This window comes from Acanthaster planci, linkage group LG01 (genome assembly GCF_054643075.1).
Source record: "Acanthaster planci isolate LZ-2023a linkage group LG01, COTS_SCS, whole genome shotgun sequence".
NCBI lineage: Eukaryota > Metazoa > Echinodermata > Asteroidea > Valvatida > Acanthasteridae > Acanthaster > Acanthaster planci.
In genome coordinates this window covers 20,942,136-21,049,793 of record NC_141777.1, presented here as the reverse complement: position 1 = coordinate 21,049,793, position 107,658 = coordinate 20,942,136, and the positions used below count along the sequence as shown (strand labels likewise).

At 40.4% G+C, this 107,658-nt stretch overlaps 5 protein-coding genes across 8 annotated transcripts; 3 read left to right on the top strand and 2 right to left on the bottom strand.

The window, feature by feature from the left end:
- Positions 1-239: 239 nt before the first annotated feature.
- LOC110989724 (S-crystallin 4-like) lies at positions 240-5,899 on the top strand. The gene is made up of 5 exons (XM_022254301.2): positions 240-476; positions 2,093-2,185; positions 2,792-2,904; positions 4,048-4,155; positions 4,661-5,899. The coding sequence occupies exons 1-5, from the start codon at positions 341-343 to the stop codon at positions 4,844-4,846; spliced, it is 636 nt and encodes a 211-aa protein (XP_022109993.1). The 5' UTR covers positions 240-340; the 3' UTR covers positions 4,847-5,899.
- Positions 5,632-24,161, bottom strand: l2hgdh (L-2-hydroxyglutarate dehydrogenase). 3 transcript variants are annotated; one of them, XM_022254298.2, is made up of 10 exons: positions 23,889-24,161; positions 14,446-14,567; positions 13,473-13,624; positions 12,686-12,817; positions 11,912-12,053; positions 11,099-11,136; positions 10,748-10,912; positions 9,633-9,790; positions 8,828-8,959; positions 5,632-8,233 (listed from the first exon to the last, which is right to left on the bottom strand). In XM_022254298.2, exons 1-10 carry the CDS (start codon positions 24,002-24,004, stop codon positions 8,038-8,040), a joined length of 1,353 nt encoding a protein of 450 aa, XP_022109990.1. In that variant the 5' UTR covers positions 24,005-24,161; the 3' UTR covers positions 5,632-8,037. The 3 variants fall into 3 exon arrangements, with proteins under 3 accessions (XP_022109990.1, XP_022109991.1, XP_022109992.1); XM_022254299.2 differs by having other exon boundaries at positions 23,883-24,157; XM_022254300.2 differs by lacking the exon at positions 23,889-24,161 and adding an exon at positions 16,183-16,340.
- A 425-nt stretch (positions 24,162-24,586) lies between these two features.
- trim9 (tripartite motif containing 9) lies at positions 24,587-82,887 on the top strand. Of its 2 annotated transcripts, XM_022254304.2 has the most exons (9): positions 24,587-25,592; positions 53,802-53,897; positions 56,969-57,061; positions 59,883-59,933; positions 68,750-68,890; positions 72,425-72,581; positions 73,097-73,236; positions 76,015-76,153; positions 77,295-82,887. In XM_022254304.2, exons 1-9 carry the CDS (start codon positions 24,750-24,752, stop codon positions 77,804-77,806), a joined length of 2,172 nt encoding a protein of 723 aa, XP_022109996.1. In that variant the 5' UTR covers positions 24,587-24,749; the 3' UTR covers positions 77,807-82,887. The 2 variants fall into 2 exon arrangements, with proteins under 2 accessions (XP_022109996.1, XP_022109997.1); XM_022254305.2 differs by lacking the exon at positions 59,883-59,933 and having other exon boundaries at positions 24,588-25,592.
- Positions 82,888-84,508: 1,621 nt separating this feature from the next.
- On the top strand, positions 84,509-96,748 carry eif4a3 (eukaryotic translation initiation factor 4A3). The gene is made up of 12 exons (XM_022254307.2): positions 84,509-84,683; positions 87,381-87,453; positions 88,678-88,744; positions 89,301-89,363; positions 90,078-90,210; positions 91,203-91,283; positions 91,796-91,937; positions 92,109-92,247; positions 93,007-93,122; positions 93,843-93,950; positions 94,259-94,386; positions 94,885-96,748. The coding sequence occupies exons 1-12, from the start codon at positions 84,548-84,550 to the stop codon at positions 94,899-94,901; spliced, it is 1,203 nt and encodes a 400-aa protein (XP_022109999.1). The 5' UTR covers positions 84,509-84,547; the 3' UTR covers positions 94,902-96,748.
- On the bottom strand, positions 96,564-102,878 carry LOC110989726 (uncharacterized). Its single transcript, XM_022254306.2, has 5 exons — positions 102,718-102,878; positions 100,498-100,855; positions 99,675-100,144; positions 98,597-99,030; positions 96,564-98,229 (listed from the first exon to the last, which is right to left on the bottom strand). The coding sequence occupies exons 2-5, from the start codon at positions 100,841-100,843 to the stop codon at positions 97,782-97,784; spliced, it is 1,698 nt and encodes a 565-aa protein (XP_022109998.1). The 5' UTR covers positions 100,844-100,855; positions 102,718-102,878; the 3' UTR covers positions 96,564-97,781.
- Positions 102,879-107,658: the final 4,780 nt, after the last annotated feature.

Sequence of the window (107,658 nt, the reverse complement as noted above, 5' to 3'; positions counted from 1 at the left end):
TCTGTATTTATATATTTATTACAAAAAAACACCAACGGGCGGAACTCGGAAGCGAGCGAGTGGGAGGGGGGGTTCGTTTGAACCCCAAACCTCCCCCCAGCCTACGCACCTGCAATATTCTTTGGAAATTAAAAAGCCCGGTATCTCCACCTGTACTTTAGGCCTATACACTAAGTTTCATAATACATAATTATGCACCGTACATGGTTGAACTCTCGACTTTGAACTTGTACCTTTTGCCTTTTATTCCCTTCCTATCCCAGTAACAGGGACGTGACAGCTGCTTGTTTTCATATGGCGGAATTTCAGTTTCACAAGCAACGTGGTTCACCCAAGCGCCATGGCTAGGTATGTGCTACACTACTTCAAGTTTCATGGGAGGGCAGAAGCTATTCGGCTCGCTTTCAAGCTGGCGGGAGTCGACTACCAAGAAAAGTACATACAATGGCCAACAGAGTGGGAGCAGAATAAGCGAAGTGAGTTACACTTGGACAAGAGATGATAGGCCCTGAATTTTGGGCATTTGTGACAAGCCATAGGTTCTGAAAAGATGGTTTTTGAATATAGCACGTGGTTTGTAAGCCCAGCCACGCATGGCTGCGAGAAAAGTACGTGAGCAAGTAATTTACGACATAGTTTGAAAAGGTTGCTTTTTGGTCGGACTGTGTACTCCTTCTGCTTTACATGTATTTACCCCCGAATTGGTCGCTGCCATGGCGTCAGTAGGTCAACAGCTAAGGGTGCAACTTGTGGGCACTTGACCGTAGCGTTTACAGGTTTTTTGAGTATTTGTTTTGCTTTTGTTTTATTTTAAATTGTTAGTTTTTGTCATCAAGGGGCACAAAAAAGTAAATGATTCTTGGGGATTCTTAAGTTAATCAGCCAGTTTGAGCGCGTTCTCAAAACTGATGAAGCGTGTCCGCGGTCACTGGGACGCACGTCTGGCCCAATCAGCGCAGCCGTACACCGACTTGTTTGCCCGATGACTATGGCCTTTTGAAATACTTATCTATACATGGAAATGGCTCACTTTGTTCAGTTTCAGTATTTCACAATGAAAGGGGACTGGGAGGCAGAGGCCACGAGTGTCTTGTGTCACCCACTACTATGATAGAGCCTGAAGGTAAAAGGTCACGCAGCGAGCTTCGGGATCCCTCCCGTTGTCTTTCTATGGGGATTTTACATTTGGCCTTCCTATCACGTTCGATAATTGTTGGAAAAATTATTCCTAACTCAAACCACCCCATGAAACACTCATGTTGGAATTTTGCCTTTGTCTTCCTTAGGTAGGCCTAATATTTAGAAAAGGCACCTAGAATGGTTAAAAAAAACAAACTACGGCGATCTCGTACCTAGGTCTTCTTGTTCGTGCAAGTTTGTTTCCACTCCTCGTGCTTTTGTGAAAACGAGACTGTTCAACGTTGCAAAGATTTACCTACCTGCAGTCGATGGGTTCCAGATTCCGTTGAGCTGACATGACGCAGTTGTTTTTGGCAAAGCTTAGATAAAATATTAGAATCTTTCGTAAAAGTAGAATGTTGCTTTAAGTTTATTACCTTATAAATTATAGAGTTTTGTCAAGTATTTTTATCTGTTTTTACTTCTGCTTTTAAACCGTAAATATTCATCTGCTTACGAGACTGCCGCATTGCACTGTATTTCATGCATTTTAGATTTTCGGAACTGATGGGTCAATTTATGGCAGGATATTTCTCTGATTGGTCGGGTGATGTTTCAGTTTCTATAAATTGATATACTAGCAAATTTTTCTGAAGCCCCTTTCCCGAGTTGGATTTTTTAAGAAGTAACTGAACGAACAAAAAATAGTACAAATTTTCAAATCTTTGTACGTTATTTTCCCTATCAAAGGGTTCCGGAAGCTCGCCATCAGGGCTCAACCTTTAGGCTCTATTCACATGCAATGCCTGTCTGTCAAAATAACCGACCTACTCAATAATGATGAGCATGGCACCTGCATTTTTTGCGCCCGGAGTCTCTGTGCACGGCCCACAGTTTATGTCAACAATTTATGAATAGTTTATAAGGAATGTTCATTTTCATTGTGATGAATCAACCTGTTTCTTTTTGAAAGGATATCCTACACAGCAACTCCCCGTGTTGGAAGTTGACGGGAAGATGATTGGGCAGAGCAAGGCAATCCTGCGATATGTAGGCAGAGAATTCGGTCAGTCTAGCCACTTTCCGAACTCAATAAGAGGTCTCCACCCTGCCTTGTACTGATTGTCTTCTCACTTGGTCTTTGGAAACCTATGTGAACTTATGCGACAGTTGATTGTACGGATTTGCTCAGTGGGTGGGGCAGAAAGAAAATCCACGTGTGTGCAGTCAAATGATGGATAAAGATTTTGTGATGATAGCCTGACCTGTTGGAGAGGGTCGTTTTGATTCATTTTAATGGGAAGTTATGACATGGAAACTGCGGGGGAAAAGCTTCAATCGGAAAAGTATGTGTTCAAGTTGGCAAAATGATACTTAAGAAAGACGACCTTTTGAAACAAGTCTAGCCTGTTCCAATCTGCAGCCTGTGGGAATTATTACGTCACAATAAAATGGTTAAATCCCTCAAAAATACCTGAAAGTGTCTTTCTAAGCAGGATATCCATGTATACATGTAGCAACAAAATTTATGAAACAATTCTCGGTGGAAACATAAAATCACTAACATAGAATTAAGAGGCTCCATCCCTAGGCTTTCACTCGATTACTGATGAAGAAAAGGCTAAAGACGTCATTTATCACTACTGTATTAAAGTGACGCTTTGTTTTTTAGGGCTCTATGGAAATACGTCCCTAGAGGCAGCCCACATAGACCAGGTTATCGACACAGTAGACGATAGCTGGGCGGTGGTCAATGATTTGTACGTGGGCACCAAAGAGGAACAGGTAGTTCCCCGCACTGCACTTGATTCAAACGAACTGTAAAGCCTCCTCGCCTAGCGAGTCCTGATCGCAAACCGACATTCAACATATACACTTGGGACGGATGGTAAAGGCGAAGAGCGACTCTTCATTCAGGTTATTTACCTTGTGGATCACTGCGGTCCTTGTTCTAACTTTGAAAGCCTCGTGCGTGTCACATTTAGAAACATAGAATGCCACGTCTTCCCAAACTGATTACATTGGGTGACAGACACTTTGAAAGTTGGATCCTTGCAGATTTGCAGAGAAATTGTAAATGGCCAGCGGGCAGGTAATTTTGGTTGATAAACCTCACAGGCGACATGCCCACATTGTCTCATGATCACAGACTCGATGAGAGTTCGACCTTCTGTGATAATATATGATGGGATCTGAGGTCTCAGGGATCAGATGGCACTTCAAGAAGTCCACATACCAACTGCACTTCGGTGCTTCATAGTAGGCGTACTCATGCAACTGAGAAAAAAGGGCAATCTGAAGTTTGGCATTGACGAGGTTAAAATTGAAGATTAGAAAGATCAGTACATTCAATATCATTATTTATAATAATAATAAATCAGGGGCTCTGCGTGGACATGATGGCTATCGTGCTCTAAAACAGACAGGCAACTGGCGTAGTTCAACTTTCAAACGTCCAAACATTGATCAAATGAATGAAATCATATGTACATTAGGCACAGTATCGAAACTTTAATTTCAACACAAACATTCATTACACGTGCCCCCCAGCATATTCCCATACCCCCAGGGTGCTCCCCGTTTGAATTCTGTGAAAAAATCCCGTTAAGTATATATCGGTAGTTGTAGCTCATTTTCTTGTGCTGCCCCTTGAAAAAAAGTATGTGCACCCCTGGATGCTCCCCCGCACATTTAACCCAAACTATGCCACGGAGTGAGACCACTTTTTAGTATGTCTTTGCAAAATGATAATGCCCTTTTTATGAAGGACTTAATCTTGAATCAATGGCATAAAAATATTCACTATTTATATTCATGGTAGTTTGTTTAGTGTGCACCAAAGGTTAAGTAAATGACTGCTTAGTAGGGCAGGGTCGCAAAAATCAAAAGTAACAAGTGTAATATGTTCCTTTGCCTTATTCGTTTTAGACGGCAAGCACCCGGAAGTTTCTTACAGAAGTGACCCCGTTGGTCTACGCAACATTAGACCGTCTCCTCGACTTGGAGCAGGCTGGGGAATACTTCGTCGGAAATTCGGTACGATTTGAATTATTTTTTGGCCAAAATACATAAGCCCTGGGCTGGTTTATTATATTAGTGGATCTTTCGTGCAGTTCAACATTATCATTAATTTTAATGATTGTAGGTGGTGGTTCGTAACGAATTATCACGCTGTTGTTCTAAATCACGCAATTAAGGATAATTGCATTGGCTTGCAAAAAAATTCGGACTATTTTTCCCGTCTTCGCAATCTCTGCATCATTAGGGCCTCTATTGTTACGTCGTTATAAAGGGCATTTGTCACGTGCAGATATTCGTTTGAAAGTCTTTTGAAACAGTCCATTTGATTGTGATCGGAAAGAAGTTTGGTTGAGTAGGAATATTGCCTATTTCTGCATTTACAAAATGGCGACGCTGTAGAGTAGTAAAATCATCATAAAGCTGGTCTTTCTGTCATCGCTTTAAGATACTGATCAGGCCGACCACCGACCTCTTCTTTTTCACAGCGGTGATTTTGTCAATGTTTCTCGCCTTTGTTTAGATAACGATCGCCGACCTCTTCTTTTTCACTACGGTGGATTTTGTTAATTTCGTCTCCAAGGGCTCCAACTCCTTAAAGAAGTTCCCCAAGCTTATGGCCGTCAAGGGTCGTGTCGCTGATAACCCAAAGGTCGCAGCGTGGCTGGCGGTGCGTCCGCCCGAGCCCCCCTACGACGAGCCCGAATAGGGTTGAAATACGTAGCCGAGAGAGTTTGGCCGACGCAACCATCGATCCCGAGTGATCTTGATGTCTTAAAAGTCTTCAGTCAGTAAACCGTTTGAAACTTCAGTGTGCAGCTTGTAGACTTCATTATGGCAGTTAGACCTGTTTGCCTAATTGGTCTGTGTTTTATTCAAATGTATAGACACCCATCACGATTAGAATCTAGCCGGCTTAGACCAGTATAGAAAAGTACACGCTCCTACAGTCTACAGCGAAATTCAGGTTACAGTGCAAATGACTCTGAATTACTAGACTAGTACGACTGAACACATTTCTCGGTCATTTTAGTTAAAGGAATAGGACTGCAATTAGTTGGGGAAGCTGACCTGATTTGATGAACACCGGTCGTCCAATAATCAAGATTTGTTTTTATAGTATATTGAAGTTTTTCTCGGAGTTATATTCGAAAAGCTGATGGAAACCAGTTCAAGAAGCTACTGGTAGCGCACTTTCAGCACCCAAGACGGGAGGATAAGAATACCAAAGATCCAGTGACGTATCTTGTAGGTTGTAAAACTTCCATTAGTCAATCGCAAGACTGAACTAACTCACAATTATTGCAATTACTTTTTCGGGGGTGAGGGTGGTGTTATGGCATTTGCATGTGTCGGCACTCCAAAGGATTTCCGTTCTGATGTTGGGAATGCATCTTCGCACAGGTCGACTGATTCGCAAACATAAACAAATAAAAAGCCGGGCGCCCAAAATTTGGAGGAGCACAATGAAATCAAATCATGACTTTGTCGCCGTTGGTGAGGCCATTTAATCTCTTTATTTATCCTGGACCGTCTGTAACCGTACATACGATTCCTACATGGTTTATACTTTTTAGGGGGCGAACGTTAGTTATGAAGGGCCTTTTTGGAAATGGCTCTCAAGCTGCGTAGTGCAAGAAAATGAAAGTATAAAATACCGTACATTTGAAAGACGTCAACTTTAACAAATATAACTTGTTTTCATTTTAATTGATAACTATGAAGAGAATAGTAGATTACATTAAAACCAAGTACAATTTCACGGTGGACCAATGTGTTTTAATCACTTAAGAACTGAAGTCGACGGTAAAATGCAACGAAAAAAATGTACTCCTGATGGTAACTCTGGAAATCATTCCCGTTTCAACAAGAAATTGCCACGTTTTCTGGATAATTTGATTGGCACTGGATTTTGACAAATATATCCACTTTTACAATGAGAAAGTTGAGATATGGCTTAACAAAAATGTATATAATATAATATTCACAAAATACTGTAAAATGTTTTTCATCAATTTCATACGTTGCAAGAGCACTGGCAGAAAGGAAACAGTAGATGGAAGAACTTGTACAACAAAACCCATGACATGGGCGTAGGCTGGGGGTGTGGGGACGCAACCCCCCCCCAGCAGAAGGGAGCTCCCCTTGAGGTTTTCATATTTTTTTTTCCAAACAGCAGTACGTTTTTTGATTAAGGTGAAAGTACGTGGTTTTTTTTATACACGACGACCGAAAGTACAATAGCAATAAAAAAAGGAAAATGTATAGGAGGCAATCTGCTTTTCAAGTGCACACTTGCCATCCTCGTTTAAATGCTGGTAGATGGAGTTCCGCTTTCTTGAAAAGTGCACCCCGGGGGGCCAAACCAGCCTACACACCTGCATAACTTAGTGTGGTTCAACAGAATGATAAACAGGCAACAATTATTACAATCAGAGTTACAATTCAAAATATTTGTAATCATTTAAGCTTTATTATATATATAATTTTACATAAACATTATATTTGCATGTCTCACACGGGAAAGTATGCCTATAATTTAGTACTGTTACTCAAGTTGTTTGACAATAGTCTCTTGACGAACAACCAACAAAGGAATTTAACTAGCACTGATTCTGTTCTTGTCCTTTTTGTAAATAGCTTGGGAGCTCCTTCTTATGTTAGCCTTTAAATTCTAGCCAGCCTTCATTGATTCTCACGTTTACATTTTGTGAATAGATCCATTTGGTTTCACGTAACACCTAAAATGTGTTTTGTGAGCCAATGATGGCTTCACCTCTGTGCTATTCCACAAATTATTTTATGTCAAATTTTTCTACAGGCCTTTCAACATGCATGAAAATAATTGGGGCTCAAAAAACGTGCTTTTCGTGGTTTGCAAGTATTAATAAAGTTAAAGATACATGTTTCAGAACTGCTTTGTGGATAGAAAAGACAACGTGTACACAACATTTCAAAAATCTTGCATGCCCCACCAATAAAACTGCACAAACTCTATAGAGATGTGCAGTCACAACTCTATCAAATTTCACTTTAACCAAGAAATTCTACTCAAATGGGACACCAGTATCCTACCACTGTAGCTGTCCAGAATGACATGTACGCTGGGAGCTCTTCCAATGATCAGAAGTGTACAAGCCAGATGCACTGAAACTCATCTATCCTCCATGGTCTGAGGATTTGCACAAGTGATACTGCAAACTTTTGGGAGGTTGCTTAGTTTTAAAATCTTTGAGTTGTTGCCATTTTTGCACTTCAATTTTGCAAACGTTTTCCCTGAGGCGAAACCTTAAATCTCGGCGCAATCCCTTTTTATTGGTGTCTAAACAGCTGTTTGTTACGAGGCAAAGGTGTGAAGAATTTTCATTTGATTCAACTTGCAAACATTTCAAAATGGTTCCTTACCTTGGGATGAAGATTATTTCCCTGAAATACCTGCTTGGGTTCTTTACTGGCTTTATACGAAAAATCAGCCATGCATCAATAAGCTCCGTTATAAAATTTCAAAAGAATAGTGGTGGAAATTCCAGCACCTTGCATAATATATGCATCCATTCTCAGAGCATTCTTTCCAGAATCAGTTCACAAGTAATTCAATGCACACTTGCAAGGCGTGCTTCCTAAGCTCTCGTGAGGAGACCACACCCAACACCATGTTTATTTCCTTGATTGAGCTCATATGCACATTCTATTGGACCATGTCCAAATCAAATGGCTGAAGCAGTGAATGATAGAGATGTCTATGGGATGTGGGCACAGATCCCAGCCAGTGGCTTCCATAAGCATAGGTGCCATTTTCAGCCAGAGCCATGACTTTTGGACATGGCCTTAATTGTTGGTCCACAGTATTAACAAAGGACCCTATCTCTCAGCCATGTTGCAGGCAATCTTCCACATTGGCTAGAGTGCAAAAGAAGACTCCACTTTGTCGATGATCATCTTGGCAATAGAAAGACTAGAGGTAGCTGCCGGTGAGGGGGCATTCCGCACGTGGAGAACGCGGCTGCCTATGGCACCCTCGCCCCCGTCAAAGACAAAGTCATCTACAAGGTTGCCTTTAACATCCAACGCTTGGGCTCTTACTCCAGATGGACCCCTGGAAAAAAATCACTGGACCTGTTTACCAACCCATTGAAAATAGCAATATTTACAGGTTTATGGTGCTAGCTGTGATTTCCTATGGTAAAATATTATCACAAAAAGATGGTTATTTGAATTTCCCATAAGCATTAAAAGAGACTTCAACTGTAATAATATTTTTACTTTACAAACCTTCCCACTGGTCACTGAAAAGTTTTCTTGTTACAATAAATCTGTTTCTCTCAAAAAATATGCATCATCATCACAAATCAAGGCAAGCACTGAAACATATGCTGAGATTTCCAGATGAGAATGACAGGAAGTTAAACTGCCCTTTTATTTAATCATTTGTTTTTAACAAACATAAAATTTTACAATTTCAATCCAAGCATTTGTAGCCAAATCAACTGAGAAGTTTTGTCCGGAGTTTCAAACAAATGTAACAGGCTCATGCACTGATGATGCCACACATTGCTCACATGTACCCTTTCCATCCGACCCATGGAGTAAGTGGGGGAACCCACGGTCCACTGGGCACATTATCATACACGTTGACTAAGTGGGGCGTCATCAGTACACAGATCTACTGAAGTGACTTGAGCCTTCTGACCTTGTGACATCTTGTAGTTTAAGCTCTGGCACGTATCTCTGGAGCTGTTTAACCTGTGCAGCAATGACGATCCCTTTGTACATTTCTCTCACTCCAAAGGCTAAGTGCTTGAACATTAACTTGCGCAGACCACTGAAATCATTCAAAAAGTCAGGCTGAAGTTGCAGTGCTGTTGTCAAGTTCTCACAAGTCATCTAGTCCTACATTTAAGCTCAAGCTACTAAACGGAACTGTGACGAGGCATTCCTTTCATGTGACAGACAGCTGAGTGATCTGGCTCATGACTGACTTTGCTTGAAGTTCAACCAACAAAAAAAAGTGGCCTGGGGCATGAATTTCATTTGTCCCAACAAGTCTATGTAAAGGTTGCGAGCAACTAAACAGTGGAAGTTTGTACAAACAAAAAAAACTGGACAAAAAAGGATCAAGTCCAGACAATGATCTGAGCTGTGGCTCAAACCTACATAAAAACAGAATACATGTGCTTTGTACAAGTTACTGGCCTGAAGTTCACATTTACTCCCAAAGAGCCTGGACTTTGCAAATAAGAACACACTAAAGACAAAAATGTCATTGAGTAAGTATCCAGGAGTAATCTATAACTTCTCATCCATACCTGGCAGGATTGCAACTGTGCACATTCAGCTCAAATATTATTGTGCCAACAGTGTCCACACTGTGCTTTTTATTCCTTCATCTGAATACAGTTCCACACATTTCCACCCCATACAGTTTCACCTACAGTTTATGCAAAGAATCCACAGTATCTTGAGTGTTTTTCTTCTTACATTTGGTACCAACATACCGGAAGCTGAGGGCATCAATTGAATCTCTGACGCTGAAATCCAGCAAGTTGTATCCTTCCCTCTTGAAAGCTAATACAGCGTTGGGCCCCAGCCACACACTGCCATCGATGCGAGGAGTAAAGTGAACGCCCAAGAATGGAAATTTGGGATCCGGTACCTGCATAGAAACAGAAATGGTAAGACAGTGCACATGAAATGAGTATTGTTCTCATTTGATCTTTTCTATGCAAATGACTCAATCATATCCATCCCATAGTTTCCAAGACACAGTTGCTGGAAAGCTGACTGAACTTCCCAAAATGCAGAATTTCAAGGGGCACCAAGCCCCATGTGGAGTGAAAAGGCTGGGTTGTCTCTCTGTCAATCTGACAAAGTCATTCAATCTCTAAAGAATCATCACATACAACAGGAAGCCCTGCTAACAAGTGGATAGTTTTGCCACTTGCTGTTCAAAGTGGCTGACCTCTGATTATTTTTCTTACCAGAATAAACAGAAAGGTTTTGAACTAGTACATTTAAAAGTGGCTAGGGCCCTGAAGATGGTCGTAGTGACAGTTCAATGTAAATTGTTAGTAAAAGCATCATAGGTGCTACATACATCCATTGATTCAGGCAAACACCATTCAAGAACAGTTTTATTAACCTCAATTGTAAAGATATTCTGTAAAAGGTTTTAAATGGCGCTTTGTTTAAAATGCTCTAAAATAAATCAAATTTTAATATTTCACTAAGCTTCATATTCCATCCTTTTCAAGTGCATCAATTTAGATTTTTGAATGGAAAACCGAGAAACACAGAAGCGGACATTTGATCTGGATTCAGGGTGAATGTGTTGCTGATGGATAGTTGTATTCTTGTCTGGTTTTAAACTTTTTTCATGATTTCTTTATACAGCAGTTTAAATCCGCCCACCACTTAGGCTCTGGACCATTCATGCTGTCTCTATCTGCTCATGTCTGCTCATGTTGTCCTTGGTAATTATGAATAGATGAGCCAGAGATTCTGCCAATACAAGTCAAGTGGCCTCTCTGTACAGAGACAGCATGTCCATTCCTCAAAATGCCATAAAAATACCCAGCATTTCTTGAGGAAACTCACAAAAGTGTATGCTTACTGGATAGATGTTCCCATTAACAAGATGGTTTTTCTCTGGTTTGAGGAGGAGGTAGTCTCCTCTGAAAGGGATGATTCTTGGAATGGGATTACAGCCAGAGAGTTGAGCCAACCTGTCCGCAAACAGACCGCCACAAGTCAGGACATAACGACATCGTACAGATCTCTGAAAAAAGAATCACCAAGAGCAATCAAGCTTAGGCAGAAAATTGTCATTTACAGTTTGAATGCCAAACAACGTATGGTAACATAAAAATACAGAATAAGTTATGCATACGTGACTGTGCAAGTCAAAAACTGTGATTTTCACATTTTAAAGTTAAATTTAAGTTAAAGCTGTTCAGCAATTTACCCCTTGGCTGCCTTGAACCGTTACTGGGTATTCAGCACCTATTTAAACAAATTGGAAAAAAAAACAGTAGAAAAAATAACAAGACAGGACATGGAATGCTGAGTGTATTTTCAGAAAGATTTATGTGAAGGATGGGGTGAGTACACTTGCTGTAAAGGTTCATTCATGCCTTTTGCAATTGCAAAATGTGAAGCACATCACACCTGACCCTATGACACATTCGCAGCGAAATCTGCTGGAGATGCAAGTGTGTTCGTCTTGTGCAAGTTGGCAGTGCACAAACTTGCTGAACAAGCTGTTGGGGTGGGTGGGAGTTAGTAAAGCTAAGGCTGAAGGTAACTAAACGTATGTTTGAGGATATTTCAACAACTGTAACTGTTACAGTACAGTTTTGCATTATTTGTCTCATAATCTTAGCTTCATAACTTACCTTTGTGTACAGGCACTACACGGAAATGGTGACTCATGTGGCATGTTCCCCCAAATTTGTTGTGTTTGAAATTTCAGTGGTATTTGAAATTTACAATTTAAAAGAGAGCACTAGAATAGACTGCATCCATTAGACAACTTGGCCCCGATATCATGGAATTGTTAGAAAATAATTATTACTGAACAAATTGGTATGGCAAGCACAAATTAGCAAAGAACCAAACTGGTTACGGGCATTTTGCCTGGCACTCCACTTTTTGAAAGGCAAAACATTTTGAGTTAAGCAGATTTGTGTGTCACACCTCCATGAAAATGGCCCATGATATAACATGCACTTCAGAAGTCAGGCAACCAACATTTAACATGTGGAAACCAAAGCTTTACCTTCTTGTGCCATGCGGAATCCCTTGACTTCAAACTCAGTGAAGATGTGTCCTCCTCTGGCGGCGAATGTCTTGGCAAATGACCTGGCGATCTCAGCCCAATCAACAATGCCAGTGTGTGGGGAGCTGATTGCCTTCAGCCCCTGTGTGACGTTTACAATGTGCAGAGTTTGAGCATCTCCTTAAGGGTGCGATGCTAGGCTTAGGAATGCTTTGGAGATTGGATGGTACAGTAGTAGTAAGCAGCCTTTCCAGGGTAAGGATGTTTAATTACATGTATGCATTTGATTATGAATTGTACATGTACATGCATTTTTTACATGTGTGACACGATAGCATGAACTGAGTCTCAAGGCCAGTTTTTCCACAACCTTATCTCATTCTATAATAGAATGAGCAAACTGATGTTTATGGCTTTTATTCTGATGTATCCCTCTGTTTGGCATCTTGACAAAAAAAAAAGAGGGTAAAAACTGATGATGGTTCCGTTTTATTTACCCAAGATGGCCTGATATGAGACTCATTTTGTCAGGATTGGTCCAAATAGAGTAAAGGTGAAAAAGGAAAATTGGAATCTGCTGTGCAAATAGGTGGATATTTTGTCTAGCTATGGGGATGATGCTGAAATAACATTGGCTTGAGAGCTATTTCTCTGTTTATGCCTACTATGTTAGTTCTTCCAAATGAAACAGCAAATCCATACCATATACCATTGAATGCAAAACCCTGGGCTATCTCAAACCTGCCAAAAACCAGTCTCAGATCCCAATCATACCCGACAGTGTGGCTCCATCTCCCTGATTTCTTCAGGACCAATCACGCGCATGTCCTTCACATTGTTTTTCTGACCTCGTTCATACAGGGCCTCTAGTCGTGGGAGCTCCTCTGGCTCAAGGGCAACTATTAACTGTGACGTGAAGAACAGCGATATTGAACAGTTACATGTACATGTAGCAAGGCACAGTTAGCAAGGGGCAGCTACATGTGGGCAAGGGGGGAAGGGGAGATGGTAACAAGCACCAGAAGGGGTGGAGGTTTGAGTTCATATCAACACATTAACAACTGCACCTGAGAACCAGTTGAGCTTATTGAGTAAGAAAGGCAGAGAAAGCAAGAGTCAAAGGTTGCCAACACAAGATGGAAGCTGTCACTGATACTGACACTGTTGCACAGGCTGTTACTGCATACGTAACAGCGTAGATGAGAAATCAACTGGTCAGCTTTGCATCCAACAATCTTCAAGTGCAAACACTTGAAGTTCCTCTATTCACATTAAATCTGGGTGGTAGCCAACTGGTACATGTACACGTAGTTACTTCATTTCATATTTCAAATGAATGATCTCTAGATGAACTGTGATCAAATACAATGTACATGTACTACACCCAAGAGTCTTAATTGGCTGACCTGGAACACTGTGGTACTCTTGCATGTACATGTCACATAAAGTGATTATTGACATAGATTTCCATTGTTTTCTTTGAAAAAGTACATAATTTCAACAAGCTAACACGATGTTAAACATTTTAGGATAAATGTATATGTCCGCACACTTGTCCTACCTTTCCACACTTTTTGTATGGTATATTATTTTCATCACAGTACTTGTAGGTTAGATCTGCACCTTCCACACAGAGTTTAGCTTTGAGAGATCCAGGTAAATAGTAAATACCAGCATGGATCACACCGCTGTTATGGCCACTCTGGTGCATAGCTGGGAGAAGATTTTAAAAAAAAGTCAAAAACTGTACATGTAACTCATGTCTATGTGTAATTCCAGAAATTTGGGGTCCAAAAGTGTGACATTTTTGTTTCCCTGTACATCTGACCTTTGTTATTTGCCATGGCAATATCAGGGGAACTGATTTCACACTACTTTTTGTTTGGCAGGTAATTTGAATTAATTTCATCACTCTTGGAAATTAGAAAATGTGTTCTGAACTTACAAAATGTCAGATGTGACAGGGACACGAAAAAAATGGACCCCTAATTTCTGGATTTACCCCTATGGCCAGGGAAGGGAGGGTAAGTACATGCATACTCTCCAAAGGAATTTCTCAATGGAGCTTTCATTTGCTATTTTTATCCAAATCCCGATTGCAAAGTTGTTTCCATTAAGAAACAGCACGCTTCTCCAAACCCTTCCATGTATTATACAGGGAGGACTCTAAGTTTGTAGCATAGGGAAGGTCACTGTAGGGGGGAACACTTTACTTTGACAGGAACTAATGTCTCTTGAAATTTTGAAGGACAAAGAACGTACTACAGGTTTCCTACAGGGTGGAGGATTATCTGGAGGAATTGGAATGTTCTGAGCAAAAAAAAAAAAATAAGGATTAGGGATAAAACAGGCAGCATCATATTTCAAGGGGAACACCTTAAATGGTTTCAGTGTAGCAAGCGTGAGATGCTCCCTAGCTAAAGCTTGAGAAAAATATGCGGGGGGGAGGAGTATTAGATTGGGTTGAACATGGGAAATGTACAATGAATCTGTCGACATCTTGAGCAAATCTTATGTCAAGTTATGTGACTTACAAAGTTCCTTTTCCTTTTCAACCACAGCACATTTAAGGTTGGGGTGTCTTTCTTTAAGTTCCTTCGCTGCTGCAAGTCCCACAATACCTCCGCCCACAATGCACAGGTCGTAGTCCTCATTTCTGTGAAACAAATACATGTACATGTATTTTGCAGTGGTCATGGCGGTGCATATAAATGTAAAAATCACCAAAATGTCCCTTTACAGTTCTCAAGAAACTGCATGTAAGTACATGTTCCAGACTTACAAGTCTCTCATGAAGACTGATTAACATTAGAATTGGGTAAAGTAATAAAACCAATTGTGGACCAGCTTTGGGTGTCTGTTAACTTTTTACCATGATATCTGTGTCTGGGTCCATGCTTACTTTGTCATGGCTTTGTATTATTGGGATGGAACCTACCAAGAGTCCAACCATGAGTCCAACCACAAATCAATTTGTTGTGACGCATGTGTGTTGTTGCTGCTGGTTTCAAAGCTTCACAAAATTAGGGACTGCAGCCGACTGCATCTTTGAACTACCATGACTACAGACATGAGGAATGCACATGCATAATAGCAACAGCATAATACCAGTACATCTGTAGTTAAAAGAGGGGGCTATGCTGGGTTACAGGGGGACCTGTACCTAATAGCCTTTGCCTATTTCCAAATATTACCGCTATGCTTAATCCAAGTAACTTGCACCCTACACTATTAAAGTTTCCCCCAAAATGTTTTAACAGCCATCAGAAAGTTATAAAGTCCTACAAAGTGAAAGTTGGCTAGGAAAATTGCCAAGCACTTACTTGGAAAACACTTAGGTATTTTAGACAAGTCTCACAGGTTTGTGCACAGGGGCATCAAGTGTTGCCTGTACCGGTATATGGAACCCTTTCCAATTGCACTTTTTATCCACATCTTAAGCAGACCCAAGTACTGCTAACATGATTCTTGCACACTGCTAGCCTTGTACGTGAATCTGGGTCATCTCGTACCTAGGACAATTCATGCCCATGTCAATTTGTACTCAAGTCAACTCATACCCCAGTCAACTCGCGCTCGAGTCAGCTCGTACCCATGTCAACTCATACCTGGGACATATCGTACCCTAGCAAACTCATGCCCCAGTCAATTCGTATCTGAGTCAACTCATACAAGTACCCTAGCATGTATTTTTATAATGCTCTTTGAAGTGACCTGCCATCCACTCATTTTAGTTGGGAGACTTGTGATAATGGGATTGCAGATGTCGGATATTTTGGAAATTTGGGGTTGCTTGGAATACTGTAAGTAGTTTTCCAATGAGCAGGTTTTCCTTTTATTGGGAGATTAGCGTTAAATGTTAACCTAATCAGAATTTCAGAAATTTCGGGGGTTTTGAATTTATTTAAACATGTTTTTTTTATTTGTAATGATGGACATTTTAAGAGGCTTTTTTAATTTCACAATTTGAAGGGGCAGTGGCAGAAAAAGGGGGATTTCCTTCTCTCTTTTTTGAAAAACATTTTGAAATATGGATTGGTTTATTATTTCATGGTTTATTATTCATGCACAGCAATGAACTATCTCGTTTTTAACAGAGGGGGCCCTGAAAAGGGCCGTTTGGGTTAGTTTCCTGGTCCTGGCTGGCAGGCTTGTGCTTACAGCGATGGCCCTGTCAGATGTGGGCAGGCTACCAAAAGACCCAATGTTTTGAGCTCCCCAGCCTGGTATCTCTCCCACATCTTGAAGAGCCGGCCTTGGAGACTGCTCACCTGCCACCTCTGATACCTCTTGGATTAGAGTCCTTGACAAATCACACTTGTTGGTCAGCGTAACTTGCTTTTCCGTCAGTAGCTTGACGACAGAGTAGACATGGTAGAATGCCAAATTGTGCTGACCAGCTCTGCTATTAAGCCTATGGTGCCAGCCCTCTGTATCGTTGTCTGTTCGCGCTGCTCTCATGAAAACCGACCAGGCGGGGGTCCGGATTGGATGCTCAATCAAGGTCTCTCTGATGTAGTGCACAGTTCTTGAAGGGTTACACTGTTGGCTTGTCTTGACAACTTTTGGAACGCCGCAGGGATGTGCTCAGCAGGCAGGAATGGAAGGGATATCAAGCGCTTGATGTAGTCAGAGACTGCAGGCTCAGGTGTGTATGCCATCTCCAGGCCGAGCACCTGGCACTTACGCCAGACAGACTGCATCCAGTGACACAGGCAGTTGACTACTCGGACGTCTTTGAAGATGGACTGGATGGCCACCCACATGGAGATCTCAGAGTCCACAACCCTCTCCCTAACGAAACTGCCTTGCAATGGCAACTTCTTCAGGCACTTCAGCACCTACATGTACAATACATGATGTAGAAGAGAGAGATGCGGGGGATGGGGGGACACAAATGCAGAAATTTTGAATGGCAGAGCATTATACATAGATCCAGGAAAACCTGTCAGAATTATTTTCACTAATGCACTATGTAATGACAGGCCATCCATTATAGAGGTCTGCTTAAATTATTAGTTTGAGGATGCCAAGGCAAAGAAAGACAGGCAGATAAGAGAGTCCAAAAGTAACTGTCTCAATTATACAGAGTTTTATTTCACATTAAGTTTTGGGATTCAAATGTCCAGGTCTGATTAAAATTAACTATGTACATGTACTATTCAAATCTGTTCTTATTCCTATATTATTCCTACATTGCTATACTCTTACATGTACATGTATATTCCCCCAATTCCCCGAATGCAAGGCCGGTGTGCGACCGTACATGTACACTGGTAGACTGGGCCTTCCAGGTAGCACCTAGTAATGAATAGTGTGTGGGGTAAAGGTTGAAACCCAAGTGTAAAACATTATGAGGCACCACTGACAGCCAGCTGAAGCACAATGTCGCAAGTGAGCTTCACATGAAACTTCTACACTCAAGATGGTAAATGTATTTACTCCAAAATTACTCATTTAGCCATTTGCTATGACCCCAATATTCATCAAGTCAGGTCAGACACCATAAATCATAGATTAAGAAAATGAAGAGACTACATTTACAAATCAGGTATTACAAAGTCAAAAGTTAGTTTTCGTGGCGACATTTCAATAAAAGATACTCTGTGGTGCCCATGCTGGAAAGGAAGAGTACACTCACCCACCGCACTATCTTTGCTTTGCATTTCTAAGGGGCTGGGGGCGTGCCAAATAAACTACAGCGACCCCTAAAACATGCTTTGCTACAATTGGTAGCAGAACACAAAATGCAGAACATACATGTACATGTATGTATATAAGAAACCTTTATATATCATTTTATAGATCCAAAAAAACTGCCAGAAAACTTTACTGATGCCCTAAACTTGAAATATCTGTCAAACGAAAACAATGGGCAAAAATTATCACATGTTTTATTGCACTAAAATTATAATATAATTTTGTTTGTAAAGCACCTGCCTTCTTGTAGTCTTCTTGTGTCCTCTGAGACATCATTGTAAAGGCGAGTGGTACTTGGCGTACACATGTATGTCACCGCATTTACTCTTGATGAATGCATGCACTGAAAACAGCTGAACAAATGGGTACCTAACGAGTTTGAAAGTGCCATCTAAATACCAAATTTTCGCCCTGTCCAGCAAGTCCAACTGTTCAGGGGTGAAGAATAAGAGGTGTCTCACTGCTCCAACTGAAATGTCCTTCTGCTAGAACTCCTCCAGTACGAAGTCCTCGGCCCCGGCGAAGCACAGGTCCTTCAGATCAGGGGGCGTTGACTCTGATGAACATGGTTGGCCATGCCTCCAAGATTCGACAGGTTTGGGCAGCTGGATGTTGCAGATGTTTTGCATCAGGGGGGGGTCAGGTACCACAAAGTCGGTTGCCACGCTGAACTCCACATTCATCGACTCTGGGGATGGTGGTGCAGCACGGTCCACACATGCATTGTAAATCCAAAATTCCAGAAGACTTGGATCTGTGATCACGCAAAGGTACATGTACGCCTCCGGCAAGAAACCAGTACTGCAGGTGTGAGGTTGCCCAAAACAGCACCTGTCGCACTGGAATACTTGATCAGATGTTTGGAAAACCCTACCACATTCAACACACAGATACTGTATCTCAATGCCAAGTCTTGATAGCTAGTAAATGTAGGAGTATAGTCGCAATTATAGTAAACTCTTTTTTTATGGGGCTTTTATAGAACAATTCTACCTGTACATGCCTTCCACCAATCAAACGCTGGACAGGAGTCGGTTTCAGCCCTGTTTACCTGAAAGAAACTGCTTCAAGTCAACTGGACCACCAGGGTCTTTTCATGAGCCACCGAAGTGAACCCTTGGTTGTGTAACCAAGGGCAGCTTTGTTCAGCAGAAACTAAATTAAGTTCAAAAGAGGGTAGTCCAACATTCGGTATGATCAAAAGCTAGCTAGTACTGTACATGTACCTCAACAAATGAAAGAAAATGCTTTTTTTAACACAGTAACTTTTCATTTTATTGATGATTAACTAGCAACCCAAGCTGATACTACCTGACAGTTTCTTAATAAAAACTTGCTTTACTATAAACGAGTATATTCAAGGATAATGTTACGTTATACAATCCTCTCCTTCTCTACAAATGTTCCATGTACATGTAAGTATGTAAAATAAATACATATACACTTCAAATAAATGAAACACCGAGGACAATTTGCTTTTGTATTTTTTTATTATAATTGTGTTATACAATATTCTCCCTCACTACAAACATTCCTTGTAAGTATCAAATAAATACATGTATATACTGTATACATGTCTATGTCGAATAAATGAAACACAGACGACAATCTTAACTACTTCAGGAGTAACACAGAAAAGTGTCCCGTAAATTGTATGAAGTACGAGTTATCCTGCGCGCGAGTGGTCTTGAGTATGAGTTGATGTGGGTACGAGTTGAGTGGGGTATGATTTGACTTGGGTATGGGCTGACTTGGGTAACAGTTTTGGGCTACGAGTTGTCTCGGGTAGGAATAAACCTTTTCAACGTTTGCAATGCATTACAGGTTTGGATGACAAACAAGCAATGTATTTTAAGCACAATGCCCTTGGAGGAGTGTACCTGCAAAACGTTAAATCTGTTTCCATTTTATTTCATACTCCAATTCAAGCCATCCTCTTCTAACACAGTGTTGCATTACTGATTTCTTCGAACTTCGAAGTTTCAAACTTGGCAGAAAAGGAAAATTTGGGGAATCCCTTCTAACAACACAAGTTTTTGTCATGGCTTATGCTTTGACTAAGATCGTGATTAATGTTCTAGTATTGTCCAATCAAAATCACAACTTGCAGCTTATTCATCCTACATGTACATGTACTGTACTTTTACCAGTCACGTTTATTTTCAGCCTGTAGAGTGACTATTGGCCTAAAAAATACAATTGCATTTAAGAGTGATTTCTTCTTCTTACAAACACTTGAAAAAATTTTGCGTTATTTTGAAAATGTTTCTTGTATAATACGCATGCATCTGAGAAGTGATGAACAGATACATAGAAATATTCTGAATAGAACTATAAATTGGTTTCTGACTGGTTCACTCCCCTCATAGGTTCGTGCAAAAAATGCACAGCTTGTTTGTCATCCAAGCAGTGTTCAATTTCTTTAAAATATCTGCATAGCAAAACTGCTATGCAACATTTTGTTTGCATAGTAATTACCTAATTTTGTGTAGCAGTTTTCTTTTTCACAATATAGCTGCATGAAATCACTGAATGTCCATATAAAAGAAAACAACAAAACAAACAATGTCTTCAACTATGGTCTTTCAAATCATTTTCAGAGCATTTTCAGATTTTTCTGAGTTCTCAGTCTAGGGCTGGAAAATTTTTAAAGGGGGTAAAGTAGGCATCAAGTACCTAAAAGTACATGTACATGAGTACTGGAAAAATACCTACGCACAGGATCTACCTAAAACGGCTGCACATGATGAACACCAATGGTTAAATTTACCTGAGTAAATGTATCCCGCCCCTACATGTATTTTCTGATGAGCGAAATTGCTCTGTTGAAAGAATCTGGCCTTTACTTGGTTTTTAAAAAAGTTTGAACACTTGTATTGGCTTTCTTGTGTGCCTGGCGATGGCTTTAATTATTTGTGAAAGGATATGTTGATGAACCCTAATGTGAAGCACTCTGATATTTTGCCTCTTGTGCCTTGCCGGAGCAATATTTTTTCCTCGAATTTCATTGTAAGTTAAATCGAAAACTCCCAACATTCTGATTCAAAAATCTCAACCCACTACAAAGTTCTGATGAAATTTTTATTTTGGCTTGATTTTTTTTATATTTTCTGAAGTCCCAAATAAACTCTTTGAAAATGCGCCAAAAATACAAAAATAATCTTCAGACAAACTTGTGGTTAGGTGAGTGGAGACAATAATTTAGCACAATTAATCAACTTCACAGAATTTCTTTAATGTTTATTTGGGTTTGGGGAATTTATTCAAGTGCGCCACGTCGGCACGGTCGGGCAACACTCAGCTGAGTTATTTTACATACATGTACATGTACAAGACAGCCCCACTTCAAGGCATGACTTCAAGGCCTGAAATCCAAACTGTAAGATTGTCCCAAACTTTGAATCCTAATATTTTCTTTTCTTGGTCTTGAAGGAGTAGGACTTGGTCTTGTCTCCTTGGTCTCCATCTTGGTCTCCAACATCAAGGTCTCGGATACAACACTGGTTTGAACGAACCCTCCCCAATTGCTTCCGAGTTCCGCTCGTTTTTTTTCTAACGAATATATAATTTTAATATACCATAATTTTCGGAATATAACCCACGGTTTATACATTGATTCTCACATGGAAAATGTCTCTGCAGTTTATAATGAACTGCAGGTGGTTTACATGGCAACATTGAAAGAATGAAATCAGTCACTAAACGCCGCTCCATGCCTCAGCGCAGCCTAATCCGGGCCGCCATCCGCGCGGCAGCGGGCCAGCCACGCATACCAGCGGCGCAGCGTTCCGGGTGCGGGGACAAGGCAGTCATGTTTTCATTGGTTGCCGTTTACATTGGCTCTACTCACGTGTTGGAAATGAAGGAAACCAGTCCAGAAAGACTGAATAAACTTGTAAATGCAAGTACCGTTCACACGTCACAAATTGCATGGTACATCTTTGTTTTTGTCTTTTATGGTATTTTTTGTGTTGTTTATCATTTTACTGGTCTTAAAAAGAACTGCTGAATGGCCCACCCAGCAAGGACAATAATCCAGCCCACTAAAATTGGTAATTTCGAGGACTTGAAAAAGTTTAGGTTAAATGAAAACACTCGTTCAAGCACTACATGGACTTAATGTTACAGCTCAAGCATGTGCACCAGAAAATGGTGAGGACCCTACGGGCACTTTGAATTTTCGCTTCTAACGTTTTGTATGGAGCAATGTTTTACCTCCAATTTCACAAAAGGTGAAATTTAATCAAACTCCAAATATTCTGATTCATACATGTAAATGTCAATTTCATATACTTGCTACAAAGTTCTGATGACATGTTAATTTAGTCCGATTTTGCAATTTGTTTTCAGAAGTGCAAAATGAAACGTGCCCCAAAATATATACTTTTTTACAATTTTTAGTTAGGTGAGTGGAGGTAATAATGATTTACTAGAATTTATCTCTTTTTTAGAACTTCCGAAATTTTCTGTCGGATTTTCTGAGATTTTTTAAGAATAATGTTCACATCATTTGCTAATCACTCAGTGCCCAATTCAAGGTGCTGGGTGAAGGGCAAATTCATATACCAGACCAATAAGCCTTTTGCGAGTTAACCTTGACCCAAATCTGCTACACTGAGTTCTTTAAATTCACGTAAGCATAACCACTTGAATTCTCCATGCTAAAACCACCGTTGCTATACCTTGTGATTTGATGCAAGCTTTTGCTTAGTTACATAAGAGATGCCTTGTAACAATACACTGTTCTCAATGGCTAAGAAGGGCACAAGAGAACCAGTCCATTCCAGAGATGGTGGTTGCTATGCAAAAGCTTGCCCTGAATCACGAGGTATAGCAACAGTGTCTTTAGTCAGGGAATTCAAATTGTTTTGTTTATGTACAATCAGATAACTCAGTGTACCAGATTTTATTCAAATTTAACCTGCAAATGGTTTATTTGCAATACGCCGTGAATATATTGAAAACTGAAGTAGGGGGGCCTATACAACTCTTCCATGCATCCTTCGGTTCGTGACAAACATGGAACTTGTTCGATGTTGTGTTCCAAAGCGCATTATGGTAGACTTTTGTATAAAAATATGTGTTCACAGTGCCAAAAGTTCAACCTTTGGGTTTCATGGTGTTAAAAACACCCCAGTTTCCCCTCATAATTTCCCTCAAACCTAAAAACCCAGCCCTTTTTTCACAACACCAACCATACAGTTATGATGTCACAGTCATCTACCTTGGGGAGTCCAAAAGTTAAAATGTTGGTCTCCCTTTAGCCCCACTGGTGTGGCATGGACTCTCACTGCCACTCCATCCTTTAGTGGTAGCAAGAGTCCGTGCCACACTAGTGGGGCTAGTCTCCCTTCTGTTATAGCCTGGGTCCCCAAATTCACAATCTTCCGATAGACTACTACTACTAGCTGTAATACAACTAACTACAACGCATACCCCGGGGCGGACATTGGACCCCACAACTCTGGGGGTATACAATGCAGTGGTGAAGTAATTCACATCCTGTTTTAGCCCCACTAGTGTGGCACGGACTCTCACTCCCGATCCATCCTTAGCCACACATCCGTATACGCAATTTCATGTCGGCATACTGAACATTTTCGGCGCACCTAAAAACCATTTACTGAATGATTTCACTCACGTTATTCAGGTATTTCCCAGTCTTTTTGCCTTTATCCATTCAATCTAACGGACTCCCTCTCACAGTCGCCATCTTTAAAATAAGGTCATTGAGCATTACTTCACTTGACCCCTTATCTTCTCGGCGGCTGTTCCATGTCAAGACATCTAAAACTGCTGCCAAAGTTTTGGAAAAGCCCATTAGTACGTGTAGTATCTTATTGCTCAGTCTGTGTATTACATATGTCTAATGACATAAATAATAATAATGTTATATGAATAACGTGGGTGAAATCATTCAATAAATGGTTTTTAGAAAGCGGAAAGGTCAAGGATCATGTCCGTGTGCAAGAGAAATTATGCCCACGATGATAAGTGGGTGCGCCGAAAATGTTCAGTACGCCAACTCGAAATTGTGTATACAGATGTGTGGGTAAGGATGGATAGGGAGTAAGAGTCCGTGCCACACTGGTGGGGCTAATCCTGTTTTAGTGTTTACAAATTACATTACACATGCAGGACATGCCCCACTAGTGTGGCACGGACTCTCACTCCCGATCCATCCTTAAGGATGGATCGGGAGTGAGAGTCCGTGCCACATAGCCACACTAGTGGGGCTAGGCTGATACTACGTTATGCATCATGTATTTACCAATACCGTTTGGATGCCATGCAAAATGACCGCAAGCTCGGAGCACAACTCCTCGCGAGTAAAAAATGGCGTGCACCGTGCAACGACATCGAGCTAAGTTTCTGGAGCTGGATGGGCGTCATATTTTGTGAACCAAACGTCCAGGCTGTTTAGTATTTGTAAGGTCACAGACAGCGTTTCTACCTCCATGCGCATATGAACATGTCCTGTACGTAGTACATGTAACCATGATGTAACACTGTCATCAAGGCGCCGCGGCGCTTTGGTCATGACTGTGGTATTGCACCTGTATACAGTCTTCATAAAATCCCTTTATCTGCCTATTACCGTAAACGCACTAGCCAAAGTTACCTGTCTGTTCAGCTTCGTTTATTTTAAGAAAGGGGTGTCACTTCTAAACAAGCAACTTTAGATTCACATTTAAAAAATATAATACACGAATATAAAATATGCCAGTGTAGTTTAAAAAATTCATGATAAAAATATAAATTGTTACTCTAATTTGGTATTTGTATTTTGTATTATTCCAAAAAACAATATTAAATCTTTATTTTGTTGACCATACACGTACCTTTTAAGTATTGGATCTATCCACCAAATTGTACGCATGCTCAAATCAATTAAAGAAAAAGTCAATCCCGTCTAGCTTCTAGCCTTGTTATCATCCTGTTTTGAAATGTTAGTGCATAACAACGACGACGCTAGTTATTAGTTCACCCGACTAAACAACGCTAAAATCGATACACAATACATGCACAGAAGCGGCTGTCGGTTTGTGTACATTGCATGCTATTACGGAGAGACGTGCGCTCTACGCGTGAGATGCCCTGTGCCCGTTGATCTTGGTTGACGTACAAAATCGTCTGAATGCAAAAGCTTGTGGAATCTCTGAATGTCTTACTGAGTTGTACCGATAAAAGGTTTGCTTTAACCATGATGGAACAGGAACTTTCTTGCCCGGTTTGCCGGGGCCTTTATAACGCTCCAATCATGTTGCCGTGTGCCCACAATATCTGCCTGAACTGCGCTCACACTTTGCAAACGAATGGTCCAACGCATGGCAACCATCAGCACGTCCACGGCCACCCAGAGTACCTGGAGTACGGCGAAGTAGACCGGCTGAGTGAGGCAGATAGCGGGGTGGGTTTCTCGGGCTACGCGGCGAGTGCCGCCAGCTCGTCATCGAACAGCTCGAGTACTAGTGGGACCAGTGGCTACCCCTCCCTGCATGTGGATTCCCTCCGATTAATCTGCCCCCAGTGCCACCGATCTATCTATCTGGACGAAACTGGAGTGCTGAGCCTGCCCAGAAATAGAGTCCTGGAGGCGATCGTTGCTCGGTACGCTGGCCAAGCCAAGATTGCCGTTGTCAAGTGCGAACTTTGCGAAGGGAACGCTTCAGATGCCAGCGTGTACTGCGAGCAGTGCGAGGTGTTCTACTGCTTGGCATGCCGTGAAAATTGTCACCCTGCCCGTGGGCCCCTTGCAAAGCATAGCCTCATCCCTCCGGTGAAGGGCAAGATCAAGGCGCGAGCTAAGGCCCAGGGCCAGCAGTCCGGCAAGCCGTCTACCTGCTCGGAGCATACTGAAGAGAATCTGAGCATGTACTGTATTCTGTGCAAGCTACCAGTTTGTTACCTGTGTCTAAATGAAGGGAAACATGTAAATCATGAAGTCAAGGCACTTGGAGCAATGGCAAAAACACAGAAGGTTGGTATTAAAAATCGCTAAGAAAAGAAAGTAAAGAAAAGCTATATATTTTCATTCAAGACCTGATTCAGTTAAAATTAATACCTCATTTCTTTCCCAGTAGACATGATAGAGCACCTTTTCCTACCTCCAAGTTTAACTTTAAACATGTGTAATGGCTTTAGGTGCTGGGTGGGACACTTTTTGATTCTCACACACTGCAGTGTTAATTTACAGTTATTTCCTGATTACAGGTACACTGTACACCTGAAGTTCGGGAGCAGTACTACAATCCATGTAACCACACCTTCTTACATATACAATTACACTTACAGACATGATAGAAGCAGATTAAGCTTGACTGTCAAACCCTAGGGTGTTTGAATTATACACATGTACATGTACATGCACTTATACCATGTACATGTATACTCTGAATTCCAATTTTGCAACTCTGCAGTTCAATTTTTGTCATCTACCAGATGGAGTTCACATTTGTATGACCTGTACTTAACAATGCAAGTACTGATAAGAATTGAGTAAAGCTTTTATCGTACATGAACATGCAAAGGGAGTTTTAGGCTAACTCATCCAAATGTCCCTTAATTGAAGGCTGGTGATATTTACCTGTCTCTGGCAAATTTATTCTGAATGGTATTTTGTTGGACACATACAGTAAGTGTTTTTTGGTCTTCTAAATTCTTACAAATCTTAGTCTGGTTTCTGTGCTAATGTAGTCATTGGTGCTTTGTATTCACAAGGTGAGAATGAGAGCTCAGACCATTACAATTTCAGACGCCACCCCCAAGAGAAAACACCTCCAGAGCCTCGAATCAGAAAAAGAAAATGCAAAACTCTGTAATTAAATGTTTGAGTCAATTTGAAATTAACAAAAGAAGAATCTTTTTAATTTTTGGGAGCACACATCGTATATGATCTCATGATCCAGAAGACCAGACCCTACTTGAATCTGGAGATCATTTAATAACCTTTATAGGCTTAGTCATGTATACGTGTCAGAGAGGGAGCATGTATCTTGATTGAACATGGTCAAAGTTAGAGACAGCCTTGCAGCAGCAAAGGAGAAACACATTGTAAAGCAGTAGCAGAACAATTTTCAAAGTGGGAGGGCCAGTTGTCAGACCATCAGGTACAGCCATTAATAAGTAGATCCATTAATTAAGCCCCACCCGAGTATAGGACCTTCCAAAAGGGGGGAGGGGAATCCAACCTTCCAGTCGAAAAAATGGGGGACTGCTGTCCCTACCCCCACTTCACCCCCACCCACTCTTCCTTTGCCAGTGACTCTGTTTATGATCATAATGTTTTACTATTTAAAGCAAAACCAAAAAACCTTAACAAAAGTACGACAAAAGCAAAATATGTCAGACATCCCTCTCGTAGAAATTTGTTTAAATGTTAACATAAAGAAAACACAAAGTTGAGACATTTCTTCATTTTTAAATGCCAGTTTTTGCATTTATTCGTTTGTTGGTCATAAAGTCCTACATGTAGATGTTTGATTAGTATGAAAATCCAGCTTTTTCGTTTTCACCAACATCTATGTGGTTATTTGATAGCGCCATTTTGTAATGCACACGTGCTAGAGGTTTGCCTTGTCCCAACCCAATGCATGTGTACATATCACACTGATTCCACACACCATGGTCCTTGTTCCTTAGTTTACAGTGCACCCTCACATTTTCTGACTTGAATGTAGTCTGGTGTAGTTTCCAATATTGCACTTGTTCATGACTTATGATATTTCCATAATCCTACATGTAAATGTACATTGTTGTATACCAGTATGTACATGTGCTTCCCCAGAAAGTGGTGAGGGCTTGTACCAGACGGTGCTTTGATTACAATCTGATCTTTCAGGGAATCTTCCATTCCCTAGAGTTTCTTCCTGGGGCTGCAAAGTGCATCATCATTGGCCTCAGGGTCGTTGGTGTCCTTAACCCTTGGTCAAGGAATTGAGTTATTTCTGCTCTCTATGTGTACTGTGTACAGTACAGCTGTGTTGGTTCACTCTGTGGTTAGGTCCATATAATCTTGAGTAATGGGTACTACTTTTGTTTTTGAAACCCAGAGCCTAAACTACCTGTGTTCTTTCCCAGATATCCGAATATTTGATCAATTATCGAATATTTGATTATTATTTTTCCAATTTGAAAATTTGAAAGTTAAATTTATAGAAAAGAAGAGAGAATTTCCTTTTTAAAATGAGAACCTTGGAGGCCCGTTTCAAGCAGATTCCAAACACTTGAAGGCAGCTGATGCCAAACAGTCCAATATAGAATCCATCCGAGAATATGGAAATAGGTTTTTGACCAAAAAAATGCAGGCGCCAAGATAGTATTCTTTGTATTATTGATGCATCGATGGAAACTTTTTTGAAATAAAATATGATGAAAGCTTCGGGTCAATATTTCAATTTGAAATAAAACTGAGAAGCTGTTATACTGTAGTGATTATAATGTAAAATTGTGTGCGTTATTGCAACTGATTGTGTATACCTTTTGTTCATCAATAATCTGCTGGCCGGTACAACAGAATATTCGATCGAATTGAAGGTTGGATATTCGAATAGTCAGTTGTTAAAATTGACTCAGCCCAACTGTGTTCAACTTTATTCTTTGCATATGCCAAGTGTAAACTGGAATTTAATTTCATATGTAAACTTGTGTTAAAAAAATTAATTTACATTCTTCATACATGTACATGTACTTGGGGTATACAGTACATACATGTATAAACTGTAATGTATGTAATTTTTGTACAATGTACATGCAGTGCACATGTACCGTACATATTGTACACGTGTGTGAGATGTTGTGATTACTGTGCACATGGTGAAACCATAGTAAACCAGTGTCATGTACTACCAGTCATACAGATTGTATAGCTGCATTAGTAGGGACATCAGTACATGTAGATGTTGCACTTGTTGCCTTAAGGTTGCAGGCCAGTAAATACTGGTACTGTAGGTCCAAAATTGCCTGTGCAGACCGAATTATGAATTGTAGGCTGTCAAATTCTCTGCTATTAGAGCTTTTTGTGGCACTTGGATTAGGTGGTTTGTTAGAAAATTTATTTGACATCTAGCAGGGCCACTCCAAGCACTGACCGCCTTTCCCTCAACCAACAAATCAAGAAGCTGGAGCAAGTCTTACTTAGACAAGAAGCTGCCCAAACACCTCCTCCTCTTGTGGGAAAGCCCTTGGGCTTGCTAAGCTCAACCTTCAGCAGTTGAAAGCTTGGAAAGAGCCACCGGACAGTGCCTTCGACACCCAACACCAAGAAGCCCTGGACCAAATCTCTGGGCACCTGGTTTCTAAGAGAAACATCCAAATGGGTAAAAGGCTACTCGCCCACTTCGTATGCAAGCAGCTTCGAACCAAGCCCAGTGCTAAGCAGAAATGCTAAAAACACCGATCACCACTAAAACACAACAGCTCTTTTCAGAGCCACCACTTCTCCTAAAAGAGAAAGTTTCTTGGCTGTGTTTACTTTATCTATTATCCAGTTATTATGACCCAGAGAAAACTGAGCTCATATCACGAAAAGGAACCTCAGATTCAAAGCCAAAAGATTTGCCCACACTTGTTAAAATCTCATGCGGCTTTCCCAATCCACCCTATGAAATAACTTACCCAATCAAAGACAACATTTCATCACAAACCTCTCCAAACTAATGTATCACTCTTCCCAACAGAGAAGATAGCTCTCGGCAGAGGTTTAAATTTTGTTCCCACCCCAGGTAAACCCAACTGTCTCTCTCTTCTCCATGATATTAATAAATATCAAAGACAAATGAGAATTGCATTGCTGATGCATAACAAAGTTCTGAAAGACCAGCCTTTCAAACCTTCATCGACATCGGACTCCAAATCCACTCAAAACTCAACTCCTGAGAACTATTTGGAAGCCACCAAGATTAAACTAGCTCACATTCGTTTGAGAAATACTCGAACCTACATGTCCAAAGCCAAATTGGCAGCTATTCCCAAACTCAAAGACAACCCATCTGGTGTCATCAAACCCTACGACAAAGGCCGTGGGATTTAGGACTAAATAATGCCTCTATGTGGAAATTAATCAGACAAAGACAAACCTCCGAATAAACAGTTACTTTTGCCCCAAAAGTACCCAAGTTTATTCCCACAACAATCTATAAGAGAGTGCATCTCTGAATGAGATAGAGCCATCACTTCCTCATCCAGCAAATCTGAATCTTCTTTTTTGAGAATTTTCTTGGTGAGCTTTGCTCGATCACCACATTGTCACATTTGCACTAGTAAGCATGTTGTGGGAATTGTCAAAGCAAGCTTGGCATTTTTAAAAGCTTTGTTGGAGCACGGGCATGTATTACTGATGCTGGCACTGGTATTTGTACAATAAAATATCCAGATTATGTGCATATCAACAAGCAAATTATACTAGATACATGTAGCTCTAATTTATAACAAATATGCATACATGCAAACATGCAGTAAACCAAAAGATACTTGGAAGCCTTTTACTCATAGTTGGGTTAACTTTAGTGGTTGAAATCCCATAGCATTTGGTTTGTGACAGTTATTGAATATATTGCTTTAACACTGTACCTTGTGATAGGCTTATTTCAATAACAAAACAAACATGTAGCCAATGGCCAATCTTTTGTTGGGCTGTTTGTCGCATTCATCAAGGGGTCTTTGTTGTGCCCTTTTGATGGACCTGTGCCTCATAGTAGTCGCGTGCCAGCTATATTTAGCGCTTCAGAGGTTTTTATCAAAAGAAGTGGCAGGTGTGCAGTCAGGGTGTTTACAGTCATTTGATCAAGTGATAAAATTCTGGATGAAACCTTTAAACTACCATACAAAAAGACTATACATGTACATGTAGTTCTCACAATGTTGTGTACACCAAATAGTGTATACCGTACGTGAAATGAAAACTTTTCAACAAACTTACTTTTTCCCGTTAGATGTTGCTTAATCAAAGAAGTCATAAGCTTTTTACGCATAAAGAATCGATCAAGATAAGATATTAATGTTTTAGTTTACTTTGAAGAATAATTTAAATGCAGAGATGGGTCAGGTAGCTGAAATGCCTTATGGTGTCTACATGTAGCCTACAAACATGTACATGTATACGGTATACGTATGCATACTACTGGTACAGTTAATACCACCAGTTGGTTGTTAATGGAGTATTGTGTGCTCTGGTACAGGAAGATCTAGCCTCTCTGTCAGAAAACACACCCAAAAGAACAGTGAAAGGAAAATGTAATTGTTCCAGGGGTCAGGAAAAAAAGAATTTTTCAAGGTTGAACTTTGCCTCAGGGAGTTTAATTGAATTTGATTGTTCAGGGTTGTGTACCCCAGACATAGGTTTTTCCAGGTAACTAAATGTACATGCCTGACATTTTATGCTGGGAAGTTACAGGAGCGACATTCCTAATGGTATAGTTGTCAGGTTCCATATTTCGACACTTCCTTTGAAAACTTATGGGCAGCCGAATGGGCAAAAATTAATCAAACTTGACAATAGGGTGTGAAAATAGGGACTTGGCAACTATACCATCACACATGATAATGTCCAAGTAAATGTATGCATGTACACATAAGACTTGTACAGTACTTCAAATTTATTTGTTTATAATCATGCACAGAACACAGGACTTCTTTCAGCAGAATATGACTTGAACAGGATCTTTTTGTTAGCTTAGATATACATCACCTTCATGTGTACTGTAGATGTGTGCAGGTTGTGAATAAGGGGAGTATTTTCCTATTACTTGCTCTGTTCACTGCAATATTAGATCAGCAAAAAAGAGAGAAAAACAAAAGTACTTAGTACAGTGTAATCAGTGACAAATAGTTTCTTCTTAAAACGTTTAGAGACAGATCTGTTTGGGCTGCATGTACTGTACATGTGTTCATGGCATTTATGCAACATACCAGTACATACTGTACAGGTGTGCTCAGCATTCAGGGTACATGTATATGCAAAACGTGAGCATCACGAAAAAAAAATCATGGAATCTTCGACAAGAATTGCAGTTAAAGTCTGGGATGCATTCCACGGTCGATGCCATGGTGCGGCAGTCTCCCCAAGCCCCCTCCCCCCACTACTCCCTGGGGCAATCTACAAAATATGGAAAATTAATGCTGGAGTGAGTCACACTTCCTTGGCTGTTGTGTCATTAGCAGAGGATGCGGCCATCATGGACTTTCAAGTTGCCGTGGCAATCAGCCACAGGGAGTCTCGTCCAATTAGTTGGTATAGGACACCTGTATTGCTGGGAGCTTGTTAGCGCTCATCAAGCCTCAAGTGAGTTGTATGTAACCCTTTTTGATTAATTGGAATACTTTTAAAGGTCAGCATTCATTTCATACATGTACTGGTACCTTCTGGATCCCAGCATCATGAAAAATAATTTGCTGTCATTGCACGCTTAAATCCTTAATATTCCAGCATGGGATGTTTAGTGTAGTATATTAATTCACAAAATTATGGATATATATATATTTAAAAATTTGAAGATTTTCTTTGTTTTAAATCACAGTGAGCAAAAGGCAATTTTGGAGGCTCATTTCCTTTCCTCCCCATAGGAGTAAGAGCCCCCAAATTAAGCATATCCCTCAGAAGGGCCATAAAAGGTAGCATAAAGAAATTCCCCAATTTTGGTGCCCCCAACCTGAAAAATTTTGTCTCCCCCCCCAAAAAAAAATTGAACGGATGTACAGTGTACTTCTGCCTATGACACCATATTGCTCTGTTCATTATTTTTTTTCCTAATTCGATTCATTTTCTTATCTACTTACTTGTATAATTTGATGTATTAAAACAATCACTTTGTGTAATCTACTTATTTTCCTTTTGTGTAATTTTCAGCAATATGGAATAAATGAAAAAAAATCACTGCATACTTACCATACCTAGCCTACGTACCAAGTATTTGATTTCTCAGTAAAATTCTTACTCTCTCAGCATCGACATCCGTATAAAAATGCATGTTGTGGCTTGAATTTGCTTTCTGTAATTTGTCTTCTCTACAGAATGTGAAATTTTCAATTAATTTGCATCACTCGAGTTGTTTGATTGGACTGGTGCAGGGGTACGTGCAGCTTCTTGACTTTTGTTCCAGAGATCTCTCAAGTGAGAATGTTGGAACTAAAAGCCGTCAGTGGTATTCCTTTTTGTGAAAACCTGATTCATCCTGGTAGGGGTTTGCAACTGGAGCGCACGAGAGCACAGCAGCATGACTGATGAATGAACCTGAGCTCCATGTGCTTGAGTTGGGGCAAGTGTAAAGTCAACAGTCGGAGTAATTCTGTTGGATCGCTGGTTCAAAAACAAGATGAAAAAAATATATGTCGCTGCAAATCAACATTGGCGGGTGGAGATAAATATGATTGGTATTGATGGCGGATATATGTTATGGCATCGTGTTGACAGGGTAGAAGGTTCATGTGTGGATTGAGTATTATCTGATTGGAATGTTTATGTTGATGCTCTGGAGGAATTCCTTAATGATGTTATCAATGTTTGTGAATGTACAAGTGGATATGCACAACACTTTCAGTACACAACAGTGTGTACAATTCACATTTACAGACCCATGTCATGCAGTGCACACGTGCATTACTGCAATTTACATACCCACATGTACAGTATATATACATGTACATGTATATGTGGTCACTTCAGACTATTGCAATAGGAGTTTGAGTGACTACATGCAGGTAAATTTGTCCCATTTCTTCTTGATCTGTTCCTTTAAATAGATTAATTCTGAACAGTGCTGTTCAGAACTATCTGAACAATACTCCACTTGGTACGTTCTTGGATATGTGCACGTACCATTGTGTCATAGAATACCATGTGGATGCACTGTGCCATAACCTTAAAAGATGGGGGGAGGAGGAATTTGCCTCTCCTGAACATTTTGAGGATTTGAGGAATGTACCATTCTTGTGCAAAGCCCATTCTATCATGTTCCCTCAAGGGCTATCCTTGAGAACAACATTTTTTGCAGTAAATGATAGATTTTGACATGCTGAATTCAACTAACAACCTTGGCAGTTCTCCTGCAGTTGAAAAAACTGATTGAAACTGTGTGATTTTCATCATGTAAATCACATGGAACAAAAGAGTTTTTACCCACTAGGTTCTCTGCATATGATGCATGAGGTGATATAAACCAATCAGGACCCAGCATTTGGGAGCCTCTCACTTGTCTCAGATGGCCTCAGAAGCATACGATGGTACATGTACGTCGACATCATGTGTTGCTGGCAAATTTTAATGATAATTATAAGTTAAACAACTGCATTTATTGTACTTTGTACCTGGACGATGATAGAATGCATTTTGCATTATCAAAGCATGTCGGAAGTAGAAGGTAATGTGTGTAAATTCTCCAAGAAAAGTTGGGTAAAAGCCAAAGCATGTGTGTCATGGTGGCAGGAGATTGATGATGTATCAAGCGAAGCCACCCCTGTAGTGAAGAAACACACAGAGTTATGGCTGTTAGAGGAACCCCCGGAGTTGTCTGGTTTTCACTCACAGTGTTACGTGAGATTTACAAATAAGACGTACAGCGAGAGCCAAGTCAAGAAGACGTCGTCAGGCAGATGAACAGAAACAGCATTCAGCTCGGGCCGCTGAACTACCACCACCACCGAATTCAAAACACACCAAGTTGCAGCTTCAGTCGATAGCCTCTGAACCGGGCCCCTCAGGATCTTGGCCTATCATACCGGGCAACTGTGACTGCAAGCAGAACAACAGTGCATTAACCATACCTTGATTTGTTCCATTTTTCCTGTTTTAGGATTAATTGCATTTGGTATTCCATTCTTGCACACATGCATGCAACTCTCTGGAACATTCATTGACACTTACCGGTTGTCAAGAATCTACTGAAACAATATCAAAAATGCTCAAGCAAGACTAGTATTTTCAATTGTATACAAAATGCATGTACAGTGTACAGTATGTGTATCAGTTACAAGCTTGTTTCATTCACATACATGTACATACATGTACAATGTACTCGTAATATACGGATGATATCAGTACATTATTTAAAAAGAGTGGTAATACAGGTGCCAGTAACAAGTTATTGTGAAAACAAAAAACATATATAAATATAAATTTCACTGTCCCCCCCATACATGTATTTTGGGACAAATTAAGTATTCACTCAAATCATGTGAACTTCCACTCTAACTTAATGAATAAAGAACGATTTACGATCTCTGCATGTGTTAATAGTTACATTTTGTGGATCCACTGAAGAAGCGCAGACGCCAGTTATAAATTTATTTTGTTTACAACCTTCCGCATTACTGGTCGTCTGGTGGTGGTTTGGTCACTGGAGGCCCCACCACTGCAATTATTTGATTAGAAGTTTATGAGCATCTCCAAGAGGTCAGACTCCAAATGTCTTTAGATTTATCATCACCAAGGATTGAATAACAAGCTGAATGCTGACAGCTGTTAGACCGTCTAAAGAAAGGTTAATTTATCAGCTGGTCTGTAAATGATGAAATAAAAACTATGAGGCTCTGGTCTCTGGTAATTTGAAGGGCACTTGAAAATTTGTAAAGAATGTTCACGTTGTACAGGTTTATGCAGAATCTGTGCAACAGAGCACTATATTTTAAGAAATTAACGTGTCAAAAACACGTAATTTACCCTTACAGCTTTTGATGTCAATAATTCTCTACATTTTTAGTCATAAGGAGCCTTCCTGAATCCTCCATACCGGGACCGGTACTTCAAGAATATTGACCTGTTTCTTGAAAGTAAACACAATTTGGACATCAAAAATATGTAGACCAGTTATACAATTCTCTTGAATGTGAGAGCAAAGTAAATTTCACAGGGTAGCTGTATATAGTTGTTTTACAGGAAAACAGTAAAAAAAAAGGAAACAAAATTTACTGTTTGGTTTTAAATTCGCTTGAGATGGAGGCTTGCAGGTACGCCATGGAATCCAACTCTTTTCATACTGGGATCACTTGTATGCAAGCTACATAAACCAAACTAACAAATCCTGCACTTTCAAGCGAGCCTGATTGCTTCCGGGGACCCAACTGCCTGTGCACAGGCAGTCTAATTACGGACTTTACAGCAGTGATATGCCTGCAAAGTAAAGGTCATGTGACTGCACATATATGTACATGTAGGAAAGCCCAAGTGCAAAGAAGGCCTGGTTATTCGCTGCTTGTCACACTGTTATGTCAATCAAACAAATGATGTGCAAGTTTTGCTCCCAAAAGTACAGTGTTTTTTTAATAGATGGTTTATTACTTGTTTATCAATAGAAACTTTTAGGTACATTTGAAGCAAGATATGGGACGGAGAGAACCCCCCTCGCCTTTGTGTTGGTCATTGTTTGATCGGAATCTCAGGAATTCTAGGGGGGATGTGTTAGGTAACAATTGTCTAGAGTGTGTATAGGGATTGGACAGGTAAGGGGGGGTATCCCTCAGTCCCATATCTTGCCTGGTATATTTAGGTAACAACATAAAATCTGAGAAAAAAAGGATAATTTGTAAGCAGAACAACATGTATACACTATAGAATTTACAAAGAGAAAGAGGGAGTGAGTTTGAGTAGGCATGTCATGTGAAGGCCTGGAATGACTCCATGACCTGGGAACTTCCATGAGCTTGAAATTCGGATAACTCAATTTATAGCTGTTCCCTTGAGGTTGGAGTTGTTGAGAATTTACTGTAATTTATTTCACACTTACAAACTTAGAAAGAAAAGTTTAAAGAGAACCCCAAAGTAAAACATCTTTTCTCTGATTTTATCTCTTCAAATAAATATGGAAGCATCCAAATCGAACGCAGTGTCATTTGTCTTCAGAGCTCAACTATAACAAGCTAAGAAGGGTTTTCTTCTGCTCTTGTCAAGATGCGAATTCGGAATGTAAATTGCGTCATTCAGAGAAAACAGAGAAAACGAACAGATAAAATCAGAGAAAACGTGTTTTACTTAGAGGTGTACATGTACATGTAGTCGAGTGCAATTTTAGTTCCCGAGCATGCACCAGTGAGTGTGCATACTTGACTAGTGTGTTCTTGTTATAATAATTACGGGTACCTGGGTACCCGCACGTTACCAGGAATTGGGTACCCGGTTCCCATACGACCCGTAAATGCACACTGCTAGTCATAGTGTGTAAAATTGTGAGGGAGTAAAGCAGAAAATAATATATTGTAATTTTATTGATCTTGTTTTGTTTTAACCCTGGCCCCTCAATGTACATGATGTAGACACATTTTGTACCTGTGAAATCCCCCCTTGAAAACTGATACTATAGTGGACCTCAAACTCTGGAATTAATTTTTCTGTGCAGTGCTCAAACACATTGGAGGATAAAACATGTGAGGTGTTTATAACATGTACCAGTAGGTCCAAATCCAGAAGGGCTGTACCCATCTGGCATTGATGCAAGTTAACACCTTGACTAACCTTGGCCTGGCCCAATGAGCAGTTGTGTGTCCTTTGAAGTACATGTAATAAGCTGACAGCAGTACTGACTTAGTGTCTAGAATCTTGCATGGCCCACTGTAGCTGTAAATTAATCCATGTCAGAATTGCTCTGTGATTCTTTTACAGGGGTGCATGTACATGTATGTGAAAACCTGACATGTATACACATGTACATGTATGTACCAGGTATTTGTTTGATTCCTATAGAAAAGTTTTCAAAATATACCATTTACTCTGAAATCGTTCTGTTACCGGTAGGGTGACGTGGGTGAGAATTCTTTAAGTAATTTGTTTACTTTCAGTGCAAGCCAAATGCAGCCTTTGCTTGTGTCATGTTCACACAAGTGTCCTTTACATGAATTACAGTTTTCCATTCTCACAAGAGATTTAGAGAGGTAAGGGCTTACATGTACATGTACATGTAGGCCTACATGTAGTACATACACTGTACATGTACATCGTGGGTTTGGGGGTTGTTTGTTCTATAACTAACGTACAAGTACATATGCAAGTTTGTTTGTTGAGACCATGAATACATGTAGCTTATCTGGTGCATATAGATCTCAAATATTCTTACTTCTGAGTATTTTGTCAGCCCCATGATAGTAGATCTGGGATAGTGACACGTAACTTTGTCAATGTGTCACTTCAACTTTTGGTTAGTGCACATCACATCCACTGGAAGCCTTATTTGAAATCACGTTTTCAAATGAAAGGCTGTTGTACTTGTCGCAAGTTAAATATGTATGTTCAAGTACATGTGGAAGGGACCAAAGATACATGTACCCGAAGTGTGAAATGCACTTCCCAAGTTCCAGAAGACATCGGAACACCTTTATTTTGGCCTCAGAAAAAGGCATTTCTGAGCCCCCATACTTCTACAGTGCTGATGTTGTTTTGATTTTTGTTTTTTGTTTTCTTTGGAGATGTCAAAATATTGCAAACTTGGTGACCTACATTGTATAATGCACAAGGCATCAAGGACAAACAAGTTTGGCTCTTAGGTACATGAGTTGTGTAATCACCAAATATGTTTTGTTCCATCTAACTCATCATCTGGAGTTACTACACTGAGGGAAAAAAAATCAATACTGGATGAGGTGCAGTGAAACAAATTGACCTCTGTTTCCTGGGGGAAATAAGGAAAGATGCTCAGCTCCCTCTTTGATAACTGCCAGAATGTCCCATGTGCCTCAGGCTGTGCAGTCCCAACATATTTGTCATTTAGTGTGCTGCCCTTGGATCAATATCTTGGGTATGAGTTACTGTGGGCATACCAGTAGCTGGAAGCTTGTCACATTGCAGTTGTTGCTGTGCAGGGGTGTTCACACATCAGCCTTCTCTTTAAAGTGTAGCTTCATGCAGTGCATTTTTATCTGCAACTTTGTATCCCCCCTTAGATGTTTGGCATCCTATTACATGTACATGTGATTTAAATGCATTGAAAAGTGCACCCAACACTGCACATTATGCTATCCTGGTCAATCGATGGTGCTTTTGCCATGATGTCATCCAGGGAAGATGGTTCAGTGCATACATTATTTGTAATTTTGGAGGTGCATTTTGGAGGTTTTTATTTTAAGAATCCATTGCAGAGATATTTTTGAGAAAGGGTTGCATACATGTACTTAATCACGATAAGGAAGAGAATTTTAGGGTAGCGAATTCTAAAACTTGCAGGACTTTCTTTTTGAGCATGAACCATGTAATAGTGAGGTTTTTTCTCTGCACTACTAAGGCATATCACAGTTTTTCTCATGAATGTGGAAATATCTGTAACATTAAAAACAAAAACAGCAGCAAAATACCCTTTCAAACAGTGAAACAAAATCGTAAATATACATAAAGGTGCATTTTGGAAGTTTCATTAAACAGATTTATTCCATTGCAGAGACATTTACATGTTATCGTGGATGGAGGAATGACATGTGCGTGGTACATGTACATGTGCAGTGTGGTCTGGAGAAGCTACATGTATACATGTACATGTTTGTACACCTGTACAGTACATGACTTGGCAATTCACCAACCACGAGGCATTTAACTCGCCTGAACCACCTGTGTGTGAGTCTGGTGCCACTGCAGTCATGGTGGTTATGGCTTCTAGTTCCAGTTTAACGAATAAACCAGCACTGAAAATGTACTAGTACATTAGTTGAAAAACCTCTGAAGTACATGTACATCGAAGTGTACCCATACACATACTTACTGGTATGCTTTGTACATAATTTTGAGTTTGCTGGCCATATACATTGGAAATCAATTTTGTCAGTTCTTCACCCTCTCGTACATTGCACATGTATCTACATGTATCCCCATGTACATGTATCCAAATGAAGATATATGGGAGTGTGCTATATGAAACAAATGTGCTTTGTGGTTGGAGAAAGAAAACAGCCTGATGATGCATTTATTGTCTACCACCATGCTGTAGCTCTCTACCAACTGAGCTGCCCAGAAATTTGAAAGTCTGTAACAGTCCTGGGGCTGAATAATTAAAGGCAAAATAGTAGCTTATGCTACATTATGAGCACTTCTTTTTACTGATTAATTTCCTACCACTGTAGGTTACCCTAGCTAGTCCCTGGGAAACAGAAATCCTGCCTTAATTGCTGAGTTTATTGATAGAAACTACAGTGTACACTTACCTTACATGTATTTGTCCCCTGTGTCACTTTTTGCTGTTCTGGAGCAACCTCATGTGGGCGCACATGCATCTTTAATGCTTGTGGGTGTGAAAGCACGTACAGTACTGGTCGAGGTCCCTTCAGGCAGAGGACCATATTTCACATTTTTTCTCTTGTATATGTACATTTATGTATCATTTTTCCCTCTGACTTTTTCTCCAACTGTTATACATGTTTAAGTTATGGGGACACTGTACATGTACAGTATGTACACTGTATATGTATTTCGACCATTGACGTCCCGTAATTTAGGCATACAACATTGTTGTATACATGTAGGTGTAAATCATTACTTAAATTATTACATTCTTTTTCCAATGAAACATATGGCTTTAGGAAAGCCAGAAATAGAGAGAGCCAACCTGATGCAATTCTTGTATTGAAAGATTTGTTCATCAAAGTCCAGTAATTGCCAACCAACTTCTTTTGAAAGACAATGAATCATTCTATCATAGTTGGGATCTGGAAATCCTAACTGGTGGGTATTTGAATTAAACTTGACCTGTACAAAGTTTGATTTGACAGGAGGTTGTTGCCCACAGCCTTAATTTTCTTTACCCTTTGAGTGGAAGGAAAAGAAATCTGATTAAATGGTTTGTAAGCTTAGAGCACCAGTTAATCAAGAGCACATCCCTGGGAAGTTTCTGAATGAGTGTGAAGCTCTATCTCTTGGGATGATGATGAAGCTGGTTCTAATCACGGATCCTATTAAATCTAGAGAGTCAAACCGTGACATAGGCTGAGGATTAAAATCACCCTTCTGATAAGTTAATTTCTGTTACAATCAGTTTGTTTCTGAAGGTAAAGGTTCCCACTCCGAGTATGCATACAATTGTGCCAGTAGCTTTCATTCAGTTTTGTACAAAGGCACATGTTCTTGATGTGGTCCTGAATGGGAACCACATGGTCAGGTACTGGTACATGTACGGTACCCTACATATACTTGTGAAAAAAATTGCCCTCAAGAGAACTCAATCAGGACAAGTTTAAACCCTACCTTAACACTGTGTATGTCTGTGTAATAATGTACAGTACATGTACAGTATGTGTGGGCTTAGCTTCCTTTAGCCTTAAATGTAGGATCAGTTTGTGGCATTGTGTGAGCATTCAGGAGAGCACCAGTTTCTATACCAAGGAGGAAATATTACAGTTAGACAAATTTAAGGCATTAAATTATTGCCAGTGATGAAATTAATAAATTTTAAAATCCAAGTTGATTTAAACTTGAAATGCGCTGAATACATGTATGTACATCAGCTGCTTAAAACTATGTAGTGTCTTGTTAATGCCACTGTATTTTCCTAGACATTATGGCATGTACATGTAAATTGTGTGATAAATTTGCTTTGAACAAGTATGAGCAGGATGATCAATAAATGGCAACCTTTAGGCACACTTTTGTGCTTCACCAGCTCTTACTTTTTTTCTCCCTTTCAAATGCCAATATTTTAGTAGGGTCAAGCAGAACACTTGAAAGTCACATTTAGCAGTTTCCTTATGGATGCTAACCCAATGATCCAAGTTGCATCTCATCAGACACCTAATATAATTAAGAGCTCGGGGGGGGGAGGTCGATTTACATGTAGCTGGTGCAGTGTACCCATACAATGCAGTGAGGTTAGCATGCACAAAATGCTTTTATGCTCAAGCCAATTTCTGAATTGAATTACTAGTATCAGCACTTTTTAACACTTGTGATCCTCGTTGAGATGGCCAATTAACACAGATAATGGTACCAGTATATCTTCCCTATGCAAGAATAGATCCAGGGAGGATGGATATAGGGAAGGGGAGGGAGGATGAGAAGGAGGGAGGCACTATGCTCATTGCATTTGGGATGTACCTCCTGCCTAAAAACCGGCTCGCAAATTGTTTTTACTAACATACATGTATCTGTTGTACCATACCATGTACATGTACCATACCATGTACCTGTACATGTATTTGGAGAGTCAGGTTGGTGTAGTGTTTCTTTCCTTGCCTTCCACCTCTGGGAGCCTGGGTTTGAATCCAACTCGGTCTACATGTGAATTGGGTTTTCAGTCCTAACATGTACCTGAGTCTGTGAGTTTCCCCAAAGCATTTATTCGGAGTTTTCCTCTCATCTTGAAAACTGAACATTTCTTCATTGTCTTCTTCACTCATTATCAACCTGTAATTGGCACTAAATGCACTGTTGGATGATCAGAAGTAAGTAAGTAGATACTGTACATTGTAAGTAAGTACGTACATGTACGTGCGTACCCCCCCCATTTTTCAACCATCAAATGGACTGACCCATAGGGACCTTCGTGCTAACAATAGTACATGTACAATGTACCATGCTATGATGTTATCCACCTGCAGACATAAAATCTAGCAGAAGGATTTGCAGTAATTGTCATAAATAATTCATACTCGAGTCCATGAGTGAGCCCATTCCATTAGAAAAACTATCATTTTGGGGTTTTCTGTATTTCATATTTTTGACATTTGTGCAAATGTCGCAGAATTGGTGTCAAATGGTACCATCTCTGAAGTTCATGTATGCAAAACACGTAAAAGAACTCAGTTTTGGAGAAAACGTCTTGAAGATGTAAAATACCTCAGTGAGCGCACCTATGCACATACATTTACACATAATTATACACAGTATTTCATACAACTTTTTAAAAATTTATTATTTTTACCACATCATTTATATACATGTATTGATGTACAGTATTTAAAACAAAACGTGGATGGAAATCCCCCCCCAAAAGCAGACGTTGTTGAGTAGGGACCCCCTAACATACATGTAAATTCAGTATAGAATTTTAACTTAATTGCATTGTGCAGTTGTCACCACTTGCCAGTATACTGTGTGATGTTTCCCTGAAACTGTGATGTTTCCCTGAAACTGTGATGTTTCCCTGAAACTGTGATGTTTCCCTGATGGTTTACACGACAGTCTTCAGTTCTACACAGTTTTGACATCACAGAGATTTGTGTTATATTCACATTATTTTTTTGAGAGCGGAACTGAACTGCACCATTATACCACGTACACTGTATCACACTGATGAAAAGCTATTGTGATGTGTACATGCATATTGTTGCAATCACTGTGCCAATAACTATTGTTTTTATTGATTGGCAATCCACTGTACATGTATATAAATGGGGGCCAACATGCATGTATATGTACATGTGTATGTATACACATGATGTACATTCTTGGAAGTCTCTGCCCAACACTCTTAACCAGTGCTTGTGCGGACTGCCAGGCCAGAGTGATTCACGGAGGCCAGTTGCAGTTGAATCTTTGATCAATTTGACGGCACCCAGGCCATTCATGGCATCAACCTCTCTAGGCGCCACTGCGGGCATTCTTGCTACCCATTTCAATTTTATGACACAGGAGGAGTCCACTTGTTCACATTGATGACAACGGCAGACCAACCTGGACCAGACTCCTTCGGTGAAAATGAAAAGACTGGATCTGACCAAAGAAAGAGTGATTCACCGATGATGTGTTGACCTTGGCAACAGAGAGACAATGTGGCTCACTCAAAAAAAATTGAATGGTCATGGCAATGGAGAGAAGAGACAATGAGATTGATGACTTCTACGTAGGTGCCTTGATGCATGCTGTAATGTTATATCATCATCTGAGTGGGTTGTGGTAGAGACAGAGTTGTCTTCTTTTGACATCTAAATTTTTATTTTGATTAAATGCTTTCCTGCTCGAAGTTTTATGCGTGCAATTTGCATGGAAATTTTGGTTACTTTTGCTCAAAAATGACTCACAGCTAAAGCATAACATTTGATTTACAAATTTTATGAAATAGGAACTCTAAATTATTATATTCAGCTGTTCTGTTTGTGTTCTGAATCCAAAGCAGATCCAGAGGGCCCCCTTCCTATTTTAATTTTTTTCTTTATGTAAGGGAGATACACTTTCCTTTCTTCCTACTTCTTTGTGTGACTTGTTGCCTTGTACTGGTTGCTTAATAACTTTAAAAACAGATATATTCAATAGAAATGTGTCCCACCTTCCGGGTATGTTTGTCCCCTCCCCTTAGTATACATACATGAACAGTAAATACTGGATTTGTCACCAACTTTTCTCACATTAGTAGTCAAGTGACTTTCCTCTTTGAGGCGCTGACGCATTATTTTGATGTAAACATGAGCTTATTACACGGTACATGTACTGTAAGAATATGTATTTCAGATATTTGTACACAAAGCAAACTTGCATGGACATTCATGTACATGTGGTGTAGTTTTCTTATACATCAATAGCATACAAAATACATACCATATATTGGGTAAATAATATAGGCTTATAACAGATCTGGTAGACATATTTTTAACCAAAAATGAAATTCCTCCCAGCTTATCTTATTTTACCTGGATTTTACATAAAATACTTGGTGTATTTTCTTGTGGGGACTATAAGTTTTAACTGGATGTTATGCATGTGCATACATGTACAGTATCTGGCAAAGTTTCACCAGCGTAAATCTCTGGATCACTACCTGACTGCACAAGGAACTACATGTACACTGTATATCTTGTCTCACCATAACGATTGACAAATTTGCTACAATTCACGAGGCACCGTATGTTTACCGGTGTGTGAGTACATGTGTAGCATTCACAGCCTCCCTTGCCCATGGGCTGTGTGAAGCTTCCAATTCTTTCATGTGCAAATCTTGACATGTAATTGAATCACTTCTGCAGACAGGCTTACGGCAGATGCACGAACAGATCTATCACAACCTCAAGAGTAGAGTCTGGTCTAGTGTGTGTATCTTTCTGTGCATTTGCCAGCAGTGTGGTTACCATGGTAATTACAGATGGAGAGGCTTAGTCATTCACATTGTCATTTTCTTTGTTCTACAATATTGTACACAATGCACTAGGTAGAAAAGGCTATACATTGTACATGTACACGTACATATAAATTTGTGCTACATATTTACTTGCAACACCTGCAAACACAAGGCATGCATACATGTACATGTACATGGCACATATACATGTACCAGTACATGTACATGTGCGTACATATATATGTATGTAATACGACTTCTGTATAGTTCCAAAATTGGACAAAATATGAACAAACTACATGTATCTTTACACTAAAATGTATAATGGGGGTGCAGGTTACTATATTGATGATGAACTTTTCGTTTTTATTTGGGAATTATGTCAAGTTTTCATTCTGGCTTCAGGTAATAATGAAACCAGTGTTGTCTGTGCAAAGAGGAAAATTGCTTAATTTTGTCCCCTGAAATTCCTACATCGCATGGCTTTAAAAATAAACTAAAGAATCATGTCTAAATTGCTCAATATTTGTATTTTCAATTATATAGGCTGGGTGAAAAAGTACTGTCATGCAGTGTGCCTTTATACACCATTATAGTTCCTGAGATTTGAAACTATGTACATGTAAGCAGCAAGTGCCTCAAATCCATACCTCTTCTACCTTTCAATATCAAATTAAGGATCTTGTGCAAGTTGTACAATATTTATGTTGCAATTAGGCTGTGCAAACCAAGTGTCATGATACAGGTGCGTTACGTGCGCTGCGCTGTACAATAGTAAGTAACGTAGTTCCTGTCATTTGTAACTGTAGCAGTGAGCGGCATGATGGGCATCCTATGGACACCTTAATTTGTGACTCATTTGCTGAAATGTGATCACGCAGGGGTGTCCTCTTAGAGCGTGCGGGGAGCACGTCCGACAATTTATTATGCATGGAGTTCATGAAGCTCATAGCCATACTTACAGTTGCCTTGGCGTAAAGGAAAATTTTTCCGCAGAGGTGTAATAGATTTTTTTGGAGGGGGGGAGGATAAGCAAAATTTGATTTGATTTTGGTATCAGCCATGTCTTTTGCCAGTTGTATATGTATACATGTATGTGCTGATTTCCAATCATATATTTTCATGTCTTTTTTTATTGTACATGCACTCTTTGAAGAAGAAAAGGGGTTTTGGATTTTGCTTCTTTAAATCTCAATATTTAGGATATACATATACGTATACATTTACTGCGGAATAATTGGCATCAGATTTCTCTCTCAAACGACCAGTCACTCAAGTGTCTTGCTGAGGTTAATTGTTTGGCAGTTGCCAAACGCAGAGTGGTTGTGTTTGGAGAATCCAATTCTGTTGGCACTTTTATTCAGTTCAGTTTGAGAAACATCAACTTGAAATAGTATGTAATTACAGTACTAATGTAGTAGTTTACCACAAAAATAAGCATTTTGAAATCAATCTGACATGTACGTGTGCATACATGCACACCATATCTTTGGTACAGATACAGTTAGACTTGTAAATAAGGATTTCTGGAAACTGTTAATAACTTACATGTACTTGTAGTATGATATGGATCTGTGTATGTGTTCATGTACATAATTGTGCACAATCTTTGATCAAATACTGCCTGTACCTTATAGTACTATAGGCCTATCTGTTTGTATATCTGCCAATTTCATTTCTCTGCTTTGGGTAAAATTTATGACTCATGTACTTTTAAATTTAATCGCAATTGGCAACCTCCACTGAGGCTCCAGCATCAACATGTACAGTGTACTAGCTACATGTACCACAGTGGGGGCACAAATTGTTTTTTGTAATGTGACATCCAGACTGATTACTCAATGACTTTTCTTACATTTATTGAGATTTAACGACTTTACACCTAATCCAATTGGACACTCTCTGCCCAAATGCAGTTCAATAATGACAGACTCTAAAGGTTTTAATTCAATCTGATTACCCAAGCCACACAAAAGGTGCAATCCAATTTGTGATTGTCTATAATGCAAATTTCCTTTGTTGCTTCATAGAGCAAGTGGCTCCATGCATCAGTGTGGCCTACATGTACATGTACATTTGTACGTGTTCATGTTAAATGAAGAAAAATAGAAAACAGGTCTTGAATATGGGCCCAGATGATTTACCGGTATTTAATGAGTCAGGCAGCTGTTCAGAAGAAAGTCTGCAAAAAATCCATATACATTTTTAGCCCCTTGGCCACAAGGTGATAGGTACATGTACATGTACATGTACGGTACTTGTGCATGCCATTTTACAGTATGCTTGTACCGTATGTACCGTGTATTTATACATGTACATGTGTACATTTACACATGGAAGCAGGCATGCGCCATTTTACCATGTAGAATGTACATGTACTGAATGTAAATCTAATGTACATGTATTGAGAGTGCTTTGCTGTCACAGCCTTTGGGGAGTGGAGTATTTTGGAATAATTCATAGTCCTCTCTTCCCTTGTCTTAATTTTCTGTACTTTTGGTTTCACTGCCCCTCTTACAGCACTCTTCTCTTGTCTTCCCTCCCTCCGCATTGACTTGACTGCCACGTATTGGTACATGTACATTTTACATGTACGTACTTCATCCATTTAAATGATGTGATTTGATATCAGCTGTCAGCATTGTGGTACTGGTACACAGAGAAAAGCATGCTGCTTTCTTCTTTTCATCATACAGTATTCTTTACACTGCAAGTTGTGTCTGCGACGTACACTTGCCACTTACGTACACCTAACAAAAGTGGTGGACTTGAATTAATTAAAAAGAGCCTGACGAAGTAAAACACCCTTTGTCTAATTTCAAGACATCAGATCAGTAACTGTACGAACATGTACAGACCATGTACCAGTACACGTGCATACATGTGCCAGTACCATCATTATTTTTTTTCATGTACTGTACACGTACATGTATTTGGTACTTGGAATGAAGTTGATATACCGGTAAGGACACAGGGAGTTCACTGTTACATCTGCTTACAGTTCTTAAAGAATTGTGATGAGTAATTGAATACTCCAGCTGATACAACTGAAAATATATATCATGGAAAACTACATGTACATTTGCAAATCCAAAACTACTTGTCCAATAACGAAATGTAGCTTTATACAAATCATTTGCTGATAAAGGTGAACTTTTTAAAAGCATGTTTTACATCCAAAGACTGCCAATATTCTGTGCAGAATATTGTTGTTCATTGTGCATATAGTGCAGCATCAAAATGCAGGGCACTTTGTAACAGAATCGTACTATAGGAAAATGTTTTACCTTTGGTTTTTTTATAGGTTTTATAATGCAACCATTATTCCATTTAATATGGGTATACATTGTACCTTTACCAAATGGCAAACCTGCACCAGGCTTCAATAAAGCCTGTGGAAGCATCACTGCATTAATCTCCTTGTGTGTATATACATGTACATACCCTGGCTGGTTTTCTGAGCTCACATTTTAATGAAGGCAGCTTATTGTGTAATTTAATTAACTACATGTACATAACAGCAGCACACTGTGTACATACTAATGCACATATAGATCTGAAGTAAAAAGCTTCTTGTATCATTAATCACAATGAGAAGTACATGCCAAACTCTGTGGCAACTCAGCTCAGTTTTTGATTGAGAGTTTTGTTTGAGATACATGTAATACTTGAGTCCGCTAGCAGTTCGCATCCTACCTTTGGCCTGAGTGATAAAAGAGCAATGCATCACAGTGCCCAGTCACTGTGACAGATAGTGGCTCCAGTCATTAGTGATGGTCATGGACTGTCTATTAACGCTGCTGTCTTTCATATCAGTCAACCATTGCTCTTATTAAGGAAATAGTAGATTGAAGATGATTGGGGAGGCTCCTTGCTACTCGAAACACAGACTTGTCATCTATAATCTGCTAGTAGGTCAGTTTTTTGTGTACATGTACTAGCACCGGGGCTTTGTCTGTTTGCTTGGTTCAGCTGGATGTTTTACTTCATTTGTAACATGCTTCCAATTAAGGAATTTCCGCATAACAACCTACATGTACAATACATTTAATGCAAAGATTATAAAAAGACCAGTTGTGAACAATTTAGAAGCCTGGTATACAGTTTGGAATTTTACCATTTGCATATTTACAATTGAGCTTCTTATTTTAAAGCCTTGGAGTAGAACCTGCCAATTTTATCTTTCTGATTTTTTCTAGTAATACAGGGAACAAAATTAGCTTCTGGTTTCACATAAACTGAGTATGCAGATATTAAATGCTGCATTTAAGCAGATAACCATGAAACCTTGGAAGATTAGTAGGGGGGAAGTATCACTTTTCAGTAATATCCTACACATTTAGCTGCACCTCTGTGGATTGTATCGCTGAGAGGAGGATTAATTGAAAGGCTCAAGTAGCACATTTTTTTCTTTGGTCACAGAATGCCTTTTGAGGATTAACGAGACAGCGCCACTCCAAGTGGTGGCTCCCATCTCAAGTGTTCCTAAGTGATGCATTTCTGTTTGGATATCTCAGGGCGTTGTGATGGAACCGGAATGGAAAACGCATCTCTGAGGTGCCAACTGAGGGCCATCATGGCTTTCTCTTCCCAGGGATAGCCAAATTTGTTCACATTAGTTAGGTGGTTGAGATCCGAGACCAAAGTGAAGGGGGAAATCCTGTTGGCATTCAGCATCTTTTGTTTTGAAACCCGGTTTTGTCCCTGGTCTGGCTTGTTTGGTGGCCTGGAGTTCTTTTCTCAGTTTTCTCTGGTGGCCAATACTCTCCATGACTGTAACTGCACATTGTCAAGAGATCTATCTCAGGCCTAGATGAAATTCCATCCTTTTCCCCCCATTAACTGTAAAAAATCTTGTTTGGCCTGCTGCTGGAGGGACTGCATATTCTGGTCTCCATCCACCAGATATTCTTGTTTTCCAGTGACATGCAGTCTTGTATTTACAGCCGTAGCATTTTAAGACATGTAGCATGTGTGTACTGTGCACTATGTTCTGCTCAGTTTTAATTAATCAGATAAGGGTTTTGTTATTATCATTTGTTATTCACATGAAAGTGCACGTAGGGGAACTTCTTGCTGTGACCATTAAGTGGAAAAATGATAACATTCTACGCTCTGTTGAGAGTTGATGATTCTACAAATGGCAATTGGCATATCTGATGTTCATAAAACCGTGACCAAACTGCATGCAAGATGTTGTGGAAACGTCGTTACACTCGACATGCCTCTCTTCTGATTAATATTCACTTTAAAGGGACCTGTGCAATATATTTATTTCACTATACAGCCGTGAAATTGCAGCTTTTTGTTTCAATTGACCTTACTTTGAATGTTTTTTTTGGAGATTTTTGGTGTCCATGTTAATGTATATTCATGAGCAAAACTATTACATCAGCCAAGGGACTGAACCTTAATGTTGCATTGATTTGTGCAAAAACTGCTGGATTGTTCTTGATGTTTTACTGAGGTGTAAACTTACATTTCATTGGCAAAGTTTTGTGTAAGTACATGTACTGTATATGGCAATCGGCCTTGAACATGACCAAGAGATGGCACTATTTTCTTGGCAACACAAGTTCCTTTGGGCAGAACTGAACTTTGCTACATGTGCATGTAGTTCACAGACCTCTAGGAAATGCATGCTTCACAGTTGCATCGCTACCAACAAAATGAATACTCCTAACCAATATGGCTCTTTTCAACTGATGAGGGGGTGCTTTTGCTCAAAGTGGATTAGCCAGCAAGCAATCTTTTCTTAGAAGTATTAATCAACGAGCAACTTTCAGGATCAAACTTTGAACACGGAAACACTAAGCCTGCAGTGTCTTGCCTGATTTAAGTACATGTACATGCACATCACATCACAACCACAGCACTGTCATTTGTCTGGAAAAGCTGTGAAAAGATTTTCAGTGTTCAAAACATTATATATATTGAAATGAAATGAAATATATTAAGTACCCTTAGATGGTTTCAAACAGCTTTTATGATTGAAGAAGTGTATACGTACATGTATGCATAAAAAGTGAGTTGAAGAAAATTCAGTATATCGGCCTTTCAACTTTTTACTTGAGAGGAAAGCAGTACCAGGCCAATTCACGAATGGTAAATAGTGCTTCTTCAATCTTTCTCAATGTTGCATAATAACTCAAATAGACTGGTTCTCGAGAATTCTGTTCACACAAAGTTTACGTGCATGCAACAATGTCCAATAGAAACAAAAGAAAACAGCATCTAATTAAACAGTGTATACATGTATGTGGGAATATTTTGTTTTTGTTTGACATAGATCTTGTTCAAAGAAATAATGCTTCCTCTGTTGATACACCATTATGATTCTTATAGTTTGTAATTTCTATTCCAAAAGCTCAAAAAGACCGATGTGGGCACTGATTAGTTTTTGTTGACAGTACAGCCTGACATGTTATAAGCTACATCCCACTCCTTGGCCATTCATTGGGTACTTTAAATAATTGGCGAAAGGCTAAACAACTTCTCTCCAGAGTATAAATAAACTACCTGGTACTTGGAAGATTGAATTCCATTCTTGGTTGAATTGCTGTGTGGTTGAATGTAATACAGTGGAGATTGGTGGGGGAAGGTTGAGGTAAATTGTTTAGAGTAATCAGAGACCTCTTCTTTTGTTTCAGTCTGACCTTCCTGAGTTACTGAACATGAAAGACCTTGGTGGAGATCTACATGTACATTAGGCTTGGTAAACCTGGTCACCAAACATTGCAGTAGTGTACACGCTCATAGAAGTACATGTACATGTACACATGTGGGGTGTACATGTACATGTGGGGTACATGTATGGGTGCAGTGTCCCAATTCAAGGAAAATTCTCCGCCAGCCCGAGGTATACAAAAAGTACCCCTACAGATTCATTCAAAAAGAAGGGGGTCTGTTTGGGGCAAGAAATGGTGTGATTGTGTTAGTATGGCCCAGAATCATCTCTATAGATTCAGGGGCACCCATCTGGGGGCAATGCAGACAAAAATGTGATTGAAAATTTGTCAGAAGAGCCCCAGGAAGGTGAGGGATGTCATTTGAAAAATGGCCACTGAGAAGACTTGGGAACATTCACTTTTGGGGGGTGAGTTTGTTTTTGACGGATAATTAAACAAATCATTGGTTAACCTACTAAAAATTGAAAATCAAATGAAATCTGAAGGACCAAACAGCACATTGTTTTTTGTTTGAGAGGCCTCAGGGGCTTCAGTTGCCTGCCATGGGGCTCCAAACTTGATTGATTTTACACTATTTTCAGTGGAGCTTAAATTGGTTTAGTACACCTGTATATGCATATACATGTATATGTACTGTACCTGCATGTACATGTACATGTACGTTTGTAGTTCGTAGTTACTGTAATGGCTGGAAGCAGCAGTGGCAACTTTTTAGTACTGGTTGAGGTTGAAGTGACCTGCAGCTTCTACATGTACTTGTATGCTGAGAGAAGGGATGGGCAGGAAATTAAAAAGTGAAGACATATTTGTGACCATGCACTGTCGAAACGTTTAGTGGAATATCTTGTTTGGAAAATTAACCTGGTGTGCTCCTACACGTTCTTTCCCTTTAACCAAATGTGTGTAAATATTTTTTCGGGGGGGGGGGGGAGGGAGGAGGGAATGATAAATTGGGAAGGGGGGGAGATGAGGAAAGGAGGTTTTTCAGGACAATTTTACTTCTGTTCCTTTCAAAAGCATATACATGTAGAAAGCCCCTATTTGTAGCCTCATCTGTCAGAGAGGCCTTAAATTGACCGCCTCTGATCCATAAAACACTTCTTTTAACCCGTCCTCAACAATATGGTTCTTTCAATGATCTGCACGCTTTTACACATGTACATTGTAATTTCATTTCACCCAGCAAATATGTGATTTGTGCATACATGTACATGTACATGTAAATTTGTACCCCCACATCAATGACAAATGAAAAGGCTTGGTTGATACTACAGTACGCCATTGTCGATAAACAAACAGTAACTGATGCTTAATGTCTTCTTCAATCAACTTGTACAAAGTCAAAGGCCTCTTCCAATGACAAAATTTGAAGTTTCAAGCTCTAAGTGTCGAGTAGTTAAGACTGGACAGGTATCGTGGACTACAGTACATGTACCTGTAAAATTCCACCTGAGAAAATGGGAATGGATTCCAAGTGGACGATTTATGACCTCACCTCAGTAAGTACTGGTAAGGCGACGGTTCTTCAGGATCGAGAAGCTCATGCATGCACTCTGAGTTCCATGTACATGTACGTGTACATGTACAGTACATGTACATGTACGTACGTGTACATGGAGCTCTATGCACAAGTGCATCCTCATTGGTGACAAAGGGAGGGGCTTGGCCGACACATGAATACCATTGCTGTCGTGCACTGGATGTCATGCCTGAGGACCCCATGTGTTTGCACATATTCAGATCGTGCAACTCCATCCTCTCAAGTATTCCATGCCATGTGTACACGAACATTGTGAGCACACTCTGGCTGGTACTCCCAATGCTTGAGGTTGCTGGAAAATGTTGCATGCACATTTCTTGTTGATCAAATGGTCAATGTTTGTATTTGCCATGCATGGAGTGCCTGTCAGCCATTTACGGTTTTGTTGTGTAACATTGTTTGTCCATTTGAAATAGGCATTCCACTTTGATGTATTTCATGTGTGTTCTCCATTTTCTGCCAAAATCCGGTACACATGCTTCCAAAAAGAAACATTTTGTAAGTAAGCTGGTAGAAGTTTTCATTTTAACTGAGTCAAGCACACAAATTTATACACAAACACGCAAATTACCTTCAACTACCTTTGGAAAAGCATACATATGTCATAAGACTACTTCAGAATTAAGCCACAGAATAAAAATGTTTACAAGGAAACCTATGAAACTTGAAACTTCCGTCCTGAAATAACTATGTGATGCAAGAGTATGTGTGTACTCTCAATCAATTTGAGTGTACACCCACGCTTAACAGTGGGGTTATAGTACACCCACCATTTGTATGCCTTGAGTATACTCATTTTAATGCAAGTACATGTACTCGTATTGTGCTCGCTTGAACATCTGTAGCCTTGTGTATTGGCCCAATGGACTTTGTTGCTAGGTAACAAAACATCCAGTAATGTGGCATACATGAACATGTAGGTAAAAAGCCAAACCAGATGTGTTTCCAAGTGTTGCCTTCACTGTTCTACACATGAAATTTGAAGTATTTGCCTTTTCTTTTTTCTCATACAGGCTGAGCTTTCGCAGACTCTGACATCATTGACTGAGAAAGCCAGACAAGCCAAGGACTTCCTGGTTCATCTTAAAGACAAGGTCAATCAAGTCCAGGTAAAAAGTCTTTGCCTTAATCGAACCAATGTTTCTGTAACCTCAGGTTGTTCATCCGCTGAATTCATTAGTGTATCAGTGAGGCTATTGATGACTTCTAACTTGGACATGTACATTTAGGTATCAACGAAATGTAAAGGTGGGAAGACACAAGTATGTACAGTGTACATGTTCAGGTATGTAACTTGTGTGGACATTCATTTGTAATACATACATGTAAATGTATCGTTGAGATGACTTGGTGAAGATATTCAGTTTTCCTGCCATGTGAACAATTTGAAGCTGGATTTTGTTGATGGTTTCCTTGACGGTTCTTCACCCTTTCGCTACCCATAACCGTAACCCCAAAATACTTCTAAAACTGTTTCAGAACTTAGGGTGTAACATTGTGTGGAGCTTGTATAGTCCACACATTAACACATACACTGTACATGTACATGTACGTGAACCTCTTTTGTTCATGGGTCCACATTTACTTCTACCCCGGTACAGTCATGCAAGTACATGTAAAAGTACATGTATATGGGTAATTCCAGAAATTCAAGGGGTCCAAAAGCGTGGCATTTTTGTGTTCCTGTTACATGTACATCTGACCTTTGTTATTTGACATGAAAAATCAACAGACTTGATTTCAAACGATAACTATTTGTTTAGCAGGCAATTTGCATTAATTCATCACTCTTGGAAATTAAAAGTGTGTTCTGAACTTACAAACTCATGTGACAGGGACATGAAAAAAAATGGACCCCTAATTTCTGGAATTACCCATATGTACATGTAAGCATTGGCACCCCTCATAACTGATTGTCCAATGTTAGTAAATTTTAAATTCACTGTCTACATGTAAATTGTAAATTCGCAAAAAATCAGAATCAGTATCTAAGAAAAATACTCACCCTACGTGTAAGTCATACTTTACTTTTAAAAGTCTCCAAGTCTTTATCATTTAGTATTTGACTTGACGATCATATCGCAGTACGGGTTACAATCCTGTTAACTAACACTGTACCACTTTAAACCATATTGATCGTGTCGATTAGACGAAGGGTTTTGTGTCCCTACGTAAATTGATAGATGCATGTATACTGATGCTCTAAATGGGCGTACTGTACCTCCTTGTCTGCGGTATCTAGACTATTCCCCACCCTCCTTGCAAATTGAATAGAAGCTGTGAAGGCAAATCCAGCTGTCAATTTGTCCTTTGAATGTGGCATTTGGGAAAAGGCTTCTTGTTTATAAAATAAAACTGCACAGAGCTGAAGGTGCTTGAAACAGCTATTCTGTTCATGCCTCATAGTCACTTGTGCCCTTTGTAAATGTAAAGCTCAAAGCACATCCCTGTAACTATTGAAACAGTCACCAAATATTCAAGTTTAAACCATCATGGATATTTTTAAAACACATTTACAGAGATCCAGTCACTTGTTCGCTCATTTTTACAAATTTCTCGTGCAAATTTAATATACCTGTACAATGAAAATTTAGTAGCATGAAATTCAAATTCCATGTGCATTTTGAACTCACTGAAGCAGTTGTAATATCATCAAAGGGTGTAAGCTTAGGAAAAAAAAATGTCTTCCACGATGATGTGTTCCACAAGTCATTTCACAAATGTAGACCAACATGTACATGTGTACCGGTACAGTTTACTGGATTTCCAGAAACTCCATCCTGCAGGTGACTAATGAAACCACGCATCCATGACATTGACACCTTAATGGCTGCCACCTTCTCCTTTCACAGGGAACCAATTATGCTCTTTTTTGTTGGTGACTTTTTTAAACAGGGTATATTTATAAGCACTTTGAGGGACATTAAGGCTGAACTGACATTTATACAATGCTCTGACTGTGAGATACATGTACATGTAGTACAAGAACATGTACATGTATAGGCATATACAGTACCTGTACATGTACCGATATGTACTGTACATGTACAGGAATGCGTTCTTCAGTTTCTCCATCCTACTCATGCAAACATCACTTTTAGACTCCAGTGTGGACTGCTCATGTACATGTATGCACTCGTCTGCAGATAGAGGGTCAAAGTGTCAATTTGTCTGAATCATTTACCAGTATCTTTCCATCCATTTTACTCAGTGCCCATAAATTGTTGAACCATTGGCCCGTCTCCTCCTGGTCCCTCTCCGAATGTGTGCACAAGAAATTTACAGTAATTAATTTGATGACGAAGAAACAGAAAGTGCAAGCCAGGGCATGGTGCAATGGCATCGCAAAGTGCATTTACCCACAGAGGGAGAACGGAAGGGATGAGGATTAGGAGAAGTGGACACCAATTCGTCGTCCACACACAGAATGGATTTTTGTCTGTCGTGATCGCTTTGTTAGGTTTACACACATGGGAATTGGTTGACTCATTAGAGCTATCGGTCTTGGGGATATTTAGTAGTAGAATTATCATTGGTTCGACATTTATGAGCTTCCGTTGTTTGGAAGTGGAATTTTTACATTGATGGCTTTTAATCAATTTCAGCGTTGTTTGGTTAAATCAAATCCCCCCAGCTGCTTTTGCTGTGACTCAAAAAACTTGAATGGGTTTTATACTTGATTAGTGAACAATCCAAGTGACTTGTTCCAAGGCTCTGATAATCAAGATTCACTTCAACAAGCACAGCAGAGCTTGGAATAAGAAATAATTCTCTTTTCTGTCATAGTCCGTTTTGGGCTTAACACCGGTTAAGAGAAAATTTTGCTATGAACAGTTCACAGAAAATTTCTTGCCATGGGCTTGCATTTTGCATGAAATGGCTTCTGTAGCATGTTCATTTACTGTGCATGTACAGCACATTAGTTTGAACTGTACATATACATGTAAGTATACAAACTTTCTCCTTATCTACTACAAGCACTTTGTACTCAAGGAGAGCAAGGGGAACATGCCCCACCTATATGTACAGACACACTCATAGAGCCACTTTTTGAACTTTGGGGGTTTTACCGGACAAACATGTTCCAAATTTGTTTTTTCAGGAATGTGTTTTTTTCAATGCAGAAACTTAACTTGAAAGAATGTTGACGGTGTGACTGATTTAATGTGCCTTTTCACAGGAGTGCACAGTGGAATTTGAAGCGAGTCTGGTGGCCAAGTTTGACGAGCTGATTGAAGCCCTGAAAAAACGCAAGGAGATGCTGATTCGCCAGGTAAAGGTTAGATGATTACTGAGGAAATTAATGGAAGCCGCCCAGATGTGAAGGTGGGCATTTGGCCAAGAGGTTAGGGTCTGTTGCTTCCAATCATAGGGTTGGAGGTCTGAATCCAGCTGGTGGCAGTAAGTTGTGGCCCTTGGCAGGCCACTTCACCCCTGCTTGCCTCTCTCCACCCAGGAGCCAGGTACCAGCATTAGCTGGAAATGCAACCCCAGATGGACTGGCATCCCATCCAGGGGGAATAGAAATATTCTCAGTTGTTTCATGCCTAGGAAACCAGAGATAAACACCGGCCTATGAGCCAAATTGGCTCAGACCAGACTTGCTTTTTTGCCAGGACATGAACAGTATGTAGCTGGATATACATGTAGTTGTCCATCGATATTGATAATTGTCAGTGCGGTCTTCTTGTCAGTGCCCCAGATCCAGAGCAACATTGAGGGACAGAGGCAACTTTTTTCTTCAGAGAGTGCCATTTTTATGCTGCCAAGAATAATTTTTTTGGGTTCTTTGCATGCTTTTGGAAAGAAGGAAAATTGAATTTTTCCATTTTCTCTCATATTTTGAGAAATAATTGCGAGGGGGTGATGGTCCCGTTGTCCCCTTCCTCCCTCCCCCATCTTCCATAAAGGTAGATTTGCCAGCATCAGGAGCACTGGTGGGGATTGCCCCCCTTCCACATTTGCAGGTCCTATAATGGGTCTGGGCTTAATGGATCGGCCTATTAACGGCTGATGCCTGATGGTCCCGCAACTGTTTCCCCCTCCCCCCCCACTTTTTGAAAATCGTCTGCCACTGGTGAGCAGGAGGACTGTTTAACTTGTTACCCTCGTTCATTTGTGTGTCCTCGGTCATTAGAAATGCCTTGAACATTCAATGTTTTGTGCCCAGCATCCATTGTCACAATTCGTCAGTAGTGTTTGTCCATTTTGCAGACATTTTCATCACAATGAATGTTTTCATTTTCAATTCAACAAGAAGGACTTACATATATGGTCTCATATTCACAGCAATAGAAGCTATCTCCTTTTTTTTTTAAAGCTGAATGCACTAGAGTCAGGAACACCAATGTCAGTGCGGTAAACAGTGTTTTCATTCCAGTCCCAGTTGATTCAACATGCAGACAGCCGTTTGCAGGAACCCTTCATCCTCCCTGACCTTTTTAAAACCCTAAGCCCCAGAGACATCAAGTACAGCCCTCCACCACCCAATTACTCCAGAGTAAAGCCATATGTTTTCTTCATGTAGGGCCTACATTGGACCGTTAGCGCCCTGACCCTGACCAATGATTTGGGCTCATTCTGTCTTATTTGTGGAAGTCTCATTTCTGAAAATGTTCTGAACTTCTTCAGGCACTTGTAACCCTCTTGGTTTAACAAATGTTAAAAACGTCCAAAAATGAAGCCAATGGCATTTAGGTGTAGAAGGGCTGTTTTGCTGCAATCCTTCCTCCAACCCACAATGCCACATCGCCACCCTCACCCAACCCCTTCCATAAAATATTGTAAGAACAATCTCAGGGAAGTTTGAATTTTTTTTATTGCTCCTATCTCTGAAAATTTAACACATGTCAACGTGTACATTTCATGAGTCTTTTTTTTTTCTTCAAATTTTGTCCTTTACGCCACTGTTCCCACCAAAGAATTAACTTTTTTCTGCAAACGTTGGATGTATGTATATTATTGACAATGACAGGGTGACCAAAGTATTTCTCCCTGCCATATTTATTTTGGACACATTTAGGCCTGTGTTCCAGAAATGTCCAATTGATGTGTGTTGTTCATGGAGTATTTTTATGTATGTATACTATGTCAGGTATGATGTATGTGTACGCCAAATTCTCAAACTGTCAGTGGGTGATTGATAGTTGATACATTGTAAATATTCAATGAGATACATGAGAATGATAAATTAATGAAATTATAAACCTTGGAGATGTGGTTACATGTAAGCCCAGTGAAAGTCACGTACATTGTGCATGCATGCATGGTCATACACGTAACTGTGACTGCTAGATGTCACAAGTACAAATAAACACTCAACAAACAGCATTTGCAAAGGACATGTTGCCGGTGTGTGACTGGAGATTTTAACTTTCAGCACGTCATTGAGTGACTCACATCAGCAGAAGTACATGGCAGTCACGATTGTGTTGTTTATTTGAGCAGTAACAAAACCACTGTTTGAAAGTGAGCCTTTCCTGAACTTTGTAGTTATACTATTTGCAAAATTTCACTTCTTTACATTTGTGTTTTGTTGGTAGTGTAAACCGTCTTTGAGCAAACTTGAATTCGTTATGCTGATTGGCTGCTGCATAGTGTACGTTCTTGTACACATACATTTATACAACTGTTGATTAAAGAAGCTGTGTGTATTAAGTGGTAATACTCCGACTGCTGCGTGAAGTTTGTTGGGCAAGTTTGAAGAGAAATTCATCAACCCACAAAGGATTGATGAGCGGGGAAAATGTAATGCATCTTTACCTTGTATCCTTTACAACGATATGTTGCAAAAGGCGTTGGCCTTGTAGAAGGCTGGACAGAGATGCATCACATTCTTCCAGAATTGCTCCACCAGTGCTCTGAAGATAAAAATGTGCTGGTGAAAAGTTGTGTAGATATTTGCACACTGCACACATGTTGTGAGAGAACGATGATGGATACTGTGGCTGACGAGCCGTTGCCCATCCCACTTCATGTATTAGTGTCCCTGGCAAAGCTAGATCTGGCCAGATAGATTGTGACCATCCTTCACTCACTAACATATTCATCATCTTCCTCCTGCCTACTCCACCTCTTCCCCGACCATGGTGCAGGCTTCAGAAATCAGAAAGAACTCCGCTCAGGCTGAAGCCCTCAGAAATGTGGTACGTCTTGCGGGCATGTTCTAGTTACTGAGTTAGGAGGACTTAGTCACAGATTCTAGTGAGATCCTAGTTTTATAGTTACAAGCAATTTCTACAGTTCAGTGAGACCTGCCCTATATGCTAGATGCCCTCAAAATCACTAAAAGTTCATCACTTTGTACATTTAAATGTTCCTTTGTCAACAAAATTGGAAGCAAAAGTTAACAAATCCACAGGATAATAAAAAGGTTCAAAACTGCAATCTCTTGATCCTGGAGGCAATGCCCCAATGGGGTCCTATCTTTGAACACAAATTCAATAATATCTGGTTTTCTTCTGCCCATGACTTTGATGCAGTGCACAAAAATCTCACATCGTATCAATCAGGAGGCTGCAAATCTTATTCAGAGGGGCAGTGTCTCAGGTTTTCTTTCCTGCCTTAATTATCTACATGTAAGGTGCTGAATACGTATTCACTGATTGCGGACAATATCTGCTGCAATCATCCATCCTTGGCAGAAGTTCATTGCACTTCTTTGCTTTTAATTCACTCAAATTCACTCCTCACCTGATGCAAACTAACTTGGAATAGTGCAGAAATGTTGGGTTTACTTGGCAGATTCCAAAAAAGCAAGGTTCATTGACACTCAAGTCCTTGAGCCATCAAGGAGAGCCTTAAAAGTTATTTCAAACAAGATAACTTATGAGACAGAAAAGAGAAGAATATGGATGACTTTCTTCAAAAGGTACATGTATGACACATTTCAGTGTAATGAGTGTCACTTAAAATCCAGATTGGCTTGATGATTGTCCCTGATAATGCTTGGGTCATGCAGCTACATCCTATAGGCAACCTCACAGGTCCAAGAATAAGAGTGATATATGAGGCAGATGACAGAAGGAATCACTAGGCATCTCACAAGTCTGATGACTTAGTCCTTCCCAGTTAACTTGAAAACATTTCTGTTTCGACATTTGTTCATGCAGGTTCTCTTTTTTTTCTGTTCATTAGCTCATTTCTGTTTATTTGGACATTCCTGGTTGATATTTATTTTTTATTCCCCAATTTCCTTTTGATTGTCAGTGCTGTCCAATTAAGTTCTTTTATTTTTTCTGGTGTTTTGTTTGACCCTGCATGACATATCTATGTCATTAGTTGCTGGATTGTGTTAGGTACAGTGATGGATGTAGTCATTGGATCATTTTCTGTATTCATCTTTCATAAAGTTACATGATTGTTAATTAAGTGTGACAGTTTGTGCATGCTTTATTGTTTCTATATTTTGGATTCATTTCCAAGTTTTCATTTCCACTTTTCACCTTTTAAATCAAGTCTTCATTTGCCATTCTTGAAGTCTGTTTTACATGTTTCTTCAACTGATTCAGAGTACATGTAGAATCTTTTGTGTCTTCACTAACGCATATTTTAGGGAAATTGTTTGTGTTAATTAGCATGTTACATTGTTTAATCCTGATAAGTGTGATATGAAGAAATTTATGTTGAGTTGAAGAAACAGGGGCTGGGTGACTCTTATATTGTTTGCTTTGTGACAGGGTACGTTACAGTGAAATACACATGTACTTTGCTGTCACAGATAAAGCTCCAATGTCAAACTGTGTAGTGTGATTTTTTTTCCTGTCTCTTATTAATTTCTGTGTAATTCACTGTCAAGACATGTACACATTCTTGTGTATGGAAGGACAGAGGAATCTTGTCTTGCCTGTAATGTCCAAATATGGGTTCATTACACATGTATATGTATGCAAGTAGCAGATGACTGCCCAGGATGTAGTATGTACAGCACATATACACTGTACATGTACACTGTAGTCCACTCTTATTTCTTCAAAGCCAATCATTTTGCAGTGGAGCTGAGGCTAACCATATGCTGTGGGATTTTTGTCTGGGAATATTCAATCTTTTGCCAGCTTACTGTACTGGTAACAGGTCAATGGGAGGGCTGGGTATGGCTTGTGGATCACTTGATCTGGTGGGGCTAAACTCATCAAGATGACTAGAAGCCTGTCCAAACAAAGTCTCCGAAGTGATGAATAGGGAAGGGGATGCGGGTGATATATATGTACATACATAAGCCCTGACAGGTGCCCTGCTCTGTGGTTTAAGTAGGGTGTTGAGAGGTACTGTAGGTCTTGGGCAAGGAGGTAGGGTCTTGGGGTTCTCAGGAACACCACAGCAGGGTTCATGTTGTTGCTCTGCTCAGCACGGAATTCTGCACTTACATGTATCACTTATTACGTGCTTACAGCACCAGCAGAATGGTCACCCTGTAAGTACATACATGTAATCCTTGCTTCTTTGTTTAGGCACAGGTGTGTACATGATGCACACATGTTGTGTCAGCAGGGAATTTTGTACAACATGTACATTGTGTACATTGTAGTGTACATACATGTACAGCAAGCCAAGATTGTTTGTTTCTTTGCAAAAGGACAAGAAATTGGACCCAACTCCAGGTGAACCTTTGTTATTTTGTCCTTATATATTACGGTTGTTAAATTTTGTGAACAGTTCACAAAACTGCGCAATTTCCTGAATCGTGATGAATGAGTGATATTGTTGCAGTCGTACAATGTAAACCATGCATTTATAAACCCTTTGCACAATTTAGTGAATTATTTTTTCCATTTTGGAAGAAAATCATTTGCACCATTTAGGAAATGGAATAATTAAAAGGAATAGACCGATTGCGCCTGTTAAATCATGTGACTTATAGTGGGTTTTAACCCCATAACAACGTCTGTTTTGAGCCTGTTGTTTACAAAGTATACAGCTAGGTTACGGTTTGGTCCCCTCCTTCCTCCATTGTACCTAGTACATGTACATCCGTAGTCTGAGTACGGTACCTACCGTCTGCATTATTTTTGGTAAATGATACTTATGAAGCACTTTGCTTTTGGTGAACATCATGTTTGTTGATATTTAATACCCACTATAGGTCACGTGACTTAGCGGGTGCAATCGGTCTATTGTCTTTCTGGTCTAATTGTGCAAGGAATGGAGTTTTAAAATTAAAAGGTCGTGTGTTCAGTTGCCGAATGCTGTGCTTGTTTGGCCTTAGTCTTGGAAAGATGGACTCTGAGGTGGAATTTCGAATGGCAGGAGAGAGGCAGTAATGGTACAACTACTTGCATGTACCCGATAGTAGTCAGAGATCAGTAGCTGGCAAATTTTTCAATGTCCCAGCAGGGAACAGGTTGTATTGCTCACCAAGTCCTTCTCATGGAGTCAGGTGACTGGCTTGCAAGTAACACTCCCCCCCCCTTTACCTGGCAATCACCTGGCTCACTAGTCTGATGCCAGCTCTCTGCCTTGCTAATCTGGTATGAGATCTCCAACTTCTTGACAAGGCTGCCTGTCAAAACACCTTGCCAGGTAAGGCAATACAAGCTGAGAGATTGGTGGAACCTGAGATCACAGGACAACAGTGCCAAGTGCACGGTGGGAAAGTGCTTTGTGCCCGACTTATTTGACTTTTCTCTTTTTCTGACAGGAGCGCAAACAGCTTCGGATGGTTGGTTAAAAAATAAAATGAACATACTCCATGCATATGTGCTAAGGCTGGATTAATTCAAATAATTCAATACATGTACTTGAATGTTTGAAATTGAACCTCAAATGTTCAGTATTTGAATGATTGAATTTCATATATTAATTTTTCCCTGCAAGTTTTTCAGTTGACAAATTAATAAGTGGCAGTTGCAACAAATGTAGAAAACTAAACTACATATTATCAGCATGGTGACATTTAATTTTTCTTGAACAATTAGTCAACTACATGTACCACTGGTAATGAAAATAATGAGAAATCTGAAAATTATAATCCTGGTATCAAACTCTTTGGTCAAGTCTTATTCTCAGTGAATATTTAGAAGTATTCAAATATTTAGTATTCAACTAATCACATTGTTCCAATATTTGGCTGGGCTTACCTGTACTTATCGAATACACCTGAAAAATGCACTATTGTAGTTGGCTGCTGGAGTATTAAAACAGCAAAAAATTGAAACATGAAAAAATTACTAGATTCAGCATCTACATATTTGTAAATCACTCTCTCCATAGTTAATGTTTGCTGAACAGAAATCACAAAGTGTTATGACTTGTATTTTTTACATTTTTACATTGAACTTGGTTCAACAAACAATTAAAACTGGCTTTAAAGATGACACCAACAAGGACTGTGCAGAATTGGATGCATCGATTTTGTCCATCCTTGTACATGCACCTGTATTACAGCAATAAGTATTGATATTTCCTCTTTCCCCTTGTGTCCTCCACCTAACCATCCACTCTCCCCTCAGCAAGGCCAGATAAGAATCCCTTCTGTAGATTACATCAGCAGCAATGGGTATCTGTTAAAACTACCCAGGAAGAAGAAACTCAAATTCATTTGAGTGTATTCTCTCCCCTCCCCCCTCTCCCCCCAGTCTCTCCCCCTAGCCTCAGGGGACAATTAGCCCAGTTGGTCTTGTAGGCTAAGGTAATATGGCAGTGCACTTTAATGTTCACAGTGAGGGATTTGTTTCTACCAACAAGTTCATGTACATGTATGTACCAGTACGTCCATTTGTTGCTCCTTGCTTGTATGGCTGCTCTGAAGGGAAATCAAATGGCCACAAAAGCTCTTTCATGGCATTGCAAATTGGGTTATACCAGTTGTCTGTTTTACAGACGTCAGTTTTTGTAGACATTTATCCGAAGGTGGACTGTAGGGTGAAATAAGAAGAGATGGTTGGAGCATGGTTGGAGCAACTGGCCAGCCTCGTTGAATCTAACCAAGTTTAGTTATTTACATATTACTTGAAAGGAACTTGCACCCCTTAATAATGTAATATCAAATCTTGACTAATATTTAATTAAATGTTAATAGTCCCTCACTTAAACCCTTCCCCTTGAAAAAGTTTGCTATGTCCTTAAAAGTATCCTGATGCTGAAGGAGAAAGAAGAGCTTATAGGCCTACATTTACTTCGCCGTGTATCGTTTCTAGTAATACTTAATTACTGGTACATGTATGTTTGTATCGTATTTGCAATTAAATTTGTAGTAATAATGAATCAAGTAGGTTTTTTTTGGTAATTGTATAACATGTTTTTCATAGGTTCTCTTTCTTTCTTGGAGATTCTGCATGAGTCATTTTTCTTTTCTTGCTACTTGAAATAGGAAGCCTGGTTGGGCTAAAGAAGTCATGGAAACCTAAAATCAATTGTTGGTGCACATTGTTGTTTTTCACTGCAAATCCAGGCAAGATCAAGGAGCATGTACATGTACACTGCGTACCCTGTAGGCTAGGGGTGATGGGGAGCCAGCAGTATTTATCTAGTGGAGCCTGCTGTCTGGTTTATACTCAAGACAAACTCTAACCTCTCCAAGGGGGGAAAACTGGGAAGCCAACCACAGAATTCAGCTTCAGGGTGTTGTTCTAATCTAAGACCTCTTACCAGACTAAAAAAAGAAATGAAAAAAGTCATATTCCGAGTTGATTTGTGTCATATCAAGTTCAAAATGGAATGCTGCCCAACTTCCAAGTATTTTGAAAATGGACTCTCAGTGCCTTGTGGTTTTAGCCAGCAGATGGGAACAGCACTGGCTCCAGGATTTGTCAGAAAGGGATAGCTGTAGTTAAGGTTCGGAAGCCAACAGAGACCCACAGAGACTTTGTCCTGTATATGTCAGGTTTATATGCCATTTTACATTTTGTTCATAAAAGTAACTCTCTGGGACCAGATAAAATGAACCTAAAATGGCAGTTTTAGTTTTGGTTAAAGATTAGTGGAAGGTGACATTTTTAGAATTTGTTGGTAATCCAATGTGAATATCTTAAAATGCTTAAGCCTACAGTTGAAAAGAAAATATATTTAGAGGTTGTCTGGTCTGTACATGTACAAAATGTACATACACACTTACAGTGTTCATGTGATTAATTTCTCCAATTGCCTGGCTTTCAAAGAATGAGAACATTGCACTTTTGCATCCTAGCATCATAACATTATCTTCTCTTGAAAGTGCAACAGCTACATGTACATGTAAACCCCAGCCTCTTCAGCAGTGGGTCATTTAAGAACACTGCCAGCCTGTTTTCACCTCATGCTGCCCTTCCCTGATGATAAGTGCCATACACTGTGCTACTGTCCGGGGGAAGCAGCTCAGTGAAATCCAATGTTGCTCCACATTCAGTGCCTGCAAGCCGGTAGAACAAACATATTTGCTTAATATTAAGTGACGAGCGTGCTTAATAAGTTTCATCATGGCTCGTTCCTGGCGCATCGTAATTAAAGTCCCGTGAGTTGTTGTCTCAACACTCAGATGATGGGGAGGGGGAGATTGGTAGGGAGAAAGAAATGGTTCTTTGGCAATGCTCCTACTGGGTTTCCCTTGGGGATTTCTTCAAGCTAGGTTGGGACAGTGCCAGACTGGAAACAAAGGAGATTATGTACTTTAATATTTGGAGTGGGGGCTTTTGTTTGGCCAGAAATCACGAGTGCTGTCACAAACAATCAGTGGCTGAGGCGCTGCACTATTTCATAGGTAATTGAAACACTCGACACAGTGATCATTACATGCTTGCTGCTGTACAGTTACATTGTGGATTTGTGAACAAGGCCTAGCATCAGAGTCACAGAGCTTTTTTAAAGTTAAAATGGATGAAATGTTCGCCTAGTTTATCTTCTGATAATTCACAGGGCTGATTGGATGGAAGACACTCTGAATTATGGAGAGGGGAATGTAAATGGACTATTCTTTATCCTTCCTTGATAATAAATCACAATACCAAATCATGTTTCACAAGTCAAGAATGCACTAGGGCCGAGTCAATTCGAATAATTGACTTCGAATATACTTATACAACCTTCAATTCAATGGAGTATTTGAATATTTGGATGTACTGGCCGGCAGATTGTTGCTGAACAAACCATATACAAAATCAGTTGCAATAACACAGCCAATTGTACATTACGATCACTATAAAAGCATCTCACTTTTAGGACTATTATACTAGGACGATTTAATAATATTATTACAATAAAAAATGTCTCCGACACCACAGTTTGTGGTTGCTGACAGACTGCTTACAACTTCATCTGATGCAGCCATCTTCTTCTTCGGACCTCCAGTCATTCGATTTCAAGTTGAAATATTTACATCAAGGTTTCATCATATGTTCTTTCAACAAACTTTGCATCACTGCATCATTATCACAAAGAATACTATCATGGGACATTCATATTTATTTTAAAAAACTATTTTCATATTTTAGGATGGATTCTGTATTGGACTGTTGGGCTGCTTGAAACAAGCCTCCATACTGCGATTTAAAAACAAACAAAAACAAATTCTCTCTTCTCTTTGAATAGGAATATTTGGATATTCGGCATAGCCTTAGAATGCATGATCAAGTTTGATATATTTGGGTTAAGTTCATCTTGATTGGCATGGGATTACTCTGTTTCTCCAGGTGAGATTGTTATTAACCAAGCATTTTAAGCACAGTGCTTTCTCAGTAACAAATACTGTGATTCTTGACCAAGTCTACATATCCATAAAAACACAATAAATGCCTTTTTACGCTTGCCAACAAGGCATACACGTATTACTGTTTAAATTGCTACTGGCTTGTACAGTGCCGGTGAGTCTGCTTTAATTTTGAACTCTCCACCATGGCTGAATTTTGTTTGTGTGCAAATTCAAGTAAAACCATGTCGGATTGTTGTGTGGGAGGTTACCAAAATCTCAGTTTCCGACAGGTAGATTTTCGATGAATTTGCTTCTCCTCCTGGAGTTAGAGAGTAAGAATGTGTGCAAATCTGTGTGCAGCTTGGAATTGTGTCGCTGTATCAGCAAAAAGGTGGGAGGTGAGAAAAACTATACACGTACTGTATATGTAGGTCACCAAAATGCTTTTTATCGCAAGAATACTTCAGAAAAGGTTTAAGTAGCCTGGCTGGAGTATGAAAGCTGTTGGGATTTGTGAGTATGTTGCAGTCTTTGGAGGCTTTGTTTGGTATTTTATTTTACAATATTTCTTTCAACAGTGGTGTGTCTTAATTATAATTGCCCTTTCTCTATTGGGAGACAACATTCCTCTGTAATATTTCCATGTTGGTTTCCATGGTTCTTTGACATTTTGTGTTCTTGGTTGTTTTTATTTTCCTGTGGTTTTCATCCTCTTCATTTTAATCACTGGCTGTATTTCACATAGTGTACATGTTTCAAGTACATATGTACATGTAGCATTGATTTTAACTCATTAATTTACATACATTGCCTGAATATGTATAGTTTTAGCTATACATGTAAATGTACCTGTATATAAATCCATGAAAAGTTGTAAACATGCCTGCTATCAAAATTTATGTTTTCCTTCTGGTAATGAAATACTAATGCTTCACAGTGTTTATTTGCACTTACATGTACATGTACATGTATGTTTGCTTTGGATTTAGTTTTGGGTTGGATTTTGAATGCTTGAGAATTTTGGAAATGATTTCTAGTGAAATAACTTTGGCTGATAAAATAAATGAAAGACTCCTTTCAGGTTTAATATGCAGTGTTTATGTGTTTTTTTAATTTACGGGTTTGGGTTGAATTTGGAACCTTGAGCTTCTTAAATTGGAAACCATGAGAGGTAAGAAGTCAAACAGCACTGAAATTATATACATATAGCACAGATTCCCAAATTTAGTTGTAATATCTGTCAAGCACTCATTGTATATGTAACTCACCCCCAGATGACTGCCATGGGAACACGGCTTTGTCATTTCAGGGTACTGCAGTTAGGCCATTGTCTGATTGTAAATTTTTGTCCTCCCTGTTCAGGTTCAGCGGGAGCGTGAGTTCAAGACCAAGATGATCAAGAACCACATTGGGCAGTGCAGCAGCAAACTGAAGCAGACCACTGGCCTGCTGGAATACGCCATAGAGGTCATGAAGGAGCAGGATCCTGCAGCCTTCTTGATGGTAATGGGATGAGGGGGGGCAGTATTCAGAAATGGAACCCCTGTTGTGTGTAGTGCTGTGTCTGAAGGTTGTGGCTGTGGCTGAAAGTAACATGTGCACCTACATGTATGGCTAGCTGCTCCAGTGGCTTCCCATTGACACATGTATACTCTTAGGCACAGCCAGGTGATGCTTTGGAGAGAGTGGAGGGATGCTTCAGATACTACACCTCAGTGTTGTAGTCCATTCTTTCACAATGTGCCTTTGAGCAGAAGCACTACCTCGTCGGTTGAAAGAGCCATGTCGGTGGGGAGTGTTCATTTTGTTGGTACTGATGAGACTGTAACGTGCATATTTCATAGTAATTTGTGAGCCAGCCAAGTGCAATTCCCACTGAAGGAGCCTCTGTTATGAGGAAAATTGCACCCTCTCTTGGTTTCGCTCAGTCAGAAACATCAGAAAGCCACAGAATGCAACATACAAGTTTTAGCAACCAACTCTTTGCTTAAAATATTGTTGTACGTGGGTGTTCAAGACATGCACAGAAAAGATACTTCATTCCTTGGACTAGGAAAAAGGAACTAGATTTTACAATTTTTCTGCAACTTTGTCCTGGAAATAACCTTCTATAGCTTAAATTTGTTGTATGTTTGAAAGACCTATTTTCAAGAAAACCTGCATCTACCCTAGAATAACCCCAGAACGTAATCAGTGTGCTGTCGATTCTGTTCCCTCAAATTGCAGATTTTGGGGAAATGTGATGAGTGGTTATTAATGGAAACTGGGCCAATGGCAAAAGGAGTAGACACTGTGCAATCACAGCCGGCCCCAGGGAACTTCCAACAACATGAGCCCGCTCCGCAGTCATGATTGATTTCAGCGTGCAAATTAAAGGCCCAAAATAGCCTTCAAAGTCCCCACAACTGCATATTATGTGCTCTAAAGATAGCGTGAACGAAAAAGGGGTCAACGACTGAGGCGGCTGATTGTGTTTCTCACCGCTGAACTGGTTTCCCGTAAATGACTCGATTGAGAATGAATATATTTGGAGGCACATTGTGAGCCATCGCATGAAAGGGAGACAGAAGTTGCAAACTTGAAATGTTTTTGCAGACTGGTTGGACTGGGAGGATGTTTAATATAAAATTTGATAACAAAGAACAAGCCTTTGTGCATGTACTCATCCGATAGCTGCAGGGTCTCTCTTGTTGAAACATGAAACCTAGTCTTTTTTGCACATCGAAACGAATCATGGCAACAAAAAAGTAAACTGACCCAGTGAACAAAAGTGTTCCATTTTTTACCCTGGTGCACCAAAAAAGTTGTGTTTTCACCCAGAAAGTTGCATCTAGAATGGCTCGATACAGTATTATTAAAGTCTTCCTGGTCTCTTGAGAGACACTTTTATATCATACCAAGGATTTGGTGATCAAAGATGGGGGAAAGACACGATAGAAGCTCCTTATCTGTTGTCTATTAGACTGAAGAAATTTGCTGAAACAAATAGTGGCAAAGAATGTTCAGTGAATAGTGATGGGCATGTCAGAGAGATGTGCAGTTGTCGAATGCACAGGATTAGGCACAGATCTCAGACTTTCTGGTTTCAATTTCATGGGGCGCTTTTAGGCCGAGAAAAGCGCTGAGAAGATTGATGTGCTCGGCAAAAATCAGCTGTGAACCAGCCAAAGACATTAATGTACATTAATGTTTGTGGCCAAGTGGATGTTCTCTGCGCTTACTAGCAAGCAGCACCAAGAAATTGGCCTCATTGCAATTATAAAGAAATATATGTATTTATATACATTGCGCAATGAAATTGTACATGATACTGTGCGACCTGCTTACTAGTAACAAGGAAGGACATTGTGGGGATATGTATGCTTGTGCACAGAATGTTCGTAGCCAATTTTCAACTGAATGGACACAAACAAGTGGGGTCTTCTCATGAGAGGAATGGACCTGCATAAGTTCTACTCTGGCTTCCATCAATAAGCACTATGCCACATATTTTCTACCACTGGAATAATGCTACACATTGCATCCAGAAACCACAATCAACTTAAACCCATCAAATCAAATACAAATAGAATATGCATACAACAGTGTTCTCATGATAAATGAACGGAATTCTGCACAGCCAAAAAATGTTGATCAAAAACCTGTCAGGTTTTTAGTTGTCTTCCCTTGGGGCATATTTGGGAGGGGGGGGGCTGGGGGAATGGAGAGAAGTGACTCATGTATACATTCAGCAATAAATCTGTGCCACCATTCACATTGCCCCAGTTGCTTCTTTTTCAGTCTTACCAGATGGGATATTCTGGTATTGAAACATGGGTAGGACAGATTCATGTTCCGTTTGGGTTATCTCGGCATGTGTGATATATCACTGCGGTTGTCATGGTGATATGACTGATGCCTGAGCAAACAGCGGCATTGCATTACTACATCGGGAACTTGCCATACACCAGCAATTCACGTTTGTGCACATACCAATGGAATCCTTTGAAATTGTCTATTCCATACTGGTATTTTGTTCTAATCGTTACGTCCCAAACTACAACACAATTGGTGTATGTATCAACATTGCAGTGTGCTATGCTCAAATAATGACACACGTGTCCAAATATGCTGCAGGTGTATTTTATCATGAATTTTCATCCAAGCACAGTATGTGTATATTTCACCCATGTCTTAGAAACACATGTGTACATAGCAAATAAGTCAGAATTCCATTCCATCTTATTTAATATGTTCTACAAAGTATAAACACGCACTAAAATTGTTCTCTCCCAGACTATGTCAAAGTATTCTTAAGTTTGGGAATGCAGTCATTACTGTAGTAACTTACTAAAGTTCTGTGCGCCTGTGTAATATATTTACACAAGCATTTTTTGGCACTACAATTCTATTCAGGCGTCACTTTTTACTATATATTTAGTAGAGGGGATGATGTACAATATTGTGCACATGAGAAATGAATGATTGGATTCCAGATGTTGGTCACACTGAAAATCTGCAATCACATCTGCATCTTGCTATGTGTATATTGTCTTGTGTACCACGAAATCCAAATGTACTTTACAGGTATATTAACCAAGAAATCTTAATGCTGATACCTGGAAATTTTGGAAACCTACTTGCAGAGGGAATAGGTGACACCCACCTCCCTGACACATATGGAATATATTTTGAAGGTTTTTGAAATGTTAAAGACTTCCATCAAAATGCTTTGGGAAGAAACTGACTAAAACCCTCCTTTTTCCCCAACTTGCTTGCTGTCAAGTCCCATTGAAAATAAAATATGGCTGTGCCAGAAGAACATATGTGTAGACAATTTTAACAACTCTCAAAAAATGGGCACGTCGGTAAAAGAAAAAAACTTACCAGTTTCTAGACAGTCTTGTTTTATTTATCAAGAGCTAAAGAGCTTTGGAAAATTGCAAACAGAGCAGAGAAAGTCACAATCAAACACTCTGGCCTCTCTCTGTCAACAGTTTCCCATTCCATTTGAAATTATTTTCTGCCACTCTCAACGTTAGCCTGCCATTTCCGCAGGTGTCTGGTGCTCTGATCAACCGCGTTCGCCACACCGAAGTCTCCTGGAAGAAGGAGATGATCCTGGAGCACCGGGTGGATGCCGAGTTTGACCTGACGCTGGACAGTGGGCCCGTTCTGAGGGCCATTGAGCGACTCAACTTCAAAGAGATGAAAGGTAATGTTTAACCCAGGACAGGAAGCAGAAATTCTCCTGCCAGGAAAAGGCAACGCTGAGAAAATATTTGAACTCTAGACATCCAGCATTCATCAAAGGGAGATCCTGTCTTTTGGTAGTTTTCCATTTATTCACATGCCTTCTGCCAGTGTTTTAGTCAAGTCCATTATTCACAAAACCCTTCATAAGTCCAGTCAAGTTCTTTTCCCAAGACCAGTAACAGGGTCAAGAGTGACTAAAGAATGCTGTTGTCACTTGAATAGCTTGTGACTTGACTTAAGAATTGATAACTTGTGCTGGATATGTGGGGACTTGCACAGCTGCCTCATACATCTGCAAGCAAATTCTAAGATATACTATAAATCATCCAGTTCTTCCTATACTCTGCCTTACGCTGGGATTGTATACAATGTACAGCTGTATGTTTCCCAATTTCAAAGAAGCTCACTGTTCAAGTTAAAGTGTAACTTGCTGGGATTAAGTGGTGCACATTACCTTTTATTTTTAAAACCTAGTGCCTGACCCCCCCATCATCGTCACAGAAAATTGCAGCGCCGAGAACAATAGTGTGACCCTAGCCTGGCAGCCATACCCATCCAGCTGGGTGGAAGGCTATGTGCTGGAGCTTGACGATGGAAACAACGGGGAGTTCAGGGTAGGTATACAACAGGTATACAACAAGGGTGGTTTGTTTATCTAAATATTGAAGCCGGTTGCTCTGGTTTTAAGTCTGCTTGACTTTTCGAAAGATTGTAGATTTCGTGGGTAGTTAGCCCTTCATGTTTCTCAAAGTGTAACTTACAGTATTATTTATACAAAATCCAAATACATGTACATTTTCACCATGGGCATTGCCAGGGGATGGGCCATGGGGATACTTGCCCCTCCCAGCAAAAAAATGAAGAAAAAAAAGAAACAGGGAAAAAAGTGAAAGATTTGAGAAAAGAAAAGGGTGAAAGGGTATGAAAGGACGAAGGGGGTGTATCTCGATCACATGTCAGTGATGTGTTTGGTATATTCAACAGTGAGACCATTTAATACATGTGTATTAAATGTACCATTGAACCACGTGCATACACAAGCAGACAATTTGCTGCAGCTTCTCACACAAGCAAAGAACACTCTACCCCAGTTGGGTGGGTAAAGTGCTTGCGGGTTTCCTCACACTAGCAGACGCAATTTTCAGTCGCAACTCGGAACGTGAAAACTTGAGTCACATCCTGAGAAAGTAAAACACAGAGGATCAACCTTGCTTTGAATACATCAGTCATTTGCATGAACTATATGATAAGATTTTACTGATCTCTTAAGAGGAGTAGCTGGATATTGCATCTCATTTATGTAGGCTACAGGAATGTGTATACGTTGTTCTACTTTGTGGGATACATTTACGTGTACATGTATGTGTTGCATTGGATACAGAACAACAAAGCTGCCACATCCGAATGAATAGTGTTCACTGTTAAGGTACAAAGTTTAATGAAGGGAAATGGGTACAGTTTTTTCATGCAAAGTAAAATCGGCTCTTGCCAAACAGGTGAAAGGCCTAAGTGATTAAGCATCCCTCTTGGAAAGGCTTAATGTATTTGTTCTTCAGTGGAATGGGGATAACTAGGCAAAGACTGCCGGGCTAATGGCTCATTTCTGATTGGGTAATGGGCCGTTTAGAATGGTGATTTATCTGGCTGTGTTTGTATTTGCTGAGGAGCCACTTGAGGTCCTTAGGTGGTGTATGATGCAACGTTCTTTGTGCACCATATTTGGATGAGCCAGACATCTTTAATTCCAAGTTGGGAGGCATTTTGGAGCTTGAGCCATGAGTACGTGAAGGTGGCTGATTGGGGCTGAGTGTGTTGCAGATGCAGCTAAACTTGACAACTGTGCTGCAACTTATGGCCAAAAATACTGTTTAACACTTTCAGTTATACCTTCAGAATTGCTTTTTGTTATCCGTGGATGTCCAAAATATTTTCGGAATAAGTTCAAGAATATAAACTATATGTAGTTAGACTTCCTAGCTCTTGAAGCATTAATATGCATTCATAAATACCTTAGACAGTTTCCCTATTCAACAACGCACAACGTTATATTTGATAATGCCCTCTGCGATTTGATAATGCCTGCTGCATAAAAACGTGCTGACTCCTGGAGACAAGACAGTATTAATCCATTCCTATTAGTCAAGAGTCTGTGTGCACCACGGCATGCAGAAGTCACCGCGTGCACCAAGTCCATATAAGGAGATTGTTCTTGACTATTTGCGCAAGGAATATACCATAAAATGGATACGGGTGTTCTGGAAAATGAAAGTAAAGTTCTTGATCAAACTCCTTGGAAATTTATTGTATATTGACTTCTTTTGACTTTCTGATGTAAAGGGTATTTATGAACGGGAATGAATGCTTGGTTTGTCTTAAATTAACTAATAATAATAATGCCCTCCCCTGCAGCTTGAGCATTAGTCGCATCCATTCTCCTGAGCTTGTCTTAAATGACCGTTTAAGACTGGCCAAGCACACATTTATTCCCTCATTGGTCCCCACTGTTAATTGTTACAACAACATCAATGCTCCGTCCATGGATTATTTTAAGAACCTTCTTTATATTAACCCTTCCCATTAAATAAGTTGGCTCTTGCCTTGCTCTTGTGCTTTCAATTGTGGTTTTTCCTATCTTGTTGGTACATGGGAACCTCACTGTGATGTTAACTGAATAAGAAATACTCACTGCTAGTATACTGGAAACAGATGAATTGTAGGAACCAACAAAGGGTGCCCCCTTTGGAGAACCCTGGCCCCCCATGAAAATGGAAGAACACTTAGCTAACACTTTCCTCAGTGGAGCTCATAATGATACGTGTAGTTGAATACCCAACTTCTACATGTAACTTCAAGGAGTAGAAATATTATTGAGACTCAGGCTATCATTAGAGGGATCTTTCACTGTTTTTGTCCATTTTCCTACAACCGGTCTACACTGTGACAAACTGTGCTCCACCAAACACACTACTAATGCCAGCACCTTGTTGAGGAGAAATGGGGGGCGAGGGAAATTGATCGAGATTGGAGAAGCCTTAGTGTGCCTCTAATCTCGAGAGGCTGTGGTGTGCCTTCACAATATTTCAGATCTTTGCGGTAATCATTGTACAATGTGTGGTCCCCGCAACTATGGAACAAGCATTGTGTACACACATGCAGACAGACACATACAAACATCTTGACACAGACATTTGAGTAGTGGAGTCAGACAGATCGTAGTGTCAACCTATACAACCATTGAGGATTCAAGTACTACTTGAGTGTCATGTATGTGAAATTAAGAGCATTCATTTCACAAGTGGATGGTACATATGTGTAAGTAGTTATTAGCCTGTTTATTCTTTTCTTACTGTTGAATCATATGCATACTTGTGCATTTCTCTGCATGCTCCCAGGAAGTGTACTATGGTCGGGAGACAATATGCACAGTTGACGGACTCCACTTTGACACCACATACAACGCCCGGATCAAAGCCTACAATCACGCTGGTGAAGGCGACTACAGCGAGACCATCTGTCTTCAGACAGCAGAAGGTAAAGTGAATATTCATTTCTTTATTGAGGGTGGAACTTTTTTTGCAATGAAGGGGAAAGCACATCCTAAGATCATTGAAAATAATAATATTGTTGCAAATTTTGTTGAAAACAGCCCGCAAATTTTTTTTCGGGAAATAGTGTTCCAAATTAGTGCTTACTTCACTGCAGTTCCATTTTTCCCCCTAAGCATTACTGTTTCACATGTTGGGGGCTACACAGGTTTTGCTACACAGCAATCATGCTGGTGAAAGAGATTATAATGAGGACAATTTGTCACTAGACAGGAAATGGGAAAACCAGCTGTCCACATATTCATGTAATGACGTTTTTATAGGAAGGGGGTCTTCAAGTCACATTTTGAAAATATCAGGCAGAGTTTCTCCGAGTTGTTGAAACTGTATTCAATCTCTTTTTGCTGAATGTTGACTGCAGAGGCAAAAACAACCATCAACATTTGGGCAGATATTGTCATCCTGTGTTCAAGCATTTTACGATGACTGTCCTGGACAGGCAGGGAACTGTTGTAACAGCCCCGTGACCCATCAAACTTGTTAGGCTATTTAAACTAATTCCTAATTTGGATGTTGCTTCTTGTACATGTTGTTTTGCTTGATAGACTCTGTTCTAGAGTTGCACAAGCATCCGTGTAATTCGAATGCACTTCCATATACTATAGCCTGTGTCCATATTTTACGGCTAGGGCTGGAAATAACCCATATACCTAGAGAAGCCCTAGGCACTGGCTATAGTCACTTCTCATAGACATGCCGTTACAGACACACGTATATCACTGCTAGCAGTACACAGCCATTGATTCAGACATGCCCACAGTCATCATTTCCCTCACCTTGATCCCCTCAGAAGAACATCGGCTGGAAAACGAGACTAGTAAGAGCCAAGTTTAGTTACAGTTGTGAACCACTGGCTGATGCACAAAATACAGTACAATATATTCTGGGTAAAATTCAACCTCTTAACTCGATTTTTATTACCAACAACCTGACATTCAAGTATGTACCGCTAACACTGTCTATAATGTAATCGTCTCACACAGATCACAGTTTCATGTCTTTCTGCTCATCGGAAGTATCAGTTGCTGGAAGACATTTAAACTCTTGGACATCTGTTTATATTTCAGTGGCTTGGTTTCAGCCGGACCCACGTTCTGCCCACCCGGACATCATCTTCACCAATGATAACATGACAGTGACTTGCAACACCTATGACGAGCGCGTCACCCTGGGCAACGTGGGCTTCTCCAAAGGGGTGCATTACTGGGAGATCACCATTGACCGCTATGACAACCACCCAGACCCGGCCTTTGGTGTGGCCCGCTTCAACACAGCCCGGGACGCCATGCTGGGCAAGGACGACAAGTCCTGGTCCATGTACGTGGACAACAATCGCAGCTGGTTCATCCACAGCAATGCCCACTCAGACCGGACAGAGGGTGGGATCGACGTCGGGTCAGTGGTGGGCGTGCTGCTGGACCTGAACAAGCAGACGCTGCGATTCTACATCAACGACTGCAAGCAGGGGCCTGTGGCCTTCACAGGCCTGGCGGGCATCTTCTACCCAGCCATCAGCCTGAATCGCAACACACAGGTGACCTTTCACCCTGGATTAGAAATCCCGGCTGACTGTGATTAATGCATGAGTTACACCTTGGGCAGGTAAAACATGCTACGGTTGGATTTCATCAGAACTTTGCTTGTTATGTCAGTTGGCTCTTTATTTTTTTTTGATCTGATGGATAACTTGCTTACGGCTGAGCCACAGGTGAACCTTTAGTAATGTTTCCAGCCAACAAGCCTGCTTTAGGGGCTGCAGGGGGCGGTTTTTTTGTGCAAATTCTTTAACTTTGCAATTTATTTCTGGTGCCCATGAAATATGTAGGGAGGCCCAACCCTTGAATTTTGGCATCAGTTTTTTCATCCTTTTCTCCCTGAGTTGTCTGTTCAGCCGTTTTTCAACTGCCCTGGTAAAAATTATGGCGCATATAGGTGTCACCTGTGGCCATGTGTGTTCTTTGCTAAGTGTGGTTTCGCTTCCTAGCAAATCGGTTTATCCAAAGGTATTTATGGTGTGGGCTCCCCACTTCAATTCTAATAACTCAAGATAGGCATTTCTGGATTATTTGGGGTTGGCGGATCACTTAGTAGCAGCGTCCTCGTGTCGGATCGTTTTCTGCGCTTTAACCCAACCAAGCATGATGCGTCAATACGTCAACCCTGGAAGTGAAAAAAGAATTCTTAAACGAGTGCTCACGTCCTCCGTGAAACAAATAAGGAAATTTGAGTGTTTACACGTTATCTGGCTTCAAGTGGTTGAAATTATGCGACCTGTCTAACTTGCAGTAGTGTATTGGTCAGTAACAAATAGTCCACTAGTTCTGCAGAAGTATCTTTGAGAAGACCGTGCTCATGGACCTACTGTCATTTACCAGTGTTGAATTTTAGGATGCACACGTTTTCAATTGGGTACCGAAAACACATTAGATTTAGCTTGTACATAAGCTTTGTACGTGTCATCTCCAGAACGAAAACTTTTGCACAGATTAAGGTATGCACATGTATGGCTGTAGCTTGAAGTATGTACTTTTCAGCCTCCACTAAAAAGTACTAACTAAACAGATATTTCTTTATTTTTCAGGACTTTTATCATTATCTTTCCTACAAAAATATTTGGAGAAACCCTGTGGGTGTTTATGCTGGTGCCACATTGGCCTGTGCACAAGTGTGGTTCCATGGCATGGGTTATTCAACGGTTTAAAATCCTATAGGTGGTTTCTGAAAGATTTTGAAGGATTTAGGAAGGTTCCCTTTCACATTTACTTGGCTTCAGATCTAATGTTCCTTCAAATATGCCACTGGATAGTGCAGTACTGCACAGTGGGGAATTTTGGAGGTTTGAGAAAGTGCTTGGTGAGACTAGTGTACTTAATGGGTAAGGTTGTATGAAACTCTGCATATTGTGCACATTGAAGTAAAGTGACAGTAGTCATTTAGTGAGTGATTTCTGAACAAGTTTATTTACAGTCTGTGGGAAAGGGAGGCTTTGAGATAAAGTTAAGTTTCCTATTTCAGCTCTCTAAAACTTTAACATCCTTAAATTGCCTTAGGGTTAAGCGAGTTGTCAGTCCACCGTGTGACTCTTGTATACATGTCTGTAGTGCTACGGATACAAGTGGACAACAGATATTCTACATGGAGAGGTACATGTACATGTAGTCAGTTTTAGAATGTTGCGAAATATAGTTGAGTGTATTTGGCTCATTGTACCATTAACATGTGTATATTTATTATTTATCAAAAATAGGTTCTTACTGATCAAAAATAGTCATCTTACGAAGTCTTATATATTTATAAGCTCAGTACATAATGTACAGTTATTTATAAATGCTTAAAGGAGATATTTGACCACGTTCTGTGTCAGAGAAATGATTACAGTTTATAGTGTACCAGTGTGCTAAAAATGCCTATGCTTACTGTAGTGTAATTGAAGTGTTCATATTTTTCTTAGTTTTTTTTTTCAGCTGAAATAGGTAGAATACTTGCCTGATAGGTTTTTCAGATTAGAGTTTAGCCTGTTTGCTTTTTATGCAACGCAGTATTTAGAGCAGCACTTGATATCAGCCTGAATGTTTAGCATTGAGCATTGATGTTTTATCCGTTGCTAGGGAACCTGTTGTACTCATTTGTATAGACAATCAAGGTATTCGTGTATGGGAGTTTGTTTCTGCATTCAATTGGGGACCCTGAACAATAGAGGACAATAAAGTCCCCGATTGACAGAGGGTCCCCGATTGACAACTGTGTACAAAACATATGGGTGGTCTTCTAAAAAGGTTGAAGAACTGTACAAACAAAAGAGGAACAATAGGGGGTCCCCAGTTGCAGGCAAATATACACTTGGGTGTCTTTCTGTGGAACAGTATTGCTTTTCTTTCACTGACAACTGTAAATATTTTTCTGCTACTGCATAGGACTACATGTACTGTACAAAGCAAAATGAAATGTGTGTATAATCTAAAGCTTTTCTTAGTACTTAATTTAGGAATTATTAATGCATTTAGTAGAAAAATTTGTATACGTATGCCATGTTTAAGTTGTCCATTTGATATATTGAGCCACTGTATTCAAGTTAACTGAATCATGAACCGTCTAAGCTGCAATAGATACATGATACTTGCCCCTAAACATTCACTTGACAAAATTTAAAATGCAATTAATTTCTGGCCTAATTTTTCCATTTTCATAAAAGTGCTTTCACAAAGTGTGGAAAACATTTAGACACTTGCCCCCGTATTTCAAACTTAAAGTGGTTGAAATTTTGTGAAAAAAATTCAAAACAAATTGTGCTCACGTGAATCTGTTACATATTAGTATATTATTTGATGTTTTAGAGATAATGATTTGTAATGATGACTATCTAATGTTAGTAACGTGACAAAGTACTGATGTGCCTTCTCACAATTTGTTGGTGACTATACAATTTGACTTTGGATGCAGGAAAAGCTATGTCCCCTTGGTGATTTTCCTTTCAGATTTTCAAGGTTATTTTGATTTCAAAAAAACCAGGAGTGTTAAATATGACATTCAAGACTTTTTTTCATTTTCCAAGTGACTAATCGCCAGTTTCTCCCTCAGAAATTCAAATACCATTTTTTCATTGTGCCAACGAAGCTGAGAAACACTGGTTATGTTTCCAGTTTCAAAACGTAGTCATTATGTGAAGTGGTCACTTTAAGTTCCACTGATTAAATATAATGTATCTAATGGGTGTAATGAAGTTTATCAACCTCTCTTGTAGTTGTACCCAATGAATCACATACTTTTTTAAAAGCAAAACACACAAATAATGCCTGTAGAAAAAACTGTATCAACATGTGTGAGCAAAAACTCCTCTCCAGTTCCAGTACACTCATTTACTCCAGTCTTCAGAAATTTCACTTTTTTAGTACAGGGCACTACCCTATTAAAATGCCAGTTCATAGACAAAACTAAATCGTGTCATAAAACTGATTTTTTAAATTGTAATTTGTTGACCATGTAGGGTTTTTTACATTGAAATAATTCCAGCGTCGATGGCAAGATTTAACACAGAGGGAAAGATAAGATTTGATGTGCTTAAATGCTGCAGATTTTGTGTCAAGATGACATAAGGGCAAACATTGTGTACCTGTTTTTAAAGGATCAGTGATTTTATACCGTACCTTATCCATGAGGGAATTTTACACGTTTTATGCAATAATGTCAGCATTTTGAAATTCAGCATTTAGCTTGACTTTGTGATGGTGATTTCTTTGCATTATATTACCTTTCATTCATAAACAAACCATTTTGTGAGAGAATTTTTGAATGCACAGATGAAAGTGTGATTCAACATTAACAGATTGTCTTCCCAAACAGATGCTTATAACATAATGTTCGGGATTGTAGAAGTTTTAGTTATAACATGTCCTAAAAACTAGGTTAGTTTAACAAATAACTTTTGAAAGTTGTAATTCTGTGTATAGCATCTTGTGGTTTTTAAGGTCAGTTACACTAGGCATCGACGTGACCTGTTAAATTGATATTCCCTGTTAAATGTCTTTATCCTGAAGTTTTCCTTTAATTTGTGCTTTGTTTAGTTGTGATTGTTGATATTTCAAAAACTACGAAGCAATGTCAAAATATCAGCTGGGATTTTAGAATTACCCGTAACAGTTTAGACCGGGCGATACTGCGCCCGTAAAAGTAATTGTGTGACTGTTGTGAATGAAGCGCCTTTTGCAAACTTTCCCCGGTATTTGCCCAGTGGCGAAGCCATAAGACCGATCGAGTGGAGACTGTGGCCGACGCAGGAGAAGCAGAAGCTGGTGCGGGCGCCACAAGGTAGTGACTAACGATAGCGTTCATGTTATTCGACCGTAAGCCTTAACTTTAAAAGGGCGTTCTTCCTGCTGTATTCTCCACTCGGTTTGCCTTGTGACTTGCACCTCGTTGAAGTGATGAAGTCTTTGTCAAAAGACGGTTTACCTGTACACATGGGTGTAAATCCCCGGGCATGGTGGAAGGTATATACATGTATCTCAGACTTCAAACGAATAAAATGTGTTCAATATCACTCAAAAAATAAGAAAAATAATTAAAAACCATAAATGTGCCATTCCGACTACATATTCAAATGCACGTCAATATCATGAACATCGACCTCTATAAAGAGTCATATGGTCCCCCCCCCGCTTTTCAAATTTTCATAGCGGGGAAAGTCATCCCCTTCCCCACCATTCCCCACCCCCACCCTACCTTCCGGCACAGATTTACGCCACTGCCGCGCCTGTAGGCCAACATGTATTTATAACGCACGATATTGCCAGAATCAGCTTGATTGTTGCCATATCGTGAGATTTTAGCAGCTATTAGATAACTTGCGCAATAGGCGAGTTTTCAGTGCTCAACCACTTCGAGGTCAAGCTAAAGCTGTAGAGAGAGGGAATGCTCGTGGTTTGATCGGATGAGTTGTGCTTCCTTCCCAAAGGGATTACAAATTAAAACGATAGTATCCATCACTTGAAATTTTGGGGGTTTTTGTGCACAAGTGTTTGAGCAGTGTTGCTTGCTTTTCAGCAATGTAGTAGCTTGTCAGTTAATTCACACTCGTAATGCTGGTCGTGTCATTATGGACGATTGGTTTTTATACAAATCATTCATGGCAATATGCATTAAACGAATGACTGTGTGACTGCATACGTATCCAGGTCTGTGTTTTTCGTTTTTTTTTTTTTTTTTACACCTGCCGTCTTTGCTATAATAATACATTCGGGATGGTATAGAGTGTACACAAGTGAGACATTTGTAACAATTTATAATTTGAACAGTCGTTGTGGGAACACTGATTTCAGTGATATGCATCTCGGAAGCACTGAGTTCAATTTTGAATCTCCGAATGCTAGTGTAGGTTATCTTTGGATCATTGGACTTACATGGGCTTTCTTTCAAAGCATACACAGAGAAAAAAAAGGTATAAAACGGAGGATGTGCTCCTTCCAAAATAAACTGATCAAATAAGCGGATCGTTTTTAGTCAGCCAGATTTTCGTTCTGATTCGGTTGTGTTGTACTCTATTCTGTTAGTATTGGCTATCCTAACTGGGCATTAGACCTAAGGCAATGCGGAAGTGAGCTACATGTACATGTATGGTGAAACCTTCCTTTGAATGTGGTCTTTTGAAAGTAAAAAATACATGTACACAGTCTGTCAGAAAGTAAAATCCTCTTCTCGTCGTATCAAATGGGGCGAAATGGCAGCGGGATGATGTTGGGATGGGGCGAAGTGACATGGGGCCGAGTGGAAACGGTTGAAACGACCCTCTACATGTACAACCCAATCTGCACGAGTTACTTGTGTCATTCACGTGCAATCCAAAAGCCAATTACACACAGGAGCTGGATGGAATTAATGAATATCAGAGGTACGTCATTAAGTTTCCCGTCATTAAGTTTGTGTCTTTTTTTGTGAGCATCCACTGATTTGGAGGAAGAACTATAGAAGAGGCCGTGTGTCACCGGTTTATTTATTCGACGGGAAGTTTCTAAATCCCCCCCCAAAAGAAAAAAAATATATCAATCTGCCGGGTTCCCTATAATGCATAAACTATTCAGTGGCCCTAGTTTATTAGTTTTACAAAATCCACACCCAACTCTTGATTGCGGACCAAGGATACCAGGTCTGTCCGGGATTTCCAATCCCACCGATGACATAGATTGAGATCAGGGCAGTTGTGTAACTTGGGCAGGCACATTTCGGTACGTCTCCCCCAGGAGATGCCTATGCCCCCTCCCCTTGAAATCTGTGAATAATATCCGTCGAAATGCAGCTCTAGCTCCTTTTCTATTATTTGTGGTGCCGGGCCCCCTTGAAAAAAAAATAACGTGCGCACTCCTGGCTGCCACTTGGACTTAGTCCTCTAGTTCGCTACTAGATCGGAGGAAGAAAGACAACTTGCAAATTTGGTTTGAATGTTATCAGTTGTTGCCCTATCTGACATTGATGATGAGCTAAAGGGTATTTCTTCTGTTGCCAGATTCGCGTGATTTTTAACTCACCGGCTTTGAAATTATTAACCCAATATTATGTATTTCTATTTCTCCAGTTCTTTTCACAACCACAGTTACTCACAAAAGATATTTTACATGGTACTATACCACAAGCCCTTTACTTAACTATTTTTATGCAATCTGAACAATGAAAGCCATAAAGCGGGTTGTGACGTGATTTCAAAGACGAAGTCTGAAATGGAACGCAGAGGACACGCCGCCACCAAATCTGCAATGCACGCAAAATTTTCAACAAAGGATAGAGGGCGGGCTTTACAACGTTGGTACAGTTCGATCAATTTATCAGCAGCATGGCGTCCATGAGGAGAGTTCTGTCCCAAGAAGCGGCAACTATGCGCTTCGAGACAAGTGAAAGTGTTGATGTAACACCAACATTCGATGCAATGAACTTGCGGGAAGATCTTTTGAAGGGAATTTATGCTTACGGTAGGTATTTTATTTCATAAGGTTTGTTGAAACGAGCAGTGCAAGTTCGTACGCTGCATCCAATTCGTGATAAATTGAATTTGCTTGTCCGATTCCTATAAATATGATAAAATATACTTAAAGGGCCAAAATGTTGCATCCTGACTCCACTTCTCTCATTTTCTCATCATATATCATCTTAATAAAAGTCAGTCATTACAGAAATGCTGAAAAGACTCAAATTCTGAACTGAGAAACATTTACCTACCGATGTTGTTGGGAAATACTTAGAAAATTCTCTTCACTCCCCATAGACTTTGTACACAACTGCTGAAGTGAGTCAGGATGCAACATTTTTTCCCATTAGTCCAAGCAACTGGACTCAACTAATTGCTTCCGTTAACATTTGAACAATAGCTTGCATGGTCAGGTGATAGAGTCCAAGTAGTCCTGGGGGCCTACCCTTCATCGCAAATTAGGCCTATGATAACTCGTGGATAATGGAAGGGAAAGCCTAAGACATAGGCCCAGGCTTTTTACATAGACTTTCCCTTCCAGTATCCAGGAGTTACATGAACAACAATTTGCGCATTTAGTACTTTCACCAAAATATGTTCTTAAATATGCTAAAGTAAATTTTTGATGGCTTCACTTTCACTATTAGTTTGATTAAAATCCTACATGGAATAATATTTTGAAGAGCACAGACTGTCATTGAAGTAACAGGAACAACATCATCTACAAACGAGTCGGATCAGCGGTAGTAAAACTTACGTCAGCATAATTCGTGCACGTACATTGCAAATGTCATTTTACAAGATATCAATAATGCCTTACTTCTGAAAAATCTACCAGTTGTTGTCTCTTGAATGAGTAATAAATTTTTTCATTTGTTACTTTAGTTTGGTGATGCAGTTTGAGAAGAAAAATCACATTCATTCACCATATCTTGACTTCCCACCACTTCCTCTTTCTTGTTCTTCTAGTTTTGAATTCTTCAATTTAATTTAACCCTAACCCCCAAGGTTTGCTGGCCCTAACCTTCCCCATTCACACAAAGTTAAACACCCATGTGGGACTTTGTGTACAGAGGCTATTGGACTTTGGTTTTCTGAGGTATGCCAAACCCAATGCCAAAGCCAGCTGTTATGTGCCTACCAGACCTATCCCCACAGAATTAAACACTTTACTACTGTTTAATTCTGTGCGGTTGGGGAAGGTTAGGGTTAAAGTTACAGTGAGGTATGAATTTTTATTCTTTCAAATAAATCATAATTTACGTTAATTCACAAAAAGTCACAAAAACAGTGCCGCCCATGCCCACGCCCATTGTCAGCAACAGGAATCTCAAAAAATAAGGTGTGCAATTTTTTTTATGATCCACATTTTTGATAACACCCTCAGTAGCTAGTGAAAGTCAATTGAAGTTGTTGTTTAGTGTCTGTCTTGAATGTCCAACACTGTCAGTGAGTGAACAGTGGCATTTATCTGTTTTTTGGACAATATGAGCTGGTTCATCCTTGTGTTTAGTCTGTTAAGTAAAATTTACGCCTTGCTGACATTTTTGTTTGAATTCTCATTGGAAAAGCTTTGAATTTGCACATACATGTAAAGCCCAAAAGAAAATGCCGAAGTGACAATCGATCATTGACAACAAATAATTTCATTCAAACAGTTTCACGAGGAGAAAGTTGGATGCATGAATATTTGTACATGTACATGTATTTGCGAATTTAGGGTACTCCACAATAATTAATTTCACTCAAATTCATGTAGCTCATACATTGTTGTACCAGAATCAAAATCCTCTGAATTCACCCCCGAATCAGCCCTTAAACTGTCTAATGCGCCCACTGTAGGATTCAGTGGCAATCGGAGATTCCAATGATGGTAAGGCTTACTCACATTTGGGAAGAAAAGAGAAATTTCCCCTTCAAATCAGAAGTGCTCTTGTCAGCCGAACTCAAGTCACAATCTTTTTCATGTAGCAATTCAAACTGTATGCTAATGTACATGAGCATGCAGTGTCTGCACGGGCATGCCGATGACTGTTTCCTGAGTGGTGCAATGTCCAGTGTACAACTCAATACCGGTTCTGAAATTTAATGTGTGACCTATCACTTTCAGGCTCTGTTCATTGACTTTTTGTGCTTATATTTTATCTGGGATGCGTGAATATTTTTGCAAATTATGAGAACTCAGAACTGTAACAAATGCATATACATGTATGTGTTTCACAGTCCCTGTTGGACTGTAGAAGTTAATCCCGGAAACAAAATATCACGCACCTTTGCTATACCTGGCACTGTAAATCTGCAGGATTTACATGTATGCAGTATGGGAAAGTCTGAACTGTTATTTCTTTTTATTTTGGGTTTTTGTCAAGGTAAAACCTCCCTTTGTGAGGAAAGTACCATATTTGTCCGCAGTTGCGTGCATGTTTGGTGCATTTCATGTTGTGTTGAAATGTACAATCTTGGCATGTGCACCTGGCAGTGCACGAGTCCAGTTAAAAAACTGCCCACCAGTCTGTCTCTTCTTTGCTGGAGAGGAGGTACATGTAACAGGACTTCTATAATCGAATCATGTACAGTAGTAGCACAGAGAGAGCGGCAGTGGGGACTGATGCTGCAGACCAATTCACAGAGAAATTTCACCACATTGCACTCTGATTCTGTGGGTCTGTAATCACCATGTCTCATTCTTGAATGTTGACAGGTTTTGAGAAGCCCTCAGCCATTCAACAAAGAGCCATCAAGCCTGTAGTGAACGGTCGTGATGTCATTGCACAGTAAGTAGCGCCAAGAATTGAAGGCCTACTGCAGATATTTACTGATGGGTGCGATTGATTCTTCAGGAAACATGTGGACATGTGCCATCTACATGTACATGTACAACATGTTGCTGTTGCATGCATTGGACCTCAACTTACAGAAAACAATCATTCATGAATTGGCTTACTACTTACATGTACTTGTTTATTAACCCTAACCTTCCTCAATCCTCAAAAATCTTCTGGGTGGTTTTGGTGGATTTTGGAGGATTGAGGAAGAATGGCAAAAAGTGTTGCTGATTGCAAAGGATGCATTGTGTCAGGGTTGTGGGTTAGACCTTGTGGTGCTTATGATCAGTCATGCAAAAATTCATGCCTAGATTATACATGAAATCATCCAGACTGCTCCAGGATACCATTCGCATTGCCTCAACACAGTGACAGGAATTGCCAGAGGATTTTAAAGGATTAAGGCAGTGAAACCCCTCAAAGGAACATATCCCCTAAAAATTGGAGCATTTTGGAGGATTGAGGCCGAATGCAATTTCCTTTGCATGGATAATTGGAGGGTTTTGAAGGATTGAGGATGGTACCCTGCAAAAAGGCCTAGAGGTTAGGAACAGCAAATTAGTCCCGTTCAGCAAAAATTTTTAATCTGAGTTTATTCATTGTTCTGGAAAAACAATTCAATTTTGGCTGCGTGCACCCTGTAGCATTCTCGCATGCCAGTTACCGCATTGGCTAAGTCCTGCGTTAAGCTGTCATGAATGTAGAGAATTCATAAGGGGGAGGAATGAGGTTGTGACATACTCAAGAACCAGTGCCTAAAAGTGGGCTGAATCCCTTGTAAACTTGCTCCCCACAAGCAGATATTGTCAGCCTATGGTAGCAGGTTATATGTACCTCAGATGTTTGGAGCTCCATGTATAAAATTACATGATTAGACACTTATTGAGCATGTTGAAATGAACAAGGGGAGGCTTTTATTTTGTCCTGTCTTTGTATCAGATTTGAACGTACATCTGTTCAGCACAAGATCTTGTGAAAAGTCAACCGAAAACTTTTCATTTGAAGTGTAAAAAATGGGCTCTTGTAGTTGCTCTTGACAACCTGGCCAACAAGACCTTTTAGCCACATACACGTACATGTACTCTGACAACTGTTGAATCCCTTCAGCGTCTGCAGTGGAACTAACTCTTGGTACATACATGTATACTTGTTTTTGGTTTTGTTTTCAAACAGAGCCCAGTCTGGTACAGGGAAGACTGCCACGTTCTCTGTCTCAGTCCTGCAGTGCTTAGACACCCAGGTATGTTTATTGCAGTCAAGACTTTCACCACTCTTTCCTAAGTTTGATGTACATAATACATGGGCTGGGGTTTCCATTAGGTAAATACCGCAATATTAAATAAAATATTTAAGCGTATTTCAGTTTATGAAAGCAAGGACCTCAAGGATTTTGTGTGAGGAAGCTTAGTACATAGTAGAGTCTGGCATGGCTGGAATATTGTTACATGTATTTTATCTTTAACTTCTCCAACCATATGAAGGTTCATATTTTCCTATTAACGGCAATGTGTCTTTCCATTCTTGATCATTTATGTTTTCCTCAGACGTTTTTAATAACCTTTGTTCCTTTCTTGCACCTGTAAAAGACCTGGTATTTCCTATCTCATCCTATCTCATTGAAATTTTTTTTCTGCCACCTGAAGGAGGTGGAAGTTGATCAGACTACTTCAAGAAATTCATTTAAAATAAAGTGATTGTAAAGTGTTGTCTATCCCACTTGCCCATGGCCTCCATAATCTAGCCATCCAACTGTCGAAATCCCAGTTTTATTCAGTCATTCTGTGCATCATGTTTAGGTTCGAGAAACACAAGCACTCATTTTGTCGCCGACCCGTGAACTGGCCGTACAGATTCAGAAGGTAAGAGAAGCAGTGATCTGCACCAAGTGGGAACAAGAGAAGGCTTTTTTTCTTTTTACATGGAAATGATGGTCCTTTGGTGGGAGCTCACTGTGTGAACGCAGAGGTTTATGCTCATTTGGTGGGGGGCACGCTGAGTACGCACAAGCATTTCATATGCGAACGTATGGTCTTCGGGTGTGTGCCGGATGCTTGCACGAGCCTAGTTGAAAGGCTTCCCACCCACCTGTCTCTCCTTTGCCAATGAGGGTGCACTTTAACTCGAGGCAGAGTAGAAATTTAGGCCATTAATGAGTCGTTATTGTTTATGAAAGGTATATGAATATTGCACATTCCAGTGATTTGGTACCAACTTTTCCAAATGTATTAATATACATGTACGTGTAATTAATGGCTTAGACGTTGTGGCTGAAAATCCAACAAACTTATCCTCTGTATATTTTGGAACCTAGAAGCACCTTTTTTTTAACCCTTCATGGAGCATCAAGCCCATCGCGTGGTAAATATTAGCCGGGCTGTTCCGTTTTCAAGTCCTGCTGAATCATTCAAAAAACACCTGATGGGATTTAACCCTAACCCTCCTCAGTCCTCCAACAGGTGAAGGATTGAGGAGGGTTAGGGTTAATGGATCTTGGAGGGTTTGGGAAAGAACTAGCAGGAGTGCTCTTTAACGGAGTGGGTTTCTGTTGATTTGCTGTTGTTTTGTTGTGTTAGGTGATATTGGCCCTGGGTGACTACATGAGTGTGCTGTGCCACGCCTGCATTGGAGGCACAAGTATTGGTGAAGACATCCGCAAGCTGGACTTTGGCCAACACGTGGTCTCAGGAACACCCGGCAGAGTCTTTGGTATCCTTGGCAGCAACTAATACTTGCATTTTCAAGATTCACTTATTTAACCAGCTTTTCTATACATTTGGTGTGGTATTAAAATAGTGAGACTCTGCTTTCGTGGGGATCTTAATTAATAGTTTGGGGACCAAGAGGTGGACCTTTTTCCTGAACAGTCAGCAACCCTGGCCTTCCATGTATTCTTGTCACAAAGCTTCCTCAGTCCTCCAATATTAACCTAATCGCAAAGCTTTAATTTTTAAACTTTCAAGAGGAAGCCAGCCACATGGGTAGCAGTATTTTTATTTGATGTGACTTGCATTAGGGTAGGGGTGATTTTGTATGGTGCCTGGCCCTGCACCGACATGTATTTATTAACACTGTATACTCAGGGCTTTGGAGAAAAAAAGTGCAGTCAGGACGGATTCAGACCCACAACCTCCTGTGTACTTGTGTTGACATCTTACCTCACAACGACTGAGAATGTTAGGGTCAGCTGATGGTTTGAGTCACACGAGCAGTGGGTGTTGCACCAAACATTTGATAAGATATAAAACAATTGTGACTGGGCTCTACCTTCACCAATTCTACAAAATACTGCAAAGGCTCTGCAGAGCGCATTGGAATAACCTGGGCAAGGGAGGGTTAAGAGGTGCCACTTTGCAAACCATTGTATCTGAGGTTTTACCTGGTGAGCTGGCCCAGCACATATGCATGTCCTCACAAATGACAAAAAGACACAAATTTGGGAACATTTGGTCAGCATGGTCTGCTTTGCCTGCTGTCTGCCCTTGCTTTCCTCATGATAAAACCAAGTTGCAAGTTTTTCAGAAACTGGGTTTTCTTGTGTGATGAGCTTACAATCACTTCATTTTGAGCTTGAACTTGTGCGGGTCTATTTGGACAGCTTTGTTGATGCAGTTTATGAAACTTAAACTGAAGATTCATCGGGTTGTGATGTTTCAAAGTTGCATTTGATTGCCTCTTTAACTGCTTATTCTATACATCAGACATGATAAAGAGACGAAACCTCCGCACTCGCTCCATTAAGATGCTGATCCTAGATGAAGCGGACGAAATGCTCAACAAAGGTCAGTCAACAGTCTCTGGTTTCAGATTTGTAATCCAAAGATGATGTTACCTGTATGAAAATTCTGTCACAAACTGAACAAAGCTGTCAGAAGGAGAAGCTTGCATTTCAGTTTATGACATGTTGAAGATAATTCTGTCTTGAGGTTCGGCACAGATCTGACATAGTGCTCAGGAAAAATCATGCTGAAATAAATGTATTTGACATGCCGAAACCTTAGGTGCTCATGTGTAATATGCTCTCATATTCTGGGCTTGTTCTGCACTTGTGTTTCAGATTGTGTGTCACAAGCCAAGCATGCACTTTTCTTAAAACTGCACTGAATTCGTCAAAACCATGGCTTGACACAAGATAGTCACATTCTACCTCAACAAGGATAACCTTTTAATCAAATCTGGCAAATCTCTGACCTTTGCCCTTACCTTCCTGTCTTCTTAGGCAGTCAGCAATACAAACACCACATTTATCTGTCTGTTCAGACCATCAATCTTCTCTGTCTTTTTTTCCCCTCAGGTTTCAAGGAGCAGATCTACGACGTCTACCGTTACCTCCCTCCTGCCACCCAGGTCCTGCTCTTCAGTGCCACGCTGCCTCATGAGATCTTGGAGATGACCACAAAGTTCATGACAGAACCCATCCGAATTCTGGTCAAGCGGTAAGCCATCTTAACGGTTGCCGAGCTCTTGGAAGATCGGAATTGCAGAAGTGCTCCTTCGATATATTAATAAACACATTGCAACAGAGAGGATAGTTGCATTATACACATGTAACTCACATGGGATATTTTGGCATTGATTTCTGCTCAACTTTTTCCCCTTCACTGCAGTGATGAGTTGACGTTGGAAGGAATCAAGCAGTTCTTTGTCGCCGTGGACCGAGAGGAGTGGAAGTTTGACACGCTGTGTGACCTCTACGACACACTGACCATCACGCAAGCTGTCATCTTTTGCAATACAAAGCGCAAGGTGAATATACAAGGAGCACAAACTGAAATTTGATCTCAACATCGGTAAATTAATAAAAGTACCAACTCTTTTGTTTCTCCTCAAGGAGTAGTTGTGGAAGAGGATTAACCAGACAGGTGACATTCCATTCACTTTATGCATTGGTGATCAAAGCATGTCGTGATGTTAGTCAGGCCACAAAGAGTGCCACAGGCTGCTGAAAACACAAACAATGGTCATGTGGTGCTTTTTTGACACTTCACTATCTCACATGCTGCCATCTTTGCATGTTTAAACAAGACAACACAAGAGACTGAACAGGTTTTTGTATCCTGTCTCAACAAAGGATGATAAATCACAAAACTATGAATACAGCATAATTGTGGCATGTTTTACCATAGAACAGTCCTCAATCCTCCCATTTCTCTATAATTCTCACACCCGAAGGGATTAGATTGACAAGCTCTGTGCAGAGCTGTGTGAGAGCCTCCTGAAGCTGTGCAACTCGGCTGTCAATTTGTTTTAAAACTCTAAAATACTCAATAATTTCAACAAGGATTCTGCTAGGGTTTGAACAGAAAATCTTTCTTGCAGCTAAAGTATGTCTGTTTGATGTCACTCTGGTTATTAAGAGCAGCCTGTCATATCTCATGATAAATCTGTCAAAGTGTTCAAGGAACTACTTTGTCATTGTGTATCGACTAGTAAGGTCTTCTAGAAAGACCAAAGGCTCGCTTGACCATTGATGCAAACCCATGAGTTAATATTCTCTCTTCTCAGGTTGACTGGCTGACAGAGAAGATGAGAGAGGCCAACTTCACCGTCTCCTCGATGCATGGCGATATGCCGCAGAAGGAGAGGGACGAAATCATGAAAGAGTTCCGGGCTGGAGCGACGTGAGTAGATATATGCCCATGTAGCCCATTACTGTGTAGGCTGTTGAGTGCATTCAAATTGAAAATCAAAGGAAGGGACTCAATCATGAAGGTGTTCCTGGCTGATGTGATGTAAGTTTATAGCTTGCAACTGCAATGTCAGATGCAGATTCAAACCACAGTCCAATTTCATGGAGTTGGTGAGAAGATACTGCTTAGCAAATTCAGTTGCTTGGCAGAAATAGGCTGAGCACCAGCCACGGTTAATATAGGATGCATGTCATGGGGTTGATAACTTGCTTTTGCTTAGTTTCTTTGCTAAGAAGATTTCCTTCACTTAGTGCCTCTTTTTTTTCTAATTAGTCCCTTGTTTGAATTGAGTGCCTCCGTGAGTGAAGATTTGATTTTTTTTAACCAGGTAAAACAGAGTTTACCCACGAGTGACTGTAGTTGTTCCAGGGCTCTGTGTTAACTCCCAAGGGAGTGGTTGCTGCAGTTGACTACTCCCCTGACCAGCATTAAGAGTTATTACTACAGAAGCCGTGGCTGGCACAATACTTGCACATAATGCCTCTTCAATCAAGAGTATGTTATGACTTAACAAAATGTAGCTGAAGTTGAATGATGCATGTGACCCGTGTGCGTGTAGCGGCAGCCAAGACTGCGAGGCCACCTGGTATGTGTCATTTTCACCAGTGATTATTGACACAGTCACAAAATTTGTGTGTCTGTCCATCTCAGGCGGGTCCTAATAACCACAGACGTTTGGGCCCGTGGATTGGATGTGCAACAGGTGTCTCTCGTCATCAATTATGATCTGCCAAACAACCGTGAGCTTTACATCCATCGGTGAGTCCAGATATCAGCCAGAAAAATGTCAAAGGGTAATGGAGATTGGAGGGCACCCATGTGTGCGCTTTCTTGTATTTTCAAACCAGATTTTGAGGGGGGAGCCCAAATTGAAAAAAGTCGTTCTTGACATAATCAAGTTACACTTTGTTAGAATCTTGACGATTTAATTATCTTGGAGAACCAATCAGTTACTAGGTACGTGCATCTGCCTCAGTCTTCAACAGGTGCTCACCATACTTCATGGTTTTGTGTTATTTCTCAACGTCGCTGACAGCCACTTGACAGTTTGTATGACTTGTTTGCAGGATTGGCCGATCGGGTCGTTATGGTCGTAAGGGTGTTGCCATCAACTTTGTCAAGAGTGATGACATCCGTATCTTGAGGGATATCGAGCAGTACTACAGTACGCAGATTGACGAAATGCCCATGAACGGTGAGTAAAACTACATTGAGTACTTCTTGTACTGTTTCAAATTCTGATTATTGTGTTGTCACAGGTCATTGCATGTAACATTTATACCTCCAGTGCAAAAAGGCAAGACTGAGGCGAGACAAAAGACCTCCTAAGTCTCTTTGCAAAAACATAGGCACAAGAAAGAACTTGAGGCTAAGTTTCCCCCTTTCGGTAAACCGTGTCCTGTCTGCACCACTGGAGGACTTGGCGATGCTTTGAACCCATGGGACAGAACATTGCAGGATAGACATTTCAGAGGAGAGACACCATTCCTATGGGGGCCATCACACTCACTCGTGGGTTTTAATTAGACACGTGCAGGCATTTGGCAATTCTCAGCACCCTATTGGTCAGAGAGAAATGTAACATGCACGTACCACCTGACTGTGAATAGGATGGCCCTGCGGTAACAACTTGTAATTCCGGTTACGGGATTAGTCAATTTCTTAATGTTATTCTTTTCTGATTCTTCCGCAGTTGCTGACTTGATCTGAGGTAGCAAACGTGAGGTCCCTGATGTGAGATAGCTTTTACCTTACCCCACTCCAGTAGTTCAGGTTGCCAAATGCATGTAACTTTTCCTGTATCAGTTGGTATCCTGAAGGATGTCATTATTTGAAAAACCTGTCCAGCTTGGGATGTTCTCACCCCCTCCCCCCTAAAGTCCCAGTTGCATGCCTGATGTCAAAACACGTCATTTATACCAGGCATGAAATGGGACAGAGGGGTACCTCCCCCCAACAAGTCCAATCCCTATACACACTCCAGCCTGGTGTTATTCAACACATCACCCAGATGTCTGAAAAGAATTCCTGAGATACCAGGTAGGGTGGTCTCTCTGTCCCATAGTTTGCATCAAATGACTTCATTACTACCATAATGTTTTGGCTGGGTTTTTCGGCTACGATTAACTGACACAAATTTTCCTCTGCTTGATAGCCTTGTATGAAAAAGAAGTAAGGAACTGTTTTACCATTCTGCAATGTTGCCAACTGTGTAGTCCCAGAACACTCCAGCAGTGGGAATATTTCCTATAGTGATGTATATAGCAGTTTGTAGTTATGTTCTTAGGTAAACATTTTTAAAAAGTATTTTGGGTGTTTTCTTGTCACACATGTACAATTGTTTTCATAGCTTCTTTAACACTGGAATGTTGTAATAGAACTAAGACATTTTTTTTTTCAAGCTCAATGTGAATAGGCATGGTTTTAACATTATTCCTGATGGCATAGCACTGAAAAGGTTTATTGTCTTTGCCCCTTTCTGACCGATTGACTTAAACCAAACCATTTTTTCATCACAGAAATTCCAGTTTGATGGTGAATTGAAACTTAGTATACACAGAAAGCAAGTGGAATGAACTTAAATCGACGCTGTCTGGGACATAATGAGAAGGTCCACATGTCATGCTGTTCAACTTTATTGGATGATTGATGGTGTATATGTTTCTTGATAATGTTTTTGTCCCCATGTTAATAAGATTGCAAACTCCAATAAGATTTGCCCATTGGGAACAGGTCATTTGTCTCGGAACAGTCATCCAAATCATCATCACCAGATTTCTATATCTTGTATTTGCGTCAACTAGAAAACACATTTTGATTTGGTGGAGTAGACAATGTGGTATCCACCTCTATTTGCTATGTGAAATGTCCGTGCAGGCACAAGAAGCTCAGCTTCCATTCACGTGGATGTTTTGTCCCGAATGCCCAGAAATGCTTGCTCTTTTGGTGGCAGATGTGACAGAACCATAAATGCTGAACTGAAGGGTGCACACTCTCGATAGCAGAAACCTGCTTGTATAAACTTTTAACTTTCTTACTTTTATTCATTTCATCATGATATATAGCATGTCTTTGTATTTTTCCCTTAAAGTTAAAAGAAGCTCTCATTAGTATGTGCACATTTTAAGAAATTTACAGTGGGGGTTTTAATGATTTTTTTCTTGCAAGAAATTTTGACTAAAATATTTGCATCCGTAAGCATGTCAGCATTTGATTATAGGTTTTGTTGATGCACGGGCTCGTATTAAATAAGGAGATCAATACACGATATCACTCACCAAGTTTCCAAAGCCAGTAAAATTGTTGATACATTGTACCGTTAAAGTGGGCATATTTCTAAAAAACAACTTTCAGTCGCATTAACTCTTAACATGATTCTTTTTGGTAGTCTTAATTATGTGAAATCAATCAAAGCAACGGTTTAGTTACTGTACAGCTTTTGGGAAGTACAATATTGTCAGCTGTCAAAGCTTTGCTTAAGCCTCGGACTATTTTTTCTGATGTTGTATTCTTTTGTCGTGTATGAAGTCTGATTAAGAATTGAGCCTTTTTATTAACCTGCCGTTTATCGTCTCGTTTTATAACGTACACGGAGTAATAATGCTGCTGTCTGTGCACTCCGTGGAAAATTGAAGGTGGCGCTGTTTAGCCTAGTTAAGTTCCTTTGTCTTCATAGCACTCTCCAATAGAGACAGCAAAAACTATCAAGGACCAGATTGGAACAAATTTTTGTGTCTGTCTTCTGTAATTATAAGCCTACACCTACCTACAGAACCCAAGCTTTTTACAGGGCTTGAGGGTCACCTCGAACACTGCTTCACCACATTACTTTAAGCACTAAGGTTTACATTATAATGATGACATTTTTTAGAAGTATGTGTACATTGAATGGGAAAGTAATGTGAATAATGTTCATAAATTCATCATTAAGATGAAGTGTTAATTAAAAAGTAAACTACCAAGAAATTGTTCTACATAAACATCAATCCAATAAAAGCAGAATTTTTTGGCCTGGATCTGGCAAAAGGCCAATGCTGTCACGTAATTATGGGATAGGGCTGCAATTTTTTCATCCTATCCTTTGAAGCTTTCCTTGCCCCCCCCCCCAAATCTAACAGGTTCAACATTTGAAGACGGCCGCAGTTACATTTTATCTTAATCAACCCTGTGGCTGAGACCTACCACATATGAAGCCACTTTTGTCACCCAAACCTTGGAAGTACATGTACACGTATAGTAATACTGGCAATAAAATCCAAATGTATTCTGAAGCGTGAATTGTAGTTTTAACCATGGTTTCACACAATTTTATGTGGGCCTCACTTGATACAAAAGAAAGAATAGCGATGCTTACAAATTATTCACATGTACAGAGCATATAAAACTCCATATCATCTACAGCAGATTTCAATATATTGCTTAAGATAGTATATGAACAAAGACAATTGCAAATTCTTGTTAAACTAGGGCATTGTGGGGACATACCATTCCCTCGCCGTGCTGCTAAAATCGGTTAACACGAATGCTGGTAAGTGGTTGTAACTAGGAGCACGTTACATCTAGCTGCAAGCCTAAATTTCAGGCTAGGCCTTACTTCTTTTTGAGGAACTCGTCCTGCATGGCTGGGATGAGTCCTTTACGGAAGGCGACATCCAGTAGCTCCTGCACGTCAGCGATGTTCGGATACTGGTGGAGGGCCCACTTGAGGTAGGTCTCGAACTCGTTCCAGTCCACCATTCCGTCGGCGTCCATGTCAATGGCCTGCAGGGCCTTCATGGTGTCGGAGCACCTGTAGCAGGAGAAGTAGGGCGCCATGAAGCCGTTGTAGAAGGAGTCAAACTGCAGCATGTTATCCCCTTGCACCTTGTCCTTCAGGTCCCACTCGTCCCACGTCTTGCGGACTTCGGCCAGCAGATTCTCGGCATGCGGCCCCTTGAGCTCAAACTCGTCGATGGCGTCTCTCATTTTCTGGTTTAGACTCCCTCCAGCTCGATCGAACAGTAAAGCCAGACCCACCATACTCATATACTCTTCCTTTCTGCGTATTCCAAAATAAACGGATAAATATCGTAAGCAAACACGGAAGACTTCCTCAAATCATAGAACTCAAATCAATGCCAACCTATCAGGGTTAAAGCTGACTTCACCATAGGACTTTGTCCAGATGTCTAGAGTTGGGAATATCCGTATAGCTTGATCTCCACTTTACTGAAACGCCTAACTAAATTGAGGGCTTTCAAATTAACTGTGAGAAAATCATGCTCTTGTTAAAGCATGAGCAAATGATTCTGAAGCACTGAAGGTGATCTTAAAGTTCTTAAGACGACAGTTTCGATACAAGTCATGCTAAGTTTTAGGGCTTATGCGTGTATTAGGCCCTTTAATAAAAGACATAATTCTCGAACCTGCCAGTTCGGAGGTCTTCCAGAATAAGCTCTTTCATCTCGTGGGCAACCTGTAGAGTAAACTGTGGATCTTCCCCGAAGAGATCGATCAAGCGTTGACGGATCATCTCCTTGCTGGCCATGGTGGTGATTCGAATGGGCGCCTTCTCACCAAAGAAGCTTGCCAAGTCGAACTCCTCGGGCTTGAGATCGAAGACGAAGTCAATGGCTCGTGCACCGAAGACTGGCTGCTTAATGTGCGGGTCTTTCCCAGTGGTGATCTTGGTCACGTTGATGGCGGCCTTGCGGAGGTAGGTACAGTTGTACTTCTGTAGGACCTTCTTGTTGCCGAGCCGGATGAGATTCATCAATGTGACACAGGATGAGGCGTTACCCATAGAGGCACCCTCGGCACAAACACTGGCCCAGATACCATCAGCACCATCCATGAGAACCTGCCGGAGCAAAAAGAATGGGGTTGCCCCAAGCATTCTATTTCAGGAATATAACGAATTTCAAGTTGAAAGTGTTCTTTTTACAGTATTATGTTTTGACTCTGTATGTAGTACGGTTAGTTTTTACTCTTTGACTTTTTCCAACATTATGATAATGTTGTTAACTAGTTAACTATATAGCTTGATTTGTGACGTACGAGTAGTGAAACTGAAGTATGAACGTCCCTAGTCAACCTTTGTCTGGTCATTAGGCCGAAGTGGCCGCAGGAAGGGCAAAATAGCAAAATTAAAAGTGAAAATGGCTGTTTACTAGTGGCATAGCCCTACTGTTTTTCTGGCGTATAACGCTAAGTTGCGTATAACTGGTCGTCTCTGCACTGTGCTAGTACAAACCATTTATGGCAACCAACGATGCGACCAACCTCGAAAGGCTGGTCGCGAATAGTTGACTAGACTAGTCCAACTATCTCTGACTAACGTCCGTTCGGTAAGAGTTAGTCCAAGTATGGTTAACTATGGCCCTTGATCGAGCTTGCCCACAGCTGTGCACAATAGGCGTGGCCATTTAATGTACACAATGAATCCGTAAATAGGAAATGTTTCACTCCATCCATAGAGTGTCCTTTCTCTATGCTCCAACTTACCTGAAGAGCTGTCGCGTCGCAGTAACCAAACTTCTCGTGCACATGGACCAGCAGGTGTCCCCCCCAGCTGTGTTTGTTCATGACCTCACGGATGTACCGGGTCCACATGCCGCACTCCTCCGGCAAGGACTTCCCCCTGGGCTCCTCGAACATCAGACCGAAGGGACGGCGGTTGGGCGGCAGGCGGGCCAGGTAGGCGACAGTCTCAAACACCCGCTCGGAGTGATCGGGCATGACGTCGGGCAGGTCACGGAAGCTGACCATTACCTTGGCCTTAGGGCTGAGGTTCTCGAAGCACCAGTCATTCCACTTGTTCAGCAGGGCGCACATGTCCTTTACGGCGAACTTGTTGAAGTCGTAAACTATATCTCCCAGATCCACCTCGAAGATCACACAGTACAGGCCCGCTGGTTTCAATTTTTGGATGCCAACTGGAACGTTCTCCGTATCTGGTACCTTCCCTTTCGTACCTGGTTGTACAAAAATTCAATTCCCCAAATAACTGTACCTCTCAGTGAAAACCATTCCTACTGGGTTTGTTTCAATGATGATCAGAATACGTTAGAAATTGAACAGTCAATGAAGATGATTAGTGATAGTGACAGTGTCAAATGCTGTGGTAAGGGCATGGCAAAAGAGATTGTGACGCTGGCACCAAGATTGGTGATGATTGTGATGAACCGAGAACACCGACAAATAATCAACTTGGCCTACACCTATCCTTCAACTTGGACCACAGTGTGAGGCACGCAACTATAAAAGCCGGTGCACATTTGCAATTTGCTCGAAGATTATGGTGGAGATCCGAATTTTTAAAATCTACCTGCAGTGATCTCGGAGAAAGCCCACAGGCCATCTGGGTCCTCCCCCTTTTCCTTTAGCTGCATGATGAAGACGTCATCTACGCGAGTCATGTGGGAGAAGGACGCCACAATGGTGTGCTTAAAGCCACACTTCTTCACCTCGTCGTAGATCTGCCACTTGCTCTCCAAGGTGTGGCCCCGCAGCTGCCCGACGGTGCTCTCTCGGATGGAGTTGTCCAGCACAAAGATGTCCAGGTCACGGAGAACCTTGTACTTCTCCAGCGCCTTAGTGACATCCCTCTTGTAGCTCTCTACAAGATTCTGTGGTTTGGACTTCTCTTGTTCCCGACTGGCCCCTGCGCCCATCGTACGGTATTCCTGCAATTGAAATCCGTCAATGGAAAACAGTGAAGTCTTCTGAAGTTCTGATTCCACCCCACTCTCCATTAGCGAAGGACATAATGCAAATACAAACAAAATTCTCGGCGATATCAAAGAACAACGAGCAACAGTTTCTCATTTCAAGATAAGCTCTATGATTTTGTAGTATGGAGTAATGAAAACCGAAGTCACTGGCTGTTTAGTGTGAGACCAATTTCGGGATCATTATAAATATAGAATTTCCTCCACTGCAGGATTTTAGAGTTGACCAAGACAGCGATGCCGATTAGGGAATTACAACTTTACTCGATCGCAGGAATTAACACTGTGGCAAATTTAACCCTTGGTGTAATTATGCGCTGACGCAGACATTAATCACTTAGAGATCAGCTTTAAACCTTAAAGGTTAGTTGGTACACGTAAATACCTTGTGAAGAAAACAACAGTTTGTATTGACTTGTAGTTCGTTTTGAATTAAAAATAGAACATTCTTAAATGGAGAAAAAAGGAAAGTCTGCACAGTGAACGGTTTTGTTACAAGAATTTGGCGCTGATATTGATTGTCCATTTGTGACAAGTGAACCTTTTTGATCTAAGGCATTAGGAAAGCCAGTGGCAAATAGTGGCCGTGTGTAAGTATGACCACAAACAGACTACGGTCGGAAGAGGCAATAGGCATATACGCATAAATGCTGCTAGCTAGAGGCTGTAAGCATTCCCATAGACACATGCAATATTGGTAATAGGAAGTTGAGAATTGCTACGCACGGAAATGAATTCGCAGTAAGACCTGCGAACTCTGCTAAACTGGATGATGATTGGACACGACTATTGTAGAGGATCGTGTCACGAAAAGAGTCAGAGTTGTTGACGCGCTGATACTGTACGTGATATTGCGATCGTGCTGATACCGGATTGCGCCCAACAGTTACATTATGCTTCAGATCACGTCAATGACGATGCTTGTCGAGCGTAATCATTCTATGATTTCAAGCTTAATTAAAATCTAAATAAATTTTACTATGCCGTCCATCAAACATCTTGGCTTTTGGTATCATATTAAGATAGTAGTCCCAATAGTAGTAGTTATTTAGAGCAATAGTTTAAAGGTTCAAATAGGTGACTAAAGTTTGAAAGTTAAGGTGGACAAACTTAGGAGACTGGTGGGAACACATTGAATTGGACTGGCTACCCATCTTTGGTTTTCATGGCAACTAGGGACATTTTCTGAAGGAGGTATATTTAATGAGAATATTTAAGGTAAAGACTGATCAAGATCCGTTGAGATTCGGTCATGTTAACCTCTAAACAGAAAAGAGTAAAATACACTCTTTGGTGAGCCATGGACGAGTGGTCTTCGACGCTTTTACAATGAGGCTTGCATCTTTGCAACCGCTCTCAAAGAGTGAGGTAACCACCAGTTTTACATTCTGAGTTGATATTGCGAAGGCCAATGTGTTTCTTCTGACGGTGCAGTCACTGAGTAGCTTCCGTGTATGAAGCAAAAGACACCTAGCGTGCATACAACGCAGAAGCAAAAGCTTCCTTGGTTCAGAAGAAGTAAGTCAAATAAATAAGGCAACTAAAAGTTTGGACCGAGGCCCTAAACTGCATGGACTGGTAAATTACTCATACTTTCATCAGTCTGACAAATTAGTTAGCTAACTGATGGCATGGAAACTTACTCCAGTTGCCCGGCAAATTGGGCTGTTCTGACACTTGAAAGGAAGGCTCATTAAAATTTTTGGCAACCCATAGCTCGAAAAAGGTTGAGGAAGCTTTTGTGTTTTTGCCTCGAACGATAACCTCTCATTTACATCATTCTTAACCGAAATCTGATGTGCATTATGTGAACTTACATGTACTGCAGTTCTCAGTCAATGTATCAGCTCTCAGCTCTGTCCTGCAAAGAAAATGGTTGTGGACAAGTAAAACCCTCTACTAGTAGATTCAGTCCCACATAGGTTGAGCCAGACAATCTGCACAATGGACAACAAAACGCTGTGTGCGCTTGCTAAATGTTTTCCAGGAGACTGGTGTTTCCAACCCTCTATTCTATTCTATTCTACCGACTCCTTCCTAACAATAAATAGCCTTATGAGGCGAGAGCCTGTCTCGCAAAGTACTAACTGTGTACCGCCCACTCTGAAAGAGGCCATTCAAAGGCAACAAAGCAAATGTTTATAGGATCATTCCCAGGGCTCCCGGTTCCACACAAGCTTCAAAGCCTGAATGTGTTTACTTTTACATGAAGAGTGAGTTTTTCAAGGTTGGCAGTGAGCTTAAATTTAAATATTATGAAAGTACATTTGTATTTGGGGGGCGTACACCGGTGTTGAACGGGATATCTTTTGATTCTAAAGAGCTGGGGCGATTATTTGCGCAAATTCATTGTTACGCGTTAGGAAGGAAAAAAATGTTATCCTTTCGTGGTCAACTGTATTGGCGAGGGGCTTCATGACAAATATCGACGGAGATCCCTAGGGATGGGAGGATATATCCCCCCACACGTGGGGGGAGGGGCCAATATAATCACCCCCTCTCCCCATTCAAGTTACTGACTTTATGTGCACCCGTAGCCTGCACCACTGACTCCGCGCTTGCCGGCGTCACAATTTCACCTGAGACAGAGGCTGTGCTGAGCATGATGGATGAATACGAAATCACCCCCCCCCCCATACGGCCGGGTCCGATACTGCGTCTGTGAAAATGACTGTAGAAAATAGTCGTAGAACCCGATTGGATTGTTACATGAGCGCACGAGTTCGACGGCCGCAGAGAAGTAATTTTTGAATGCGGTATTGCATTGCGACCACATGAGCCATTTAGTTTAGAGTTCAAATTCTGATCTGCAAAGGCGGATCCACGATTTTGAACGTGGGAAGGGTTTCGGGAAATTTTTGTTTGTACAAGGGGTTGCGGTACTACATGTAGTTGTCGCCGATGGTGAAGCCATTCGTTGTTTGTCCTTAACTGTCCACGCAAAACAAGACCCTTACATTGTTGATGCATTTTAGATCTGCGCCTGTAAACTAAACGTTCTTTTTACCCTTGTGATATTTGGTTTAACACCTCACAGAACGGACGCATGGCACTGTTGCCTCGTGTGCACCGACGTCCCAAACGTGTCTAAAAAGATACACAATAACCGTATCACTACAACTGGTAATTGTTCATAGGTGTACCAACAGCAGAGGTCGTTACCATGGATATCTGTTGTGGGGTATCCTTGGTGGAAATTGCTGCCATTACACTGTTTGATTGATTGCACTACTACGATTGTGGTGTTTGGGCAAGCTTCCTTTGAAGATTTGTTCTTCTTGAAGGTCCCTTCTTTCCTGAAGAGCTGTTCTGCGAGGCTTATTGTGTAATGCTATTCGAAGTCGATACTTTGCACATATGCAGCAAGGTATGAGACGGAGAGAACCCCCCCCCCCCGCTTTGTGTTGGTCATTGTCTCGCAGGAATCTGACATCTTGGGGGGGATGTGTTAAGTAACAATAGTCTGGAATGTGTATAGGGATTGGACATGTGGGGGGGTACCCCTGGGCCTGATTTCTTGCTGGGTATAACTTTGCAAATGACACTCATTCTCCGCAAACGATCCTATACCGATAAGTGATGCATCCGTAAATTTGGGTATTCCATGCGTGGGCCTATTTTTCCTCAAGTGTTGCTACGGAAAACTTGTGATGTTACTTCAAGTGAACGATTCTCTGTCGTTCGCCATGAATGGCCTGAAACTCCATATGAACGATTCTCCCAAGTTGCAGGTAAAGTTTCTGGCTCTGTGTTTGAGGTATTTGCACCCAAAGTGGACCTGGAGGCCAGATTAGGTTTTTTGAACTGCAGGTAACAACTGCTTAAAACTGCTACTTGTCTATGCTGTCGGCTATAGGCGTTAAAGCCCCTGTTGCGTTTTAATGACAAGGTCTGATATGGAATTATTTCACATCGACTTTCCTTGATGAAATTCGTCGATTTCACAAATTGCCGGAATGCCGATTTACAAAGGAGTGTACACATTTTGTTTCAGTTATTGTCTAAAGGGTATATTAAGATATTTTGGGGATGTAATTGCCAAATACATTTATGTTTTCATTCTGTATAAATTCCATCCAATCAAGGCCAGCTTCGAAAAGTGCTTTTTTATTATCATCCACCGACCTACCCCACACCCACCCTCCAAAAAAAATTATTGCAAGGACGCCTCCCATTATAATTAATAAAGGGCTAATCTTTAACCAGTGTCTACGTAGTGTGCATGTGGAACACAATTATACGGTTACAACAATTCTTGCTTGGTTACAACAATTCTTGCTTCGTTACAAAATTAGAATTGCACCATAATTCAGAGAGACGTTATCACAGTGCGCCATCTAACGACTCAATAATTAGACTAGCGCGTTTGCTGGCAATAAACCTTTTTCCAGTGATGTCACGGTCATGCTAGTCTGGTTCCCAGCCCAAAGAGTCCCAGATGACTCTTGATAAAAACCTTAAGTCATGCATCACCCATGGATATAAATAGTTGAGAGCCTAGGTGTTTTCGATTTCATCAGTGGCAACATCTCAAAATGAGGCTTTCCCCATATCCAGTGGGAAATACTGCAAGTGATCCCCTCTGAGAGAAAGTTTCGGGCACAAAGCCTGCATCGATCGAAGAAAGTTATACTCTGCGTTTCGTCCGGCATTTCGGCCAAGGCGACCTTCGATTTCAGCGTAAAGTCAAATAGGCCTATTCTGGTAGGATCAACAGCTGCTAATTGGATACGGGAGTTTACGTTCAACAGCTAGCCCTACCAACCCGGCCGGGAATAACCTAACATTAACGGTACCGTCCGAACATGCCAACTATAGACGGACGATTTTGTAATATTTCGGCTATTTCCGGAAAACTTGAGGAATTCCTCCAGTCTTGGTCACGTGGACATTGGGTGATACCAGGCCCTTAATTCGTAGAGTAGTCAGAATCATCGGGTCTGGCATCCAGACTTCGATCATGCTTGACCTATGATATGTTGCGATGGTAATGGTGCATAGTGTTGTGATGGTAATCGACCTTTTCAAGATAAACCAGTCAAGCATGCAGCGTCCGCACGTGCGCTAGCACGTGGTTGAAGCTGCTCGTAGGAAAATATGCGATCGCTGTGGCCAAGGCGGTCCACTCGTGGTGGTATTGTTTTAGTGGCATTTAGTCACGTGGGTGAAAAAGGTCTATAGACCTCTTCACTATTGAATTCATAATCATGCACGTATGCGCACAAATGGCCTTGGCGGCAAGAAGTGTGAGCTGGCCATTCAAATGTACGGGGGTGCGACTTGATCATTTGATCTTGATGATCATTTTCTCACAGGTTCTCTGACTATGTTCAGTTTTTTTCTTCAGAAAATCCCATTAAATCTTTTTGCTGTTAGTTCATAATTTAAGTGGAATTTTTAGTGCTCTGTTAAAAGATTTAAAAATCGTAATTTTTCCTGTGTGCACGAGATCGTCGTTTCTTGGTGTGGCCCGCTTCTGTCATATGAAGTATAAACTACATCATTAGTGTTCGTTTTTTGTGTTGTGTACATGTATGTAGTTGCCATGCAAGAATAATCTTCCCGTAGCGTGCTGTTTTCATATTCTGTTATTGATATCCAAACAGAAACGCCCATCGTGTAATGACATCTACAGTGACGTTTTCCCAATCATTTTACACTTCAGACATGGCCTGTCACTCGTAACATCGAGAAGTTCAGAGTACAAGGTACTTTTTGTGGTCGTTTTTTACCTGTCGGCTTCGCGCAGAGCCTGGGCAAGGACGATCGAGAATCAAGGGGCTTCTCCTGGCAGATTAGTGCGCGTCAGTTTATGTAGCCTTTAGGCAAGGCTATTTTCAGTTCATGAGGCCAACTTTTTTTTGACTGAATTATGAAGCCGCGAGACATGCGCGCGTGCGTAGTGCACATATAAATCTGAGCGTGTCTACAAAAAGGCTTTTCTTTTGCTTCGTTAGAAGCACCGATTTGGCCAGTTCTCGCTGGCCGTAGTATATTGAACAAGTTCAAATAATTGTTATAAAATACCATAAATAAATACATGTGCTACATGATAACGAGTCCAATTTGAACAACGAAGAAACAAAATTAATGTGCAATTTTGGAACGGGGTAGCTGTTACCAACTAAGAGTGGACATTCTGCATTCTTTGGTTGCCCGTGAGAAAATCGGTCAGTGTAAAGAAAAGAAAGGTTCGTGTAAAACTCGAGGGAACAATAGAAAAGAGTGTCGTGTCTGTTGCATGCCAACAGCGTCTCAAAGGTCTCCTATTATTAAGCAGAGGCTGTATTACTGATGAACAAGAAAATAAGGGGAAAAACAACCTTTCGGGAATATTCCTGGGAAACTACGGAGGGAAACGCATGCTTCGTAATTTCAGAGTATGTAGAGTACAAGCCTTCGTGTGATCACTGGCAATCGGGATAAACCTTTAAAAGAAAAGAAATGATGTTGTTTGTTGTAAATTCCTCTCGCGAGAGCGAACATCTATTCGGGCTGCAGATTTTCCCACCATTAGACAGCAATGATGGCGGCAGCACTGGAGAAACAGTGGAAGAATGTATCATCATATACGACCTCTGCTCTCTTCGTTGCGAAATACCTGCGCAAGCTTATAAGGAAAATTGTCTATATGGTGTAGGTGTTAGGATCAAGACTTTACGTCACTGCTGGGGGAGTGATAAGTGCCATGGTGAATTGGGCATGCCTCCGCATCGCCCCCGCATGAAATCTCTTCCCATTTTGTCACCTGCTCAACT

What these genes read in the sequence shown, in the direction of transcription:
- LOC110989724 (XM_022254301.2), top strand. Translation starts at nt 341, where the DNA reads ATGGCTAGGTATGTGCTACACTACTTCAAGTTTCATGGGAGGGCAGAA. An exon ending in GTGGGAGCAGAATAAGCGAA is followed by an intron (nt 477 to 2,092) that starts GTGAGTTACACT and finishes TCTTTTTGAAAG; the next exon opens with GATATCCTACACAGCAACTC. An exon ending in ATATGTAGGCAGAGAATTCG is followed by an intron (nt 2,186 to 2,791) that starts GTCAGTCTAGCC and finishes TTTGTTTTTTAG; the next exon opens with GGCTCTATGGAAATACGTCC.
- l2hgdh (XM_022254298.2), bottom strand. Translation starts at nt 24,004, where the DNA reads ATGACGCCCATCCAGCTCCAGAAACTTAGCTCGATGTCGTTGCACGGT. An exon ending in CATACAAAAAGTGTGGAAAG is followed by an intron (nt 12,818 to 13,472) that starts GTAGGACAAGTG and finishes TTCACGTCACAG; the next exon opens with TTAATAGTTGCCCTTGAGCC. An exon ending in AGATGGAGCCACACTGTCGG is followed by an intron (nt 12,054 to 12,685) that starts GTATGATTGGGA and finishes AACGTCACACAG; the next exon opens with GGGCTGAAGGCAATCAGCTC.
- trim9 (XM_022254304.2), top strand. Translation starts at nt 24,750, where the DNA reads ATGCAAAAGCTTGTGGAATCTCTGAATGTCTTACTGAGTTGTACCGAT. An exon ending in CAATGGCAAAAACACAGAAG is followed by an intron (nt 25,593 to 53,801) that starts GTTGGTATTAAA and finishes TTTCTCATACAG; the next exon opens with GCTGAGCTTTCGCAGACTCT. An exon ending in AGGAGATGCTGATTCGCCAG is followed by an intron (nt 57,062 to 59,882) that starts GTAAAGGTTAGA and finishes ACCATGGTGCAG; the next exon opens with GCTTCAGAAATCAGAAAGAA.
- eif4a3 (XM_022254307.2), top strand. Translation starts at nt 84,548, where the DNA reads ATGGCGTCCATGAGGAGAGTTCTGTCCCAAGAAGCGGCAACTATGCGC. An exon ending in GAAGGGAATTTATGCTTACG is followed by an intron (nt 84,684 to 87,380) that starts GTAGGTATTTTA and finishes GAATGTTGACAG; the next exon opens with GTTTTGAGAAGCCCTCAGCC. An exon ending in TGGCCGTACAGATTCAGAAG is followed by an intron (nt 89,364 to 90,077) that starts GTAAGAGAAGCA and finishes TTGTTGTGTTAG; the next exon opens with GTGATATTGGCCCTGGGTGA.
- LOC110989726 (XM_022254306.2), bottom strand. Translation starts at nt 100,843, where the DNA reads ATGGGCGCAGGGGCCAGTCGGGAACAAGAGAAGTCCAAACCACAGAAT. An exon ending in TTTCTCCGAGATCACTGCAG is followed by an intron (nt 100,145 to 100,497) that starts GTAGATTTTAAA and finishes TTGTACAACCAG; the next exon opens with GTACGAAAGGGAAGGTACCA. An exon ending in GAAGACCTCCGAACTGGCAG is followed by an intron (nt 98,230 to 98,596) that starts GTTCGAGAATTA and finishes TGGAATACGCAG; the next exon opens with AAAGGAAGAGTATATGAGTA.